The 141937-nt window shown below is 57.2% G+C and overlaps 1 protein-coding gene across 1 annotated transcript; it reads right to left on the reverse strand.

Moving 5' to 3' along the window:
- Positions 1-8668: 8668 nt before the first annotated feature.
- Positions 8669-113650, reverse strand: CHL1 (cell adhesion molecule L1 like). The gene is made up of 26 exons (XM_090284882.1): positions 113206-113650; positions 63400-63555; positions 58655-58760; positions 56892-57079; positions 49685-49807; positions 48395-48565; positions 45674-45803; positions 41834-42018; positions 35971-36102; positions 33519-33659; positions 33089-33200; positions 31390-31556; positions 28796-28961; positions 26993-27117; positions 25974-26075; positions 25654-25851; positions 24237-24307; positions 19434-19656; positions 18270-18385; positions 17678-17882; positions 17406-17528; positions 16869-17048; positions 14646-14810; positions 13919-14050; positions 11527-11599; positions 8669-10261 (listed from the first exon to the last, which is right to left on the reverse strand). Exons 2-26 carry the CDS (start codon positions 63488-63490, stop codon positions 10045-10047), a joined length of 3642 nt encoding a protein of 1213 aa, XP_090141008.1. The 5' UTR covers positions 63491-63555; positions 113206-113650; the 3' UTR covers positions 8669-10044.
- Positions 113651-141937: the final 28287 nt, after the last annotated feature.

A 141937-nucleotide genomic window follows, 5' to 3' on the forward strand; every position in this document is an offset into this window, starting at 1 on the left:
CAACTCCCCACACACAGACGGCCCCAAATACTGTCCCCAGAGAAATCCAGGCAGGGGGACATTTTTAGTGAAATACTCTTTAAATGACCGGAAGTCCTGAGAGTGGATTCCTTCTAAGATGGAGGGAGTGGGGTTGACAGTAAGACCCGAGGGCCAGGTGCCCCGTGTGACTTTGCGTGGGAAAGGGTGGCCTCTCTCCCCCAGCAAGGAGACGGCCAAGGTGTGCGGAACCAAACCCGCGCCGGCGTCCCTGAGGAAAGCGGCTGCCCTGCCTGGCACGCCGTCTGGGGACAGGGAGACACAGACCGGAACCCAAGTCCAGCCCGGCCACCCCAGCCGCTCGCTCCCAGCCCACACACGCCCTCGGGTCCCCTCGGGAGGCACTGCTTCAGGTCCCTTCCAGGCACAGCACAGGCATGACCGTCCCTGGCTTGTCCGCGAAGAATGTCATTCTGTGGAGTTTCCCTCAGAGGGAAGAGGCTGCGCGTGAGTGGTTTCTTCTCCCGGGTGACAGGGATTTGCCAGAAGTGACGGAAGGCAGCCCACCGGGCGCCGTAGCTGGTCAGCAGAAGCCGCACAGGGGGTTACGGCACGTGGGCCGCCCTGCAGCACCCAACGGCCAGGGGAGGGCAGTGCTGAGCATCAGTGCTCCTTCCGTGCAGTTACTGGTCCTGTCCCCTGCCACGCGAGCAAGTGGCCGGTATTGACGGGACACGATCTTAAGGTTTACACAGAAAAGGGGTTTGCAGTCCCCTCCCAACACTCAGTAGTTAAAATCAATTAATACAGCAAAACCGGGTTCGTGAACATTTGGGAGGAAACATGGCTAAACATGTTGTGACGTCCATTTCACGATTACCTACCCATTTAAAATCTTTGAGTTAAAAACAGACAGTTTAAATGCCCTCCAAAGCACTAAAATACCAGAGTCGCAGTAAAGTAGTTCAAATGAATGTGTTGGTTACATTCTGCTTGATCTCAGAGCCCCGATCGCACGTGACAAACCTCAGCTGGTTACGCCCCTCTCCGGCCCCCCGCCGGCCGCCCCGTGCAGAGGAGGAGCCGAGGGGCAGGTGAGGACATGCGGTGGTCCCTCATCACGGCTCCCGGCTGGACGTGAGGCGCGCAGGGGGTGAGGGCCCAGCTCTGGACCGTTCCAAGGCGGACCTGCGGATTCAGCACTCATCCGAGGAAAGGATTTGAATAGCTTTCCCGAACGCAGGTGGCTTTGCCGCGATCATTGCATTTCGCACGTGAGCCCCGGCTGATCTGACTCTGTGTTTGCACCGTTTTGCATATTTCTGCTTTACCCTAAGTGCCGCGCGTGAACATGGGGATGAATGTGTGTATTTATGTAGATCTGCACGTCACGCCCCACGGGGATGTGTCTGCATCGTGACGGAGGGTGCTGGCCCTCTGCCTTCCTGCTCATACAGAGGAGGACCGCGTTAGACCCAGCTAAGGGGACGCTTACCGAGAGGTGCGAGGAATCCCGCAGCCAGCCGTCATCGGGGGCAGACGGGTGTGTGCGCCGCTCCTTCTCTGTGATTCCGAGGAAGAGGAAATCTCCGGGGAAACCTTGGGGCATTCCGACAGTTACCTCCACGGGCCCTCACTTCTTCTTGCAGGAAGGTGTACCCGTTAGCCAGGCATTGTGGGAGGGCTGGAGTAACGAGTACCTCTGTGCTGGCCGGTGCGGAAGCCACAAGCCAGGCCTGGCGACCGAAATTGAAATCCAGAATAATTAAAATTTAAAAAAATGAAAATCCGGCTCCTCCGTCCAAGTCCGTGTGAACGCCCTCTCCCACTCCTGTCAGTGATTAAGGCTATTCCGCTCCGCAGAAATAAACCTTGCCTTACAGTGACACCTAGTTCACCGCACAATTCACATCAGCTCAGCGTCTGAAAGGGCTCTGTCGGGGGCCAAGGACGCTCCGAGAGGCCCAGGAGAGGAAGTAAGTAACTGAACGAAGAACGGAAGGCGGGCTGTGCCCGCAGCGGCAGCCCGGGCGTCGGTGCGCGGCTGCGTCCGGCCCTTCCTTCTCCGTGCGGGGCCACCCCGGGGCAGCGGGACCGCGGCTGCCATCCGAACGCGCTTTCTCAGCGGCGTCCTGCTGAGCAGCTCACACCCTCCCCGCCCCGAGTCCTCACGCCGTTGAGAAGCCGGAGGAAGTCCCCCGTGTCCGTGATCGCGGGATCAGCCAAGTCAGGCCTAACAGTGTCCACCTGGTTCCGTGGCCGGCACTCCTCACGCCACGCGGGTGGAGGTCATTCTGAAGAAAACGCGTTCATGGCCCGCGTCCTGTGTGGAAAACGGACGTCCCTGGGTGGGGTTTTTGTTTGTACAGCACAGAGGAAAACGCTATTGCTTTTCACCCTGAAAGTCAAGCTGCCCCTTCTGTGAAAGGAGTATTTGGGGAACGTTCCCTGCGAGTAATTAGCCGATTCCAACCCTACGCGTTGGCGAAGGTCGGCGGTTCCCGGAGGCCCTGCCCAGACCACCCTCGGCGGCGCGAGGCAGCACCTGGGGACCTTCGTGGGTGCACCTGCCGCAGACCCCGAGGCGCGGGGTGGGGCCTGCTCACGCGCCCTCCCTGCCCTCCAGGGGCTGCCGCCTGCCCACCTGGGAGGCTGCCGCTCCGCCCACGGCCCACCAGGGGCGGGCATTTATCTTTCATGCGCTGAGGTCAACATTCAACCTGGTTTTGACATGAACCCTTGACTTGCCAGAGAGGTCAGCTCAGGCTTCCCCGTGACCATTCCTGACAAACCAGCATGACACCTCCTCAGTGAACAAGCAGGTTAGAAGGGCGTTAACCGAAGTCCTGCCGTGAAGTTAGCACCTCGCCTGTGGGGAGGCTTTTACCTACTGGAACTGTGTTCCTCTCACAGCAGGCCCACGATATCGCTGCTACGCAATATTTAGGAACACACAGACCCCTCAGGAAATGTTGTAGCGTCGCACCGGGGCTACTCGTGTGTTCAGGAAAAAACCAAGACGTGTCCATTTGTTTAGAAAGAGATAAAAATATAAATGATTCAGAAACCACTTCCATCTGTTCCTACCAGGAAGAAAATGGTTAAACTAAGAAACGAGTCATTTTCACGCCGTAAGTATTCTAAGGCCATCGACACGCTGCCGAGATTTGAAAAATACTCATCCTTTCCGTATTAGAAAAGGCCTCTATACTTCACAAAAACTGAATTAATAAACGTCAGTAATGTTTACAACGAGACCACAGTTTCAGAGCGAAAGAGTCTGAAATAACGAGTAGGTACGTGACACACGTTACATATTTAGAAACACTGACTCCCTGACCAGAGGCTGCTTCCTGGCCTCCCAGCGGTCGTTGCTTTGAAACACTCCCCCCTGGTGGTGGCGTCTGCTAATTACACCTCTTATGAAGCCGGTACAATCACGGGATCAGAGGCTTCTGTGTTTCATTTCATCCAAGAGGCATGTTTTGGTGTTTTTCAAAGTCATTTTAAAACAGAGTTAATTATTGTGTTCCACATAGGAATTTCCTGTGTTATAAGGTAAACATTTCTCCCCAGGAATTACAAGCATACATGACAAACTGTTTAATCATCATGATCATTCTAACAGATCCTGAATTATATGTAACATATGTAATTATACTACATATGAAATACATATTGTGTCACAGTTAACTGCCTTCTATGCAACTTACTGAGGTGGACTCCCCTCCCGACATTTTGTATTGATTCTCATGAATGGAACTACTGAGTTACTCACTGAGTTGCTTTACAAAACCTGAAAACCATTTCCTTCCCCAAAGGCAGAGAGAGGGCTCGCAATTAGCTCTGACGATGTTTTCTTCGGCGGTGAAGCGTGGTGTGCATTTTTTATTTTGGGGGGGTGGCTGTATGCTCTTTTTTTTAATTGAGATATAACTGATGTATAATATTATATTAGTTTCAGGAGTACAAACTGATTCTATAGTTTATAACTTGTGAAATCACCACCACGTTAAATGAAGGATATTGCAAATATATGAATTCTGTAAAAGGTGCAAACCTGAGGTCAGTGGGTGCAGACGTGTGGCTTTTTATACCATTTGTGACGTTGTTTCCGGTCGGAGCGCGGCCTCGGGCCTCACCCAGCTGATCCCCGCTGCGGGTCCGGACAGGCCTGGGCCGTGCGGCGTGTTCCCCTGGACCGTGTGCGGGGAGACAGCCTCCTAAGACTGTAGATTAACACGGTAATGAGCGCTGCGCAGAAATAAAAGGACTGATAGAACGCTGTGTCTTCTCTGCGCAAGTGGCCATTAAGTCCGTTTGCACAGGATTTGGGGGGACGGGCGTCCCAGACGGGAGGTACTGTGGCTCCCTGGGCTCTAGAACTGGGGGTGGTCGGCGTGGCAAAGGCGTAGTTTCGGGGCACATAGGAGGTGGGGTCTGGAAGCTGGGAGGGGCTGGTCCCCGCACGGTCCTCGGCGTGGGAATTCGGGGTGGTGGCTGCGTTTATGGCTCAGCCACGACTACAGTTAGACGTGTTCTTTATGAAGTCCCCGGGCATGTTTTGTCGGACGGCCGGGCCGGCCCTGGAGCTGGGAGACCCGCCCCGGGAGGGAGCTGCCTTGGGCTTGGTTCAGGGGCAGGGCAGAGGAGGGAAAACAGATGTAGAAGACCCTTCGAGCTGAGACTGATAGCAGGTGAGGCAGCATGAAGAGGGAAGTGCACCCTGCGCACCCCACGCCAGGCCGTGTATTAGGATGGAGGACCCGGGCCGGGAAGCCCCGAGCGGCACCTGGAGGCCCCTCCCCGCCGCCCGACCAGCGTCCGACAGGCCCTGAGCGCACGCGCGGCGGGGGGGACGCGCTGCGCTAGCCGACCGCTGTTCTCCGTGGAAAGGAGGCGCGTCTGCTCTTCCCGAACCTCTAGGCTCGCTGGGGAAGGACGACGTGATCTGATGGCCACACGGAAGGCCGCACCGCAGCGGCGCCCCGGCTGGGGGCTCAGGCGGCAGCAGCGTCCGCCCGTGGGCCCCGCGTCTCGGGCTGGAGCCCCCGTCGGGCACATGCAAGAAGGAGGCCGGTCAGTGCTTCTCGCTCTCTCCCCCTCCCCCACCCCGTGTCTCTGAAAACAACGGGAAAACGTCCTCGAGTGAGGATGAAAAAAGAAAACACCTGCAGCAGTGAAAAAACAGGAGGCGCATGTACCCCGATACACCAAGCGCAAGACACCCAGCCTGCACGTCTCGGGAGGGTTCCCTGAAGAAAGGCCATTGCCCTTGGAAGCAGGTCGGTGGTCCTGTCAGGCAGAAGGAAGACACTTGAGGACCTCGGGACGGGAAAGAATGTGACAAGACGCAGCCTCAGCCCGGACCCCTCTCAGCAGGGCCCGCAGCCGGAAGCGTCAGACCACAGATTTCTCAGGGGCGCAAATGTCCCCAACAGGGGCTCGTCGGGGGCACAGTGATGGCGAGGCCACAGGAGGGGGGACCTGCAGGAGGCGTGTCACTGGATCAGTCGGCCACTGTACCTGCAAATGATGGCTGACCCAGGGACCGTTCTGTGCACGGGACGGGGAAGGTGTGATCTGTGCGCCAGGCCCCGTCCCACGGGACGAATGTTCACTCGCAGGTGTTCGCTCCTCCTCACTTCCCAGGGGAGCGTGAAAGGCCTGGGGGGGCCTCCTGCAGGGAGGAGCCAGTGAGAGGCACGCGTGGGCCCCGCGCCCGTTCCCACCCGCTGGTGGCTGTGGTCCGGGCAGAGCTGTTGCCAGCGCAAGGCAGACGAAGCCCAGAGAACGGGAAGGGGCCTCGCAGGCACTGGGTACCATCGTGGGACAGGAGGGGGGCAGGAAGGGGGGCAGGAAGGGGGACAGGAGCAGCGAATGATAAGTCACGGCTCTTGGCGCGTGGTCAGGCCTGGCCATGAGGACACTGAAGAACGACTGAGGAGTTCTGACATGTCCGGGGAGCGATGGGAAGTCACACGGGGGGCGGCAACGTGGGGAAAGCACGGGGAGATCTGCACCTCGACTGTCAGCCCCCCTGTGCGGGGGGACCCATTGGGGCACAGCCCGCGGACCAGGCCAGCTGGCACGGACATGGTCGCAGGCAGCACAGCGGACGGACCCGTCTGTCTGCGCCGGACGATCCCCTTGGGTGGATCAGTCACACGCGGGGGAGGACAGGGGCTCAGCGGGGCTCAGCGGGGCCCAGGCAGAGTCTGCAAGGAGCTCGGGCGCAGGAGGACCGGACACTATGTTTCCCCCGAAGCAGGCGATGTAGCACATTTCCCGATTCGTGTGGGTCACACCATCCAGCTGCTGATACACGAGTATAACACTGACTGTGTCCCCTATGGGTGTTTGCACCCCTAAAAACCAAGAGGTTTCCAAACACGACCAGTGAGCCAGTTTTAAACTCGAACGCTTCCTTCAGCATTTGAAAGAGCACGTGGAGGTGCGGGGTGACGAACACCCTGCGTGGCCCCGGGCGCTCACCTCCTCCAGCCCCCGCTGCCCCCGCTCACCAGGTAACGTGCCCGCCCTGCGCCCTCCGTCTGCGACGCAGGCTTGTCGGAGAGGCTCGGCGCGGAACCTGTGCCAAGTGCTCCGCACACAGAAAACACTTCTGAAACCCCAATTTCCAGCAGATCGGCTGCTGAGCCAGCCGGGGTAGCCCACTCGCCCACTAGTGTTTTTACAGAGTGCAGCCACTGGGCATTCTCTGGAAAGGTGGCGTTTCTGTGTTGTCTTAAAAACAACCAGACGGATCCACATGCTCCTGAATTTTACCTTCCCCTTAAGGACAGAATTTATCGGCATGCCACGTTCTGTAGGTACTGATTAGAAGGGTCTCTTGGAGATACAGTCATTGAAATCAAAATCCTTTTATTCATACCTCATTTACACTTTCCTAATTTACGCTTCCCTTAGAGACACCCCAGGACCAGAGGCAGCTGGACTAGGGCTGGGAAGTAAACGCAGACTCTTCTCCCCTGAAGAGAAAGGCACGCACGCTTTCCGAGAGGGCATGAAGTCAAACTTTTATTTGGAAGCTTGAGTTTCACGTATAATGAAAATATTTTTCAGCCGTACAGAGCCACAGACATAACATATCACCACCTACAACACAGACACGTGTAATCGAGCTCCACTATGAGCATTTATCTACGGCAAACAAAGGACTCCTGGAAACTAGCCTTACTCGTCTCTCCTGACCGTGACCGAGGATTGAAGATACAAAGTCGGCTCGGCTCCGCCGGCTCCTTCCGCTCGGCTGTGCTGCCACAGAGCACAGACCCCGTCCCTCCGGAAGCAACTCGGAACCGTTGCGAGAATCTACCTTAATGGCACGTGAACAGAGTTAGGGTTTCAACGGGCAATTATGTTTCCAATCTTAGAAAAACAAACCCACATTTCTCATTATCGGCCTCTCTTGAGCTCATCTCTTTCCGTGAATATAAAATAGGAAAAAATATTATTTGAGACCTGCAGCGCAACTGCACTGTGCTTTACGCTTTATTTATAAACATGGGTACATCTAAAATATCAGGTGCCTTTACATGAACAGAATAAATCCACCAATTCACACTTATAAATACGCATGCAACGTCAGTGAAGAACACTTCTGTATAGCAAAGACCCTGCTGCATTGTCTTCTCATTAGTCATTTTGGATGACATGTGCCAATCATACTGCTCACGGAACAGCAGATTTCTTGTATTTCCTATAGATGTGTTTTTCTATAAAAATATATTGATGTGCTCAGAGAACAGATTGTGTTGGTGTGCATGGGGTGACTTTTTGATACATCATTAGAGTATAGGTTTATGAAGTTACAAGGCATCTTAGCTTTTATTATTTTCAAATTTTTCTTCATAAAAAAGAACACCCTGTGACGACGATAAGGTCACTGCGATCATCACCAGCACTTTCCAGTGGAGACCGTTTGAAGCCAAGGGGTCAAGCAACTTGCAGAAGGAAGGCCCGAAGCCGGCGCTGGGCCAGAAGAGGACTCGGGTCTCCCCAGCCCTCACCGCTCCCTACCTGCCACCCTCGGGAGGTGTGTGCACAACCCGCCACGCTAAAGCGACGCAGGCCGCAGCCCTCGCTCCCTCCGCACTGACGGTCCCAGCGGAAGCCGAGACGCAGAGGAAAGGTGGGCGAGAGGGAGCGAGGGCGGACGGAACGCGGTCTGATTTTCCACGTCCGTTCATCTGGGGCACCCGGAACGTGGGAGCAGGGCAGCCTCCTCCCCCAGGCCGCTGAAGGGGCGCGAAGGTTTGGGGAAAGGAAAGGATTCATCGCTTGTGTCAACTTGGACGGAAGGGTTGTTAACTGTTTAATAAACCTGCTTCCAATGCCTTTGTGGAGATTGTTTCCAACCCACACGGTCCCCTCAAGATGCTCTTTTGATGACAAAGAATAGGAGCCAGAATCAGTGCAGAACTGAACTCCACCGTCCCAGCCTTGGGCTCCTCAGTCGCTGAGAACCAGAAATTCCTCTCACCTGACCATGCTGCCTCGAGACATGTCATTCCTCAGGAGTCTGATGGGGTCAAAGTTCAAGGGGTGCACAAGGTTTAAAACGACAATGAGATAGGCCCCACGGGTTGCTGCATGACTCATTATCAACACCCCTAGTTTCGGTCCACACGGCATGTAGTGCCTACAGACACCGAAGCTGAGGACGTAACAAGGTACGTCCACAGCGACAGTTCAGAAAGGGAAGTGGAATCCGTGACTCAGTTTCCCTCGAACCTCACTCGGAGCTCCGTGGTGTCAGGGTACAACGTGCTTCCACAATTGCGAGCTGAACACTGGACTTTGCTGACACGCATGCACGAGCCTTTACACTACCTCTAAACGCGCTCACGTACAGTCTTGGACGGACGGGTCGCCCGCGTGCCTGGAAACCAGTCCCCTGAATTCACTCCGACGTTCCCAGGAGGAGACGCAGAAAAGCAGGCCCCCCGGAGATGTGAAGACGTGGTCCGGGCACACACATGTCCAGGCGTTTCTACTGTAAACAGTTTTTACTCGGGGGCGGGGTGGGGGGCTGGGGAAGGCGCACACCCAACAACAAAACTTACTTTGCAACATATGAAGGCGTTCCCCTCCCTACGTACACGTAGTGTCTGTGTTGCGACAGTCGGAGGAAGCCACGTGAGAACAGAAACCACGCGTGTTGCCCCACGTCTGCCCTCTGGGGCCGCGCGTTTCTGGCCGTGGCTCCGGAAAGCCGAAGCACGTGCGTCCTGCTCCGGCTCCGGGACAGACGGGCCTGCGCACGCTCCTCCTCCCGGCACAAAGCGACCTCTGCTTTACACCGCGTGACTATGAACGTGATATGTACAATGCCGTCACGGAGTACACGCGTGCGCACGTGTGCGCAAACACAGGGACGGCAGTAGCCGTCGGGGCACACCAGAGACGAGCGGGGCTCCTGGCGGCCCCGCGGCCACAGGAAGGGCTCTGGCGCCGCTGCTCCGGCCGCTGGATTTAGTCCAAGGACAAGACAGACGTTCGCAGACACAGCAGCGGGTAGAACAGGGGATTCGTGTGGAAACTGAGCGAGCCAGGCGTCTGCTGAACCGGACCGCCTCCGGGCGCAGGGTTAGCGCTGCATAGACGCTGGCGGCTGGCGGCCTAAGATCTCTAGTAGAACTTAAATAATAGGTTTTGACTGGATATAGTCCACGAAGGAGTTTAGTAAGACATTCGTATTCCCCTTTCCACTTAAATAACCCGTCTGCTCGCCATCTGCCCTCTGTGGCCAAAGTCCCTCCGCGGGTCTCAGGAACGCCACGCGCCCCCACGGCTGTGCGGACGCGGGGACCGCGCTGCGGCCCCTTCGGAGTCGGGGAGGCGGACCTGAGCAGGGGTGCGTCCCACTCCGCATGTTCAGCACCTGGAAAGAAAGCAAACGGACAGCGGGCCGCGGTCTCGAGCCGCGGGAGTCTGGACGGTGCTCTCGCGACGCGTCTCTGTCCCGCGGGCAGCTCCGCGCCCTGGAGCGGGGGACGCGGGGGCCGGCGGGGCGTGCGTGCGCGCGCGCGCAGGGGCGCGTCACGCCCGCAGCGGGAACGTGGCCGTGGAGCTGCCGTTGCTGCCCACGGAGCCCTTCTCCTTGGAGCCCGCGTAGGCGCCGATGAATGACCCGTCCTCGCTGAACAGGCCCTGGTCGCCGTCCCCGTACGGGACCAAGCTGTCCGCGCTCTCCGTGGCCTGTGTGTCCCGCTGGAGGGGCCGGAGACTCCCCCGGAGAGGCTTCTCGTCGCTGTCACTAGAAAACGAGAGGCCGTTCAGCAGCGTCGCACTGAGCTGCGCCCGGGAGGCAGCGCGGCAGGGGCGCCGGGACACGTGAGAACCTTCCGCACGCGCGCCGGGACGCTGGCGGGGCTGAGCCAAGACTAAAGGCGCCCCCAGCAACTCGCGTTTCCAGCGTCCTAACCCGTGTGCGTCGTTCTGAGGGGACCGAGAAACTTTTCCAGGGTGCGCAGCAGCTCTGCCCCCGCTTTAAAACTGGGAGCTTTGCGGGGCGCGGGGAGCCTCACTTGCTGACATAGGACAGATAGCATCTCCTTGGCTTTCCCGACCTTCGGGGCTCCGGGGGGCCTAACCCTCCCCAAAATCACTCCTTTGTTCCAGTTACTCAATCAAATTGTTCCTTGAAACCAAAGAAGTTTCTTTCATATAGTTCATCAACTCAGGTTTTTCAAATGAATTAAAAAATGGCTGGCGTTTTTAGAACGTAAGTACTACAGGCAGCCTGTATTTAAGGTTTGGGTTTTATTCTTCATAATGAGCAACTCTGAGTTAGTGAAATGTCTGGAACACGGTGCAGTCCTCTAAGTTCCTGATCAGGATTTTTTTTTAGGTACCAGCCGCTATCACACTGTGACGTTGTATGCAGGATTAAACAATTTTATCAAATTGGGAAAAGGGAGAATTTGGGAAAATATAACTAGCATGTGACCAGCGCTTGCGGACACGTGGCGGCCATTCCGGCTGCTGGGCCCGGGCCCTGTCCTCCGCGGGGACGCCTGGCTCTCTCCGCCCTCCTCACCTCGCACAGGGCTCACCAACACCGAGAAGAGCGCGCAGAGGGGGCGTGTGTCCCGTGAAAGCTGCTCAGTGCCCACGTGTGGTTCCCGTGGGGTGGCGGCCTGTGGCCACAGTCACCGGAGCCACGTGTGCTGGACAAGTAACCAGTGGGAGTGTGACCCGGGCTGACCTGACAGGTCCCCGTCATGGCCCCAGACCTCAGATCCTACGACCACAGTGGCAGAACCCCGGCAGCGGCTCTGGCCCGGGCCAGGCAGTACGTGGTGAGGAAACCCCTCCCAGAGCCACCCCTCCTGGGTGGCCGGGACAGCTGTCTCCTGGCAGGACCTTCCCCTGAGCATGCCGTTTGGGGGAGAGGATGAGAGACGGGTGACCTGCTCTAAGGGCACAGGGGGGGCACGCAACGGTATCGCCTGGGCTGAACCGAAGCCTGTGACCTCTGAACCAGGGGCTCGGGTCCCCTTCTGGGGGCTGCGTGTTTACCTGTAGTCCCCGAAAGTCTCATCTTTCCCGGACTGAACTTCTGGGTCCGGGTGCAGGTCCTCCTTCTCTTTCACTGGAGAAAAGAGAGAGAACGGATCAGGCAGAGGGTGCGGGGCACCCCAGCGAGCACTGGGCCTGCAGGGAGAACGGAGGGGCCCGTGCGCCCAACGCCGCCACGCTGACAGTGTGGTTCCGTCTGCCCCCCGCCAGTTAACAATCGAAGGGAAAAGGGTTTTCCGGGTTCCCCGTCTTTGGGCTCCGAGTCCCCGCCCGTGCAGACTCCCCCATATTGAGCATTTACGCAACGTTCTGCGGGCCAGAGGCAGGCGGAGAGGCAGGCTTAGCTGTGGCCCCTTCTGGAGAGCACGGCTCAGTACCCACTCCTCCCTCCTGACCCTTCTGGAGATGCCATCACATCTGTGTCATTAAGCTACAGAGGTTGAAGTCAACCACCGTCAACAGTGACGTTTTCCAGTGGTTTTCCGGGACCGTGGGGCACGAGGAGGGTCTTGCCTTTCTTGCTGGAAAGCGTAAATGGAACGGCTTTCTCCTTGTCCCCTCCCTGCAGAGACCAGGGGCCTCCCAGCTGCCCCAGGGAGGTAGCCTAATCCTAATCAGGGGGGGTGGCCTAATCCGTTTCCTTCAAGACACCATCTGAAGAAGCCCCCGGGCAGTTTGGAGGACCACACACTTCACCACAACAGCCTCCAAGGGTGTCCACACAGCTTCCAGTTAATTACCCAGGACCCCCGCTGATCCTTACAATCAACTCATAACACCCCAGTCTTTGAGGGAAAGGATGAGGTGTATAATCCCATACATTTTCCATGTAATTTTACAAAAATTTAGGATCTACGTTCGTTTGTTTGTTCAATATACATCATAGGTTGCCAATAAGTATTTGCCGGGTGAATCACAAGCCATGACTTCCACAAATCGGAACATGGTCGGACCGAAGGCAGTGGGGCCAAACCTCTCCCCTACGTAACAGCAGCAAAACACAGCACGTACCTCTGAATAAGAGAAAATAAATTCAGAAACGGAATGAAATTAAAGTAAGAGCAGTCATGACGTGAACTAGGATGGCCGTATGTTTACCTCATGCCCCGCTAATTCAGGGGCAGGGCACCCCGCACGTGTCAGTGATAAGAAACGTACCCCAGCAATGCTTGACCCCAGGTCCACTGACTGGGGGGCTGGTGCTATCAGAACTCATTTGGGCAGAAAATCCCTGGGTCACTAATGTGACCAGAAGCGTCCTTTCTTCTTAAGACATGAAAAGCGATGTGTGTGACTTAGCACTGAGTCTTCTCCACATCTCTGACATTTTACAAACACAGAAGAGAAGCTGGGAAGTGTTAAGTCTCATTCGAGCCATTTCAAGCCCTAGAAACCTGAAATGTGGGAACTGCGGGAGGAAACCTTCCCTTCGGTTAGTTGATGCAGGGCGTTTCTCCTCTCGGACACTGTCTCACGGGCTAACGTAAATGTGACTTCAACGTGTCACTGGGAGGATAGGAGACATCTCTGAAGAGTGCCTCCCAGAGAATAACAATTAATGAATTGGAAATCATATTAAAAACAGTTTTATCTGTTCACTTGTTGCTTTTGGGTTTATATCCTTTGTGTAAGTGAAATCATGAGCTTCTTGTCTTTTTCTGACTGACTTGTTTCACGTAGCGGGGCACGCTCTAGATTTACTCATGTTGGCTGAGTGGTATTCCATTGTATATGTGAGGGGGGACCCCAAAAAAGGAAATTATCTTCGGAGGAAGGGCCCCTGTAGTCCGGGCTTCCCCTGCTGGGCGCGTGCTCCAGGAGCCCCTCTGGGTCTGTGCGCCAGCTGGCGTTGTTGTGAGAGGCTGCGTTCGGCTTCAGTGAGTTTGTTTTGAAGGCTTTCAGCGTACCTGCCCATTTCATGATGGGGATTTACGAGCGCACCTGCCCACCCCGCACTGAGTGTTCAGCAGTTTTTGAGCAAAAACGGCCTGACTCCCATGCTCCACCCTCTCTATTCCCCGGATCTTGTCCCAAGTGACTTTTTTGTTTCCTCAGATGAAAACAGTCCTCAAAGGGAAATGCTTTGCTGATGCCAAAGAGGGGAAACAGAAAACAGCAGAAGCACTAAAAGGCATCAAAACCGACGAGTTCAAACACTGTTTTCAGCCGTGGGAAAAAAGCCTCAATGGGTGGACCGCATCCAATGGGGAGCACTTTGAAGGTGACTGAAGTTAATCATGTCAGAACACGGACTCAATCTTTTGTAAATGAAGTCCGTGTCTGGGTCCCCTCGTATACATCACATCTTCTTTGTGCCCACCCGTCGAAGGACCCACGGGCCGCGTCCACGGGGAGCGTCACCCCAGGACCTGTGAAGGAGAACGGACGCTACCTGAGTACTTCCCGCCGCGGTTCCTCTTCACGAAGCAGACGGTGAGCAGCACGAGGGTGAGGCCGGCGACGGCGCACATCAGCCCGATGAACCAGCCCTGCGTGGCGATGTCCTCGTATAGGCCCGCGCGCTCTGCCGCACAGAGGAGTCACACACTGAGCGCTGGGAAGCCACTGGCCTTGGGGAAACTAAGCACCGTTTCCAACACACAAAATGGCCTCGGTTTTGTTCCTCCTTCTAGGGACCCGAGAGGAAGGTGGCCGGGGGACAGGCAGAAGGACCCCGACACGCGCGCCTGCCTGACCGAGAAAGGACCTCCCAGCCGTGTGTCAACCTGAGGCCAGAAACCAGAGAGGACGGGGCAAGCAGTCGAGGTGAACACACACAGCGCAAGCGCAAGCAGAAGCCGCCCTGGTGACTGTGGGTTGCCATGGCGACGCCGTGGGTGCTCTTGGCTTGGTTTTTCTTTTTAGTTTTGTTACTGACAGGCGTTAATAAGCAGGAGGCATTTTTAGGCAACTCTAGCAGTAAAAGCAATTCGGGAAACGGGACCTGCATGGAGCGCTTTTCATTTGGAGTTTTGAAACGCTACGCCAAAACGAACTCAGACTGCTTTTCTCCAGCCACCGCACGGGGTGCCTCTCCTCTGGTGTGGGGGGGACAATTACGCTCTCCCCAGGACACAGGCGCGCCGGCTAAGGCTGCCCCGCACCACCCCAGTCCTCACCTCGCCCTCTCGCCTCAATCACATCTTCAAAAATGCTATTGTTATCAACCCAGCTCTTAGTCAGGAGGCGGACCGCCGGCTCGGCTCCGGGCTCGGGGGGGGCCTCGGGCGGGCGGGCCTTCTGAGTGGCATTGACTCCTTCTGGGGTCTGGCCGATCCCTTTACCTAAGGAATGCACACAGTTAAGGCATGAAGACTGTCATCGCTGAAAAGCAGGACACAAAAGTTGTTTGGGACAGATACGGGGGCCACTTGTAGCCTTTTGCCTCAGACAGCTCCCGAATTATCGGGAGGTCACGAAATCAACATTTGAGGTTTCCTTCCTTAATATTCAGTAACTCGTCCCATTCGGACGGTGAACATGCTGAAGAAACGGACCTCTAGAGTCGCCCTGGTCATGCGGGCGGCTCAGACCCAATCACAGGCTCCAGAGCGGTCCGTAAACTTGCACAAGCCTAGCAGCAGGCTGCGTGTGGCCGCCGAGGCCGGTGACTGGCAGCAGGTGACATCTGAACTGTGTTCCTCTTTCTCGCTCGTCACCATAAACATTGATGGGGCAGCATCGGAACACGTCAGGTGTTAACATAGGCACGCACCGTGTGCAGGTTTGCGGGCACAGCGAAGGGAAGGGCATGGAGCTCTGCCGGTGCTTGCAAAACTGGCCCTTCCCCAAGCCACGGATATGCCAGGATATTAATGGTAAAAACGCACAGTGGCAGCCAGGTAAAAACAGGAGTCAAGTGTAACCGAAGGAGACTTTGAACGTATGCTCTTGCAACAAAATGTCAAATACTTTCTTAGATGCTTTGCTAAGGCTCAACAGAATAAATAAAAGCCGGAAAATACGAATTTACACTGAAAGAAAGCCCACTCCATGTGCTGAGGGGATAAGGGCGTATGAAACGGTTTTCAGGGGATGCTCTATTAAATTCTAGACCAGAAACCGGGTGTCCCGGGTGGGATCGCGGCCGGGCTCCGTTACTGAGCGGCGCCGCGGGAGGAACAGGCCGGGGACGCCCGCTGAGCAAAGCCACCAGGACCGGCACCGCTGGGAGAGGGCGGTTAACTCGCACTGTGAGCAACGGAAATATTAATAGGACAGGACCTGGCACAAGCGTCTGAAAAATAGAGCAGAGCGAGTGTTTGCATTCAAACCAGGGAAGGACAGACAAGAGAAGACTCCTGCTCAGCCCCGGCTTCTCCCCCTTAGGTTCTGGGCCATGAGATCAGGGGCGGCCGGAAAATGACCGGGAGAAGGGCCGGTGCGGCCCGTCCTCAGAACGAGGGCGCCCTCCCGCCGCCCGCGGCCCCGCCGCCCGCAGGCGCCCTCCCCGCGTGCTGGCCGGGACCCCCGCAGGGCCCGCTTTCCCCTCTGACGCCCCCCCCCCCCCCCCCCCCCGTCCCTGCGGACGCCGCTGCCACCAGAGGCCCAGAGCACGCGCGGGAGGCCGGGGCCGGAGCTGGGGAGCCGGTAAGTGTGGAGCCTGTGCCCGCGAGACCAGGGCTGTGAGCCGTTTGCAGGTCGGCTGTTTGGCGCAACTGCTGGGCAGGAAATCAGAACTAATGCGTGGGTCAGGGTGCGTGGGCCAGCGTGCGTGGGCCAGGGTGCGTGAATCAGGTTGCGTGGGCCAGCATGCGTGGGTCAGCGTGCATGAGTCAGGGTGCGTGGGTCAGGGTGCGTGGGCCAGCGTGCGTGGGCCAGCGTGCGTGCGTCAGACAGCGTGAGTCAGGGTGTGTGGGTCAGGGTGCGTGGGTCAGGGTGCGTGGGCCAGCGTGCGTGGGTCAGGATGCGTGGGCCAGCGTGCATGGGCCAGGATGCGTGGGTCAGCGTGCATGGGCCAGGGTGCATGAGTCAGGGTGCGTGGGTCAGGGTGCGTGGGTCAGGGTGCGTGAGCCAGGGTGCGTGGGTCAGGGTGCGTGGGTCAGGGTGCGTGGGCCAGCGTGCGTGCGTCCAGGCACAAACACATCAGGTCAGTGTGGCAAAGTGCCCACCAGGGCAGGAGACGGTTTTACGTTTTGGGCGGAAAGTGCCCGAAAGCGAAGCCCCCTCCACGGCCCCAAGAGCAGCCTCACGGCCGTCCGCGCACACCCCAAGTTACGCAGGAGCGCGGCCCTGACCACACCGCCGAGGCCCCCGGGCGTGGCTGCTGCGCACAGCTCTGCAGACGGAGCTCACGCGGTCGTGGCGGGGCCGGCGCGGGCCCGGCCCCCCGATGGACTCACCGCCTGCCCCCGGCGTGGCGCCCTCCTCCGTGGCGGCCGCCCCGCAGCCCCGCGCCGTGCACGCGCGCACGTAGAACTTGTACTTGGTGTTGGCGCGGAGCCCCGACAGGCGCCAGCGGGGAGCGGCCGGCGCGCTGACGTTCACGTCGCTGAGGTCCCCGATCTCGTCGGTGGCGTTGACTGAGGGGACAGAGGGGGGCCTCCCGGGTCAGTGCGCGCGCCCCCAGCAGCCCTGCCCCGCTCTGCTGCCGCTCGGATTCGTGCCGCGGAGTCAGGGCCGCGCGTGGGGCCTGCGCCCGGGGAAACGGACTCGCCGCCGCCTCGGGGTCCCTTACAAACACACCCCGAACGCGCGTGCCCCTGGGGGCGCTGAGGGCGGCGGGCCATCCGGGAACGGCCCGCACTGCGAACGCGGGGGCCAAGGGGGCCCGCGCGGGGAGGGAGGGAGGGAGGGCGCGGCCGGCCTGCGGAGGCTCGGCGGGCACACGGCCCCCGCGCGGCGGACGGAGCGCGGACACGCGCGGGGCGCCCACTCACTCGTCTGGAACTGCAGCAGGTAGCCCGTGAGGTTCCCGTTGAGCCTCGCGGGCAGCCCCCAGGCCAGCGTGGCCGCGTCTTGATCCACCTGGACGACCTTCAGGAACGCCGGCTGCTCGGGCACTGGGACGCGCGAGACCGAGAACAGACACTCACGACCTGCGGCACTGCCCAGCCCCCCTGAGGCCGCCCTCGGCGCCGCGTCCCCTGGAGGCCGGGGCGCGAGCGCACGGGGTCCCGTCGACCCCGCTCCCCACGGCCGCCCCGCTCACCGCCCTCCGGCGTCCGGAAGGTGAACGGCTCGCTCTCGGGGCCCGCGCCCTTGGCGTTGTAGGCCGCGACCGTGAGGCGGAACTCGCTGAAGGCCTCCAGCGCGGGCAGCATCCCCGAGCCCCGCGGCCCCGAGAAGCGGAGGGTGCGCACCGCCGTGGGGGGCGCCCCGCCGTCCAGCAGGCCCCTCGTTTTCCACCAGCTGACCTGCAAGGGAGACGGGAGTGCTGGCCACCCCGCCCTGGCGGCAGGTGCGCCCTCGGCTGCTTCCAGAAGAAGTTCTGTTCTTAAGTTTTACTTTGCATTTTGTATTTTTTTAAAGCATCACTCGAGGAATGTGTATTGATTTTAGAGAGAGAGGGAGAAACATCGATGTGGGGGACAGCGACCGGCTGCCGCCCCTACGCCCCAGCCAGGGACGGAACACACAACCCCGGTCTGCGCCCCGACCGGGGATCGAACCTGCGACCCGCTGGTCTGCGGGGCGACGCTCCCACCCACCGGGCCCCCTGGCCAGGGCCCAGAAGCAGTTCTTTGCTTGGGGGGGGGGGGCGGGAGGGGCCTGTCAACGGGGAAGGGAAGCGGGGAAGAGACCTGGTATCCTCTCAGGCGTCCGTGGACTCTGTCCTTGGGCACGGACGACCAGGTCACTCTGACCAGCGAACTGTTCACGACGTCCACGCCGTGGACCACCGGGGCCGCGTCAGGGTCTGCAGGACACGAGCGCGGGGTCAGCGGTCAGCAGCCCCAGCCGCCTTCACAAGCCAGACTGTCTCACGGTTGAGTCTGAGCGGCACTGCCGCGGAGGCAGGTCCACGGGGACCCAGGAGAGCTCCCCCGAGCGGCGTCCCAGCCCCCGAGGGTCTCAGAGAAGGGAGCCCCCCCAACCCTGAGAGACGGGCTCCACGTGTTCAGTCAACCTGACGTCACAGCAGGCCCACGACCGCCCCCCCTCGGGGCCTGCTGCCTCGGAAGCACGTGACCTTGGCCCACGCTGTAACTGAGGTCACTTGGGCGCGTTGGGAACCTGACGTCAGTGACAGCAGCGGCCGTGAGCTGGGCACAGGCCGTGTCAGGCGCCACTGAAGGGCCGGGACTGGCTCCCGCAACCCTCGGGCAACCGAGGTCGGGTAGAAAGACTCAGACGGCAGGCGACTGAGGACGAGCCATTCCACGTCCTGTCCTTGCCACCTTCTACTCTTGGGTGAAAGCGTCACTTGGGGTCCAGGCAGGTCCCCTGCTGGGCGGGCACATGGGATGCAAGGCCGTGTCCTTTCTCCAATAAGCTGCTGGCAGGACTACAGGTATAACTATTTCATAATATGATCATATCACGAGCACTGCAAAACTCTGTGTGGATGTGTGCGCGCACATGTGTGTGAGCGTGTGTGCACACGTGTGATCCTACATGCAGACCTAGCTCTGCCCCCCGCCTGCAGACGGAGGCCAGCGCGTGGCGGCCGTGCCCTCAGGAGCGCTTTGGTGGGGGAGGGGTGACACAGCTGGAAACCTATGACATCACGCGGCCCCCCCAGCGGCAGCGATGCGTGCAGGCCTGTGATGGTCAGCGCAAGACTAGCTCTATCAGGCAATTAAAGAAAATGAAAGCCTTCGATGTGACTCCTCGCCACCACCCACACGGATCCGGCGTCCCGCCGTCACCCGAGGAGGAGGCCCGGCCACCGTCCTCGGCCCCCCCCGCCACGCCCCCACGAGCACAGAAACACCATCTGGGCAGGGGCTGCCGGCGGCACTTACAGTCCTCCCCGGAATAGAGGGTCACTGACTGGGGCTCGGGGCCAGCGCCCAGGCTGTTGACGGCTTGCACTTGGACATCGTAGGGGGCGTAGACGGCGGGCGTCATCACCCGCAGGCTGTGTTCCCGCACCGTCTCCTCTTCCCACTCCGTGGGGGCGCCCTGCGGCCTCCAGGCCACGCGGTACTCCAGGCCCGGCCCGTTCTGCTCCATGGACTTCAGGGGCTGCAACAGGAGGCAGGACTCGTCAGAGACGCGGGCGCGCTGTGGCGTGAGAAAGGCTGAGCAGACGGGCCACCTCGTGGGAAAGCTTGCCTCCCCTCGTCAGCTGGGAACAGTGGTGACGTTTCTGTCATTCTGTTAGTTAGAATGTCCCTCGGCCTTGCCTCGCTGGAAGAACCCTATGGTTTTAGTGCCTGGACGCTGCCCTTGGGGTGAAGTCTTAACTTTTCAGAAGAAAGAATCTACTAAGAAATTCTACAGAGGGTTCAGCCTGCACCTCCCCTTCCCCCTGTACCCTGCCTTCCACTCCCACGCACTGGCCCAGGGGAGACACGGCCATGAGCCCCGTGACCGCGAGTGGGCTTTCCCCTCGTTTTTCACCAGGACTCTCTCCTCCCCCAACCCCAGCCTCCTATACCTTATTTCCAAGAGAAAAACAAAGATTAGTCTTTATTTTTAGAGAATATGCATGTTTATACATTAGTACCCAGAATAGGCAGCTCCTATCAGCAATAAAATAATATCCCAGCTCTCTTGCCATTCTGTTTCCATTTCTTTAAGAACCCCTGCCCCCACACACACGCACACACGCACGCACACACACACACTTTATTCTGCTGTATACGAATATTTAGTGGTGGAATTTCTAGCATAGGAAATGGGTTATTTCCGCTCTCGTTTGTAATTGAGCGATACTTTTAACTCACAAAACATTGATGTGGTGTAAGCCACCCTATTAATTTCACAAACATGGAAATTGCATTTACATGAATCAGTTATGGAAACGACATTAAAAATGTGACTTGAGTCCTGGCTTGTAGGGCTCGCTTCTCTCAGCAGTAACTCTGTCTGTACATGTGAGCCGTTCGATGATGTTACATATATGCTCCTGCGTAATTTTCAGTGCTTCTTGACTCAACCTAATTTACTAAAATGCTCATTAGAAGCATTGGTTGGAATCAAGTTGAAAACACAATCTTATACCAGCAAAGTAATTTCAAGTCTACATTTATTCCAAAGGGAAAACTTCTATTAGCTAGCAGTCAAAAAAAAAAAAAACAGCAAAGCAAAGCAAAAGCCTGAGACCTCGCACACAGCCCTGGGTTAGACCTGCATTCACTGGACAATCGTCACTGCCCTGCGGCTGTAAATTCTCTGGGACCTCAGCGCAGCCCCTGCGGGCCAGGCCGTGACCCCAAGTCTGTGCTTCCTCTGCAATCGTACTCCCTCAGCGCCGCCCCCGCCCCCCCGACAGCCCACACGTCCAGTTACGACATTCAGTTTACACATGCGCTGCTCCAAGGGACACTGTCCCGCTGGCTGAGCCCGTGCCACTGTCGGGAACACTGAAGCAAGACCGCACCCACCCGGCGGCCTCCTTGGTGCATGGACCCCCAAGCAGATGGCAGGAACCCTCTGTATCTGGCTTCCAGGCGATGGTCGCCAGCTCAGCAAACTCTCCAGTAGGCTCCAAGCAAAGACAGGAGGCCGGAGGGGCCCGAGCTGAGCCAGGGGAGGGGGCCGCCAGCCTGTCCCCTCAGGGAGCTGTCCCCGAGGAGCGGGCCCTAAGGAAGAGGCTCTCCATGTGGGGCCCAGGGGTCTCTAGACGGGTCCGCGGAGGTCCTCCTTCCAAGGATCTTAGAAACCCATGGAATTATAGCATTTTCAGGAAAAAGAGCCTCTACTGCTCCCCTACTTTAAAAAGAGAGGCAGGCACAAAGCCAGGTTACAGGGACTGACCCGGAAACCGGACGGATGGTCATCGGCCTTGACCCCATTCTAAGCCTGCAGAGTTTCTTTTTTCTGACGGAGACAGTGCGGCCTGGGCCCTTCAGGGCTGAAACCCTGACGGGGTGAAGCGGCCAGGTAACTGAAGAAGCTGCTATTCACAGAGCGTTAGTGGGCTTGGCCTTTGGGGGGTTTGTTTTGTATTCTATGTTTTTGGTGTCCATGAGATTAGAAACTTGCTGTTTGCTTGAAGCTCAAGTTTAACATACATATACCTCCACTTCAGAACTAAGGAAATGCCAGGCAACAGTCACTCTGATATAATTAATATTTACCTGGCTGGGTTGCAGTGGGCTCTTAATTTCTGCTTTAAGGGACATTATCATTTTTAACGCAAAATACGCCGTGAGATGTGGCCCCCTAGTGTGGGAAGGAGAGTTTTAGAGCCACTGCTAGCTGCAATGACGAGTGCCGGTAGGGAGGGACATAGTGCGTTACTTTTACAAATGTCTTCACTAAGTAGTGTGACTGGTTTATGAAGATAATTCATAGGCAACAGCACATGAGCTGTAAGTAAGGAAACTAAAATCCGTCTTGTGGTTTCTAAGTAAGGGTCACACATTCGGTCGGTAAGTGAGCCGTCACCCGCATGAGGCTCAGTATCTTACTTTCCTCCGCAGGGTGCTTCATTCAGTTACGTCCCAGTTTACTCCTGATGCACTTGCCTGTTGTCTGTCTCTCCCGCTGGAATACACAGCCTTGGAAAGCAGAGAGTGTATTTTCTCCTTAACTGCCCCGTGCAACCCCAGGACCTCACCATACATTACTTTTCAATAATTCATGTTTAATGCCAAAAAAAAATATCAGGGGTGTGTACTTTGTTCCTGGTGCTCATCTGAGTTGTTCATCGTTTTGTCAAAGATCGACTATATTTTAAATGAATTTCTTCTCTCTGATCATTGTCTTAGAGAAAGGGGTCTTCTCTGAGTCCATCTCTGGAGGGGTCGGGTGACTCGGCCCGTGTCTGTGTGCCCCCCTGGGAAACACCGGGCCCGGCTCCTGCCTGCAGGGGGAGCCCCACGACAGGAGCCCTGAAACTCGCTGGTGCGCCCGAGAGGATCAGACCTCCGGACGTTCCGGGACAACAGCAAACACGATGGGACAGATTACGGACGCACCTGCCAGCATCGCTACACATCCCTCACTGCTGCCTCCCTCCCGTCGACTAATGACCGAATGACATGTCGCTGACTCTTCGAAGACAAATTACAAACGCTTTCGGGGTGTGATCTCATTAAGACAAGCGCAGAGCGTGAGTGATCAGCCCTGTGTGTCTTTGGGGAATAAAGAGAGAGGCTTCTGGGCAGGAGCAGCAGGAAGGCGGACAGAGGGGCCAGCCGCCCGGGGCTGACTCGGAGCCCGGCTCCCGGCGAGGCCACGGGGTCCTGGGAGCCCAGCTTCTCGGCGCAGAGGGCAGGGCTGACACCAGGAGTGCCCACAGCCCCCAGGGGGGAGGGGGGACGAAGGACCGAGTGACGGCGGGACAGATGGGCCCGCTGAGGGGCCGACCAGCTGATCACCCAGCCCCCCAGCCGCCGGCCAGCGTGGTGTCTGCCTTACGGAACCTCAAAGAGGGGAAGCCAGAGGTACTCGAAAGGACCAAACTGCATCACTTCAGGCTACAAACTGATTGTCAAGACAGTGCAGTAGCAACTATGACCATGTAAATATTCTGGAATAGATTAGTTTCTGTGTATTACCAGTTCTTTTTTCTAATTTTAAATTTGAAAAACTCAATTGCTCTAAAATGATAATAAAATGTTGGCATTGATATAAAAATAGTAACTAAATGTTTTGCAGGTATGGGCCATCAGATTATGTAATAAGTACTAAGACCAATATACCGGGAGAAAGCATTAGATCAAACCCTAGACATCTTCAAATTCTCTCAAAAATCCTACCTGGAGCGAAGTATACAAATAAATTAGTATGTCCCAGCATACATTCTAAAATGTCCTGTATTTATGTAAAATTAAATAAACTCAATGGTGGAGTACGTAGCAATCAGAATGGGTGAATGGCAACCTACTTCCCAGGAGGTTAAAATGCTTGTTCGTGAAGTATGTCCGAGTAACAGAGGGGAAATTTTCTGAAAAGTCACGGAAGGCCGTTAGAAATGAGACGCACGCAAAAACTCACGTGACCTGAGCTGATACAAATGTGATGCCGCGTTTAAAGAGGACAGTCTAACTAATAACTTCTAGCGGCGCTAAAGGCGGGGACGTGTTTCAAGTCGAAGATGCCCAGGTAAAGCCCAGCTCGTGTGCTGACGGGTGGGACTGCCCAGCCCTGGGACCTCCGTGTCCAGATCGGGAACAAGGTGCTGACGCCTGACCAGGCTTCCTCAGAATTCGGTAAAAATAAACCAGATGCCACTGGTGCTTCGTGGTGGCAGCTGCTACGTGGGCGCCACTCCTCTGCTCTGCTCAGTAGCTCACGGGCCGCCCGCCGGGCTGGAGGGAAGGGTGAAGGTCTCCCGTGTTGTCTGGCCGGGAGGACAGCTGGGATTCTGGTTACAGAAATGCCAGGAATCTGGAACTTTGGCAGCGGGTTATATTTAAATCAACATGAATAATCTTTTTAAAATTATTTACCACTGTCAAACTCAGTTTCATCATTTTGAAACACCAATGGTCTTTAAAACATACAAATAAAATAATTTATAAACTATAATAATTAATATAATATAAATATCTCCTTTTGCTTCAAAAGCACCGTTTCATCATTATACATAGCAAGCAGAACTAAAAGAAGGAGGAAAAAGAACACAAAGAAAGACATTAGAGAGTACACACCTCCCACTTTATAATCATCTCCTTGGGTTGAGAGGCTTGAACCCGGATGTTCTGTGGATTCTTGTCTGGAGCTGAAAAATTACAAGCATTAAAATTATTTTTCCCATTGTATGGTCCCTAGGCAAATCATCCTATCAACACCCCCTCAAAAATATGCTTAAATAACTTCGATATATTTATTCATTTCTATCAAGCTCAGTTCCCAGAAAGATTCAAGACGGCATTGCTGAGATATAACTGACCTCTAACACTCTAAGTTTCAGGTGTACACGGTAGTGATTTGATATAAGTGTATCTGCAGATATGGCCACACAGTTTACATTTATATGTATATGCTGCAAAGTGATCACAACAGTAAGATTAGCCAACACATCCACTACCTCACATATGGCAACTTTAAAATGCATATTTTATTGAAAGGAGGTCGTGTTCCTGAAGTCACAGTCACTCCAAGGAGAGTAAATGCCTTACTCTCGTGTATCTTAATTTTAAACCTGCCGTTTAAATTTTAAATGTGAATTTAAAAATCCTAACCCTACTTTTAAAAAGTGTGTTGTCATTTGAAGCTGCTTTCCTTTTTGTATTACAATTATTAGACATTCATGCTGCGACCGTTTGCCTCTGAGCTGAAGAAATGAAACACCGGGCATCAACGTCGACAGCCAAGCAGGACGCGGCGGACACCGAGCCCCACAACAGACCGGGACGCGTGTGTCCTAGAAGAACGACTCAGTACGCAGCCCGGTGCCACGTCCAGCTGAGGCCCCTCACGCGAGTACCTGACTCGGTGGTTTCATTGCGCCTCCTGGCCCGCCCTCAGCCAGAAGGGAGTGGGGCCCCAGAGCGTTTATCTCAGCGGGAAAGGCCGGCACGGGGCACGGCCCACTGGTGCGCTCAGCCCACTCAGAACATCCCTGCGCGCTGCCCGTCTGGGGCTTAAGTAAGAGGAATGTGTCTTGCTGTCTTGGGAAAGTAGACAGATACTGAGACACAAAAGGTGAACTAGATGCGTGACATGGATGGTGTCCGACGCACTGACCAATGTCACAAGGTGCCTCTCCTGCGTCCAAGCTGTATTTCGGGAAGTGGAACCCCTGACTTGGTCTCTCTACGCTGAACTTCAGAACTTACTTTGTACCTGATTTTAACGCGATCTTCAACGACCAGGAGTCCCTCGGGAACGCTCGCTCGCACCCCTGCCTGCTGACTTCTGCCCTGTGCCCCACGGGATGTCATCCCTGACGGGACCGGTGGGACCTGGACTGTTTTGTGTGTTGCAATCTGCAGAACTTCCGGAGCCCTGTGGCGGGACCCGTCTCAAGCCCTGGACACCCCAGCCGTTCGTGGTAAGGACAGACAGAGGCGGGGCGGGACCGGCGCGCACGCTCAGAGCCCGGAGTGAGAGCCCGCGGCCCACCTGCCGGCGGCGTCTCGTGGTGGTCCGAGGGCCGGCTCGGCTGGCTCCTGCCCACTTCATTCACGGCCGTGACCCGGAACTGGTATCTCACGTACGGCGCCAGACGGAGCAGGACCGAGGTCTCCTCGCCGCCGACGGACGCCAGGGCCTGCCACCGGCCAGGCGCCTCCTTGTCCCCTTGGAACTCCACGACATACTCTGCGGAGGGAGCAGCGGGGCCGTGAGCGTGTGTGCGTGGCGGGGGTTTGTCCGCGGTGGGACATGTTCTGGAGGCCGTTTCCAGAAGGGCGGCCGCCCGCCGGGGCCCCGGCCGTCCCTACCGGTCACATTGCTGTTGTGGCTGTCCCCCGCGTCCCACGCCAGCCGCACACTCCTGTTCTGTCTGTCTGACAAGCGAAGGTTTGCTGGTGGGTCCGGGACGTCTGGTTAAGAACGAAAATGAGGACACGCGCTCAGGCCCACGGCCAGCCCTCCCCTGCGGGCCTGCCCCTCCCGTCCGGGCCGCCCTGCTGGGAGTGCCACCCGGCGCTGAGCACAGCACCCGGGCCCGCGGGCCGCGGCACCTGCGCCCTGAGGGCGGGCTCACAGGGGCGACGCGGGGCCCTGTCTGAGCCTCGGGTCCGGCAGAGGGGGCGGCTGTGCACCGGGGACGAGCCGGCCCCGGGGGCGGGGTGCCGAGGAAAGCCCCGGGCTGCACTGGGCCAGGGCAGGCGTGGGCCGGCGCCACCCATGCGGGTCAGCTCGCCAGGTCACAGAGTGGGTGGGCGCTGCCCTGGGAGGGGGGGTGAGCCTCAGGAGGTCGGTGCCCGGCCAACGGTCTGGGAGCCTCACCCACGGGTGAGCTCAGGACGGCCTGCCGCACCTGCACCCTCGGGGTGCGCACGGCTTCCTGATTAGGAGGCTCACTTGGAAGCTGAACGAGAGGCGGGGCCTTGCAGAAGCCGTGAAGTGTCCCCACCCTTCCTGGAGTCCTGGGGGCTCAGCCTCCGCCTCCAGCTTGGAGCATGACGGCTGGGCAGCCACCGGGGCCCCCGCACCCCACGCTAGCATCTCTGCTCCGAGGCCCCTTTCTCTGCACCCCCAGAAGGGCGGCTCCACAGCCTGAGGGCTCGCCTGCCTCCCGCGGGGGCTGGCAGCTGGTTCCCACGGAGGGAAAGGGACTGAGCATTAATCACCCTCTTTACAGGGAGACGAGGAGACAGTACTGGAAAGTGGGGTCACTACTTAATAGTAAAATTCAAACCAGCGATACACGTGCAGGGGCTCAAGGGACCGGGGGCTCATCGTCACCAGGAATGGAGACGGAATGACCAGAGTCCTCGTCAGCGAGTCCACGTACCGAGGACGGTCACGTGAGTGTCATCGGACACGCTGTCCAGAGCCGTGTGAGCGGAGCAGGAGTACACGCCCTGGTCCTCCGGCGTGACGTTGGCGATGGTCAGGTGAGGTCCATCGATGGCCACCCTGCGGGGGACCGTGAGCACGTGAGCGGAGGAGGCAGGCCCACGGCAGGATCGGGGCCCTTGCAGAACCTCGCCTTCCCCGTGGTGAGCTGGCTTCACATGACGCCAACGTTCTGTCGGGGCGGCTGCACACAGTGTCACCGCAGCACACACATGGCCACATGGCCGTGGAAGGCAGCAGCTTGGCGTTGTGATCACGACCAAACCCAAGCCCGTGTGATGCCGGGCTTGGTGACGGGCCCGCGTGCCTGGGTGGGTCTGAGGGGCCGGCGGGCCTCCCAGCAGCCCCGGCAGAGCGGAGGGGCCTCCCCGCAAAGGGCGGCTGTCTGGGCTGCTTCTCACTGCGGATCCCTGCTGCCCATGACCGGCACCCCCACCCCGGGCCGACTGCACACGACATCTGCCGACAGTTCCGCCAGAGGCGGCATCTGAACAGCAGGGGGCAGGCCAGCCCTTCTTTCTGTGACTCAGCCGCAGGATGCTGTGGTCATGCCTGTCTGTGCCACTTCATAACTGACTGCACTGTATGAAACACACATGAACTGTTAGCATGCCTGTGTCCGGCTAGCGTCACTATTCAGGGGCCTTTCACATCAGAAGTATACTTACAGCCGTCTGCCATTTAGGTGAAATAAATAACGCCCTCCTTGTGGGGAGAGAAACTCCCGTAATGGAGGGCTTTGATGTAAAACTCCGCCAACTGCGGAGAAGCCGGGACCGTAGGAATCCGCTTCAACCCACAGTCAGCCTGACAACGTCCGTCCCACTGTCTGATTGCAGACAGAGGGGATTCCTCCCCCGTCACTGACCGGTTGGCCGACTGCTCCCTGGTCTTCCCCTTCAGGAGCCTGAGCGCCATGTAAACGTGGTGACGCAGCCACGTGAACCCTTCCCCAGGTCCCGTGAGCCATGCGCCCGCACGTCCCGTATCAGAATGTGACACACGTGGGCCACGATGGGCAGTTTACCCTCCTGGATGGCGGACTGCGACTGAGCCGGCCCTTCCAACAGGGCGCAGCCTCCGGCCCCCGCCCGGTGAGGGGCGGACGGACGGACGGAGCGCAGGCCCGGGCCTTCCCAGCGCAGCTGGGCCCTCGGCTGAGACCAGCCTCCCGCTCTCCCTGATGCGCTTCACGTCATCTGGGGCCCCGCAGCACCCGCACCCCGCCTTCATCCACGCTCTCGTCTACGTGTTTCCTGCGTCCTGGGCGCGCAGGCTGGAAGGCGCAACGTCTACCTGCCAGCGCGTTGAGCAGGACTGGTCCTGAGCAGGTTCCGGCCCTGCCCGTGGGAGGCTCCAGTGGGCCGTGGGGGGCAGGGAAAGGTCACGGTCCCCTCGGGTGGCAGGGGTGGACGTGGTGGTGGGGGCTGGGGTGGCCGTGAAGGCAGCATGGTTTGCACGCGTGGGCATCCCACCCGAGGCCGGGTGCCTGAGGACCCAAATTTCAGGGAGCAGCCGCCTCTGAGGTGTCTCCTCCGTAGCCCCCACGCCTCGTGAGCCGTGAACAAGCCTCGGAACCCTGGACTGACCCTGATCACGTGCGAACAGGACGGTCCCCGTCACACGGGAATCGGTCACAGAAACAAGAGAGACACGTGCAGAAAGCGAGGCCGGCGCCTGTCTGGCCCGAGGACGGGAGTGGGTCCGTGCTGACACCTGACCCCCGTCCCCCACGCACCTGCCGTCCTCGCTGCCGTTGGCCTGCAGGGCGGCCCCGCCTTTGCTCCAGGACAGCCGCAGGCTCTGCTGCAGCTGCGCGTCACACCAGCTCTCGCAGCGCAGCACGAGGGGGTGTGCCCGGGGCACACGCGGGTTCTTGGGGGACACTCGGACCTCCGTGGCGTCTGTGAGTTCCAAACACACACACGCGGGTTAGAGCTGCGGCGCCCACCCCGGGGCCACACGAGCCTGCGGTTTAACCACCGCCGCTGTGGGCACCGCAGGGCCGCCTCGCGCACGCCTGTCACGCCGCCACGCCCTGACCACCCACCGTCACCGTCTTCCTCTGCCCGGGCGGCGGACCGAACCCGAGGCAGAGGCCACGGCTCCCTACGCGCAGGGCAGCGGCGCCCTCTCCGCTCCGGGCGTGGGCACGAGCGCATGGGGCCTGCCTGGCAGCGGGAGGGACATTTACCCAATGAGGGGGTGAAGCAGGTGGAGGGATCAGGAAGTACAGACGGCAGCTACGAAACGGTTGGGGAAAGGTCAGGCGCAGTCGGTAACACTGTCCCAGCGGCCCATGCAGCTGGGGTCCCGGGAATACCGGGGTCACCGTGTAAGGGGCGTGACTGTCTCACGCTGAGCGGCCCCTGAAACGAGTGCACTCCTGAGCGTGGACTGTGATTAAAATGTTTCTCAAAAGAAACCGTATGAGGAGGAGGGAAGCGAGCGTCGTGGGGCAGACCAATGAGACTGGCCGTGAAGCCGGGTGACAGGGACCGATTATGTTATACGTCCTGACTGACCTTTGCGCCCAGTGAAAGGTTCACTTACACAGCTTTTAACCGTCTTTGTTTCTTTTCTAAAGTCAGTCAGTCGGACCCACAATCTGAAGCTCCAGCGCAGGCGCTCTGGCCTTCTTGAAACACGTTTGCGTCCTTATGATTATTTCAAAACACATCCTCCTCCTCCTAAAGGCCCTGCTGACGGGACAGGACGTTGCCCCCAGGAGCCCCCTCACGTCTCCCGAGCTGACCCCCAGCTTTGTTCTCATGGTCACTCTCTGCCTGTTACCTAAGGAACCGATTCAGCATGAGAAGTGATAACAAATTCGGTTACTTGGTGGCCCAGGCACAAAAGGTAGGGACAGTATCAGACTAAATCCATTTTAAGTGAATTACTGAACATTCTTCTTTCTCCTAATTCTAAGTTCAAAGTCAGACACCCATTTAATAATAACGGTGCCGTTTAATAGCACGTGAGTCCGTTCAGCAGGTCTCTGCTGGAACACTCACAGTGACACTTGATAATTATGGCGAGTCTATGAATACTGACATGCCCACCTTACCGAGGAAATAATTTAAGAGTGAAATGAAATTAAGGAGTAGCACCAATGCCTCTTGCAGGTAAGAGGCTGGGCTGGGATTTGAACCCCAGTCCATTAGAGACCAAAGCTCATGCTTTAAACCACTGAGCCACTGAGCCACGTGATCTCTCATCTAACGCTGCTGTTCACGTCCCTCCTTTATACGCAGACAGAGCTTCCGTGGCGCTTCGCTGCGGTGGCTCCAGCATGTCCCTGGCCCACAAAGGGCACCAGTTCCTGGACTCGCCTGTCTCTCTGCCGAGCAGCGGCGTGAGGTCCCCGTGGGCTGGCACCCGGAGGGGTGGGGGCACTGGGCCCCTGAAGGTCACGTGAAGCCCAGGCTTCCCCCTCCCTGACTTTGAACCTGGCTGGGTTGCTTCCCCGGGAGGTAGGCCGGCTTTATGAAGCATAAAAGAATCATCTTCATGACTTCAAAGGGGCATTTTGAAAAACTGTACATGGCACTTGGAAATGCAGAGACTTCAGAGGGCAGCGCCAGAAACAGGCTGCGGGGTGGCGTGCGGGTGACTTAGGACAAAGGAAGACTCGGACACCGGAACAAATCCGAGACCCAGAGAAGAATGAACACGTGAAAGGCAAGGGAGGAGGGAGGGCTGTGCTGCGGGGGTGGGGGGAGAGCCAGGGAAATGTCGGGGTGCCAGTGAAAACCGCTGCTGAACACACGCACACCCTGCCTCCACGCGGCGGCAGGGCGGAGGTCACGTCCCCACCCGTCACCAAAGCGCACCTACCCGCGTGTGGGGCGGCACCTTCCCCTCCTGTGTGTTTCCCTGAAAATCAGAGAATCAGGGAAACCCCAGGGGCCGCGAATGGTTTCCCAGGGCTTCGTTCTGAACAAAGAAATACACGGCTCCTGCTGCCTCGGAAAGAGGACAGGGTCTTCCCGGTCCATCCTACCCAGTCTTTGTGGAGCTGAACTCTGGTGAGCTCATCCGTGACATTTGCAGCTCTCAGAGTCGATGGCTTGTATCAGCACGCTGAGCTGGTTACTGACATAAAAGGTAGTTACAGAAATACCCAAACAGGGCGTTTTCAGACATCGCTGGCCAGGTCAAGAACCCCCAGCTCCCTCCTAACTGGGGGGGAGCCACGCTCCTACCTATCACGGCAGGTCCTGGCATTGCTACGGGGGTCTTTTGGACAGAACGCTATTTACAAGTCTGCAAACATGCTGACAAACGGAACCCGTTGGGAACGCGTGCCCAGTGAAGGCAAAACAAAATTACTTCGAATATCCAGAGTGGCCGTGACTGCGGTTTTCCCTTTGGCGTTTTCCACCCAGCAGGTGTAGGAGCCTGCGTCCTCCTCAGTGGCTCTGCTGACCCGCAAGGTGCCGTTGTCATAGACGTGGTACCGCTGACCGGACACCGGCTTGAGCTCCTCCGCCTTCAGCCTGTGGACAGGAAGGCGTCAGTTAATGGGGGCCGTGAGACCCGGGTGCTCGCTGGGGTCACGAAGCTTGTCCCTTCTCCGGGCTCGGCCGACCCCATGCGATGCTCCCGCGGGTCACAGGGAACCACCCACCGGTCCCAGCGGCGGGCAGCCGGAGGGCCTCCTCTGCGGCGGTGCCTCTGCCCTGCGTCTCAGCCCAGCGCCCCGTGGCGCGTCTGCGCTCAGAGCTCGGCACAGCTGTGTCCTGGCTCGGAGCCGGTGACCTCCCAGCTAACAACCGCCCGGGACCCAGCGTGGGCAAGCCCGAACTTGAAAGCAGTCATGGCCCTGCCGCACCCCCTGCTGTGCTGGGAAAACAAGGGCCCCTGGGAGACCTCGCAGGCCAGCCGGGGAGTCCCTCCTGTCCCGCCACGTGGGTTCCGCCCACCTTGTGACCCCGAGTCTCCCGCCATGGGCACCCGCTTCCATGTGTTCACTGCCGCAGCTTGGACAATTCACAATGGGAAGCCGTGGAGCTAAAATGTCACAGGACGGACGCCTTCCTGCGTCCCCAAGGGATTCCCAATGATATTTTCAAAGACAGACCAAAAGTTGGAAAGACAGCCTGACATGACCGAGCCCCCAAGCCCCGCCAGCATCCACGGCCCCTGCACCTCTCTCTCCGTGGGGAGAGCACACCCCTCTTTATTTAACCCGCCGTCGGCTTCCCGCCACGTGCAGCTGGGCCGCTCCCAGACAGATACCTGCCTTGACCGCGTTTGTGGTCCCCCCGGGGGGACAGGCGTCACCCACTGATTCACAGCAATTACGTCCTTGGTGCCAGGAGCACAGACGCCGGCCCGTCCAGCCCGGGGCCTGGGCCGTCTGTGAGGGGCAGGCTCGGCCCCGTCCTGGCTGCCCACGTGGGGCAGACGGCGCTTCCGGGGGGCGTTTAAAAATCAAAACCAACGCAGTGAAAACCCACGACGAGCAACCGCCCCACAGTTTAGAGAAAGACCCTGCCCTTGGGTGACCCCTCAGAGCGGTGGGAACGACTTGGGAGCACGCGGACCACCACGTGTGTCTCCTGAAGCCACGGACACGTCAGGCCCCCGTGACGACATGGCTGGGCCTGTTACAATGTCAACACAGCACAGGCAGGTGCAAAGCACGGGGCGGAGGGGCACGACGCGTGTGTTTGGAATGACGAGCAGCCTGAGACAACCGTTTAAACGGGATCTAAACCAACAACAGGCGGGCGGCGTGGCCTCAGGTGCCCGGAGCACGCGCAGCTCTATTTCCAAGTCCACGTTCATGATCCTTCACCGCTTGGCTGTCCTGCGTGGGCAGAAGCGGCCCTGCAAACCTCCCCGCGTGAGCACGCCCAGCCCAGCCCAGCCGTGCGCTCCGCGCTTCCGTGCGAGGCCCAGAGCTACGCGGTTCCTCCGAGGCGCGGGGCACCGGCAGCGACACGGACACAGGCGCCTGTCAGCCGGCGCATGAAGGGACCGGGGCCCCCGTGCCGCCTCCCGTGGGAGAAGGGCGCCCGCTCACCAGGACACGATCGCCTTGGGCGACGCGAAGAACTCGCAGTGCAGGAAGGCGCTGGCCCCACGCACGGCGGCGTAGTCCTCGCCGTCCCCGGTGCGCATCAGGGGCCGGATATCTGAGAATCACAGAAACGCCGTCAACGTCCCTGTAAGGAGTCACACGTGCGAATCATCACGTCCCCCACCCAGCCCCGTGACTGTGGGAGGACAGAGAAGCGCTGCGCGTCACAGGCGGTGCTCCGACTAGCAGGGCACCCCGGCTGAGCCCCCCGGAAGGACAGCATCAGCAGAAAGTCTGACCCTGAATGTGAGGCGAACGGGGCGCTAACTTCCCGCCTGCTTTGTGCATCAAGAACTCAATGTGCCGGTGAGTGTGACCTTGACCCTTGTCCCCAGGGCCACGGCCGGGGAGCAGCGTGCGGGCAGACGCTTACCCACGACGTCCACATTGGCGTTGGCCAGGATGGTCCCGTGCGCGTTGGAGGCCTCGCACTGGTACACGGCGGAGTGGTTGGGCTGCAGGTTCGTGAAGCTCACCTCCCCGGGGAAGACAACGTCCCCCGCAAACGGGTTTTCTGCAGGAGATGAAAGGGTGTCAGTTTGATTAAAAAAAAAAAAAAAGGACTTAAATATTTAAACACCATTTATTAAACATGTCACCCAGAATTTAACTCCTAAGACCCGTTCGGGGTGAATCGTACGTCAGCACTTCCTGACAGCAGCCGTGACTTTCCCACGTCCCGGCCCTCCTGCAGTTCCGGCGTTTCTGAAAGCGGGTCCCCTCGGCTCGCTGCCCCTCCACGCACACACCCAGAGGCCAGACGCCCGGCACCCAGCGCCCGGCACGGCAGGCAGCCGACTGGGAGTGGGAGCCACGTCCCCGCGGGTGCAGGTCCCGCCGCCCCGGCTGCTCCTCCGCTCCACGCGCTCACTCTCCCCTCTACTCTGCACGGTCCCCTCGGAGCCCCGTTTGCCGGCGGCCCCTCCAGGTACGTAGCGTGTGGAGTTGATGTTCCCGTCTCGAGAGGCTTAGAAAACAGCAGCCGGGGGTCCTTCCTTGGGGCAATAACCCCACCTCACTGCTGACCTGAGTGCGATTCAGGAAGTAGGTTTGGGACGTGGTGACAGTGGGCGCGTCTGCTGCATTTATTAGGGACCCACGGCGTCCGGGGGTGCGGCGCAGGCACCGTCGCAGACCCCGCGGGCTCCGTGCGGGCGGGGGGACTGGGGTCGGCAAGGGCGGAGGCACGGCTGGTGGCCCGGCCTCAGGTCTGACCCCCGTCCCCGGGCCTGGCCGTGAGGCCGCACGCCCGCCGCGCTAAGGACGACACATCAGCTGGGGACGCCGGTGAGGGGCAGGGGTAAGGTTTTAGTGTCAGTGACGGCACAAGGTTTCCAGTCAGCCTACGGTCGCTTTTCTTACCATGTCTCCGTTATACAAAACAGGGGCGATGCTAAGTTCTGGGTTACAGAAGACACTGACTTCCATTTAAAACAGGAGTTTTCTTGCACCTCTCTGCCCCTGGGAGTGAGGGGTGAATGCATTCCACACGGGGCTATAGCTCCGCAGGGTCCTGACCTGCCGGGGGGTGTGCACATGTCGTGACACAGATGGCAGCTGGCGCAGAGGTGGCAGCCGCAAGTGCTTCTAGGTGACCGAGGACCCTCTGTGGGGGGCATGCTTTATTCCGGGAGGTCCCTGCAGGAGGCAGAACGACAGTCCCCGTTCTCACTGCGACCACTGGTGAGCGTGTGACCAGACATGGCAACAGGGACTTTACAGCCGTGACGTGGGGAGATCATCCGGATGGTCCCGTCTCTCAGGCTGGCCCAGTGTCGTTCCACAGCTGGAAACCAGAGCCTCTCCCACTGGCGGCCAGCCAAGGAGACGGAGCCACGGGAGGAAGTCACAGCACAGAGGGCGTGTGTCGTGGGCTCTGAGCCAAGGAAAGCGGCCACCTCCAGGAGCGGAGGGGACAGGAAAGGTGCTCTCTGCTGGAACCCCACAGAAACTCCTGGAGTCTCCCCAGGAAGGAGCAGAGTCCTGCTGGCCCCTTGGTTTAGCCAGTGAGGCCCGTGCCACAGAACTGACAAATGACAAACACACCGGTTCTAAGCCACAGAAACTGAGGTGACGTGTCCCAGCCACAGAGAACGGAGGTGACCCTGCAGGAGGACGCACCACGTGGCCTGAGGCTGAGCAAGGTGAGTAGCTCCTCCGGGTCCATCAGGGCCAACGCCGCCAGACGCTGTGAACCCCACGGCCGACCCCGTCCTGCGCGCCCCGCCCAAGGCCGTCCCGCGGCCTCCAGAGAGCGCGCACTGCCTCTTGGCGCTCCTCCCACCCTCCGCCCCAGGGGCTGCACCCACACGGAATTCCAGAAGGAACCGCGAGGCCAGGGCCTCGAGCTGGAGATGCGACGCAGGTGCAGGCGCTCGGAGCTGCCACCAGGCCCATCGGGGGGAGTGGGTGGCCGAGGACCGCTCCCCCAGAGTCCTGGGGTTCCCGGGAGCCAGGCCCGTCCCCCGCCAGGCAAAGCGCACACTGTCTCTGTGAGCCCAGCAGGCAGCCAGCCACATCGTGGGAGACACTCCGGCTCGGCCTGAACCCTTCCTGGGGGCCGGCTCTGCGCCCTGGGGTGGCGTCCGAGAGGGAGCGATGTGCCTCCCCGAGCCTCGGTGGCCACGTCTGCACGCGGGGGCCTGAAACGGAGCCCCTGCTGCGCTCGTTAGGGGGTCGGGGTCTGGGATACGGAACATGCGCTTTTGCTGCGCTGGGGAAGTGGGTGGATAGAGGGCGTGCAATCCCAGAAGCTCAGAGAGCTCTCAGGGCCCCGTCCGTCCCCAGACCTGCTCCGCTTGGGCACAGCAGGCGCCCGCACTGACCTTCGATGGGCAGGCCGTTCACGCGCCACCGGATGGTGGGCTCGGGCTCCCCCGCCGCCTCGCACAGCAGGATGACGCTGGTCCCCGCGCTGTACACGCCGCTCTGGGGCTTCTTCGTCCAGTGAGGGGGCTCTGGAACACATCAGGGGCTCCTCAGAGATAGCGCCCACGTCCCCAGGTCCCCAGACGTCAGGCCTGCACTTCTGCGACGCACCAGCAGGGGGCGGACGGAGCAGGGCCTCCCAGCAGCCTTTGGTGAGTGTGTGTGAGGCCGTGCATGTGTGTGCATGCATGTGTGTTAGCGTGTATGAGTGCACGTGTGCATGCACCTGAGCGCACGTGTGAATGTGTGTGTGTGGGCGTGTGTGGACGTGTTAGCATCTGAGTATGTGTGCATGTATCTGAGTGCGTGCATCTGAGTGCATGTGGGAACATGTGTGTGTGTGCATGTTAGTGTGTGAGTACATGTGTGCATGCATTTGTACACACGTGCAAATGTGGGTGCATGTGTGTGCATGTTAGCATCTGTGAGAGTGTGCATGCATCTGAGCGCACGTGTGTGTATGGGTGTGAGTGCGCGTGTGCACACGGGCATGTTCACGTGTGTTCTCGTCTGCACGCTCGGCATGGATGAGACACTCAGAGTCCTCAAATGCATTACCTGCCGTCGCTATTTGGCCAACAAGCACCTGCTCCCTAACAGAAAGCGGAAGAGAAACGGTTCATTTATTTCACGGCTGCAGCTTATTTTCAGGTGGCAGCAGGGGCTGTGAAACGCTGGTATTAACAACACTTTTTAAATAAAATCAAAATGTTCAGCACCTATTTCTAAATCTACATCTATTTACCTAGGAAAGAATTTGAGAAGCGTCACTTCCTAGAGAGTTTTCCGTAACCGGGGACGGGAAGCCTGCCAGCCCTCAGGGCACAGGGGGAGCAGGCGTGTCTCACCGACCTGCGTCTTCTAAGCCCGGTGCTCCCGTGTGCTGACGCTAAGGGCTGGCTCAGGGCAGGACGAGACATTTGTCTTCAGTGCAGGCATGACTGTCGTGTTTTGTCACCTGCAGCCCATTACTGTGTCAGGAGCAGAGGGACGGTTTGGATTAGAGTGTGATGGTTTGAATAATCTGATTTCTTAGGAAATTGCAGTTCCTGCAGGTAGCAATTCCTGCCGACTGTCGCTGGCTTATTTCCCCCAAGACCTTTGAATTTCCATTTTAGTTAAAAAGGCACAGTCTCTAAAGTACATGGATATGTAAAATGAAAAATGTCTTTTAACCATCGTTTCAAAGTGAAGGAGGGAAAAAGGATTACGTGAAAAGAAAATGCTTATAAATTCAGCAGGAAAACCAAAAATATACAAAAAAATCCTGGCAAGTTCAAGTGCTTTTGTATTTACTCCATAGAGTATGGCTGTAACAATTAAATCCCAAGTTAAATACCTGTGTGCATAATCGACAACATTAAATGTTTAGTTTAAAATGCAAGCGTCACAGTATAAGCTGCATATCTGCCTCTGAGGGGAAGGGCTTTGTTTTTTTATGGTACTTTTCCTGTTTTTTGTCTTTTCATAAAACGACATTCACATTAACTATTTGAGTGGGAGTTAAAGTTCACAGACACGACCGTTCTCACCATTTCAAGGGGACACTTTCTGGGCGTGGGAAAGCGGAGGAGGCCCCGGGGCTGCGGTGGGCCCCTGGGAGCAGGAACCTGAGCAGATGGGGCTGCGTATCTCAAAGCTGCTGGGAGAGGAGACCTTAAAGGTTCTCATCCCAGGGAAGAAATGCGCGCCGATGGGCGGCCGGGGTGGTGCGTGGCGATACCGTGGGTCCCAACCTCAGCGTCACACATACCAGCTTCTAACTCGTCTGCCTGCAACTAGCACGTCAGGGAGCAGATCATGCCCCCACGATTCCAGGGACAGAGGTCTGGGGGCAGGAGGAAGTGGCCGTGGTCACAGAGGTCCTGTGACGTCCAGTCATTCTCTGTATCTAGTGTCACGTGGCGTTCGCTACAGGACAGGCAGGGAGACTGGGGACATCGGCCACGGGGCCGAGAAGGCTGTTGGCTGCAGTTAGGGTTGCGGCCCGTAGGCACACAGAGTGGCAGGTGGTCCCCCAAATGAGGACAGGCAGCTCTGCCCCTGAAGGGGGAGACCTGGTTGAAAAAGTAAAAAGGGCTCAGCAGAGGGAACGGGGGTTGAAGAGGGACATTCTGAGGAAAACGCCATCCTGAGCGTCATGCCTCTGCCCCGTGTCCCGAGCTGCCCTGCAGCCGGTGAAAACCAGAACTGCTATGATCACTGTAAATTAAAAATAAGACGATGCCTTTATCTCATGCAGCTGAAAGCTGAGATGCAAACGTGGGAGCATTCAGCGCATAAGAAGCAAGTTAGTTAGAGATGTTTGTCAGTCGGAAGGAGAGAAAAGGAAACAGGGAACCTGCTCCTGTAACACAACACACACCCTTCAGTGACAGAGGCCTGCTGAATAGACATATTCTCAGTAAACAAAAATGGGTATATGCTTATCAGTCTCGGATGTAATTGCCACTTTTTAGAAATGGATTGGTTATTTGACAATGAAGCTTCCTGAAGTCTATCGATGACGAATCGCATCTGAATTCAGGCACCTCCTTCTAAAAGGCACGGCGGCCGTGGGTGTGAGAGCGCAGACGTCCTTCTCCCACTGGGGGCTCCGAGGCTTCACTGCTGCCGGGAGTGGATCCCTAAATAATCAGCTCAGACGTGACGGGGCCTCCTTTTACTGCTGGATTTATGTTTTAGATGTCATTTTAATATACTTACATATGCTTATATTGGCTTATAGGTTTAACGTCTCTATTATATATTATTTATATATACTACATATATAATAAACATAAGTAATACACAATATGATTAATATAGAAATTATTTATAATTAATTATATAATAATGTATTATATTTACTATATACTAATTTATAGATTTACTATATTATATGTTAGTTATATATTACATATATTATTGTGGATGAAAAGGGGCCACCCACTAACCCTGACAAGCTCAGGGCAGGCCTGCATGTGGCCTCACAAACTCAGAGCCCAACGTAACCACACGGGATGGTCTGAACACACACGTTTGTGACTAAGAGCGGGTCATGGCGGCAGTCACGTCCTAGGCCTGTGGGTATCGTCCTTGACAAAGGTCACCCTCTACGTCAGCCGAGCCTGTCTGCTGTCTTTGTGCCTCGGAGATCACACGCCTTTGGGTGTCAATAACCTCCCTTTCCAGATCCCCCGACCCAGGCACAGCCTCCCACCAGGCCACAGGCCACAGAGGCCCTCATTGTCACCTGTCCCCGCACACCATCTCCACCTGCCGTGAGTGTCCACTGCTCCCCCCGGTGCCACCAATGCAAAGGACGTACGTGTCTCTTCATTTTACTCCGTATCCAGCCTCGGAGATCACCCCGCTTTGCGTTCTCCCGCCCCCTAACCCACCACCAGGGAATTCGCGTGACCCCTCAGGTCTCTCCCTCTGACCCTCACGTGTAAGGTCAGCTGCAGGACTGCCGTTCTCCGGAGCATTTTCCCAACCCACTGAGATTTTGCTTCTTGGCTCAAATAAACCCATAAAAATTCTCTACATATTTGGACATGTCTTCTGTCGACATAATAAAGACAACACATGGCATAAACAATCCAATGATATGCACTTACATGTAAACATGTTTACCACACACTGATCTGTATGTGGACGGTATCGCTGTTAGCAAGCACGCTTCCGTGACGGAGCCCTGGACAGAACGGCTGTGCCCCGCCAGCACCCGGCGGGCAGCTACACGTTACGGGACCTGGAACAGCGGCCTGGACCGCGGAGTGGGGCTCGTTGGGGACCGGAGGCGGGTCCCGCAGAGGGCGGGCATTGGCCGGGGCCCAGCGGGCTTACGGGACGGACGGGGTTTTCCGCGCTCACAGCAGTCCCCCCTCCCCTAATCCCGGCTCTGAAACGTGGGTTTCTGAGCAGGAGACAAAAGGAGGGACAGAAGAAGGGTCGGGAAGGCGGCAGGAACGGGACGAAAGCGAGCTGGCCCGCTCCCAGGGCTGATGGAGGCTGTGCTGACGCTGCTCCCATGGGAAGGGCAGAGGCTTCTTCAGACCAGCGGCTCCTCTCTGCCCCTCAGACGGGCGGCCCAGGGCAACGGGAGGGTTTCTCATCGAGGGGAAGGGATTAAGCGTCCCCAATAAAAACAGCATTTGCATCTCAATCGTGCCAATAGCTGCTCTGTGGATGGCAGGACAATTTGTCCAGGGAACCTGAGTTCCTTGGGAGCCCCACAGTCAACATTTCCAGTTGAATAATTGATTTTACATCCTTGACTTTTTGTGCAACCCTTGCAGTTCTTTAGAAAGCCTGTCTTACAGTCAGGAAACCGTGGCCAGATTGTTAAAATATTCTGCTCCGGCAGCAATGCCCCGGCCATCTGGACGGGCTTCTACGAGTCAGCAGCTCGGAGCCGCATCAGCGGGCCCTCAGCCCGCCTGGCCTCCGGGCTGCATCTGCGCTGGATCCTGGGGTCCCCAGCGCTGCCTGAGGACGCTGTCTGAGCTTCTCTGCGATGACCTCATGTCCCAGGAATGCAGCCCTCTCTGTGCCTGCGAGTGACAGCCAGCTTCGTCCTGTGTGGCTTCGCTGCCGCTGAGCAAGGACCGTCACTTTCCCACCTCAGGTGTGTGGTTCCCCCCGGCCCCGCCGGGCCCCCGTGGGACAGGTCCCAGCAGCTCGGTACCTTTCCCAGCGTCAGGGAAGCCACAGCCGTCAGAGCGATGTGGTCTGTGATGGACTTTGTGTCTGAGTCCTCGTGTCCTTCCACTGACGGAGGCCCCGGGCCTGCACGGAGGCCAGCGGAAGCTCTAAGCAGTGAGCTTGATTGGAACACAAATGGAAGCCCCAGAGCACACCTCCCTGAATGGAACCTGCAAGGGACAATTCCCTTCGACACAAAGACCTCACAGCAGGATGTACGTGCCAGTCTGTCGCCCTCCGTGGGTGAGGCCAGTGCAGGCAGCTGGACCCCGAACAGGAGGGCCGGGGACACCGTCGGTGCCAAACGCCCGGCGACGAGGGGGCCTGACCTCTGCCCAGCAGGACGCCCCCAGTGCCTCCGTTTTAGGTGACGACATCCCTGCCTACTTACTTCTGTGACACCACACACCGCGGATCTGAAGGCTTGGCTTTACGGAGAGAGAACCTAAGTGTCATCTGTCTTTGCACCTTTGGATGGAGAAGCAGTCCTGACCCCCCAGGACTCACACACCGCGTGTCGCCTGAACCCAACTTGGGGACAGAACAAACATATCCAGGAAGGAGCTCAGACGATGATTTGTCTGCCTCGCTCATTTCCCCGATGAAGGAACGGGGGCGCGGAGGGCAGAGGGAAGCCCTCGCGGACGCGGTGCGTCGGTGACAGACGGGAGCCTCAGCCCGCGTGCTGCGCGGGGCACTGTCTCCCGCCGCAAAGCCCGCCTCTCTGAAGACCTGACCTTGTGCAAGGTCATACGTTGTACAACAACAATTACTCCTCACGACATGCTGACCTAGGGGACCGGCTTCCACCGCCGTTTGAACAAATCCTGGAAGTGGTCTGCGCGGGATCCCGAGTGTGAGACCCTTGTCACTTGTCCCCCCCTGCGTGGTTTTGTGGGGTAGAGAGCAGACCGACGGACTAGAGCGTCACACCCATGCCCCCTCCACATCAAAGTGGAAACAGCTTACATGTGTTAACACACATGCTGTACGGGTACAGGCGTGCTGTGTGTACAGGTCCACAGGACCGTTAAACAGGAGAAGAGCCGCCGCGTGGGGCGGCAAACATACCTTCTACAGTGACGTGGAAGTTGTGTGTGGCCGAGCCCAGGAGGTTGCTGGCCATGCAGACGTAATGGCCTCTGTCCTGGTAGGAGACCTTCTCTACCTTCAATGTCTTGCCGTAATTTTCTCTGGTTTCTCTTCCTTTTGGCAAATCTCCACCCACTTTTTTCCAATCAACCTGTGGAGTTGGTCTGGAAAACAGTAAGTCAACGATAAACATTTAAAAAATAAGATGGGAAGAACCCAGCGGGACAGACCTCGTATCCCACCGCTTTGCTGCGGGCGCCTGGCGTCAGGCCGAGTCCCGTCCGCGGTCCAAACCACCAACAAAAAAGCAAAAACGGAGCAGGAGAACCAAGCTGACACTGTCACTCACCGTCCTCCTCCTCCGTAGGGGGGCGGGGGCAGGGGCGGGGCGCAGGGGTGGAGCCCCGACAAGCAGGCAGCAGGCGGGTGGCCCCACGCGCTGGTGACAGAAGTCATGGGGAGCGCAGTGCGGCGGACCCTAACTGCTGGCGGGGCGACCTGCCCTCCCCGCTGGGCCGCTGTTCGGGGGCGGAAACTCCTCCCTGCCCCTTGGCATCCCTCACTGTGCTCCCTTCATTATCATCGTGATAAGGGACTGAGCGTGTTCTAAAGACAAGGATTACTGCCATCGTTCCCCGGAGGCTTCAAGGAGCGAACTGATTTGCCTAAGGTCACTGGGGTCACACACGGCGCATTAGAGCTTCATCTGACCCTGAATGTGCCCTCTCTCTCACGGACGCTATTATACAATATTATATTATTTGTGCGCTTATCATCCCTTATCCTTCCCTAATAGTATAGTCTTGGAATATGTGCGAGCAGCCAGATTAACTCACTATTGATTAATAAGTGAACAATTACCTGATCGTGTCTGAGTCAGCTGTCTCAAACTGTACTGACAGGCAACGGTTAAAATAATTCATCGCGATGCCAAGGGTTCCGAAGGCAGAGATGAAGACCCCTCGCCGCTCACACGTTTGCCCCCCACCCCGCAGGCTCGGGCAGCTCCTGCCTGCAGAGCGGGACCCTCGCTCACGCGTGACAAGCTGGGAGCACACGGCAGCCAGGCGGGAGCACACGTGTGCGTCGCCCCGGGCTTCCTGAGCCCGCACTTAACAGGTGCCTGACCGCGGCCTCCAAACGGCCTGGCTCTCACGCCATCTGTCACGGCGGCGGTCTGCCAAGTCAGGCCACCCTGGCCTCGGGGCCTCGCAGATCGGCGTGTCCGTGAGCCCGCGCTTCTGCCGGGCTGGCACTCACGCTCTGCAAAGGTTTCCTTTCTCTTCTTCCTTTTCTTTTTCATTCTTGGCAGTCTTAAAAAATTAGTCTAATCCTCTAAAGAGGTTATAAATATCAGTGATTATAAAACATAATTTCTCCGGGGCCTGTGTCTATACGACTTCAAGAACGTCCAGCTATATCCCTGCCAATTTTTTTTCTTTTTTCTTCTCTATTTAACTGAAGGAAGGTTTACTAACAGTATTTGAACACTGAAGATTTGAAGAGAAATGTATTGTTTCATCCATTTTAATACCCAAATATACACGAAGGTAAAATCTCGGGTGTTTGTTCAGGGCCTTGTCCAGCCAAGTTTTACGCTTGGGCTCCTCTGTCCGCGATGCAGCACCTTGCCGTGGACTCGCAGCGCGCCTAGACTCAGTGTCACGGGCAGAGGGGAGGGAGGGGGCCGCAGCGTCCCTGCAGCCCTGGCGGCCCCACCGCGTCAGGGGGAGTGACCAGTGTGAGTGTGAACGTGCCCACGGAGGTGAACAGTGTGCGTGGGGCTGAGCGGACGCCGAGTGTGAACAGTGGGCGTGAGTGGGAGCAGGTGCCCTGCTGGGCCGCGTCCACTCACTGTCTGCGCGCCGCAGACCGGACGCCTTTCTCTATGACTCGCGGGGCCTGCCCAAGCCTCACTGTGCCCGTCAGGGCCCCGTGAAAGCTTCTCTGTTTCAGGGGACAGTGCCATGTCTCCGTCACTGCTAACCGCGTGCGGGGACACCCACCGCCGAGACCCGCACCCGGAGGCAGTGTGCCCTCGGTGCCGCCTGGACCGGAGTGAGCTGCGATGGGCTCAGAGGACGCTGCCCGGGCGCTGGAGGCAGGCGGCAGGGCACGGCCCCTGTGCTGAGCTCGGAGCAGCGGCTCCAGCCCCGCCCCGGCCACGGGGGCACGGAGAAAACGCGCCGGCGTGGGGGGGGGCACCCCACCGGGCCCAGCGTGGGGGGCAAGGACGGCATCCGGGCGCCAGCCAGCTCGTCACTGCAGAAGCTGTGGCTTAAAGACTTGTGAGGAAAACACAGGGAAGGCACCCCATAACCCAGACAGCGCACCCCTTCCTCCTAAGCTGGACCAGGCGGGGTTCCCCAACCCCAGCCCAGCGCCGGGAAGAAGGAGCCGCGGCCTGGGGGCCATGCGATCACGTCGCTCGTTTTGGCAGGTCACTCAGGACGCTGCCCCTTCGACACAGCGCAGGACGGCGTGTCTGCGGGGTGAAGACAACCCGTGCGGCTGCCCACCCGGCCGGGCGGTAAATCGGGGCCTTGGGGGGAAACAAGGAGGGAGAATCACTGAGACGTCCGCCTGCCCCAGGCCTCCGTGAGAACGGCGGTGATCCTGAGAGGACGTCACTTCTCCCACGGCAACCACGTGTGGCTGGGACAGCAGGGGGCGGCCCCCACCGTGACACACCTCCAGCCCGACACTTCACCTTCTCACGCGCCGGAGGCCGAGCTTCCCAGGACCGAGGCCGCGCCGGGGCGCCGCTCGCAGGGGTGCGCCAAGCCCTTGGCAGGACTTAGGACAGACAAGCCGGCTGGAGACTCCGGCCGGACGGAAGGAGAAATTCACAAAGCGCAGGGGTTTTAAACCCATGGAAATCTGCCCCTCAAATCTAACTGGAAGCTGCTCACTCGGAATACACACCAAGTTAGCCGTGACCATGACTTTGAAGCTCCCATATCACAGGCCACTCACTGGAGACCCAGCCCTCAGGAGCTCTTAGCCCGCAAAGGGCGAAGGAACTCAGGTGCTGGGACCCGCTTCCTGGGGGCCCCCCGCAGAGGGCCAGGCACGCGGCCGCGGCTCAGGGGAGGCCTCCTTGCCTGACCAAGCGTTAAAGAAGGCACCCCTGGCTTACAAGGGCTTTCGATGGCTATTGAATACGCAACAATTTCAAGCCAGACAGGGTGACAGAAGGTGATCTGGTGTGGGAGGTAGACACACAATGCAATGCACAGATCGTGTGTCATAGACGTGTCATAGACATGTACACTTGACACCTATGTGATCTCATTAACCAAGGTCACCCCAATCCATTTAATTTAGAAGAGAAACCGACGTGACCCCTGGAAGGTCCCTCGGGCTTTTGTGGAGGGTTTGGAAACGTGCGTTTCTTTGTCAGGTGGGAAGAAGTCCAGGTAACTGTGTTTATGTTAAGCCCCTTTAAATTACATGGAGGGACCCCTCGTGAGCCCAGGGCAGCGGTGGGGCCTGAACAGGGAGCGAGCGAGCCCCGCAGGCAGGAGCGAGGCCGGGCGCCAGGGAGCGGGACCCGGCGGAGGGCCAGGGGCCGCGTCCTCCAGCTCTGAGGAGGGCACCCTGCACCTGAGCACTGTCACCTCGGTTCCCCCGGCCACAGGCTGGCAGGCTGACTGGGTCACCCATCGATCTCAGTCCCAGCCTGAACTCAGGAGAGTGAAATGGGCGTCCCTTCCTGCAGCGGCGCAGGGCCCCGTGTGCAGAAGGGAGAGAAACGACCGAAAGCGGGAGTCTCGTCCTTGCACGGCGGGGGGGCAGGAGGGCGGGGTGGGCACTCACAGGCCTTCGGCGAAGCACTCCAGCAGCAGCGTGTCCCCTTTGAGAACGGTGACGACGGTGACGACGTCCCCGGAGCCCCCCTCGCCCGCGGGCAGCAGCAGTCGGGGCTTCCTCTGCTTGATCGAATTCGCTGGACAGAAAAGAAAGATGTTTTTCTCCAACTGAGAGGAAGTGCTGCACCCCTGGCCCTTTCTTAAAGCACACGGAGCCCACGGCCCCTGTGCGTGTGCGCACGTCTGTGTAGACACAGCCTCGTTTCCCATGTCTGAGTCCACTTCCCTCACACGGGCGCCCGCCTGCCTGAGGCAGGACCCATCACAGTCCCGGGGCCACACCCTCGGGTCCGGGAGCTCAGACATGGCTCCAGAGAACCAGTGTCTTGGAGAAGGCCGTGCGGGGACTAAGGGCTGTCACTGCGCGGCCTGCACGTCAGCCATGCCTGGTCCTGCTGATGCCGCACGTGTGTGTGTGTGTGTGTGTGTGTGTGTGCGCGCGCGCCTCTCAGCTGCCGTGTCTAAGTGCTCCCTGAGAGTCCTGCTCCAAGACCGCTTCCTGGACCCTGCACGTGGGGATCCTCGAAGCCCGTGGCGGGCACCAGGCGTCTGTGACCTTGCCGGATGCCCGCGTGACCGACGCCCACCATCCCCGGGCTCAGAGGGACGCGCGGCGGGACAGACCTCGGGCCGCCCACCGGGGCGTGTAGCAATGCCCCGGGCGGTTCAGGAGCACCTCCCTACGAAGGCTTCTCAAACACAGCGGCAGGGAAGGAGACCCCGCCTTCAGCGCCACCGCTGAAACTACTGCCCAATGCCCGCTTCACTCGCCACTCCCACCGGGTGTCAAAGGGACCTGGCGCGACGGGACAAGAAAGAGCTGCCACTGGGCCCTCGGAGTGCATGGCCGGCGCCTGCCTGGCCTCCGCACGCATGACCGTCAGACGGCTGCTACATACAACCTCTCAGGTCATGAGCACAGAGCTAACGTAATGTCATAAGCATACTAATGCTCATACTAAGGTAAATATATAAATAATATGGATGTAGTTACATATAATCAAGTGCATCGCCAAGATACTTATTTTGTGTGTGTGCTGTAAAGGCATCGTGTACATGTTTGAGTTATGGACTTCAGAGACATCCATGTTGGGGGTGTTGACTGAGCAAACTGGGGGTGCCCCTGGGTGGGCTCCCCTGGCCCCGCTGCCGCTGCCACTGCTGCGCATGAGATGCTGAAGCCAAACCACTGGCCCCGGTGGCATCAAGACCACCGACCACATCCATGGAAATGGCCCCTCGCCTTATGGACGCGGTTACTGTGTGTAACTCAGGCTGACGCAGGCAGCTTCCACAGAACACTAGCTCCGGTGAAATGGAAAAGAGCTCACTAGCTTTGGAAAATGGAGAAGATGTGTCCTGGGCGAATGAGTCTGGAAAACGTTGCAGTGTATCCTTTCCCGATAGGTACTGACCACAGTCCCGCACTAGGTTCTCTGAGAAGTCCTGCGGGAAAGAGGACCTTCCAGCTTTCTGAGACACGTTTTCTCCCTAAACGTTTTCTTTTCCTTTCTGCACAGCTGTCAACCAAAATGTCTATTGTCCGTGAGAAACTTCGGGGGAAGCTCAGAATAATCACTCCAATAACACTATGTAGTTTTACGCGAGTGTATTTATGCGTCTGTATATGTGAGTTATATTATATTAAAATATGGTTATGTTTATATAGTTACGCAGTTATAAACGTCACCCCTTTCGCATGTATCCAAGGCACTGCACCGGACACCTCTATGCTCAGGCATTTTCCTTAGCACGAATATTAGTATTTTAATCAACTCACAAAGGGGTTAAAAGGAAAACTCGATTCTGAGGCGGCAGGGAGCCACCCTGCCCTGGGAGCCACTTACCCTGGGGACCAGTTTCTGTGGGCGGACCCGAGTCATTACGCTTGACTGAAATGAAAAATGGAAGAAAGGAACTCACAAACACAGTGGTGGATGGTGATGCCAACAAAGAATGAGAAGGCACAGGGTTGTCTCGGGAAAGGAACACAATGAGGTACAACCAGGCTTCACTAGAACATCGTCCTCCGGGAAACAGTTGAAAGAATGTTTACACCAAGCGTAACCTTGAATTAATCACGGACGAATCCAGGCGGGAAGGATGTGACTTACGGCTCCAAGGAAGAGAGCAGGGGCTGCCGACGGTGCTGCAGTGAAGCCCTGGCCCGTGTGCCACACATGACGATGGAAAAGGCCACCCCCCAGCTAGACTCGGGCGCGGCCCGCCAGCACCAAGCGCCTGCCCCTGACAACCCCCCACCCCCGCCCCGGGCACCCGGAGTGCAGGAGGCAGGAGGAGCAAGCCAGACAACTGTCAGTCTGAGAAGGACAGAGCGCCTGAGGGGCTAGAGACTGTGACACCGCCCCTTCTTCTTTCCGCCGTCCGCCTGCCCTAGTGTCGGCCGCTGGCTCAGGGGGCCTGGCACGAGGCTGTGTGTCCCGCCCCGGAGAGGACCAGACCCGAAGGCGGGAAGGGAACCACGCTGCGCTGTGCGTGAGGTCTGGCTTCCCAACTGTGGGAGACGGGCCTGCAGCGCGGCAGGGCAGGTGCCTCGCGTCGGGGGACGTCTCTGGAGGGGAACTGCACGTGGCGGAAAACACCGTCCCGGCGCCCACCGGCGTCGGCCAGGGCGCAGTGACAGGGACAGGAGCCTCGCGGCACTTACAGCTGTTCACCGTCAGTTTCATCGGCATTTTCTGGACGATGGTCCTCAGTTTGGGGAACGCGGCGAAGCAACAGTAGTCGTTCCGACTGTCCTTTTCTTCCACGTTGGCAAAGTACAGGTCCCCCTTCTGGCTCATGTACACGCGTTCGTCCTGCTCGATGTGCTCCAGTTCTGCAAAGAAACCTCTGGGGTTGAAAGGGGCGGCAGTCTTGGCCCTGGCCGGGCAGCTCAGTTCGTTAGAGCGCCGTCCCCACGTGCCAAGGCTGTGGGTTCGATCCCCGGTCAGGGCACGGACGGCAGTCAGCCAATGACGCATGAATAAGTGGGACAACAGATCGGCGTTTCTCTTTCTCTCTCTCCCTTCCTCTTTCTAAAATCAATAAGTAAAAACTTAAAAAGGGGGAGCAACGGTCCTTCATTTTTTCTGCTCTCCCTGGTACAGCTTCCTTTCCTTTCCATTATTTCACTGCTCCCTACTTTTCACGCATGTTCTTCCTAGCCCTGCCCAGTCCGGTCTGGGTGTGGGAGCCGTGAGGGAGCAAGGAACGGCGCAGGCTTTCCCTGAGACCGAAGGCAGGCTCGCCCCTGCGGCGCCTCTGCGGCTGCTTGGGGGTCTGCGGGGCCCCTCAGAAAACGGGCCCAAGTCGGCTCGGGGCCCAACGCTCACGAGCACTCTCCTTCCTCAGGGTCACACTCCTTCCCAGGAGCTGTCCCCCACGCTGCCTCGGAGAAGGGAACCCCCTTCCTGGAGGCACCCCGAATGTGCCAGGCACTTTTCTCCGAGGGCCACCGGAGAAGCCGTTTAGAAACCCTGCTCAATACGTGCCAGAGGCGGACGTCGCCAGGGGCTGGAGTTCAACTTGCGAGCTAGTCCCACGCTCGGAAAGCCCCTCACACAGGCTGGCGCTAACCTCTCTGCGGGTCGCTGCGCCGCGGGTGAAACCTCGCTGAAGCAGAAACGTGAAGCCAGCCGCGGACACGGGCCCCGTCCTAGGGGCGGGCGAGGGGCCCGGAACGCACCGCACTTCCTCCTCGGACATTAGGGGAACACCAGCCTCTGCTCCTCACAGATGTGACAGAATTAGGGGCATGGCGGTGGCTCTCCCGTGCGCCCGTGCGCACCCTGGAGTGTGCACTTGAGACTTGGGCAGACCGCATGTAGATGAGAGTAAAAACGTAGCCGATTCCACGCTGAGAGCCGCTGTTCTTTCTGACCTCTGGCTCCAGGATGTCACCCGACATGCGTGGACATGCGTGGACATGCGTGGGGCTGACGCAGGCACGACTCACCAATATTCATCCAGTAGATGTGCAGCGGGGGGAGGCCCGCCGGGGGGTTGCAGGGCAGCACAAGGGGGTCTCCCTCCTCCACCTCCAGGGGCTCGATTTTTTCTTTGGGGAACTTGGGGACACCTGAAAAAGCCATCGGGAGACATTGCGTTAAAACTAACTCAATGTCACCCTTTTAAACAATCAGAGCACCTTCAGTGCGTTCAGCCCCCCATCGTGGTTCCCCTGGCTCCCCTGTGGAAGGGGCCGCCGCCCACGGTCTCAGAGCCCGTGAGCACCTGGAACCGTAGACATGTATGTCCGCCGCGGCACGGACGTGGCGCCGGGCGCTCCGCACAGAGGCATGAGCGCCGGGTCACAGGACTCACTCACTAAGTTTTCACCCACGCGGCTCCTTCTTCCCCAAACCCTGCGAGTTCTTTCTCGGCAGATTCATGTTCTCTCACTTTCCGGTGAAGCCTCTGACTGTGGTTGGCAAGCGTCCCGCTCAAAGTGTCACCAAACTCAGTACAAACTCAAAGCCCAGGTGGGGAACGGCGCAAACACAGCCGCAAGCCGAACGGGGCCACGCGGAGGTGCAGAGAGCCGCCGCCCCGGCGGGGCCCCCAGGAAACGGAACGTGGAATAGCAGGGGCGTGACGGCGGGGCCTTGACAGCAGGGGCGTGACAGTGGGGGCATGGCGGCAGGAAGGAGAGGCCACGGTGTCCCAGCGTTCGGCGCCTTCCCCGTGCAGGAGGCCCCGGGAGAGCTAGGCGGCCGCAGCAGGGACGGAGGCCCAGCGCTGCTGAACTTGACGTCCAGCGTCTGATGCGTTTACAGAAGTTATTTCTAGAACAGCCTTAAGAATATCCAGGCTGCGTTTTGCCTGGACACTCGGTGGGCCCCTCTCGCCTCTGTGAGGGGGGCTGGCGTCACAGAGGCCCCCCAGCTCCCCTGGGAAGGGAGTTACCGCGACAGGACTCACTGGATGGAACCGATTGGAGCTGCCCGTCGCTGGAGTTCATCCTTAAGTCGGGCTCACCAAGGACCGTCACTAGGCCCAGGAGTCTGGATGTGCTCACTGGCTGTCGACTTCCTTCCGAGAAGCTCCGCGCACTTCCTGCCCGGCCCCTCGGGCGGCGGGACTCTGCTGACACTTCTCCTACCAACGCACCAGCTGGCGGCGATGATTGCTCTTTGTCTAAGATCAAGAGCCCTTTAAAGCCGAGCGTCGAGAGCGCAGTGTGGTCGGGACGCCGCCTGGCCCCTTGGGCGGGCAAGCTGCTGTCTCTGGACGGTCCCTGCTGGCTGCCCCCCAGTCACCTCACTCCAGCACACTCCTCCTGGCAGGTCTGGGAACGCTCCTGGGATGGCAGCCACCCCGGAGCGCTGCTTCTGCTCCGGGCAGCGTGCGGCTCCCCCGGAGAGGCGGGAGGCCGGCTCAGCGCACGCTCAGGTCTCCCAGGAAAATACCAGCGCCGCCCACCTGCTGAAGCGCCCAGGCTGGACGCCACTGTCCTGCCAGGCACCGCGCAGGCAGCCCGCCACGGGCACGGAAGCGCAGCGGCTACAGACCATCCCCAAAGCCCCAAAGCCCAATCCCTCGCCCGGAGTCACTGCCTTACCCGGGGGCCAGTGTCTGCCGGCACGAAGTCAGCAGGGCCGTGGGGCAGATTCCAACCCTGGTCGCGCTCAGACGCAGGGCGCGGCCCAGGAGGGCGGCACGGACTCAGAAGTGCAGAGGGCACGCGGCTCTGGCTGGAACGCGCGGACGTCACAGGCCCCACAGGGACACACCCTCCCCGGTGGCACCTGCGGTGAAGCGGCCGATCAGCAAGGCCACGGAGCCCTCCTGACGAGCCGCCGCCTCAGAGCGCCGGGAAGTCTGATGGCCACACAGACGCTGCCGCCGGGGAAGACGCTCATCCTTGCCTCAGTCAAAGCTGGGCTACAAAACGCCAATCCTGCACGTGCAGACGCGCAATTCGACTGACTTCCCAGGTGTCCATAATAAAAAAATAAAGTAAAATAAAATTTATAAGTCTACCAAACCCTTTATCACATTCCATAAATCTCTGGAACAGTGTTTAGCCAAAGATGAAATTAGTATCGGGACACAGGGGAGAATATTTATATATGTAATAATTTAAGGCCTGAGAACAGCTATTACAAAGGACATTAACTTCTCAGGTTTGGGAGTCTTATTCTTTGACTTTGAAACCATTTAGTGGGTCGGGTGCTCTGCTAGAAAGCAAACACTTTAACACGCACAGGAAAATGCGAACTCTAATCGGCATAACTCAACCGCGGGCATGAAGTCTGCTCTGGTTCAGCCGAGGACGTGACTCCATTTGAAAAGAGCTCTCGCCAGTGACGTCGGCTAACTGTTGGTCTGGTGAGAAACACGAGCGACCCTTTATCCAGTGACCTCTAACCACCGTGGTTCTCGCTGCTTCCGCCGGCCGGCTGACCTCAGACCAGCGGACCGTCCCCTCCCGAAACCACACCCGTCACGGTGCCAGGAGCCCGGCCTGGCCACGGCCGCTCCCACGCGAACGTCCGGAAGCCCGACGGTGAGCATGTCCAGGGGAGCCTGTCAGCGGCAGGGGCGGGTGCGTCCCTCCGGCACCTGCCCTGGCGCTCCCCCAGCAGGCAGAGCAGGTGTCCTTCGAGTCACAGCTCCGAGGGGGACGCTCCCTGAAACCCTGCTGGGACCCCCACGGAGGCCGGGGGCTGCCCTCCAGTCCTCTGACCCGAGCTCTGAGCACAGCAGACCCCACGCCCGCACCACCAGGGGCTGGAGGGGCTGACGGCTCTGACTCTCCCCCCGGCTCTCTCCACCTCACACCACGAGAGAGCGTCCTTGTCCCTGAAGTGCAGGCGGCTCCCGAGAACGTGTTTTAGGGCCTCCAGGGCCTCCTACAGGAGCAACGGGCTCGACCCAGCCCGACAGCAGGGCTGCCTGGCCCCGGGGCTTCAGCCCACTGGGCTTTCCGCCGGCTTTCCAGGTCCCTGTGAGGTCCTCTCGGGGATCCTCGGAAGGGGGGCTGGGTACTCGGGCACCACCAACCGCAGCTGCGGGGCCTCTGCATGCCTACGCGCCCCCGGGCACAGAGCAGCCGTGAGGTGGCGTCAGGACAGGGAGCCGAACGCTCACATGCTGAGTGACCAGGCCCACGACAGCGTGCGGGGACTCCGCCACGGGCCGCGGACCTCGCAGGGGTCCGTCCTGGCTCACAAGGGAGAAGGTCACGTCTCTCCAAGCCCCGCCCCTTCTCTGAGTCCGACAGCAGGAGCCTCGCTCGCAGAGGACGCAGCGGCACTGGCTTGTGTGCACACCGGCGCGTGCTCCGGTGCCAGCCGCCCGGGCCGCAGCCTGCTGCCCTCGCTCTCCGCGTGACCCGCCCGCTGCCGTGGCACCTCACTCAGGGCCGGTGCCGAGTTTCGGGGAGGCCTTTCCCAGGAATCCGTCACAGCGACCGCAGGCACCGCGACACGGCTCCCGGCGGCTCCTGCTCGGCTCGCCCCCCTGCAGGTGCCGGCGGCCGCTGCACGGTGCCGAGGCAGGCGGCCGGGCCTGAACTCTGGACACACGCTGCAGCCCACTGCTGACACATGCATGTCACGGGATGCGCGCGCCACCATGACGTGCGCATGGGGAGGACCCAGCTGGGGAAGGTCCCAGAGACTGTGGGTCCAACGTTATCAATGCTAGGGGGGAAATGGACAGAGCTGGGGGCGGATCGCGCTGCCTGGGCAGGGTGGAAGGGACGGCCACCGTGGATGGGGGGCACCATGGATGGGGGAGCACCGCGGACAGGCACGAGGCATCCTTAGCCGGTGACAAAACTGCTCGAATACAGGTCTGTGACAACGAAGGGACCTAAAATGTGTGAACGCAATCACTGACTCTGCAGGTCAACCAGGTAACGTGTGTGGTCCCCAAAGGGTGCCTCAAAGTATCATTTAGAACGTCACATGCACAAAACACCCGTGTGAGCGGAGGTGGACAGGGAAGGCCACGCCACGCTGACCCGCTGGCCTGTCCCGAAGGGTGGGTGGCCCTGAGCAGGAAGAGCAGAATCACACACAGGATCATTTTAACTCTGCGATGACTGTCACCATGAGGCCAGGGAACAGCCCGCCCTTTCCCGACCACGGGCCACCCCCACAGGGTGGGCCATTCTGAGGGAAGCCCTTGTTCAGCTCCCCGCTGCATCGCAAATCACTAGGAAAGGGGCCGGAATGGAGGAGGCCTTAATAAAGAATTGCTGAATAATTTACTAACTCTCTCTGCTGCATCTGGGAAACCCATTTGCCTAAGCGATTTCTCTCCTGTTTGGAAACGGATCACCGCGTGCATTTGGCTGTTTTCCTCTTTTCCTCTTTTCCTCGTGCGCTCAACGGCACTGTGGTCAGAAGCCGGAAACCGAACACATGTGCGATAAGGTTTCCGGCTGCAGGGACGGTAATGGGGTTTTCAGCTACCAGGCTCACCTTCCAACTTAGGTGGCTAAAGCCTTCGCGGTTATGAATGACAATGTTAGAGATGAGAGAAGTGATTATAAAGCAAATCACAAAAGCTCTATGACTATAAAAGAACCGCGTCTCTGTAGGTGAAGCGAAGCTCAGTGGATAGAGGTTGCAGGAGGCGATCCCGGGCCTCTGAGCTGAGAATCCCTAAGACCTGGGGCTCCGGTTCTACTCAGAATGTGAACGATCACAGGGCGTGGGCAGGGATGGCGCCGTGTCGGAGAGACGGAATGCGACGCAGAAGAAACTGACTTGTTTCTCTCTTTTCACAGCAGCAGGAAAATGAAGCAAGTAGCCATTTCTCAGCTCAAAGCCAGGGTCCCCCTTCACCCCAGCACCAGCAAGGTCTGGCCGGAACCTCCTTACAAATTGTTCAGGTCCTCGCTGGGTCTGCTTCAATAGTCAGAATATTTTTAAAAATCCTGTAATGGCAGAATCCCAGACTCAGATGTGCCATTTCCTTCTCTGCACTAGGTCTGGCTGCTGCTTTGCCTTTGCGTCTCTATGGCAACCGCCCGAATTCAGGCCGGGGATCAGCCCAGCGCCATGTCTTCTTTGACAGATTTTTAATAACCTCTCTCTCTCTCTCCTCTTATTTCAGGGATCTAATTTCAGACATAATAGCTGATAGACAGATGGATCCATAGATAAAAAGACAGAGATGGATGATGGATTGATCAATCTGGTTTTATGATTCTCAATCATAAATTTCAAAGCAATAATTTCTGATCCAGAATTCATTAACATTTGTATTGAATGTCACTTCAAACGCAGACTCCTGAAGTCATTTCCAAGCGCCAGCGTCACCACCCTGTCCTTTCCTGTGCCACCAGATCTCACTTATTAACTCGGTGCATCTGACTCCGACAGATCGGCAGGCTGCATACACACTTGCTCATTTTCCGTCCACAAAAGGACCGTGTGTGAAGTGAAGGCAAAGGGGAAAAGGAGGAAAGGAAATATAACCACCGTTCTTTCCCCGCCACCTTACACAAAAGCTGTGTCTTCACCGCGACCTTTCTCTCTGCTGCACATCTACCCCTCCTCATTCCACTCGGTAATTACAACCCTGATCTTTATTTTTCACCAACCTCTTGGTTTTCATTACAATTTTGCCACACGGAATTATACCCCTACACAACATTTTCTTGTTACCTATTTTTGAGCTTCCATAAATAAAATCATACTGTATGTATGTTCGACGTACCCTTAAGGTTCATCAGTTTTCACGGCTGAGTCGCGTTTTTTATCTGAATACACTACCATTCACTTATAAGCTCCACGGCGATGGGACTCATGGTTTCCCAGGACGTTTCTGATGCAAACGGCGCTGCCACAAATGCTCCTGCGCAGGGCACACACACATGGACCAGGCACACATGTGTGTGGACAGGGAGGCGGAGTTCCTGGGCATGGGTGGGCGTGTCTTCCCCAAGGGGGAGGAGCCTCCTTGTCCACAGACCACGCAGACAGCACGCTGCGTGTGGCATGGGTCCTGGGAGCTGTGTGTCCCCATCCGACCCTCAGACTCTGGAATGTCACCCGGCATCACGGGACCAAGCGCTTTTACCAGCTGGGTTACCACCAACCCGTTTCTGAATTCCAAGGCTGTGCTTTTCTAGACAGTTAGTGTGACGGAGCCGCACAGTTTATGTGCGTCTTCACTGGGCTCTGTTCTCTCCTCTGCAAAGTTTAAATCCAGTCCCCACCCCCCGACTCAGGATAAGGTGCACGGCCTTCCACGGTGCGTTTTCGGGGAGCAGATGCCCTTCTTCCTCCGTGTCCTGTGAGGCCCACGACTCCCTTCCTGTCACACCACTTCAGTGCCCACAACTCTGTAAGAAGAAACTGCCACCTAGCAGCTGACAACGCTTTACACATAAGAACGTATTCTCCAAGCCTTTGGTCAGAACCCCACGACGTGGGGTCCCCTGAGGTCAGGGAGGGGAAACGGCGGATTGTGAAGGGTGCTCCCCAGAGGTCCCGGCACGGAGCCCAACGTGGTGGTGACGATACAGACTCAGGGTCACTGACGATCTCAGGTAAGTGACGCCCTTAACAGGCAAGTGGCCCGCGGTCTCCGTGGTGACTGTGAGTGGCAGACGTTACTGATGAGTCGCTGCTTCTCCTCTCCAGGAGGGCACTTAGCTTGCAGTCAGGTGGGCCCTGCGCTCTGCTCTGCGCCCCCCAGCAAGTGAGGAGCTGCCCGCATCCCTCTTTGTCGGAGGTGAGCTTCCATGTCCTCTGCCCCGGCTGCCGGCCCACGGGTCCCCCGTGGCAGCCACACGTGATGATGGGTCACCGGGAGGCTGCGTGGGGACAGCCCCGTGCCCGGACAGGCTGCCAGACCCGCGGGAGCTGCATGATGAGGGGACAGACTTGCGTGGACACGGGCTGGGGAATGGCGTGTGCCTGCAGCCCAGCGGGGGGGACCTGACTAACAACACATGTGATGTAGCTGTCACTGAGGCAGGACGGACACTGTGTCCCCAAAGTGGATACAGGACGCTGGGCAGAGAGCAGCCACCTCCCACCGCGGCCAGTGCCCCGGCCTGCGGGACAGAGCCTGTCCCTGGCCAGTGAGTCAGAGGCACAGGGGCTGCGCACCCCACCCCCACCCCGCGCGGCCCCGTCACAGCCCGGGGCGCTCCCACCGGCCCTGACAGCGTCGCAAAGCCGCCGCCCGATACTCACTGGGAACTACGAACTCTATTTCTTCCGACAGCGCGACGCCCAGCCTGTTGGAGGCGAAGCAGCGGTACCTCCCCTGGAAGTGAGCCACGTGCCCCTCGTTCGGGATCCTGAAGGTCCCCGAGTGGTTGGAGGCCACGACCCGGGGGTCGGAGAGGTCGAAGGGCTTGCCGTCTTTCGTCCACGTGAATCTGCAACAGAAACGCAGCTTAATGATGTGGGGAAACCGCGGCGTGCCCTGAGGTAGTTATACACAAATGCTCAGACATTTACACGCACAACCAAGACATTTATGGTAAAAACCAAATATCGATGGGAACAGAATAGGCAACCCCTTACGGGAGGCTGTGGACTGAAAGTCTGTGTCTCCCAAAAGCCCAGGAGGCGGGGCCTGGGGTGGTGGATGAGTCATGGGGGCGGGGTCCCCACGAAGGGGACAGGGTCCCTGTGAAAGGCAGCGTTCCTGCTCTCCCCTCCCCTGCCCTGTGAGGTTATGGGGCGAGGGGGCCCCTCTGAGGACGCTGTCGATGGAGCAGCAGCGGGCGGTCTCCGCAGACCTCAGGCCTGCAGGCGCCTGGACCTGGGACTCCACTCCCTCGGGGACTGCGACAGGTTAGTACCTGCTGGTACACCCGCCCAGTCTGTCCTGTGTTCTAGCGGCCGGGACGGACTAAAACAGACAGAAAGCCGCTGCAGCCGGGGGGTGAACGTTAAGTTAGGCTTCGTCCTGGCCTTTGAGGTTAAAATGGTTTCCGATGACTGACACTGTGGAGACAGCCATGAGTGTCCCACGGCTGAGGCCACACGAACATGCAGTTTCGCTAAAGGAGTCTCCTAGTTATCCCCGTGCCGATGAAGACAGTGTCTCCGTCACACGCTGCTATTTGAGCCCCGTCCCTCTCTCCACTCCTCCCCCGCTCAGGAGCCACACGGTGATAGGCCGCCCCCTTAGTCACAGCCTGATTTGGTGGTCACGGTATAAGGGGAGTAAGAGGTCGTGTAAAAAAATACAGTAAAGATTAGATTAAAAAACAAACGAATAATGAGCTTTTACTGAACACGTGTCTTTGTAACGGAGGTAAGACAGTCAAGCAGATCAATAAATCTGTTCGCTTTGCTGCCCGTTTGGAACCACTGAGAACTTGGACATGGGGGGTTCTCTTCACAACCCCTCCCTCCTCACTCCCAACACACACGCCGTCCGCTCCTTCCTCCCCCGACACGGACCGCCCTGGGAAGTAACTTCCCCAGTGATCACATGACCTACGTGACAAGTGGTTACTTCATAGGAAACACTAGGCAGTCATGTGCCCACAGACAGTATCCTGCCATCCGGGTGACTAAGTGTTTCCATGGCAGCTTAAAAAACATCAACAACAACCTATTCACTGAGTAATACAGGTGTCCTATTTAAAGACACGTAGCAATTAACGTGTATAGAGCACCGTTCATACATGTGCTAATAAATGCTGCCTTTCACAAAGCAGAACATTATGTTCTGATTTCTGGTGACCTTGCTTACTCATAAGGCAAGGAGCCTCTGCTGAGTATTTAACGTAAGATGATGTGTTTTACAGGAAAAACAGTTTCCACTGGCAGACGCCCGTCTGAACACCAACCACACTGTGCGTTTATAACGGACGTGGCTGCCACGCCTCCCTGCACTCAGACGCAGGATCTAGCCCGACGGGAGCACTGCGGTCGGAGGAGAAAGGAGGAAGAATTGGACGCGTCTGAGCGGCCGGGCAGGTCACAGGGACACTCACGTGGGCTCTGGGTTTCCTTTGGCTTCACATTCGATCTGAAAATACTCATCGAAGGGAAAGGCGACCAGTGCATGGGACTGTTTTGTGATGGTTGGAACCTGTTGAACTAAATAGGAAAAAGAAAAAGCATTGAAAAACAGTCTTCAGAAACTCAGGGAGGCTGACGTAGCCGTCGCAGAGAGGCTTTGAACGGGATTCCCACATGGCTAAGTGAAAGGACTCTGAAGAACGGAAAATTACAGGACAGACCTGACCTCCTCTTCGCACGATGTATTTAGTTCGCAGGAAGACGACCCAGGGCCATTGTTCCCTGTCGCCGTAGACGCCCGCTGATCTAAACCCAGGACAACGGACGGCTTTTCAGAGCAGGAGGAAAGCTGCCGTGTCGTGACAACGCCTGTTCTGAAATCGCCGGGATCGTAAGGTCTGCCGTTTGGGCAGGTCTGGCTTCCTTTACCTTTACAGTTTTCTCCGACATTATATTTAACGTACTGCCTTTGCGTTGACATGTGATAACTCAGTTCATACTTTTCCTATTGTTGGACATTGGATTTAGTTTTATTCTTCTTTTTCCATGTACCGTATACCTCGGTGGACAGCCTCGTAAACTTTCCCGCATCGAGTGGGCAGCTCGTGGTGAGTTTCCAGGCAGAGACGCCCCGTGGCGCCCAGGGCAGGGTCTGCCACATCCGGGCCCCCCGCCGGCACCAGCATGTGAAATAATAACATGTCCGACCAGTTATTGCAAAGGAAAGTATAACCTCCCATCCTCTTTATCTTTAGTTCCATCGCTTTCGTTAATGAGCGGTTTTCCCCGAGCTTGCTTATCATTTGTCATGTCCCAGGGACCCATTTTCCTGTCTTTTCCCACCTCACCGTGGGGCTCCAGGGCCGCTGTCCCCCACCCTCCGTAGGACGTAACAGCCGCCACTAGTGCGTGTAGTGTCCTGACACTGAAGGCCGAGGCCGGGCTGAGTTCTGCAGGAGGACGCGGCTCCGGACACGGGAGAAGAGCTGTCATGGGCTCTCACTCATTCCCACGCCCACGGACACCCCCCGCCGGCTGGGGCAGGGACAGGGGCCTAGACTCACAGGGCTGGTAGCGGAGCGGCGGGAACCTGCCTCCCGCAAATATTTTCTGAGAAGCGAGATTTGCAGAGGGTCAGTGAGGCTGATGTGGGGGCGCCGTCGGGTGGAGTGGGGTCACAAGGAGGACCCCGAACCCTGCACATCTCACCCGACCCCCACCCACCCATTTCCCTCATTTGTAAACTCGGGCACTTGGGCTGGATGAGATGTCCTAGTCTTTTGGTCTTAGGGTCACCTGGCACTCCTGAAATTCTAAGAGAGTCCGACGCGCCTTTGTTCACAGGGGTCCTGTCCGACAATCCCTACCACAGTGGAAATGAAAACCATCCTTTTGCGTGTTAAACAAATAACAGCTTTATCAGAAGCACTAAACATAACGAGGACAGGGGCACCCTTTACTCGGTGCAAATCCGCATCACGATAGACGTGGATTCTCGTGCACGTCGGTACATCTGCTCAAGAGCTGTTGTGCTTAAAGATATGGAGAAAGCCCGCCTCGCACAGATGTGCACCGCAGAGGGGCTGGGAGGGCCCCCGGTCCTGCCTGATGGGGGGCGAGGGCACCACACTCAGCGGGGGTGGCTTCTCGACCATCCGTCGCCGAGTGGGGTCTGGGACCCCGGCAGGACACGTCTCATACGCTGCTGCGTGAAAGGGCCCGCCCAGGGGTTCTTTGTCATCAGTCACGCTTCTGTCATACCACCCAGAAATCACCTGGAAAAAGCGCGGGCTCCCTGAGTCAGGCAGATGGCCCTGTCCTGCTGTATTTCATTCCAGGATCTCCGGAACGCACACTGGTGAACATCCCCGCTAATCTCACCAGGAAGGTCCTCACTCTGGGCAAGCGGAGAGGCTCTGAGTGCAGAATGCAGGTTTGCTGCCGTCCCGATTTCTGCTCACACGCTCAAATCTTATCGGTGACAGCAGAGACTGCCAGCTGTCTGTGACCTTTGCGTGGCAGGCTCACGAGGGTCATGCTGAGTGACACCTGCCTTGGGCCCTGTCAGCGCTATCCCACCCTGTCTGCGGCCCTTGGGGGTAAAGCCAGCACTCACGCAGTGGCCAGCAGAGGAACAGAGGGATGGGCCGCCTCGTCACGGGGCACAATCACTGTGCGTGCCTCCTGGGGCAGCCCACGGCGCGCTGAGGAGAATGTATCCGAGGACGGACGTTTGATAAAAGCGATAATGTTTCACGGCTTCAACAAGGAGAATCGTAAGCAAACCTATTTGTTTTATTGAGACTCTATGGCCGTGAAGAACACCCGTGTGCCGGCCCAGTGGAGTGCCAACACTAGATTTGTGCCGGGGCAACGTCACCCTACCCCGATGGCCTTTGTCACGCAGGGCGAGGGTTCACAGAGCCAAAAGCCGCGATGGCACCAAGTGTTACTCTGCAGGGCTTGGTCTCGGGGACGGCCGCCTGCCCTCTGACCCCCGGAGAGGGTCATGGGCCACGCGTGACTGACGGTCAGCCTCAAACAGTAACTCATGCGACTCCCAACGTCAAAATTCCCTTTTCTCTACTTTTGCCTAAGGAACCTGGTAATTGAGTTTGACGACCTTAGGGGCATCAGCCCACGTTCAGGTTTTATCCAGTGGGCACTAATAAATATGCTAGGAGCCTGCAGCCAACATCTGTGTCTTCACCAACATTTCCCTCGTTTCTGGTTACCACCGTTTCTAAGTGGAGCCGGTCCTGAGCTCATTGCAAATCCAGACATTTAAATTTTATTGCGTTTATAAAAGGTGAGGGACAGTGAACAATAGCAATAGTCCCTGAGATGCCAGCTAACGACTTGTGAACAACTTGTTTATTAGAGCATTATTCTCCTAAATTCGCCAAGGTCGAGAAGTCTCGGCAACAGCGGATCATTCAGGGAGTGGCGCTGGTCACCTGTGGGCGTTGTAAGAATAGAAATTCTTCATTATAAATCCTTTCTCCATAATTAGGCCAATTACAGAGACGCCAGACATGTTGACACTCAAACCGTGTACCTGCCTCCATTCCGTTGGCGAGTGAGTGCTCTAGAGCACTGACATAAATGGATAATAGTCACTCGTTCCGAAAACATGGCATTAATATTTCATAACCATTGCTGTCTAAGGACGGCCAGCCTGGAAATGCACCGGGAGCTGAGGCAACCAGAACGGAAGTGAGCGCCGGGGATGAGGAGGGAAGGTCACGCCCGCCGCCGCCTGTGAGCCTAATGCGCCATGATGGGGAGGACGCGGGTGTTCCCAGGGAGCGCGGCCCGGCCTGTGGGCCAGGAACCGCACTGGGGAAAGGGGCCATCGTTCATCCCTTTCCCTCCAACACCGCCAGGGGCCTTGTGCTTAACCAGGTGTTGCCGGCGTAAACCAAAAGGCCCTACCAAAGGTCAACCATTCCACGCTCTTCCCAGGATTCCTACAGCTCGGCCAGCCTAGCCGGGATGTGAGCTGGCAGAGTTCAGCCTGTCTCACTGAGAACCTTGAACCTGGACATCGGTGGGTTCCTGAAGAAGCGGGAACATGAAAATGGAGACCTGGCCACCTGTCAAGGAGAGCGGAGAGGGGACTCTTCCTGGGGGCGGCGACAGGGGCAGGCTGCCCACAGCCTGTGATGGGGGCCTCCGCGGCACGCCGCTCCAGGAGGCCCCACGAAGGGGTCTAAGCGCGCTGCGTTACGCAGGGGCCCAGCGTAACGGGACTGCGTTTTCAGGACACGTTCAGCTCAGCGTGAGCACTTGCAGCCGGTGTTCGACTTTCTGAGGTCAAGACGAGCCCTCTAGAATGTAGGTGACCTCGAAGGCCGTGCCCAGTGCTGAGACTCACACAGGGCCAATGCCTCCAGCTTTCCACGTCTCAGAAGGACACGCAGAACACCGGTACCTGTAACACTGGAACCGTGAGGATGAAGTAGCTAAATAGCCTCTCAAGGGTCCTTGAAGTCCCGTGTGCTCATAACACAGGGGAGATTTCCCAAGCTCATACGCTGCACCCTAATACGTGATGACATACCTTGTGTTTGCACAACATGAGGTTTTGAACTTTTAATTTGATTAACTTATTTAAACTGATTAACGATTTTCACAAATCTGCACTCATTTTCCCCCACATGTGCTGAGACGTGTGTGCTTCCATAAAACCACTGCCTGACCCCTTGGTGTGAACTCGCCCCACGGACGCTTAGATTTGCAGCTGACGCCACCACGTGTGTTGATGTGCACCCTCGGGAAACAGCTATTCAATATCGTCCCAACTCATCTTCCATTCGTAAAGATATAACCATCGTGGGAAAGAACACGAAGTTTATTCAGTTTCTTCTCTGCCGTGATCGGTTGGGTCCCAGGGATTTCTAAGCTGTAATTGTCCCTAAAATCAACAAACCCGAGGATGTAAAAGGAACACCACGGGTCACATTTCAGAGACTCTCACACGGCCAAGCGCCCCCTAGCCCACGGCTCACGTCCGTGGGGCCCACGTCCTCGTGGGAGGCAGCAGCCAGGGCTGCAAAGAAGAGACCAAGCGGCCAAATCGCAGCCACCGGCTCTGAAAAGGCAGAGGAAACTCTGACGACAGAGCGCTGGGGAGGATGCAGACAACTGTCCTACTTAAAAGTCAAAACCCACGTGTGAAGTTCCGAAGAGCCGGCACGGAACGCTGTCGCCTCACCTGAAAGGGGTATTTCCAAGGCGGTGGCGGACGCTAGCAGGAAGCAGATCAGAGAGAAGACCGGTCCTCTGACACGTGGTGGCCTATCCATCGCTCTTCAGGACGGGCACACCCGGAGGGACGGAAATCTTAACGCCTCTTCTGGCCGGGCGTGACCTGCCAATTCGGAGGAAAAAACAGAATAACATAGACTCAGAGCTCACATGCCTTACAATGTCCACAGGACAGACGTTAAATCTGTTTCTGTGCCGTAAGAACCCCGCAAAGATACACTGAGTTTTCTCTCCTTGCGTTCAACAAGGACAGCTGGTAACGCTCCGCAGGAAAGCAGGGACCCTTCCAGGGCCCGGCATTCCCAGCCAGAGGAATTTCCGTGGCAGGCGCCTCGCCCACCCCAAGGGCCGGCGGGACGAGAGAGCCTCCTCTGCTCCCTTTCAGGGACACGGTGGCTCTTTCTCCACCGCTTCTTCCTACCAGGCATCTACCTGACTGGACTCATTTGTTAAGCATGACGTATTCAATCTTCCCTTTTCTGGCAAAGTAACTTCCCGTACCCAGTTATCACACTAATGGAGGGTGAACAGGGAGAGACGGCGAGCAGCAAACGGAGGACCAGAGCGTAAGGAGCAGCTGTTTTCACTGAAACGCGCAGGTCTGGCTTTCGTTCCGGGAGAACAGCGTGGGCAGCTTCCGCGGCGCCTGGGGTCTGTGGGCCCCGAGTGCAGAGACGCAGGAGGAAGATTTAAACGCCAGCCTTCCTTGTCTTTCCCTCACGGCGCCACTTCTTCTGAAACACGGTGATAACAGGCGTCTAAACATTATTTATAATGCGGTCTTTAAAATAAATCTGCTCCAAAATGCGATAATTAGGTTTTCAGCTACATAATTTTCTCGGCCCGTAAAAAATCAATTACTCTAGCTGTGCGCTTAGAACTGGTGAAAAAATTAAGAAGTACAGAGTCAGACAAGCCATTAAATGTATATTCCATCCCAGGTGTCCGGGCACTTTGCGCTTCACCTCCAGGGGCGCGTGAAGAGACGGCGGGCGGTGCTGACCATGTATGGAGACAGCAGGTCAGACGTAAAGGGGGCCCGGGGCTGCGGTTTGCCATCTTGCTTTACAGTTTGAAGGTCTGGAAAGTTACACTGACTGTGCTGGAAACTGCTGCCCACCCCACCCGCGCCAGAAAGCGGAGCTTTGTTCTTGAACTGGAAGAGCAGCATTAACTCTATTTGGTCTGGTCTCAACGTGATCGTTCTATAAAATGGAAAGTGAAAATAAATGACCCTCTGTGGTTCAGAACATTTCTTACAACGGCGAAGAGGTCACATTCGTAATAGAAAAGCCTTTCAAATGTGGCATCCTGTGATCTGACAGCCACTTTCCTGGTATAATGACTTATTCCAACTGACAAAATAAAAGGCGTTAAAAATTGCTTCGTGCCCTGGCCTGGCAGCTCGGTTGGTAGATTGTCACCCTGATACCCCAGGGCTGTGGGTCCCGTCCCCAACCTGGGCACAGACAAGAAACCAACGATGCATCAGTAAATAAGTGGAACAGCACATAGACATCTCTCTCTCTCTCTCTCTCTCTCTCTCTCTCTCAAATAAACTTTAAAAACTGCTTTAATTATGAAAAGCAGAACATTGACTAACTGCCAAAACTGAGTTGTGTTTGTAAAATGTGGGGGGCAGGGGTGCTCAACCATTTCGCTATTTCTGAGATAAAAGGTCTGAAGAAAATATGAGGAATGCCTTCCCCTTTGAATTTTCTGTTTCCTCTCTCTTCGGAAACACGCTGAGAACAGTAATTTGAATTTTCTGTTTATAGTTATACATCACTCGGTACCTGCCATCTATTATTTAGTATTCCGTCCCATTAATATTCAGTGCTCATTTCTTTACGGGCACCTCCTGTACTTATTTAATGAGTTGTCTTCTATTTGTGAGAAGGGCCTTCCAAACCACGACGCTATTAGGAGACCCTGCTTCCAGATTAATACATCACCTTTCCCTGAAATGCAGAACAACCACAGAACAGCCGCGTCGGGGAGGGCAGGCTCAGTCCGGATCCACGTCCGGATTCAGGCCAGGGGCCTCCACGGCCTCTACCTGCCACGGTAAGGTAGTGCGTGGGCGCTAATCACTCTGTAGTGAGTCTGACTTCTGTCATTTCAATGGTTTTCACCACAGGGTCTTGATCAAGACCCCTCTCCCCCCATGAAAAGGACGGAACATGGAGCCCCCGGCTTAAAATAAGATGCAAATTATGAGACAAAACACACTCCGACGACTCTCTCAGCTTCCGGAATACGAGGCATGGCTCGTTCCGCAGCTGGCCTTCTCTCCTGCAGTTGTCCACACCACGTCCCCGGCAGCCGCTGCCCACAGAGCACGTCAGGACGGCGCGCCGGGCGGGTCTAATGGGGGCCGTGGGCTGCAGACCCCGGCCCGAGCCCCCGCGCTGCCGCCCCGGCCACACTGTGTCCTGGCCTCGGCATCAACTCCTCGGCCGCACATAAAGCCGCGTCGCTCCACGTGGGAAGCTTGAGCCAGATCAGCAATGGTCACTACAGTCGAAGGAACGGATGCGCGGTGGCCGTTCTAAAAATAACTGAGTGCGTTTCTGTAACAGTCGGGGGCTGTGCTCTAACCTCGCGTCATTTAAAGGTCATTTTCTGTGCACACAGCAAGGGCTGGAGTCCCCAAGCTGCAAAAGTGACCGCTTCTCCAAGGCCCTGGACTGTCCTGATGGGGGCGGCGCGCCCCATTTCCACGGGCCTGGCCCTCCACAAAACCCCGTTCTGCAATCAGGCCACAGGAAAGCGCCCCGCACGCCTCCACGCCCAGAAGTGAGCTCGCGGCCCCGCGACGCCTTGGAACCGGGGAAGGATGAGCACAAAGAAAACGGAAAGGCTTTTGTTCAGCCTGCTGCTTGGCTGAGACCATAAATCAATTTACAAATGTCATAAACACAGGGATCCTGAGTAAGCGGTAATGGCTTCTAGCTCCAAAAACAAAGGGGACGTTGCACACGATGGCCACATCCCTGTGAACCGCGTGGTGTCATGGGTGACCAAAGGCGGGCTCAGGGCGTCTGCCGCTCTCCCCGCGGAAGGGCCCAGAACGCAGGCCTTCCTACGAGCTAATGGATTTTATTGGGAAAATGTCAGCTTTAACTGATACTTATGTTGGTTAAACTAATGTCATTAATAACACCACTGATTTAATTAAATAGCAAAGACCGTGGCTGGGCACCACCAGGAGTTCACTGCCCATGCATAACTGATGTGTGTGGTTCTCCCCGTTATTTACTCGTACATCCGGATTCTTACTAAGTAGACGCTCTGTGACATTTAATTCAAAGTCTTTCATAGCGGAGGAAGAGAAAGAATCCAGCAAACATCAGGATCCCTCAGGGCAGGGACGGAGGGAATGGTCTTACCTCCTGGCACGTACGTCCTGCTCAGACCACTGCTCACCAGCACCTCACATACTGGTCAGGGGCAGCGGGGGAAGTTCTGTTAACTGAGGAATAACACAGAGGAGCTGGGATACACACAACACAGGGGCCCGGCTCAGGGAATGCTCGCCGAAGTGCAAACCTGCGGAACCGTGTCTCAGGCCTGTCACGGAGCGTCTGTCGCCACGTGGACACCCTGGCTTCGCTCCCAGAGGTCCCCCAGCTCCGGGGGAGAGGACCTGACGGCAGGGGACGTCTCTCCCCAGCTGGCGAGTGCGTGGTGTGGGGGCAGGCTGGGGGTCACAGCGCCCGGGGAGTGTGAGTGACCTTTCCTGGGCAGGGACCACAGCGTGGACCCCGAATGAACGGTCGCCCTGCCCCACCCTGCCCCGGCCCCACTGTGCGCCACGCCGGGCCCCGGGCCCCTGCTCTAGGGGAGGCGGTGTGGCCCGCACATGGGGGATCTGCTGTGAGCACCCCCGAAGTTTCCGTGCCCTTCAGCAGAGCCAGGCTAAGAACTTTATTTTGCTTTGCTGAGGTTTCCACACACTTACTGGACTCAGGAAATGTGTGTGTGAGCGCGTGTGTGATTTGTATCAAATTCCACACGTGGACATGGGAGAAGCTGCTAAGGAGCCACCGTCAGCAAACACAGCCGCACCCTGGGAGTGGCCCACCACGGCAGCTCGCAGACGTCCACGCCCTCTCGGCAGGTCCCACGCGTCCTGCTTGCTTCTGCACGCGAAGAGCCCAGCGGGTCCCCACTCCCGCACGATGCGGACGGCCCAGTATCATTACAATGAGGTGTGTTTCATATGGAACAAAACCGAAGCACAGGATGCCCGCGGCACGCAGCCAGAGGCTGAGTTAAAACCGATGCGCGTCTTCCTAGAACAACCGTGTTCAGCTCCCACACAGACAACAGTTGGGATACAAGAGTCTTCACGATTTAACGACACGTACCTACTAGCAGCTATAAGGAAACTAGAACAAAGCCCATCAAACTAAGTCAGAAACGTACGGAACAATGACAGACAGTCTCCCACTGACTTCATCAGCTCTTGACTGTTACCTCCTAGAATAATTCGCTGAAGCACAGTGAGAATATTTTCCTCAGAGAAAGAGATTATCTGCAAGGACAGGGTCTCACGTTGAATCCTGTCGCTCAGAATCTCAGCCCAGAAGGCGCCCTCTCTTCTGATTGGAGTCAGAACTTCCACGGATGAGAGTCTCCTCCAAAATAATTGAACAGCACACCTTCTGAGATGTGAGAGCCGCGGAGCGTGGAAGAGGGAAACTGTAGGAGGGTCTGGACGGCGGGACCCAGAGGTCTGCCTCCGGAAGGCAGCGCGCGGATGAAAGGAGGCACAAGGCCTTTCCTTTCCCAGCCCACGTCCCAGGACCTAGCCCGCCGACGGTCACACAGAAGCCGCGGGACGAGGCAGGCACCTGGATCAAAGCCGCCCTTTGAGACCCCACTTCCTCCTGCACAAGCCCCCGCCCCGCGTTAAACACCTTCCCTCTGTCCTCTCTTCATTCATCACTCATACATTTCCACTTGGTTCAGTCCCAAGAAAGAAATTTCTAAACAGGAAACGCAGCTTCCCGGCAAGTGCAAAGCTCTCCTCTGTTTCCCAGCAGCAGACCGACCGCGCACGCACGGTGTGGAAGGAGCACCCACGGGGCCTGGGAGCCTTGGATGAAAACCAACCACGAGCAAGAAATTTGGAGTTACATAGACAGTATTTTATTATAAATATTCATTATATTTAAAAAAAAAAATAAAGAACCGATTTTAAAAGAGGCCTAAGTGTTGGACGGTTTTCATCTGTTTTCCACTTTTCTATATTAATCATGTTTTTTAATGAGTGCACCGCACTGATAAGTCCAAAATCAATTTTACTGAAGTTCTCAACCCCCCGGATGCTTCCTGATGATGCCAAAATGCCACCTTAGCCACGAAGGGCGAATGCACGATGGGGACAATGGGGACGGTGGTGAGGACACCCCTTCAGTTTCTCGCTTTCCGACCCGCTCTCGTCCCCGTCCTCGTAGCCCTGCCGCGCCTGCCTCGCTCCCCTGGCCGCTGTCTCCCTCGCCCACCTCCCCATCCTGAGCCGGGCCTCTGTTCTCGTCCCTCCGCCCGGCCCCTGCCCCGCCCCACGGTCCCCGCGCCCTGGCACGAGGTTCCCGCACTTCTGTCCCTGCAGTGCCGTCTGTGCTCCCACACGTCCTGCCGCCTGACTTCACAAGTGCTTCCGTGATAAGACGATCTGCCCGTATGTGCCAGCCGACCCAGAAAACCGTACGCACGCCAGCTCAACCCCCCGGCTCGGACCCAAGTCTGCATGTTCCCACGAGCACGGCCCCGGCCTGGTGGGCCTGTCTGCTGCCTCGGCGCATCTCTCTAAGTTCCCAGCCACCTGTCCCAGGCGTGGGCTCAGGCCGACACTGGGGCAGGCGCATGGTCGCCCCTCGGCAGGGCCCTGCCAGAGAAACCACAGCGCTCCCGAGGGCGGACCCACACGCCTCGCTCCACGAAGAATAAGGAGATGGCGCGTTGGGTGCTGTGGCTGTGACCCTCCCCCTCCTCCCCAGGAAGATCTATGGCTCCAGTTCCTAAACTTAACCCAGCGAGAGAGACTCCCAGTTGGCAGGTGCCTGCACTGACCTGCTCACAACGCCACCGGTCCCACAAGCCTGTGCTGGTGGGGGACAGCCCAGCCGGTCCCCAGGGCTACTAGAAGGACCCCCTGCCACCTGGCAGGCAGCACACGGTACGGGGAGCGCAGAACCGTGGCCCCACTGTGTGTGATTGACAGTATGACGCCTCCCACCCAGATGCACACCCAGGCAGAGCGCGGGGTTTTCCCTTGCAGGGTGGGGCTCAGAGTGCCCGTCACCCTTTTTCTGAGGGACCAGAGGGGCCAGAACAGGCCACGCGTTCTCGTCGTGAGCAGTTCGGAAGCTGAACTCTGTTCTGCCTCCCTCCTGAGGGCGTCGCATCCTGGGATGCAGTGAACCCAAGTCATTAATTATGCTGATTATAGTGGCTTCCCTCGTGGTGTGATGTTACTGATGGAATAGCTTATACAAGAATACAATATTCAGGAAAAACAAGAATTATCTTAAAAAGGAGGACCTTGTGAACTCTAGTAATACTAGCAAACCTTGAAAACAAAGAAAGGCTGTTCTCTTGGATCCTGGCTACGTTAAGAGGAATCTCGGCACGATTCGCGGGCGCTGTGTTTAGGCCGCGGGACACGATGTAATCCCAGTCAGCTTGCCTCCCAAGCACACGCGGTAAGTGATGTCACATGAGCAATACGGGCTCCAATTAACTTCTTTCGCCAGTTGAGTCACAAGACTCCACGCCACCTCCCGATTCTAGCGTCAACCGAAGGCCACCGCCACCGCTCCCAGCACAGAGCGCACACCCCCACGGCTCAGAACCTCGTAGGGTCTCTGACTGGGGCCCGAGGAGAACAGCGCGGGGATCAGCTGCGGCTGGGGAGCAGAGGAGGCGGGGTGGGGGCCGCACCAAACATCGGGCTGCGTCCTGCCTGACCTGGGATTGCTGAGGACACATCCCACAGGCATTGTTTTGTTCTGTTTCCTTCTTTTTTTGAGAAAATGGGGAAAGGTCCTGCTAGTTTAGCATTCAAGCCATTTCTTTTCCAGCTAAGAATGAGTTCTGTAATTGTTTCTAGCTCAGCATCTCTAAACCTCCGTAGCTGCGTAGAGATTTTTTAATATTGAAAAGAAAGCAGTATTTATGTTATAAATTAACCTAAAGCGCTGTGCTGTATCCATGTATTTAGATCCAAATAAACAATCAATAAACATTCACTGGCTCTTACGATAAAGCCCGTAAGTCAGGGAGATAAAATTCATTAGGAGGCCACGGCCCTTCATTTAGGCAAGAATATCAGATCCCCCCCGCCCCCCCAAGTTTACCTCCTGGGGCGTGGAGACTCCAGCCCAGCCATCGCGCGGCTGTGTTATTATCTTCCACCCTGGAGCCAGGGGCGAAGTCTCAGAATAATTACGTAGAAGAGAATCGCTTTAAAAGGATTTACTGAATGACTTTAAAGGCTGACTCTCACTTCCCATGAGTAAAACAGAATACAGAAGCACGTGTGAGCGGGAGCCAAACGGGGCATTTAAATGTAAGCCCACGTCGCCCCACGGCCTGGAAGATTAGCCCCGTTCCCGCGGCGGCGGTGCCGTCCCATTCACAACACGCCTGTAGCTTCCCGACGTCGCGTCGCGTCTTTAAGGAAAACGATGTGTGTGCCACTTAGATATGTTTACAGGATTTAAAATACAGAGTCAGCGCTTCTGGAGGGCGAAATCGTGGAGAACACCTTTATCAGTCCCAGGGCTCGCCCAGAGCAGAAAATGCAATAAGAAATGAGATTTAAAAATGACAGGGAGTTATCGTATCAGGAGGAGAGCAGGACGGGTCCCTGCCAGCTTTTCCTCTGCTTGTTTGACGCCGATATAAAACGAGCGCCGCGCTCGCGGTAAGTATAAATCCTGGCTCCAGCGTGCAAAGGGGGCGTCACGGGGCCGCAGCAGGGGCACCCCCGCTGCGAGATCAGCCTCTGGCCCAGAGTCCGCAAGCCGCTGAGAGGCGTCCTGAAGAAGCACAGTTGGTATTTCAAAAAGAAGAAGAGCTTGTCCTTTAAAAAAATCTCTTATTTGAAGAGGAATGGAATGTTATTCATTGAAAACACCAATGTTCAGGAAAGCCTCTTACTTGGGAGCTTACGTGAACCAAAGACCTCATTTCTGAGCTGGCGTCGGCGGTCCTGCGCACACGGTTATGGGAAGGCCAAGTGCACGGTCAGAGGGAAAGGGCTTCTCTCCGGGGCTGGATGCGTAATCCCCGGGGAGGAAGAAAGAATGAACAATAAAGGCAACATCACCATGACAGACACTGGACAGTTTACGGATCGATTCGTTGGGCCAGTGACCACAACAGCAAAGAGACCAGGCAGACAGACGCACGGGGCCCAGGGAGGAGCAGGACGCCATGTGTCTGAACTGTGGCGGCTGCCGTGTGTGCGCCCCGGAGTGACTGGGCCATAGCTGCCCCGGGACACAAGTCCTTGTCAGTTGCCTGCAAACTCACCCAGTGTCTTTTGTGGACCGACCTCCCTCTGCCGTCGCCTGAGGGAGCCACAGGGTCCCTGTCACACACAGGCACTCATTGTTGCGTGTGGCTCCGGCTGCAGCCCCTGTCGGCACAGCGCCCCTGCGCGGTCTCTCCCACAGGGCGTGAGGGCTAGTCTGGGGCCCGGGCCACGGGGGTGGAGGCCGAGAGCGGTGAGGACGTGGCTGCGTCCTGAACACGTGTGTCAGGCATGACTGCTCAGAGCTGGCACTCGGAGACGCACACACGGAGCCACGGACGGGAGGGGCACTGCCCCCTCCTCTCACATCTCACCCAGGGCCTGTGAGGGGCCAGTGTCCTCCTCCCTAACCTGAAACGCAGGCCCAGCTGTCCCTCGTGAACCACAGGGGCGCATCTGCAAATGTGCCTTTGCGGGAGCCCCCGAAGCCACACCCAGCCCTTCTCTGGCAGCCCACACTCAGGGCCCCGCTGAGGCAGCCGAGGTGACGCTCTGTCTTCCCTTTCCCGTTTTCACACAGAAAACATGTCCTTTCTCTGGCCTGTCCGTTTCCCTTGTTTTGATGCTTCTTGCTGGTGATGTCACTGTTTAAAATGACTCGTGGTCTACAGTGCTGTCTGGACGCGTGCTGCTGGGGCCCGTCTGGGTCCGCGAGCCCGAGAACGCCGGGGCGAGCCGGCAGGGGACGCGCACGGGCCTGCGGCGAGCGTCCTCCGGAGCGAGCTCTGGCGCTGCCGCCCCCGCGTGCCCTGAGCACAGACCACAGTGCGTGTCGGCTAAGTTGTCTTCCAACAGCAACGCACCCAGAACACGGCTGTGCACTGACCGGTGGGCTGCAATGGGGTCACCGGGGCCCAGGGACCCACAGGCCCCGTGTTTTCCCGGGCGCCGCGCCCGGTATCCACTCACTCAGTGTCTTTGGCAACTTGGTAGAACAGAACTACCATAAATAATGAGCGTGAACTACGAAAGGTTTGCTCTTGGTTAGATTTCACAACGGCTCTCGCATCGGCGCCTTAGTTTCAGAATAAAACCGCTTGCCTTAATCCATCCGCAATAGAAGCTTAAGCAAATAAACTCAAGGACTGCGTCACATGTTTGCGTAAATGCACCCACCAAAGCAAACATGAAGCTGAGCTTTCACATCTTCAAGGTACAAAGAAAGAACCTCGCAGCAAGTGCATGTCCAGTCCCAGAGTATTACGCGGATGTGTTTCACGGCGCCCTTTTATGGGGCTGGTCAAAAAGTTCATTCAGTTTTTTTCTGTACGACGGCTCTAGTAGCGCTTAGTTGTTTATAACTTCATTCAAAACAGTTTTGTTAGCTTGTATGGTGGCAGCTGTCATATAGTGCGTTTAAAAAAAAATCAAAACTGGTGAAATTTTGCAGTCATTTTAACATTGAAGATGGAAGAAGACATGCAACATTTTTAGCGTACGATGCTTTATTATCTCAGGAAAGGTAAAACCGCCACTGAAATACAAGAAAAGGTGTGTGCCGTGCGTGGAGAAGGGGCTGTGACTGACGGAACATGGCACATGTGGGTGGCAGTTTCTTGGTTCTATTGACATTTTGGCCAAATAGTTCTGTACTGTGGGCCGCCTTCTGCATTAAGACGTTTAGCAGCCCCCCAGCCTCTGCCCACGGGAAGCCGATAGTAGGAGATAGCCCACATCCTCAAAGTGTCCAAGTCAATAGTGTTATTGGGGAAAGTGAAAAATGTGTCTTGTATGGAAAAAAAGCATAACTGACTTTTTGGCCAACCCAATAGATGAAATAAGTGTTTTCAAAGAGGACCATTAAATTAAAGGAAAATAAATGATGCTTTTTTTTTCTTTCCCTGCTTGAATTCTGGGCGTCCGCGTCACGCATTTGCCCCTGATCACATCACGCTGTCACTGATCTGCTTCCCAAAGAAAGAGACATTGAGTCGAGATGTGCAAAAGAACGGAGTGACGGAGACAGGGAAGGGGGGCCGAACCGAACCACAGACTCAATTTAAAAGTAGACACGTCTTGGTCGAGTAAGACCAGACGGATGAAAGGTCAGGTGGCTTCTAGAAGCTTCCATGTCTCCACACAAAGACGTCCCGTCGCTCTACAAGTGTCCAACGTCCTTCCCTGCAGACACGGCTGGCGCGCGGGGACAGTGCAGCTGCGACACCCACACCGACGAACGGCCAGGGGCCGGGGGCCGGGAGACCGAGCAGTTCCCTGTGACACGCGCATAGCTCTGCGGGCAGGACGCTACCCAAAGGGCTGGTTACATCGCGCTCCAGGGCGGCTGCCGCCCCCGCAGAGAAGCCGGGCGCGGGCTCCCGCCTCCCGCCCAGGGCGCATGGGCTCCGCGTAAAGGTCAGGGGCGCGCCGCCAGGTGCCCCGCGAGCCCCGCCCGAGTCCACGGAGAGCAGCTGAGCGGACAGGCCGCGGCCGCGTCTGGCAGGTGACAGTTACATCTCAGGAGAGGAAGGACCTTGACCGGGAGAGACGCCGGGCCTGCGCCCGCGGCGAACCCAGCGCCCAGGGACTTAGTGGTGACCGGGCGGATGTCCCCGCCTCCGGGAACTCGGGTTCTCCCGGCGGGAAGGACACGCCCCCAAGCACGTGGGGGGCTGCACTCGAGCACGCAGGAGTGGGGTGGTCACAGAGGGAAGGACTCGCCCACGAGCACGTGGGGGGCTGCGTGCGTGCACACAGGGGGAGGTGCGCGTGGGCTCGCGGGGGCTACGGGCGCCTTTCTTACCGGGGCGCGAGGGCCGCGGGAACAGGCAGCTGTCCTGTCTCCCGTCCCCCCGGGACCTCTAACGCCGCGGAGTGAGAGAGCACACCTGTGGTCTCTGAGTAACTCCTAGTCTTGCCACTTTTTATGGGCATTTAAGGTGTGCGTATCTCCCACGTGCTTTGGATGGTCCGGGTGTCATGACAACGTCCCCGAGTGTAGACCTTGACATTGGTGGGCCCTACACCCTCGTTAAACGCTCAGCCAGGCGTGTGCCTCGGCTGGGAACAGTCCCTGATGACTTCCACGCAAACACTCCAGCGCCCTTCTCATGAAGAGACGGGAGTCCATACGTCACCAGTGGTCACCTCTTCACACTCCCAGCAGAAGCCTGGGGCCACAGTAGCAAGTCAGCCTGAAGGACGCGGCTGCCCTGTCCCCGCCTGACGCCCCTCAGAGAGCCCCTCCCCGTCCACTTCCGCCCCCTCACAGCTCCCGGCCTGCTGCCACCGGGGCGCGTGTCACTGAGTTCTTCTGCTGCCTTGTCTGTTCCTTTGATTCCGCTTCTAACCACAGCTGGTGAGCCCTTAGCGGCAGAGACTTAAAATATTTCCCTAATGGGTCCCCCTGCTTCGCGCAGCACTCACAGCCCTCCGCAGCCGGCTGTCGGATGGCACCGGAGTGGGTGGACCAGCAAGGAGCAGAGCGTGAACCCCGGAAAACACGTCTGTCAGCACGGTCATCCACCCCGTACACGTCCCGTCATTGTTGCCGCACTGACTTTTAAGAGCATGGAGAGTCTGAGGAAAGATGGCGACCTCGCTTTTACACCAGGGGTTCTCAAGAGGGTGGGCGCAGAGAGAGCCCAGGATGCAGCAGCTGGGGTTCTCCGTGTTTGTTCCCACTGCTGGGAGATGCCCTGGCAACGGCCGGGCGGCTGCGGGGTGGGAGGATTTCCATTCCAGTGCCCAGGGGTGAAGAGTATTTATTCACTCACCATCCAGCAACAAACAGAAGTCCTGGCTCGTCTCCTCACCTTCACTGACTCCCCACAGAAAAGTGACTTAGTGGTTTCCCGTCCGAGTCCTGGTTGGCACGGCGGGGCCACCACACTTCCAGGCCGGGGGCCCTTGGCGAGGGTTTGCCTGGACAAGCGCACCCTGCTCACCTGCAGCAGAAGCGCCAGGAGCAGCTGTGCACAGGCCTGTCCAGGAATAAAAAGGTGTCAGCGCCTTCCTGCGCCCTCGGTTATGTCGTGGGTCCTCAGAAAATGACTTTGCCGTGAGTTATTTCCTTTACTTTGAAGGAGACCGATTTTCCACGTTCTTGACCTATAGAGACTATGTAGATACCATCCAGTCTCCTGAAAACCCACAAAATCCCACATTCCTTTAGGTACAAAATAGCCATCACTGCCACTGGCCATAAAATAAATGTCATTGGTCTACCAGGGACATTTGCAAACACGTGTTGTATGTTAAATTTTGTCCTGATGCTGACTTAGCAGACATTCCATGAGACCGATATCAGGAGAGACCTCTTCATTCTCTTTTCTCATTGGTTCTCTCTGTCCCACGGGAGCCGGGTTTTATCCCAACGCCACCACAAACAGCCGTCAGGAAAACACCGGACAACGTGGAGGAAGACCTATACTTCATGTCAAGGTTTATGCCCAATAAGGAAAGAAAGAAATGATTGCCGAGTAGAGGCATTAACACATTTTCAAGGGACCTGGGAAGTGCGCTGCTCTCCCCGGGCCCAGCGTTTCATTTTTACGGCCTCCATTAATCACGTCTAAGCAGCCTGCGCGTCCCCGGCCCGACTCCGGCTGATTTCACAGCGGCCGCCTCCTGTCTTTGTCCCGAGTATCTTCTTCTTGTGTCTCCACTGTTTTAAACGCGGCTCTTTGCCCCGCTCCTTCAATCACCCCGACCCCACCAGCCTTTGAGAGTAGCAGCCATCCATTTCCAGGGCCAGACAACAGGGCTGATGTTTATACTTTCAAAGGGAATTCACTGAATAATAAGGACCATTTATAAAATGCCAGGAAAAATGGATGGCTCCCGAATTCAAAGCAGCCGGTCCAGATTGAAGAACAATAGCTTGGGTCCTCAGAATCTGTACACAGAAAAAAGGAAAAGATGGCTAAATTTTTGTTCTTTATTGTGTTTGATGTTAAAACTCGCAGACTGGAAGAAACATTGAACTGATTAATAGCAAAAGAGACCCGCTATCAAGAATAGCTTCCCGTCAATGAACAGAAACAGTTTCAGGACTTAGAGGCATGTAGAAGGAAGAAGATCACACCCTGCACGGGGAGGCAAGGACCCAGGCCCCTTGTCACTGAGAAATGTTGGAGCTGGAAACTCCACTATTTCACTGTGGTGGGAACTCACACGGGGCTGTCGACATCCCTGTCCTTACCCTTAAAATAACTGATACGTTGCTAAGGACGTGAAGGCTGGACCCCATTCATCGGCCTTCTCCGCTCCCTGCCACCGCTCTGAGCGCTGTTCACCTGGGGCCCTGCTTTACACCTGTCCCCAGAGAGCACCGAGGCCTGGGCACGAGAAGTGGGGAGAACTCACAGGAATCTGAGGTTGCAGGAAGCCACCTGAAAACTGAAGGCTCATGCCTGGAACCCCACCCTCCCGGAGTTTCCTTCCACGATGACACAAAACGGCGCCAATTCCAGCTTCGCTTCTATTCCTGACCGAGCTCAGACACTGAGGCTCCTCCTGTCTGAGCACTGCAGGCTGCCCCCCAGGACTTCCTGAAATGCCACCTCCAGGGCACGGCTGCGTGTGCCGCTCTCTGAGACATGTGGCCTGTCCCTCAGGTGCAGATCCCAAACCTCCCGGTGCGCTTCCTGAATGTAGCAGTAAGTGGGCTTCCTAGTGCAACGTCTCCTTTTATACGTACAGGTTATATAAAAGAGCAGCAAACCAAAGAGGAAGACAGGTTAATTTTGTGCCCATCACAAAGCCTAGTGACAGGTGTCTCCATATGTTGCGACGAGACCCCTCGGCCACGGGCCACTGCTCTGAGAGGAAGCTGTGCAGGGCCTGCTGTGATGTGACACTCTGGGGCCCCTGGGGCCTCTGCAAGTATCTCATGACAGGGACAAAATTATGCCGTGGCATCACGGCATTTTCCAAACACGACAGCTCCCAGACTGGATGCCACTTAGCACAGTGGGGACCGTGGGAGGAGCTGCGGTGTCTGGAAAATGACCCCAGGGGGACGTCCTCTGGGTCATCAGGAAAGCCACACCCGAGAGACTGGTTAGAAAATGTAAGACTGCAGGAGGCAGGGGACAAACGCACAGACGGTCAGCAAAACGACGGTTTCGGGTAGTTCTGCAATTATAATGGTCCCTGCATGAATGTCCGCGGAGAAGAAAAGTCAGGCATCCCGCGTCATGACTCTGAAGAGCTCCTGGTCTGTCCCTGGAATCAGAATGAGAGCTGCAGTCACGGGCTGCGGAGGCTCCGCAGCAACCACGCCTCCTCCCCAGGTACACATACATGCAAATCGCTCACACGCACACACTCATGCACATGCTCACACACGCACACTCACATGAAAGCACCCGCGCGCACCTGTGCACGCATGTGAGCGCACAACACTCATATGTGCGCGATCTGTGTGCACATGCATGTACACACGGTCACACACATGGACCACGTCTCTGCCACCCTGAACACCCAGGCCAGCGTTGTCACTGGCCTTTATCTCTCTCTGACACGCACACGTGTGAAAGCTGTACCTCAATGGAGAAGTGCTCACTTGAGAAAGGAAAGACGTTGGAAGAGCAAAGCAGCCCACAGGTAAATGGAGTAGAAATACCAGGCAATTCATCTCAGAGTCTACAAGTCCGTTCGCCCCCCTGCCCGGCCCGTGAGGTCTGGGGCACACGCCCGTGTGAACACACACACAAACACACGTGTGCGCGGCTGCTTCACCCCACCCAGCCCCAGGCTGAGAGCTGCAGCTGGGACTCCCGTGGCTCTCGGTCTCGTGGGCAAATGGCCGTTGTGGAGAGAGACTGAGGGCTTTGTTTTCCACTGTGACACACGCTTTCTGGAGCCCAACTCTCCTTTCATCGACGTCCGCTCTCATTCGTCTGAAAGTCAGGCAGGAGCACGGATTCCATGAGCTTCCCAGAGGCGGCGCCGGTTCTGAGCATCTCGAAGGTGGGAGGTGAGGATTCACGCTGCCACCTCCACGCAGGGCACGCGGTGGGTCCTCACAGGCAGCGGGCGAGGGGGTCCGGCAGGCGGGGTTAGCAAAGATGCCCGCACCCAGCGACGATGCCCCTGCCGCTGCGTGGGAGGGCTCTTCCCCACCAACTCTCCCTTCCTGTGTCGCCTGGTACGCGACAAACGGCACAGCCTCACGAGAGCCGAGCTCCTGTTTCTGTGGGAACACGACGGGGAGCCCCACGGGTTCATTTCCGGACCAAGCCCCAGGGCCGGCGAAGCCCGCAGCCAAGGCCGGGTGGGGAAAGGTATCACTCACCACAGGGGCTGCTTGTAAAAGCGCTTTAAGGAATAACTCACTTACCCTGCTCGTGGGGCGAGGAGTTTAGTCTCATTGGACGATGATCCATAAAAGGACTTCAACTCATTTAACGACTAATTGGTTATCGTTACAGTCACATCTGAGTGACAGAGCCGGGTCCCAGCGCCCAGGGGAGGGAGAACCTGGCACAGACACCGCCGGCGCGTCTGCTCCTCTCCCCACGACGGTGACAGTGGCAGCGCCGGCGTCCACGCCTCCGCCTCGGGGGGGCCATCACAGCAGGAACACGCGGGCGGAGGTGGCGCCTTTCCAACCAGCACCGGCGCTGTGCTGGCCCCACGTGGCGTGGCACAGGCTGCGCCGGGACCGGGTGGCACCCCGCTGCACACGACAGCGCGCCGCTGGGAGCCACACCACGCACGTGGTCTATGCCTCCGCTCCGGGGCCCACGTGGGTGAGCGCGTGCCAGCCCCCCGACCCATGAAAGCAAGGCCTACGGAAGCTAGTCCACGCGAAACCGGGCGCAACCGGGTTCCTGTCCGAGAAAACGACTCCGGAGGGCAGTGAGGGGCCTCGGTCGCAGCTCATAGAGAAGCGGGCATCGGTATACGGGTGACCTGGGTGGGGACAGACGCAGTGAAAGCTCGGGACCTCGCATGACGTCACGTCTGGCCCCGCGCATGACTGACGGCCCCGGTCACAAGAGACCGCTTTCCTTTCCCAGAGCTTCTTTCTTCACAGAAAACAAAGGGGCAAACAAGAAACACGTCCACGGCCTGAGGACGCAGGCGCCACAAAGGGGAGAGGCTCCGTTAGGCGGCCCGTGCGTCCTTCCTCCTTCTGTGACCCCTGCCGGAGCCGGGTGTTCGCGCGCCAACAGCAGCCTGGGGAGCAGGCGGCCGGGGCGCTAACGCGGACAGGGGCGGTCCGGGGGGCGGCCCTTCTGTTTCCCGGGCGCTCAGGGCGGCTCCTGGACGCGGCCTGGGCGCAGCCCGTCTAGCAGAGGAATCCGGGGAAGGGCCTCGGGGAGGGATTCCCGTCCCCTTGCACAGTGTTTGGGCAGAACGCTCTGCGGTGCGCACGTTGCAGGCCCTTCTGAATTCCCCAGGGGAGGACCCGCTTCAGCACCTAAAGGAGACCCCGGAGAAGCCAGCGCACAGGACCGCCATGTGGCCGGGGTTCACCCTGGGGCTGAACGCGCGGAGGGGCCTCCAGCATCCAAGGGGCCGACGCTCCCGGGGCTCCGCGCTGCTTGGACTGGGACTTCGTCGAACGCTTGGATTAGCGTCCGTTCCTTAATGAGGGGTTTTTACATTAAAATTCTGATTCTTGTCCTTGCTTTAAAAACATGGGAAGTCTGAGGCAATGAGTCCTGCTCTGGAACATGGCGGGACCGGCCCGAGCTGCGGGGCTTCCTGGGCTCGGAAGAGGCCCTGGTCCTCAGCTCCCCCCCCCCCCCCCGCCCCCCGCTGCCCTGCCCCCTGAGCGGCACCCTGACCTGTAACCGCTGTGGGAACCTGCGCTGCAGGCAGACTCAGCCCCCGTAAAACTCCTGCTAAACATCTGACCTAAAGAAGCTCTTCGGGATGTATACTGTGCAATTTCTTCGTTTATTAATATATTAAAGACTGAGTTACAGCCCAGCGACGCTTATACTGCACAATTATTAACGTTTAATCAATATGTGTTTCCCCTTAGAATACTGATTTACCTTTTTAGAGCTGATCTTGAATTCTGTGGCTTGTATTTTTAAATACGTGTTCCATTCTCTGTTTCAGATTTGACAGCTATTCAAAACCAAAGGGCCACAGAGTGTCTCTTGCGGGAGAGTTGCTTCGGTGTCTTGACCTCAAATTCACGTATTTTTACAAGTTAGAAATCGTCATAAATGCTTGGCCTGGGAGGGCACACAGGAAGTGAGTGTGAAATCCAAGGACGGAATATGATTCCTTAACCTCAGCTCAGTGCTGACCTTCAGGAGCAACTGGCCTCACCTGACCCGTGAAGCTTCCCGGGGGGAAATGATACCATTTTCTGAACATGAAAGTTCCTAATGACCAGAGGTGAGGACAGGGCTGGTCCCCGCCCGCGACTGGGAGCCGCTGTCGCAGCTTCGCTCACCCTTCGCGTGACTCCCGTTTGCGTCTGGAAAACAAATTAAGTCCAGCTGACGCGGCCAGGAGGCCCGGGCAGACAGCAGGCTTCCCAGACCGTCCGAGCCGCGGCGCCACGGGGAGAAGCCTGAGAAAGATAATTTCATCGCAAAACCATTCAGCCGCCCTAACCTTGTTTGCCTCTCCCCGCCCCCGTCCGTTTCATCAGCCAGGGGGCTGGCGGGGCCGCTGTCTGGAGGCAGGGGTCGCTGGGAAGCTTCTCCTGAGCCCGAAGGGAGGAAACCGAGAAGCAATTTCCATTCATTTAGAGGAGAAAGTTGGCGGCCTTCTCAGACCCCAAAGCGACCTACGCGGTGATGCCACACGCGTCACTACGTCCAGTGTCACGTGAAACTCACACCCTCGGAAGCTCCTAGGCCGCTGGGACCTGAGCGCGCGGCCGGCTCGGGATGCGCAGAGCCGGTGGGATGGAGCCCCGGCCTGAGGCTCAAACCCGAGTGCGGTTCCCGGGAGGGAGCTCCGCGGGGCCGCCACAGCCTCTAAAATGTTGCAAAACTAATGTTGAACACTATGTTCACTTTTTGTCTTTTTCATAAAAGTGAAAATCCTCTTTGGGTCTCTTCCTTTCGGAGAAAGCAAGACCAATGCAGGCGTTCTCTAGGGAAAGGCGGGGTAGAAGGCGCGGGGGCGGGGTCTCTGCCGTTGTCCCCTGTCTGAGCAAGCAGCTGGGGACGTGGAGTCGGGCCCTGGCAGCATCCTGCCAGCTCGGAGCGCACCCAGCCCTCCCAGCCCCTCCCACGGCCCTGCGGCGCAGGGGCGACAGCCCGCCGGGCCAGGAGCACGCGTAATGGAGAGGCCAGGCGCCGGCGCTGCGTGCCCGCCCCTTCCGCAGACGCCTGTCTCCTTCTCAGGGATCTCCCAGGTTTGCACTTGACGTTCAGGTCTGGGCGAGCCGAGCACTGTGTTCGTTTGCCCAAGAACAGTCACTGAGGTCTCAGGTGACGCCCCGGAGCCCAGGCCTGCGCAGGCGCTCGCCAGCTCGTCCCACGGGGCGGGACTCTGCCGGGCCATGAGCGGCCACCTCCTGCTCTTTCGTGGTCATTCAGTCCTTCCACTATGTGACAAACGTGCCCTGCTAGGCCCGGGGGCGGGGAGCTGGAGAAGCCGAGGCCCCGCCCACGCACCCCCCGGTTATCATACCCACGCGCGCGCAGGACGACGCGGTGCCCAGCTGCGTCCCTGTGACCCAGAAGCGCCTGAATGCAGAGGGTTACTGGAGTGACCCCACATGGTAAATCCATGTGGCACAAACAATAATCCCCTAAAATGTCTGCAAAGGTTTCCAAAATTACACGAAATTCTAGGAAATCGCCCCCGTTGACTCTGAATCACAGCAACCGGAAGGCTGGCCTTTGGAGAACGAGATTTTTAACTGCACACAACTAACAGCTCAAAACATCCTTTTCCCAGAAAACAGCTGCTTTTTGAGCCTGCAGTTCCAGTAGGAAGCCAGTGAGAAGGTTAGCAATGAAAGGGGCTGCTATGAAGAGCGTTCTAGAGGGAATGGACTCCAAGTCCGACTTCACAGGGCACCGTGGGCCCCGGAAACGGGAGGGGCAGGCGCGCCCTGTGGGAGCGGGGAGCAGGGTGGGGCCGGACCCGGCTTCCTTGCCCAGCTCCAAGGCCCGGCACATCCAGCCCTGCAGCTCCCCAAACCCCACCAGCGAGGGCCGCCCCATTGTTAAGACACCAGAAGAGGCCGAGCCTGCCTCTGCAGGCTCTGACTGCGGGCTCCCCCGGGTGCGGCACTCAGAAGGTGCCTCGCCCTTGTTAACATAAGGAGAACAGTTGGCAGAACACTGATGTCACCCGAGGAAGGCACAGAGAGGAGCTGGGCCATGGGACGGTGCCGATGGCTGGGCCCGCCTCTGGGGGTCCTGAGTCAGGAGAGGGTGCACATCAGGCATGAGACCTGGGCCGCTGGTAACTTTGGGACCGTCACACCTGGGCCACCTGTCTAATGTGTTTGATATGCATTCTCTTAGGGAAAAATAAATATGGACGTGCTCAGAGTACTTATCATGCAAAGTAAGAGGATGGGGTTTTAAAATAACAAAATAGGAAGGACATATATATATATATATAGAGAGAGAGAGAGAGAGAGAGAGAGTCTGTCCGGAAAAGGCCCAGCCATTGCTAACGTAACGAGAACAGTTGGCAGCCAAGGAGAACGGACTGGAATGCACCTGCGTTCTTCCTCACATCAGTGGCACTAAAAAAAATTAAATGTTTAACGTCATAGAATCAGAAGTAGACTTTGCAAGGCTAACAATAGTAATGGAAGAGGAGGATAAACTGTGTGAAGATGATCCAGTCAAAAAATATTTAATGTATTTAAACAATAACAAGCCGTAAATGGTTTTCTCTTCTCTGGATTAAGAAACGTTATAAAATTTTATTTTGACCCAAAAAATCTTAGAGGTGCTCTTACGTATTTTATAAGAAAAAAACGAAAACATTCTTGGCCGATCCTTCTAGATGGGGTGGTGGTTAAAATCTCAGCCCAAAGCCACAGTCTTATCATTTGATTTTACAGTCTTTGGATTTCAATTTCCAACTCAGCTTGATATTTTTGTTGGGAAACTAAATCCACTTTAAGCGGGACTGTAAAAATGTGACAATTACAAAGGGAATGATTTGAGAAACTAACCATAATGGGAAATTAAATGTCCCACTGCAACACTTCAAAGGCCTTTTAGCAGAAGAAATATATGCTATAAAATTTAATCTAAGATAACGGAAACTTCTAAAATGTAATTTTAAAAATATAAGAAAAAGTACTCAAAGGTAGAACTGTGCTTGTTTTCAAAGACTGCGTCCCCAAAACAACACTTGCCCTGCCGCGCCGGCATCCGTTCCCACGGCTGGACGAAATGTCCAGGGTTAGATTTGTGGGGGAAGCGAGGGAAGCGACAGAGAAAGGGGGCTTGAAACCACTTAGCCCCACACCCCCATTTTATAAAAGGATTATGTCGAAACTCAAAGTAATGAGATGATTTGCCTCATATAAGTGCTGGCCCCCAAGGCAGTGATAGTGAGGATGATGGTGGTGATGGTGGTGGTGGTGATGGTGGTAATAATTATGATGATGGTGATAGTGATGATGGTGATGATGGTGTTGATGGTGATGATGGTGATGGTGATGATGGTGTTGATGGTGATGATGGTGATGGTGGTGATGGTGGTGATGGTGGTGATGGTGGTGATGATGATGATGGTGGTGGTGGTGATGGTGATGGTGGTGTTGATGGTGATGATAATAATGGTGGTGATGATAGTAGTTATGATGGCAACAGTGACGATGGTAGCTAACATTTATTGGGACAATTGTATGAGATAAGAATTATATTCAACAGTTCAAGGTTCAAAGAGATTGACTAATTTGCCCAAAATTCTCAACTGAAAAGCTGACGACTTAGGCCTACAGCTCAGACATTCCTGGTGCTAAAATCCAGCCTCCCACCCAGCACACTGCCTACCGCCCTGTGTTCTGCCCCGGGGCTGGGCCGGTTTTCCACCACCGCTCGGCTCTTCTTACCCTCCCTCGTGTCCACGTCCTTCCCGGGTCTGACCGGGCGTCGGCTCCTGCGAGAAGCACTCGCTGACCCCGTAGCTCAGATCCCCACCCCCCGCCCCTCCCTAGCTCTTATTATAGCAGTGATTTTACACTGTTTTGATGATCATCTGATTAGTATGTGTCTACCCTAACAGAGAACAAGCTTGATGAGGGTAAAAAGTGTGTTTGTTCTAACAGGCACACCTGCGTGGCAGGCGACAGTTAAAAATAACTGGAATGAATGAATGAATGAATGAATTGAGTGCTCTTTAAATGTTTAATTCCCACCAAGGAACGGAGCACCCTACGTTAGACAAGGGGACAGTTCCTTATAAGATTCATTTTCCTCTCACTGTCCTTGTTACATGGCACAGGTTAAAGTGCCGTGAGTCACACACAGTCCGAGCGGCAGGACAGTGGAGTGGACGGGGACCCTGCACACAGGTCAGGGACTGGCTGCACCCACAAGGTGAACGGAAGCACCGAACATCGCACAAGCACCGATTAACTGGGTGAGGAGTTAACAATCAGCACCTGAACGGGGACGAAAGCCTCGGACCCAAACTAAATTCAACGGACACCAGCTTCTCGCGACCAAACCAGGTGCCTGCCCTGTGCAGCTGTGAAAATGACCTCAGCATCGCCTTGGAAGCAGGTACAGGGGAGCAACTGCTTCCTGTCTGTCTGCAAATAAGGGACCTCAGCCAAGGGCGCACCCCCGGCCGCGCAGAACCCAAACCCACCATCGGAGAGCCAACGCGGCTCCCGTCCTTTCCCGGCGACGCACGCCGTCTCTGGAAGGAAGGCTCCCAGTGGCTTTGAGAGGTTTCGTCTTCTTCCCCCTCTCCCGGCTCCTCTGAGCAGAGAACACGGTGGTGTGTCGGAGGCCCCGCCTTTGCTCTCTGCGCTGCAAGGCTTCTTTCCACGGGCAACAGAGCTTCGATCGGAGCCTTTGATTTACTTCTTAATTCCCTGCTCATCGCGGGCTCCGAGATGCGTGTGCGGGGCCCCTCCCGGGTGGGGCTGCTGGTGGCAGTGATGAGTTTCACTGTCAGCTCCCTCCCCAAGGCCCCAGATCTGCACACGTGCGCGGGTCAATGGTCTGCTGTCGGGAGCCGCCGCTGATTTGTGCCCGTGTGACACACGCAGACGCCTCTGGGCAACAGCGGCGTTTTGCGGAGGAGACGCAATCTTCTCTTCTCGTTGGCTTTTATTCTGACTCATTTCTTCGGCTGTGCCGCGTGTTTTTATGAACATTTCATTTGTACTATAAATCACACTGTTAACTTGAAAAGTCCTTCTAAATAGAAGATGCAAATATATGTTTATTAAAAAGATCCCAGGGTGTTGCTGCGGTTCAGCACCTCTCTGTCTGTAATATGTGACTGGTCATTAGATGTCAGTCCTTTCTCTGCGAAGCTATGGCAGCTGGTTTCCTTCCTGTGGAGGAAGGGCCCTGCCTTCTGAAACGGCAAAGGGAGGAAAACGGCATTAAAGCGTAGGTGGGCTATGCGGACTGAGCCCACGCCCAGCAAGTCCTTAAAAACCAAGAGACCGCCGGCGACCCCCGCAATCTGCACGGCGCTCACAGACCGGGGCAGAAGAGCAGAAATCTGCGCGCGGCGCCCACCCCGGGACCGTTGGCCGTGAAACGCCGCTGTTGCCACGGGCGCGTCCAACCCGCCTGCAGCGCTGGGACATCCCACGGGGCAGCGCAGCTTCCCAGGCGCCCTCGCGGGCCTCCCACGCCGCAGACATCGCGTTGATTCGTGCCCAGGATTTGAGTGAAAGCGACTTCAGCGAACTCCCGTTGAAACAGATGCATGTTTGGCGCCTCCCGACCGAGCTTATGCATGCGAGCTGGAGGCGGGCCAGCGGCCTGGCAGGAGAAGAGGAAGGAGCGAGTGCTGGCTGGGGCAGGCGTGTAGGGCGGGCGTCTGCGTGTCCCCGGAGCGGGCAAACAACAAGGGCCTCACAGCTCATAAATATTTAAAGGTGTAAACGTCAAATATGGACAGGAATGATGAAGTCCGGGCCAAGGGCGGAGAGCTGGTGCTGATGTATTTATATCACGGCAAAGGGACATGAAAGGGACACTGTTTGGCACCATCATTCTGAAATATGAGACACGGGTTATTTATGCAAAAGATTCTCGTATCCAGTGGGCTGCAGTCCTATCGCCTCTGAAGGCCCCATTGCAAGAGACGGTGACGAGTTAACAATGACTCGAAATGGGGAGCTTCTTCCTGAGATGAGTTTCCACGGCGCCCGCGTAGGATTTCCTGAGGAGAGATTTCCATTCTGAGTAACACCCATGGGGCCGTCTCACGCTTTCACTTCTTATGGTCCTGAGGCCCGTCAGCCACAGACCAAGGACAAGGGCAAGACCGGGGCCCACGCGAAGAGAGCAGAGTTCAGCCAACAGTAAGAGTCATCAGAAGCCAGCCCTGCTGCGGTGGCGCAGTGGACTGAGCACAGGCCTGTGAACCAAACGGTCACCAGTTCGATTCCCAGTCAGGGCACAGGCCTGGGTTGCGGGCCAGGTCCCCATAGGGGGTGCATGAGAGGCAACCACACAGTGATGCTTCTCTCTTCTTTCTCCCTCCGTCCCCCTCTGTCTGAAAATAAATAAATAAAATCTAAAACAACAAAAAGTTAAAGAGAAATAAATGATCATAAAAAAAAAGTCATCAGAAACCAAGTTTAAGTGAGACTGGAGATTCCCAGCAAGACTGCCTCGGTTGGAGGGCCCAGAAAAGCAATCCGGGAGGTTAGCACAGGAGGTCTCCAAGGATCCCTGGCCTGTGTGGCTCAGTTGGATGGAGCATCATCTCATAAACAGAAAGGTCACGGGTTCAATTCCCAGTCAGGGCACATGTCTGGTGGTCGGTCTGGTCTGTGGCTTGGGGCATGCAAGGGGCAACCGATCAGTGTTTCTCCCTCTTTCTCTCTCCCTCCCCTTCCTTCTCTAAGCACGTCCTCGGGTAAGGATTAGAAAAATAAAGGAAAGAAAGTGTCCAAGGAACACCCATCAAAAGACTCTCTCCTCCCTCCCTCCTCTTCCCGTCCTCCCCACCCCCGGTTCGCTGTTAGTACATGCCACGAGGCTCCACGCTCAGCGGTAACAAGGCACATACATGTTTGAGGTGGACGTAGTCATAAGACAAATGTGCAAACCACTCGTTGCGACTGCGTGCGGGCCTGTAACCGTTAGAACAAGACGGACGCAGAACCGCCCGGGCAGGCTGTGTTTGCGCGGGGTGTACGTTCGTCAGGCTTCTCCCGCGGAGCACAGAGCCCGGGGGACGGACGGGAAGGTAGGTGGGTCGGCAGACAGGTAGACTGAGGATAAATATGTCTGTAGACAGAGAGAGATTAATTGCAGGACTTGGCTCCCGTGACCATGGAGCCAGGATGCCTGGCTGCCAGCTGGAGCCCCCGCAGAGCAGGCGGGGCAACTATTCAGTCTCGGGCCCGAGCCCACAGCCCAGAGCGCTGAGGACCGGGGGCCGGAGGGGGTGTCCCGGGTCCAGCAGAGAACAAACCCCCGCTTCCTCTGCCTTCTGTTCTAGAGGCCTCGGTGGTGGGAGGTATCCATCTAGTCACACTGGGGGGCGGCCCTCCTCCGCAGCCCTGCGTTCAAATGCGTGTCTCTGCCAGACGCCCTCACGGCCACGCACGGTTCCAGCGACGCGGGCATGCCCAGCCCTCTGGGGCCGACACGGGACATGCACCGCCCTGGGCAGTATGGGAGAACGCAGCCCTGGGGCCGTCAAGACAGGTGCCGCTCCCTGTCCTCCCAGGGAACAGCAGCCGAGCCCTGACGTGGCTGAGCATGTGCGTGGTCACTGAAGGGCGCGTGATGCCCCTGGAAAATAATCACTACCTCTGAGAAAGGGTCGCAGGCCAGCGAGGGGAGGCAGCACAACCTCCTCTCACGTGAGAGCACATGACTGAGGCCCCGTGAAAACGCTGCTCTCTACCCGCTCCCAGGACTTGCAGCCTTGCCTTTGACAGGAAGGAACCTACTAGACCCATCAGAAGGAGGGCCGGTGTGGGGCAGTGAGCATCACCGGCCGGGCTCAGTGTGTCACCCAGGGACCTGCCCTACTCAACAGAGCACACGTTTTATTGTGGCCTGATGCCACAAAAAGACAGGCTCTGTCACTCAACTCCTGAAGCCTCCGTTAGGACGCATGGATGACATCACCTTTGGACAAATCCTACGCAGGCCTGGCAACAGGTGAAAGGCATCGATACACCTGCATTAACTGCGCACAACGGAAGCTCATGAACGGCCTGGCACGTGGCGTAGATCGTGCTGTAAACCAGTTCAGATCGATGCGGGTGTTAAAAAGTATCACAGCAAAGCCAGCATTCGCGTATTACACGGCCGGGCGCCGCGCAATGACGGAAGACCGCATACACACCAGCGGCGACGGTGGAGCTGAAGGGTTCCTGTCGCCTCGTGACGGGGGAGCCATCGTCACGTCACGTGCGGCACTCACTGCAGGGACGTCTCGGCAGAGCCGCAGTCTGGGCCAGGCCACGTGACTCTGAGCGCAGCTCAGTCCCTGGGGACAGATGACTGGAGTCCAGTCTGAGCCTCAGAGGTTGTTTCCCCGCACAGCGGGGAGCGGGCTCCCAATGAACGGTCTCAAACGTAAAGCCCTGCTTATGGGGGGTGTGTCCTGTGACCCCACCGAGGCTTCCCAGAAGCCGAGTCTCTCCAACACCACAGTGGAGGCTGACCACAGGCAAACTGTGTTGTGGGGTTAATCGATGACCTGATCCATCACCAAGGGGAACACAAGAAAGGCCACAGGGTTCAGCACAATGCAGGAAAGGATGCGTAGTCGTGAGCCAGCCCTCGCTCTGTAGGCCGCGCTCCACGTTCACGGTGTCAGAGGACACAATTACAACACATCATCCTGACACACCACCGTTCAGGTTCCTCACGGTCGCTGACAGCTTTTTAACAATTTAGTGCTGTGGACATTGTATTTCACCCTTCAGTTTCTGAGAGTCTTACCCAGGCTTCTTCTCAACTGGAAATGCATCTGGGATGAAATCACAGCAATGAGCCCCTCGCCACACTTCGCCACCGACGGCGGTGACCACCCGGGTGTCAGGAGGCGTCCTCTCCGAGACCCTGAGCCCACGGACCTGCAGATCCACGGAGGCAGCGAGCCTGTGCCGGGGGCCCCTGGAGCAAGCTCCCCGGGAGGATCCAACCTGAGTGGCGGCAAAGCCACCCCAGGGGCCATGACAGAGAAGTGGACGCTGCTCCTCACCCACTCCTTGAACGTCCCATTCGTTCCGAAGCCCCTCCTGGCTCCCAGGCATGGGCTCCTGACTGTGACAGACAAGTCAAGGCGTCATGTCGCTTCCCACGTGGTCCTCGCCGTGTTACGGTGCCTGCGGCCTCTGCTCCCGCCAGCACACACCAAGGTCCTGCACGCACCAAACGGCGTCTTAGCCTTCCAGGAGCACTGGCCCATCGCTGACAAAATATGCTCTCGGCAGAATATCCTTTCGATCACATCGTTGAAAAACAAACCATGTTTTCTTCAAATCACTGTCTTTAAAAGCCTGTACAATACTAACTGGTGGCATTTACTTAACAATCCTATGTCGTAAATACGAAGCCAATGAGCATTAGAAAAATAATCTAATTTAACCGGCACCTGCAGGCAATTACGACTATTATTCCAGCTTCATGAGCTAGGAAATACGTGTCTGAAAGGCCTGAATGGTCTCCCGTTCCCGCATGGCTGCGGCCTTTGAAAGCGGCCTTTCTCTCAGTCTTCCAGAGTCTTTGGAATTCGTTTCTATGCAGACTGGTTCTGCACAAAGAATGGGAAAGAACTCCGAAGGCGGACTCGGGCCAGACTTCATGCTGATCCGCATCCCAGGGACAGTGACAGGGGCCAAAAGCCCTCCCCCCAGACCACGAAGGGCTGAGAGCCCGGTGTGACCAACGAAAATACAGGGTTTCTCTCTGAAGCCTCAGGCCGAGAAGCCAACCTTCTCTGACCCCAACGGTCAGATTTGTTTTCCTATTAAAAATGACGTTCACAGAAACGTCACCACGAGGCAACGTTCAAGTGGGCCAAGAGGTCAGCTACCAAAGAACGCAACTCTCAGCCAGTGGTGTGAGCTTTCGAAAATAAGCCCCCTGTTCACGGGCCTGAAGAACACACACGGCTCCCAGGGACAGGTGTCCCGGCCGCGTGTGTCACTCCCGGGGGCAGAGCCTGCCGGCCAGGCATCGCCACTAAAGGCCTTCGGAAGCGCATGGAGCAGAGGAGCCGGGAAGTACTCTCACTGCACGGCAGCCCCTCCGTCTGTGAGGGTGCGTTCACGGGGCCTACAGGGAGGTGTGAAAGGTGTCATTCAGAGATGATTTCCACTTACAGAACCACTTTTAAGGGACTTTCTACCTCCTCCCTGCTGAAGAGGATGCACTTAGTTTTTCTTTCTCCCCATCCCTCCGCCATCCGCCCAGACACCCACGCGGCAGCCTCGATCCGCTGTGACCAGGCCGCCTGGGTTCTGTGGATGGACGCGTGAGGCAGCCACGGAATCACACGTCTCACTGCCAGACATGCTGGGCGCCTCCCCCACCAGTCCGGGACCCGGCCACGATGTGTGGGCACCTGCACCCAGCAGACCTCCCAGACTGTCTGTCACAATAGCCACTTGCTTGCGTGGGACGCGGGGGCCGATCTGGGCAAACAGAGCAGTGAGGGCATCAGGGGGCGGCGCCGGGATCAGACCCGCGGCCCCAGCGAGCAGACACCGGCCGTCCAAGCAGCCTCCCTCACCCGGTGTCTCCTCATCAAGCCGCCCCCCAGCTTTTCAAAACCACTCGTGAAATAAAGGAAGTGTTTCCCCGAAGATGCACGATCCTTGTCCTGTCCACCCCAGTCGGCCTGAGGATGGGCCCCGACCTCCACAAGCTTGCTCAGCCCACTGCGATTTCTCTGCAGAGCATCGCGACGGTCACAGGGAGGCGGGGCTGTTCTGTGCGTCCGGTGTCCTGACTTGGTGCGCGTCACCCAAACAACCGGACTCCGTCCAGGAATTCTACCCCATCCGGCAGCAAAGACAAACTAACGTGATTTGTAAGGTTGTAATGCCTTTGGCCCTGACAAAGAGGAGTGGCTACACCAGTCACGCGCCCATGCCTCCCTGCGCAGCGTTGGACGACCGCTCCGTCCGTCCAAATGCTCTTGCCAAAGAACATGGGATGCAGAAACCTCTTCTGTTAACATCACGGGAAAGAAACAACGTTTTTACCCGCCACTCAGGCGAGAGTGGCTTTGCAGGGGGCGGCAGCTGGCGATGGCGGGTAACTGCGTGCACTGCTCTGCGTTATTGTAAGAACAGTAAGTGCGCGCTGTGGACAGCCAGTGACATGCAAACGGGGTGCCTGCCATACGGACCCGTGCGCACACGTGTGTGCACAGGCAGACACAATGAGGGGTGTCGTCTGCAAAGGTGGACACGAACATGTCAGAGCCTGTCCTGCTCCAGGTGTGATACATGTACCAGCACTCCGCTCGTGCTACAGCTACACACGTGCATGCACATATGGACACATGGGAAGGCACAGACCCCCCCCCCCCACCGCTTATCTTTCCTCCGTTCCAAACACGCGGCCTTGCTGCGTAATCTCACCGACCATTCGTGCCCGTGGGCTCAGGCCAGTAACCACCCAGCCAGGAATTAAGCCACAGCCCCATTTACACGTATGAAGGCGGCCGCAAACGGCGATGCGCAACGGTGCGCGTTCCGTGTAATTTATAACAACAGAATTTACGTGAGCACCCTGAACGGGCCCCAAGAGAGAAATAATTAAGTACTTAGAATATAGCTTCGTAGTGGAAAAGCGCACAGTTTTAAAAATAGTTTTCAAAGAATATGGAATGCTGAAACTTACGTTAATATTAGGCGAAACAAAATTCTTTATATGTAGAGTGTGCGCTCAGCTCCAGGGAAGCGAGCGCTCCGGCCCCGCAGACCAGTGTCTCTGTGGAAATCCCGCTGGAGGGACGTCAGCCTGGCACGGTCACCGGCGGTGCTTTGGGGGGAGGGGCGGAGCCACTGCAGGGACCTAACTGAACGGGCACATTTTCTAGGGGTCAGGAACTGTGTCTGGCATCCAAGTGAACATGGTAGGAAATACCCTCCCCGGGGCAAGTACATGGGCTGAGTCACCGAACTAGGAAGGACGGACTAGGATTCCAGTCTGAGGGAGGGGGTGGGGGGGCAGGAGAGGCCCCTCAGACGCCCGAGGAAGGGAGTGGGGGCTGAAAGGGAGGCCGGGCGCAGAGCAGACAGCGGGGCGGGGGGGCAGCCGGCTGCCACAGCAGCGGGGAGACGCGGGGGCCCCGCAGCGACGATTCAACTCCTCCGTCCGTGAGGGGAGACCACGGTGGGTGTTCAGTGGGAAGCGGGGGGACCAGACTCACGAGCTGGGCCGACAACCCCACCTCGCAGCCCGCACCCCCGGGCGCCCCTGAGGCTTCGCCACTGGGCGCCTTGACTCACCAGGAAGGAGGAAAAGGGGGCAGAGCGGACCGAACCGAGCCGGCCGGGGACACTCGCGTTCAGCTCTCACCGCAGGGGGAGAATTTCACCTGCTGCTCGGTTCCTGGCCTGGAAAAGGTCTCTGCGTGGAGACGGGAGGGACGCAGCCGAGAAAACTCTAGACTGTGATGCAACGTTGAATAATGGGAGCCCACACCCCAACTCTGATCCTCTTGAGCTGCAGCCTGAGCTTGTCAGAGACGCCCTGAACTTGAGGGTCCTCCCGGGGCCACCCACTGCCTCGCCTCCCTGGGAGCGTGGCAAGGAGAGTTCGCCAACCGTGAGGCCGCCCAGGACGGCATCCCAGGGCTGCGTCACTCAGCCCCGCCGCCCACAGTGTCCGCGTGAGAGAGAAACAGTGACTCCCTCCCCCCCTCCCCCCCTTTCCCCCCTCCCCCTCTCTCCCCCCTCTCTACCCCTCTCCCCCCTCCCCCTCCCCCTCTCTCCCCCTCCCCCTGTCCCCCTCTCTTCCCCTCCCCCCTCCCCCTCTCTCCCTCTCCCCCTCTCTCCCCCTCCCCATCTCTCCCCCTCACTCCCTCCCCTCTCCCCCTCCCCCCCACCCACCTCCCTTTCTCCCGCTCCCTTTCTCTCTCTCCCTCGCTCTGGAACATGACTCGCCCATAACAAAGAAGGAAGCTCTGCCATTCGCCACCACAGGGATGGACCCAGAGGACTCTGCCACTGACCTAAGCCAGACATGGGAGGACGGGTCCCGTAGGGTCTCACGTGCGGAATCTGACAAAGTCACACTTGCGGAAGGCGGTCAGCGGGGGCGGGGCGGGGGGCGGGCAGAGCTTGGTCAGAGGGCCCAGGCTTTCAGCCGTGAGTGAGTTCTGGGATCTGACGTGCAGCGTGGGTGAGCGTCGTCCACAGTTCTGGACTGTGTGCTGAAATGGGCCAGGAGGGTAGATTCCCCCGCCAGCGGCACACCCAGCACCGGTGCCTTTGAGGGGATGGGGGTGGGAATGAGCTGGACTGTGGCCATCCCTCCACACTCTGCAGCTCTGTCGAGCCCCCACGTATAAACTTCACGTATACAACTTGTATTTGTCAACTACAGCTCAACAAAACTGGAAGAAAGGAAACAATGTTTTGAATTTTTAAAGCACAGATCATGTCTAATATAATAATTATTATTTTGTGTGCACTCATTAACAAATGGAAACTTTGTTCTGTAAAAACACATCTAAGTGCAAACCCCTAACTTGTAAAACTGCAAAAATAAACAGCTAAGCAGAGGAGCACGACTGAGTTCCTCTGGTCACGCCAGCAGCCTCAGCCCGCTGAAGAGGCGGCACGGTCTGTGCAAACACCCAAGCAGCAACGTCCCCGACACCCCGAGTGTTAATGTGGGACCTCTAATTATCTATGATGATGAAATGCGAACTCTTACGAAGTGCAACGTGTAACAGACCAGACCAATTCGATGACAACTGTCAAAACACCTGTGAGGAGGACCAAACACCAACAACGTAGGAGGAGCCCCGGGGACCGTGTGCGAGCAGGACACGCAGAAGCCGACGCGGGAGAGCCGGGCAGGGGTGTGTGACGGCCGCCGACAGGCAGGCCCGAACCGGGACTCGGGGAGCCTCCTCCTGGGCTCAGCGTGCGCGGAGGCCCGGCCTCGCACGAGAGGGGCCCACGTGGGGATCCCACGCCCCGCGTTCCGGTCGGCCAGCGGTGGCTGCAGGGAGCTGTGACTTCCACGCCAGCGAATCAGCCCGAAATATAAGAGGATTCGGAGACTTTTGATGTGAAGGAGGAAAAAGTCCTTCGTGATGCTTTGAGAAACGTTCATTAAAATGAAACGTATATCGGACTAAGCGAGCCGGAAGTATGTTGAGGATCACACCAACGTACACAGTTAGGGCGGCAGAGAATAAATACAATCTCAGGAGACACGCCCAGTTAGAGCTGTCAACAAATATTAACTTGTGCAGATGTTAGAAATCAACGTTTAGGAAAAATGTAGTTAACACCACCCTATTTTTGAAAATTAGAAACTTAGTTCCCTGTGGGATAGGCCAGTTTCCGTCCTCCCGAAAGTGTGCCTCTAAAACTACCCACACATTTCATTCAAGCAGAAGGGGAGGGAAAGACGGCAGTGATGGTGGTGGTGGATGTGTGGGTGCGCCATAAAAAAGGGGGGAGCCCTGCCTGGTGTTCCTCAGTGGGGTGAGCGCCAGCCTGCAAACCCAAGGGTCGCTGGTTCAATTCCCAGGCAGGGCACACGCCTGGGTTGCAAGCCAGGCCCCTAGTTGGGGGCGCACGAGAGGCAACCACACATGGATGGTTCTCTCCCTCTCTTCCTCCCTCCCTTCCCCTCTCTCTGAAAATAAATAAAGTCTTTTTTTAAAGAAGGGAGGGAAAGGGGGAAAGAAAGAAAACAACCCATCTTAATTATGGGAAATTACCACGATAAGTTTTTTTATCACAAAATTGGGGAAAGTAACTTAGTCTCCAATCTGCACTGATTCTCGGTCCTGGGGAATGTGAAAGAGAGAATCTAGGCGGCAGGATTCCCACTAGACAGAAACTCCCAGTCGGCACGAATGGTATTCTACCTTCGCTCCAGCGACCCAGGACGGAGCGGGCGGGGCTCCCCGCCAAGGCGCCCCGAAGGTGGTGACGGCTGTGCTGTGAAGGGGCTCCGTACCCCTCAGGTCTCTGCAGGCAGCGAAGGGCTCCTCCTACAGAAACCGACCCACCGCCGTCCACGCAACACACCGAACGCGTTCAGTGGCTTCAAAACGGCCTCTGCCTGGGGCCTTGGAACGGCCCACGGCCAAGGCCAGCGGGGAAGAGGGCGGTCTGCCCTGCCACGGAGAACTGACGCGCGGAAGCTGTTTACCCGGGTTGTGGCGCAAACCGCCGATACCGTAACCGTAGGACGCCGTACGTTTTATTTGCAGCACTCGGAGATTTCTTTCGTTTGGCCCTTCAAACAACTCCCCGTGTAATTCGATGAGGTTCACTATAAATGAGGAGAAACAACATTCCGTTGCTTTGTCAATGTCCCCCACAGCAAGGGTCAAAGGTCGAGCTCGGCCCAGTCTGTGACGCCCGTTCTAGTCCTTTCTCAGCATGGTCATGACCCAGTCGCCATGTGCAGGTGGGCCGCTTAAAGACACAGAACAGACTCTGTCCTTCACGGGAAAGGACACCGTCCCCTCCCGCGGTCGCCGGTGGTCTCAGGACCCCGTGGGGGGCTGCACAGCGCCGTCCCCAGGGCGCCTGTCAGTGTGAAGCCTCTGCCCCGTCGCGGCTGCTGAGTGTGAGGGACACGGAGCTGGAGACCAGCACCCCTCCCTCCGTCTCTCCGCCTGGCCTGACCTCCCCCCAGGGCACACGGACATGGTTTAGTCCCTCCGCATGTGCAGAATGCTCCGCGTTTATTCCACTAGAGGTCCTGTGACCCTCCAGAAGCAGCCCCTTTGGAAGCTCAGGGCACGTGTTTGGGGGTTTCCTCCACAGGGACCAGTCAGTCACCGGGCTCACATAGCCGGTCCATCCTGACGTCACGCAGCTCGTGATGGGGCTTCCTCACAGGGCTGAGGCCAGCAGGGGGCAGGGGCGGAGGTGGGGGGGCCACGCAGAGCAAACTCGGCGGGGTTCACGTCCTTCCCTGGAGAGACCACAGTGGGACGGAGAGGGGACCATTCTCTCCGAGCGAGTCTGGGACGGGGAAGGGGGAGGGGCACAGGCAGCCACCGAGCTGTAAGTTCCAGGCAAAAGCACAGAGATTAGGGTCTACACTGCGTGCAACCGATATTAACTTCTGTTTCCTCGCAACCACGGAGAAGGCCACAGAGCCGAGTCCGAGCCCGGCCACGCAAATCCCACTGAAATCTCGATAGCGCTTTATAAGTGACCGAGGGGACAAGCCGCAGCTGGGAGCCGGACTCGCCGGCCACGGAAGCCCGCAGACCGCTCCTCTCTGCTCCCCTCTTCACGCCCGCACACGTTTCAGGAAACGTGGGGCCCGAGAGCTCCACACGGTCCCACAGAAGGACTCGGCTCTCAACGCCAACCCTCCTTGGGACGCGCAGAGGCTCCGGGTTCGGGAAACGTCGCTCTTGGGTTATTTCTTGTGTCACTGAGTCACGTCTGCCCCTGCGGCCAGCGCCTGGGCGCACTCCTGCACTCGGGGACGGGTCTGGGCCACCTGAGGGTGGGATGGGCGCTAGGGAGGCCGGCTGCTCAGGCCGTTCTGTGAATGGCCCGTTCCGCCATGTTTTACCCATCGGTGCTCAAAATTAATGAAGCTTCTGAAGGACACAGCAGTTAGGACGGAGGAGCAGGAAAGAGTTGTAACGCATCGCATCAGGCAGAAGCCACGCGGGCACCAATGGCAGGTAATGAAATGGGGAATGAAACTCTAAAACGGGAAGGAGAATCGCCTTGGGAACAGCGCGCAGGTGAACGCGGAACCCAGAACCCAGCGTTCCCCGAGCCGCGTGCAGAATCACGCAGTGAATCCCACGGCAACGCACGCACCGGCGGGGTGCCCGGGCTGCGGCGGGGCAGCGAGCGCTAACGAGGTCCCGTGAGAAACCGAGCATTTAAATCACTGTTGCCTCCGTAAAAGAACATTTTTGTCCCCTAAATGGGCCTCACTTTCCAGAGCTGATGTGCACACAGTCAGACCCACGTCGCGTCTCTCGTCAGGAGCCGGGAGGCAGCCTGTCATCTAAGAGGCGCCCCAGCTGACTTTGGAGTCAGAGGGGACTCGGAGATCTCCGTGAGAACAGACGCCGCCCCCGCCTCCTGGGCTGAATCGCTGCCCGTCCCGACCGCAGGCCCCTGGGTCCTCACGGGGCTAAGGAGCCATCCCAAAATAGTGCCACCGCCCCGCCTGCCAGGCAGACACGGGCCCGCGTGCGTGCCACTCATGCAGATGATAACCCGCCTTAATCCACTGCAAAAATCAATAGGAACAAAGCAGCCACTTAGGTACGATCCTTTTGAAAATATCGCCTGTCACACCCGCACATACATGTATGCAACGGAGTTTCTGCAGGGCGTCTGACAGCCACGTGTAGGTGTCCTGCTGAACACTTACCATCCAAATTGACAATTCAAGCAGGAACACAGTCACATGTTTCTGGGGATCTGAATAAGCCTCTAAGGGACTCCCTTTAACCCTTAGATTGACTGTCCTTCCGTGAAGAGCTCCCACTGGAACGGAGGCTGGGGGTCCCCAACATGACCTGAGTGCTCGCGGCACCCTGACTGAGGCTGAGATTCCCACGAAGAAGCAAGCATTTTACTGTCCAAACTACAGCCTGCAAGAACCGCATTGAGCTGGGTCTCAGCTCCTTCCGAGCCCTCACTCCTAAATCCCGACAACAGCCTTGCTGTGGACCGCGTTTACTCAGGCATTGTTTGCCTCTATCCCAGGGCCGTGCACCAGATAAATGGAGGCAGCGATGGATCGATCCGTCACTCCATCGACAGACGGATGGAAATCAGGGTGTTAACGGCGATGAGCAAAGGAGGGAGTCCGTTACTCGTCCTCCTCGAGCAGGTGCGGGGGTGGTGCGGGCGGCAGGTGTGGGCCGCGGGGAGGGGCGCCCAGCCTGACTCCCGGCCTCCCGGCCCATCTCTGGCCACAGCCTGCTCCTTGGCTCTGCTTCTGGGCCTACGCAGCCGAGGGTCCACCTCGTCGGAGTCACGGCCGCAAGGCCAAAGCATGTGCCCCTCAGGGGCAGGACCTGGGGACAGCGGGCGCAGAAGGAGAGAGGGACATCCAGCAGCAAGTGCCTCCGTGCACAAAGGACCGTGAGCCCGGGCAGCCAGGAGGCCCTCGCCACGGGCACTTCTGAGACCGTCAGCAGGGACGGCGCCCACCCAGCTGTCCAGCGCCCTTCTGCTCCGTGCCTGCGCACCTCCTCCCCTCACGTCACCCACTGTCCTTCCGAATGACCGCGCCCTCTAGTCCTGGCTTTCCTGTGACAGCGCCGGAGAGTTCCAGAAAGCACAGGGGCCGCTCGGTGCGTTTTCCCTGTTAGCTCAGAAGCACGTGCTGCCCGCCCGGCCACCCCGGGAGCGTCTCTGAGTGCCGCACGCACTCCGGGTGTGGAGCTCAGCCCGGCTGCCGGCCACCGTCCAGGTAACCAACACGGCCTTTCCTGTCTCCCCGGTTTCTTCTTGCAGCTTTTCCAGAAAAGCCATTAGGCAGAAAAAAGTGAAAATGGATTTCCAGGTCTGCTCCCTGCTGACGGGTAGCGGGCCCCCCCCCGGTGGTGGTGTTTAAAGTGAGAGCCGGGTGCACCTGGGGCAGGGTGCGTGCCATTCAGACCCCACCCGGCCCAGCAGGAGCTCCAGCTGCTCCTCTCGTGGCGACACACACTGCCAGTCACCCACGCGAGCCCCTGGGGAGACCCTTTACCTGCCACAATAAGCAGGAGCTAACCTGCGTGCATTTCGGCTTTCGCCCCCAATTCTCCCTGCTTTCAACAACCAACTGTTCTGACAGAGGCCGCAGACACCCCTCCTGCTGTTTCCCGAACTCGCCCATCGGCCGTCGGCTCCGGAAGTCTCTCGACGGAACTGCCTCCCGCGCATTGGAGGGAGGAGGAGCATGTAGGGAAACGAGCGGAAAGATACAGATTCCAAGCACCACAGGGAAAAACATGTTCTCGAAGAAGCCGTAGAGATCGTTCTGCTCTGACAGGAGGCGGTCAGGTGGTGGCCGCCCCCCCGTGACCCACTCCCAGCTCCTCGTCCCTGAACTGCAGGTGGCCTAGGGAAGCACGTTCAGGTCCTGCGCAATGCGGTTGTGTGTGCATGTGCGTGTGAGTGCGTGGCTGCCAGTGTGCATGCGTGTGTGCATGTGTGTGTGCGTGAAAATGAACTGTCAGTGCCTGAGCCAGTTTTCCTGTTTGCGTGAGGGTCTGTCCTTACGAAGAAAGAAAAGTTAGGCTAAGAATTAATCCAGGCCCCACCCTAACGGATGGCCCTCCGGTTTACATTCATTTTCAGGCGTCAGCGATGCTGACCCTGGTTTAGCTGTCAGGGTCAAATGAAGGGCACACGGACAGCCTGCCCAGCAGGCGTGGCAGCACTTCCTGCGCGCGGGCGCTCCTGACGCACAGAGTCCGTGGCGCTCGGCATCCCTCGTTCAGTGAGTGAAAGGTTACGCATTTAGTCAGAACCTAACACAGTCCTTCTGAGTCTTTTACTCCTTTTCTGCACTTTTCTCTCCCGCTAAACCCTGCCATCTGACGTTGCTAGCATGGCTTCTGATATTACGATGGATGTGATCATGTTAACAATTGCGGCCAACACCTATTAGCAAAGGCTACAAGCCAGTCCCTGTTATAACACATTTAAATAATTCCCTTCGTCATCGCAACCATCTTCTGAGATACGTCCTACCCTTGGTCCAGAGCACAAACTTGGCCACACTCTGAACAGTAGCTTACTCCCTTAAAAAACGATACAATGTCCACACAAAAGTTAAGTACAGTTGCTCTACCAGTCAATACTGAGGGGACGTTTACCTTCGAACATTAACTTCCTAACGAAGATTTGCGTTCTCATAACACTCCCCTAAGGGTCACTGTTCTACAGCCTCCAGTAACGGCGCGGCCCATAAAACTGTCACCAAAAGGTCACTTAATTTTATGGGCAGTTCAACCAGAACATAGTTTGAAGGGTGGCTGGTTGTCCGAGTAATGACTCCCAGAGATGCCCGCACGCTGTGGCCGGACCCTGCGAGGATGTGGTCTGCGCAGTGGAACTTGACCGATGTGACGGCGGATCCGACCAGGAGCTGAGCCTGGGCCGTGGGAGGGGCCGGACGCACGCGCGGGGGCGTTCCGGGAAGGAGGCGGAACGGGCCACGTGGGGGCAGCGCAGCGAGGGAGGCCGTTCGGCCCCGCTGGTCCGTCGGGTTTTCTCCAGCAGCACCGGGCACGCGTGGGGGACAGCGCCCAACCCGCCGCGGTCAGTACACAGGCCCGGGCATTTGTTTTGCTCCGGAGCCGGGCTGAGGACCAGGATGTGTCTTCTTCGCCTTTCAAGTCTGCCTCTCTCCCGATAGCTTCTCACCGCGCACCAGCCGGAGGTCGCGCTCCTCCCTTCTGACCCGCGTGGGCGCCCTCCCCACGCTGCCTCCAGGTGGCGGCACACTCGTTGGAGGGCGCGCCCCAACCTTCCGTTAGACTGGAGGCCCCTCACTGGTCAGGAGCGCTGGGCCCGGAAACACTCATAGGGTCACGTTGGGAACAACTGATGCGCCTGTAAGACTCAGCGGCGGCCATAAGCACCCGTCGAATTCAGCACGAATTCGCCCACCCGCGTGGCGAGTTCACGCAGCAGGCGCTTCCTGACCGTTGGCGGAGCCATGAACTGGGGCGCACTGGGCTACGGAGCGCAGGGGATGGAGAGCGCGGGGCAGGCGCGCGCTGAGTCTTCCTTCGGGCGCGTCCACCCTCCTGGGCCGCGCTGCGCACCCTGGAGCCGGTCCCAGCGCTGAGAGGACTCGCCTCGGGCACAGCTGAGCCTCCCCACCCCCTCGAGGGCCCCCTCGCCCGTCTGGCTCAGAAGGCTGCAGGCTCAGGCGCGCCCGGACCCGGCACCCGCACACCTCACCACCACTAACCTCGCCGTTTCATAACCGCAGCGGGACTGAAGCCCCGCGCGCAGCAGACAGAAGGATCCGTGGCTGGAATTTAAGGACCTGGGGTGTTGCCATCGCACGAACGTCTGGAGTGACCTCCCCTCATTTCCCACGGACTCCGGTGTTCCACTCAGAGCAGTGGGAGAGAACCTTCACTTGAAGGCAACGCGCCTTTCCATGAGCCAGTTACCAAGTCAAGTATGTCATGGTCAGTGGCGCAAAGACAGAACGAGGACTGCGCGGCGAGTTCTGGGGACTCGCGAGGGACCAGTAACTTGGAAAAGGACAGCGGGACTTGTGTGTCTGTCTGAGAAGCGGAGAGCAGGGAGCTGAGCGGAGGGAGGGGCGTCTGAGGGTGCAGGGCCACTGTCACCGGCCTCCGCAGCGCTGGGGACCAGGGGCATCTTCAGGAAGTGACACCATGCTCCGCGACAAGCGAGAGAGGGGACTCACATGGTGACACGCAGGCCTCCCTGGAGAGGTGTGAGGACAGCAGGCAGAAGCCCGGTGACAGCCAGGGCACAGCGGGCCCGTGAGGAGAAGACAGAACAAGGAACGTTCCAGAAGGGCTCGTGAGACAAGAAGAGCAGGGTGGCGCGGGGGAAGCCGCAGCACAGGTGACAGAGGCGGCCACTCGCTGAAGCAAGACTGGCTCTGCTGTGGTCCCCGGTCCCTGCTACATTGAAAACGCACTTCGTGGCGACTCCAGGGATCCTGTCTGAACAGCCCCAAAGGTTGGTTTTTAATGCAAATTCATTGTAGAAATCTCGGTCCGCTACCCCTACCATCTCTTACACTTGTTTCTGAAATCTAAGAGAGCAGAGTTCAAAGTTTATGAACTTTCAAGTCATCTCATCTGAACATAAAACTTGTTCAGAAAATGTGAAGAGGCCCCGCCCCCCGCAGGAAAGGGGGAGGGTCCCCACAGAGCTCCGCCTCCTTGCCCAGCACCTAACCTGCACGGAAGCCACCTGGCCCACCATCAGAACCCTCCCATCTGTCTCTGGTGTCACCAGCTGGGGCTGATGGCAGCACCCTGCCCACCCTAAATTCCTGGCCCACAGAATCATGAGCTTTCATAAGAGGATGTTACTCTAAGTTATTGCTCAAGTTATGGGTCAGTTTGTCAGGTAGCAACAGGGGACCAGAACAATGTCCCTTCCCGTCTCCTTGAACTGCTCCCAGGTCACACTTCAGAATCACTTCTCATCACGTCCCCTCTCAGCTGCCCAGAAGCCTCCAGGTGCTTTTCTTCCCAAGATGAGCAGCTTGTGTGTTTCTGTGAGAATCCCACACGCAAAACACGGGCCTGCGGGGGCCACAGACAGCTCGGAGCCATCTGGCAAATTCCCCACACACGAGTCGGCGAAAGAAAGGACGAAAAGCGCAGGAGCTGCATTTCAGGAACCGATGGGACGGCGACCGTGTTCTCAGACAGGTCCCCCTAGGACAGGCTCATCCAAAGCCCCGTGGGGCACCCACTGTGGGCCACGCAGACTCGTCCCCAGAGGATCCCCTGCCGTGCGGGTCACTCAGCTGCCTTCCTGGCTCCTCTGGGCTTTCTAAACGCCCCCCTCCTTGATGAAGAGGTGTTCCCTGTAACTTCGTCTGCCTGGGACGGCATCTGAATACCATCCGTCCTCTGTCCTAACGTACGGTTGACACCATCGTCGGGAAAAGGAAAGCGGCAGCCGCGCTTATCAGAGTGGGTCCTGCATGAAGGGTGCCAGTGAGGGAGTGGGGCCATCTTTCCACGATAAAATGCTTGCGTTTCGGTGAGAGACAGAGATTTAAGGTGCGATGGGGCCTCTCCCGCTCCCGGCGTAGACGCTGGCTGAGGCCTGAAGTCCTGCAGGTGCGGGCGAGGGACCCTGCGTGAACGCAGTCACTGTCTGCGGTTTCTTCACGCTCCCGCCTGCGGCAGCAGGAAACCGGCACCGGGGCACGCGGCAGGGCTCGGGCACCGGCTGCGGACGGTGCCCACCATGAGCGCCACTGGACATTTTAGCGCACAGGTCACCATGGAGCGGGGCTGGTGGACTCAGTCCCGTACAGTGATCAGACGCACCGACAGCTCTGCAGTCAGAGGCCTTGATATTTGTGGCCCGGGAAGAGCTGCATATTTGCCATTTTCTGCTTCCGTTCCATCGGAGCTGTGAACAGGGCACGTCCCCACCCCCACCCCCACACAGCCGCCAGGATGAGCCCGCTTCCTGCATGGCACCAGTTTTAAATGACCGAGAGAAAAATGGGGAGCAGGCTTCAAAGACAGGAAGTGCATGTGCATCCCGTTCAAGGAAACACTGACCTAGGCACCCCGCTCCCTCTGTGGGTCCGCCTGGAACACACACAGCTCACGGACCCTCCGAGGCAGCGCCCTGCCGGCCCACGCCTGGCCTGGATGAGCTCGGGAGGTGTGGGCCTGTGCCCTCAGCCCGGCCTCAGTGGCTGTGCAGGTGGCAGGAGCGGGAAGCGTGGTGCGTGCCGCACGGAGGCCCTGACCCCTGGGCGGCGCCACGTTGTTTTACGGTAAATGCAGTAATGGGGTTTTAATGGCCGCTGTCCAGAAGTACACTGGGGAAAAATGGTTTGTTAGTGATCATAATAGCAGGCGCTTTTATCTTCAAGGCTCTTTCCAAATATTAGCTCATTAATCCTCCACCTGCCCTGGGAGGCCGCAGCCCACGTCTCCACCCTCCGTTTACGGCTGCGCATCAGGAAAACGGGGCCGAAGCCAAGTCCTCAAAGGGAGGCCCTGTGCGTGGATGTCAGTTTCCCATTCTAACAGTTCGTATCACTTTTTGGACGTAATTGGGTGGCGTTCACTCTGAAGACGGCCGCCCCTTTTCAAGGGGATAGTGGTTAGGGTCAAGTCCAATTGATGGGAACATGACGCACAGAAGCTCTCATGAGTTGCACCTGAATTGCTCCACGCTGGTCCTTTATTTCAAGCAAACCCATTGTGTTCAAGCTTATTCAGCCCAAACCAATTACACACTGAAACCTGTGTGCATAGAAAACACGGTCTGTTGAGACCCTTTGAAATCTAACTCCACTGAGAATCGCTGGAGGTTACAGAGCGAAACAGGACCGAGGTCACATTTACACACCTTTCTGCTGGGTTTGATTTCTACGCATTCACTTAGATCTCTGTCACGAACATGGACTATGTCTTAAATTGGTGGCCAACAGCAAACAACCCTAGGCAGCCTGTGACTCGTTCCGATGTGGGCTGGGCCCCGGATGTTCCCATTGTTGCTGCGTTCGTTTGCCCGCCTTGGCCCACGGTGTTTCAGTCCTGCCCTTGGACGGCCCCTACAGGTCTTGCTCTCATGCACCGACTCTCCAGGGTCATCAGATGCCTCTCACAGAAGTTCAGGACATCTGAATTCTTAGCACAAAACTAAACGTGCTGACTGATGGGCAGGCAGGGGTCGGACAGAGGCTTAGAACAGATCCGTCCCATCAGGTCCAATGTGGCGGGAGCAGGCCCACGTCACCCCTGCCTGCGTCACGAAGAGAGCCCTCTGGGGCCGCTCAGCCCTGGCGAATGGTATTTCTACTGTGCACATGAAAACAGTTCACGTTTGCTTCTCAACACCCCAAACCGAAACATCAAACGCCTTTCTAAAATCCCAAGAAGACGGACTCTGCCTAGAACGCAGTTGAATTTTTTCCCTTCAGAGCCTTATCTTAATGGAGGCGGATGATAAAGACGCGTCCTCGTTATGACAGTTGTCATTTCCAGCGGCTGGGCACCGGCCATCGCCACCTATACTGGCCTTCACATGTGCTGCGCGTGATCTGAAGGGACGCAAGTGCAGGCCTGTGCCCGAGTGTCAGCAAAGGTCGCGGTCACCTTCCCCTTGGCCCTCTGCACGTGGGATGTGTCCCTTGCTTTGGCTGACAGGCTGCCACCTGACATCTTTCGTGAAGATACTGAGCGCAGTAACACACTGAACTCACACGCGGCTCTAAGAGCGTCCAGCGGTCAACAGTGCCACGTCCTTCTGACCCAGTTACGGTCCTGTCCCTTACGCTGGGGGCACATTCTTCTGCCCAGACACACAACACCCCCATCACGAGGCTCTGTGCTCCCCATCCCCCTCCGCTGACCCCGCTGCACAGAGAAGGGGGCTCACAGCTGTGAGGGACTCCTGGCTGTGGGACGGTCCCGGGAGGGCCCCTCCTCCCCCCCGGCATGACACCCGCCCTTCCTAGCATCGCGGCCTCCATCGCGGCACAAGCTCTGGTTAGGAAGGGAGCCCTAAAAATACAGGCCTGTGACCACAGAGGCTGAAACACACCCTCCGCAGCCTCCTTCTTCTGCAGCCCCTCATCTTGGGAAGCAGAGGCGGCCACCAGGTGAGAAGGAGTGATGGGCAGAAATGAGAGGCTGGCCCAGGGTGCACATGCAGGGGTGCCCCCTCCAGGCTGCAGGGGTGCCCCTCCGGGCTGCAGGGATTCTCCCTTCCGGCGGCTGCTGCCCTCTGCAGCTCAGTGCCCTCCCACCCCCCGTTCCACAGATCGGAGGCCTCAGGGTGCTGGGAGTCTTCATCGGGAACGATGAACCCCACCATCTCCGATGCCTCCTCCGCCTTCCTCCACCCTGTCTGTGCTCTGTGCCGAGAGACGGACCCCTGCAGATACCTGCACCAGGGAGGAGCGGGAGGTCTCAGGACAGAGGGACACCTGACTTCGGCTTCGTTTCTGCCAGAAGCCATGGGTCCTGCCTGGCAGCCCTTCCAGAGTGACTGCTCTCCCCTCTCCCCAGCAACGTCCCTCCCCTATCGTCCCACAGGACAAGGACAGGGACCGCTCCAGGGTGCTCCAGCAGCCCCGCTGGATTCCCTCGACCCTGTTTAAAGATGAACTCCTTCCAGTTGCCCCTTTGCCAGAGGACAGGTTTCACCCAGAGAAGACACCGGACTCTGGGTCCTCTGAGACCACCCAGCGGACCTGCTCCCCAGTTCCAGCCGACGCTCCTCGCGGCCACCGTGGCATCCAGGTCCGATACTGCAAGAGCATCGTGTTTTGCAAGGTAAGACAGAAATACTAATTTTTATGCGTAATTTCCCGTTTTTAAATATTGGCTGAAATATTTCTTAAACACCCCTCGGGCCAAACAAAACACATATGTAACTTGGGTCCAGTCCAAGGGACATCGGTTTGGATCCTAAACAGACGATGGTGCCTCTTCTCCAGAAAAAAAGTCTGGTTTTCACTGTGATGCATAATTAGAACGAGAAAGGCAGCGCTTCTCACAGGTGTGGCTGTTTATCGCACTATCCGGTCCAAATACAGAGACTCTCCCTCCCCCTCTGAAATCCCAAGGCCCAGCAGAGAAGCCCCCAGAACTTGGAGGCCACCGGCATCGTATCTGCTCTGTCCTAACACATGAATGTCATCAAATCACTTCCTTTCGGGGTGGCCTCTCTCCACTCACCTGCACCCTGGGACAAGGGCTTCTCTCCGGCCCCTTTCCCGAGACACGTGGCTGGAGAACGAAGTGGAACAGGGCAAGCGGCGCGCACAGGAAAGCTCTCCCACGAGCCGAGTGCCGGGCAAACCGAAGGCACGAGGCAGACGCGCCGCAGGGCTCTGCCAAAGCCCGTTTGCTTTCCAGGTGACGGGGAGTCAAGGCGTCAGGCCAACAGGATGTTCCAGGACGTGCCCAGCCCGAGGTGCTGGCTCCCAGTCCTGGAGGAACTTCCGTGTCTCAGGGCGCATTCGCCCCAACAAGCCTGCGCTCCACCCCGGGGCCGCCCTGACTTGCTCTGGTTGGTACATTGGAGAAGCTCTCCAGGTGATTCTCATTTCGGCCAAGCCAAACCGCCACTCTGAGGGTCTTTAACACGTGCGTCACGACGTGTGTGTGTGTGTGTGTGTGTGTGTGTGTGTGTGTGTGACAGGCGTGGGTCCCAGCCATCTTCTGACTGAGCCAGCATCCTGGTTCACACGGGTTCACACTCACACACACACACACACACACACACACACTCACACACCTGTCTCTCCATCCATTCATACACGGCACGGAGTAGAGAGTGACTATTACAATAAGAACAGACTTAACTGAGTGCTTAATATGCTCAGTAAGCTGTCTATGTGGATTGTCCCATTCCACACTCACAGGATACCCACGCGCGGGGTTCAGATATCGTCCCTCATTCCTGAAGGGCTCGGTCTCAGCGAGGTAAAATGACCAGCCACGGTCACACCCAGAGGGGCCGCAGGGGCAGCCTCAGACCCCCGCGGCCCCGTTGCGGCAGCCAGAGCACCTGACCAGCACACCTGTTTCCCAGACACTGAAAGGCTTTGTGAGACGCATAAAACGTGCCCTCGAGGACGCTACAAGCTGGGGAGGGCACGGCGGTGCACGTGACGGTTCACAGGCTGATGAGAAAAGTGTGTGCCACTGGCCCTGGAGTCAGGGAGGGGACCCCGAAGACGGGCCACCAAGGGCTTGGCTGAGCTCTCACTCGGAACCCCCAGGGCAGCGAGAGGCCCCCAGCCCCCAGCCCGAGAAGAACCCCCTCACAGAACAGGGTGCTTCTCTGCATGTGCCAGCGTCAAGGCATTATCATTCTTGTCGTCTTCTGGGCTGGATGCTTCTCCCTAAATTTACCCGACTGCCAGTTCAACCAGCAAACCATGGGGTCTGAAGAATGCACCCCAGGAAAAATTCTACTTCTGGTTCTTACTGAAAAATTGTGAATAAACACACACACACCCCTAATAATTTGACTTCCAAAGAGATAAACAAGCTGTGATCTTTGGTAGGAACCGATTAATGTGAAAATAAAATAAACATTTTTACAGGAAATAAATTTAAAAAACTGAAAACAGAACATGCTTTCTCTTTGTACTTTTTGCTATCTCAGCACGACGGTAAGGTAAGCAGGATCATTTTTTATCCACAATACATAAAATCTCAATTAGTTATGGTCTATTTGTGCAGTGACTAAAAACATTCGTTAACAAAACAGAATTTTCTAGTTTACTGGATAAATATACCAGAAGAAATTGCAGAATAACGTTAGGTTGCCAAGCAACCACGGCCCTGTTCCTGGCTTGATCAATCCGGCTCCTTCGTCAAGCTTCTCACCCCAGTGCTAGAGAATTCCAACCAATTTGTTTCTTGGGAAAATTATAGTGACTTTCGGGAACACAATAACACTTTTATTCTCGGGAGGTAGACTTGGATGTTCTTTTCATCCAAGGGATCTGTTAATTCATTATTCTCTATGCGGCGCTAATGAGAAAGCTGTAATTAACTAACTACTCTGTTGCGACGCAGGTACAATAAGCTGCGATCATTAGTGATGTTTAAGGTGTGAACCAGCCTCCCAGACTAGAAAATACAGAATCTTTCCTCCAATAAAGATGGAGAGACAGGAGAAAGCAGCATATCTAATTAACTTGAGAATTGTGTCTCTCCTCCCCCACCCCCGGCCTCCCCGAATGGTGCGGGGACACATGATGGCCGAAGTGAGAGAGATTCTACTTTCATCGTGGAGAAGATGGCTCCGTGCCAACTCTCCTTGTTGGCAGCCACAAAACGCTGGCGAATCACGGGATCTTTTCTTTGAAAGAATGCTCGGCACAGTGTTTTTCCAGGAATGAATAGAAAGAATATCATGCTTTCGCTCATTAGCTGCGTTCACTTAGCATATTGTATGTAAATCACCATAATAATCTCATTCTCTTCAGATTGAATTAGTTAGAAGGAGGCTGTAATCAAAACGGTCATCCTTGAAAATGTCTTGTTCTCCGTCTGAGTTTGAAAAAATAACAAGGCACGCTGACGGGGTCAGATAACGGGCCTTGCTGGAAGCAGTCCTCTTGTGGAGACAGCTTGGGCCCCCGGACTTCACCTTGGCGGATCAGGCAGCCCCGCCCCCGGGTCTGCAAGGCTGTCTGCTGTCCCCTCTGCCCCCACCTCACTCAGCTTCCCACGCCCGTCGCTGCTCAGATATCTACGGAAAATACGAAACAGTGGAAGCCTCCGTTTTTGCCTCTAAGATACATTACCCTCTGCAGCACTGCTGGGCGTCACACGTCAAAGGCCAAAAGAACCCCCCAACCAGTGAAACCCTGAGTGCCAGTGCTCCCGGGAAACACTTTGAAAATCTCCCTGTGAGTCTCAGGCCAGCTGACACTCGCGTCCCTCCTGGTGCCTCCCCCCGATGACAGGTCCCTGGGGAGCAGGGTTGTTGTCATGGGGAAGTCAGACTCAAAGGCACACTCTCCCCTCCTGAGCTGACACTCACGGGGCTTCGGGACATGCACTCCCTAAATCTGAGCCGTGAGCCTCTTCCTATGGACTGATTTTCCTTTATGAGATAACACCAGTCAGGATCTTAAATCAGCCTGGATCAGTACTCCTTCTTAATTCTTCATGGAAAATAAAGCCTCATAATTTCACTAAAGTAACTGTGGGTCCAAAAACCTCCTACCTCCAAAGATTAAGGGAAGGACACTGTAAACGCGAACTCCTGTCCAGCAAATATTGTCCGAGGTGAGGAGCGTGGGATGGAGATACCTGTCTGGCTCCACTTGCTTCGGATCTGACACGTGCCCGTATTTTAATAAGTGATGATCTTAAGAAGTCATTTAAAAACCGGCTCATTGAATGGCTGAACAAACTTCAAGGTCACACTTATATCACGTGTGACGCCACAAGCCGCCGTTGCCTGCACTGTCGTGGGGTTTGCCCGGCACAGCCACCAGGTAGCAATGAAGGGCTGCAGGCTTTTCTGAAAGGAGGGAACCCCCGGGCACAGGGGGGACAGGGACAACCCATATGTTCATCACGAGAGGCTTGCACTTGTGCTGTGACGTGGGTATAAACAGGCCCCAAAGCCACTCCTGAGGGACTGCCTGCCACGGCCAGGGCCACACCTGCGAGTCCTCGGGAGCTTGTGCTCCACCCTCGCTGGAGGCAAGGCCCCCGCAACACCAATGGCCGTGACGTGGGAAGCTGGTGACACCCCAGGGCCCAGAGCCACGGTGGGATATGAAGGCCCCAGGTCCGGCACCGCCGAGAACCGAATCCAGACAAACCCACGTGCAGCCTCGGAGGCCACAGAGGAAACGCGAAGCCTCACACACAAAGCCGAGAGCCAACACGTTTTTCTCGTCACTAAGTTTCCCCAAATAGCTTTCATTTTTTAAAAATATTTTATTGACTTTTTTTGAAAGAGAGAAACATCGATTTGTCGTTCCGCTTCTTCAGACACTCATTTGTCGGTTCTTGTTTGCGCCCTGGACGGGGATGGACCCCGGAGCCCCGGCCTGTCTGGGTGGCGCTCTAACCAGCTGAGCGCCCAGCCAGGGCCAAGAGCTTTCTCGGCATCCCTCTCCATCCACGTCCGGACAAGCCACTGGCCCAGCCCTCACGGGGCGTGCGCCTTCCAGTCCGCAGCAACCCGGCGCGTGGGAGGAGCTGCCCGCGCAGGGATACTCATATTCGCTGACGCCCAGGAGGGTTAGGAAACCGCGTGGTTTGGGGCCCACACACGTGCAGAGAAATGAGAGAGCGCCGCATCTATTTAAACTGAGGATCACTAAGAACAGCGGCGGCGTCAGCGACCATAACTGAGTTTGGGGCGTTTGCTCTGTGTCGGACGCCAGGCTCAGCTGTCTCCCTGGCCTATCTCGTCCCAGTCCTGCGACGGCCCCTGGGAAGGTGCTGACACCACCCCTGTTCCTGGAAGGGGAACTGAGGCACAGGGTCGCGAAACCGCTCCTGCAAACCACGCCTCACAGGCCGTGGCGCTGGAACTGGAACCCACGTGGGCGCGCGGACCCGCTCGGCCTGGCCCCGACCCAGGTGGCTCCCGGGTTGGCCACTCCGCGCGCAGGCGCAGCGCCACCCCGCCCCCGGCCTCCTGGAGCGCGCGAGCGCGCAGGCAGGCGCGAGTCCGGCGGCCCGGCCGCTCCCCGGCGGGCGGGGCTGCACGCGCAACCCTGCCTGGGTCCCCGCCGCCCCGCGCTGCCCCGGCACCTCTGCCCCGCGCCTCGGCCGCCCAGCGCCCTGCGCACCGTCCCCGCACACCGCGCGCGGCCCGGCGCGGCCACCTGGGTCCCGGGCGCGCCTCCCCACGGCGTCCGCGGGAGTCCCAGCCCCGGACCGAGCGGGGCTGCGGGGCGAGCGCCCGCCCGCCTCCCGCTCCAATCCCCGCTCTCCGAATTAATCACTGCGCCCGCGCCCGACCCCGCGCTCGGGAGAAAGGGGGGGGGGAGAAAAGAGGGGGAATGAGGGAGAGAAAGGACGGGGGAGGGGCACCAAGAGGAGGGGGCGCGCGTGACCGGCATCGCCAGCTCCCCAAGTCGCTCCCGGGCGCCATGGCAACCACCAGCTCCAGCCCTCCGCCCCGCGGGGCTCCTGAGCGCCCCCACACCCGTTCCTCCCCTGACCCCGTGGTCCACAGGTTCCCCCCTCAAGCTGGCAGTGTGTACGGACCCCCACGGGGACCTGGACTCCTGTCCCAAGAGTGGAAGCAAAACTAGGCGTGGGGGCCTGCGCCCCGCGACCCCAGAGACGATCGGGGCAGGGAGGGGAGAGGCGAGGCCAGGACTGACTGCACCCCAGCTGGACCTCTGGCCCCGGAGAGGGCTGGACTCTCGGGTTGGGGGGCTCCGGAACCCTCCGGGAGGGCAGGGAAGCGTGGGGCGGGGGAGGCTGGACGCCAGCCCAAGGGCCATCCGACCGGTGGCCGGGCGGGGAAAGTGGGAGCTGGGGGGACTCGGGGACCCATCGCCTCCCCGGACGGATCCAGCTGTCTGAACGCGGCCTCGTTCCCCCGGGGCGCGGCTGGGAAGGGCTGGCCCTCCGGGGAAGGGCTGAAGGGACTAGGGTTCCTATGGGCGGGGGTCCCTTACCCTCTGCCGCCACGGTGGGGTGACCCCCCGCAGCCGCGCTCAGGAGCAACCCCGAGCCCTCCTTGCGTCCCACCCAGAGTTGGCTGGCGAGCTGGGCGAGCCAGACACCTGCCAACCGCCTCACCTCGGACACACATGCGTCGCCTGTGGCCGCGGGTCCGCTGGGCACTTCCCTCGGGGTCCGGCTGGGAGCGGGAGAGGACGCGCTGGTCCCGGTCCGGGCGCACGGTGCCCGAGTCCCCGGCAGCGCGGGCTGTGGCCGCAGGCGCGGAACCTGCTCGGGCTCGCTCGGCTCCGCGCCCTCCCGCGCCGGCTGCTCGCGCCTCCGCTCCTCCCGCGTCCGCGTCGCCGCCTCCCTTGGCTCCCTCCCGCGGGACGGGGGCAGTCACGGCCTCGGACTGTCACCAAGACCCAACTTCGACCGTCCCTGTCACGTCTGCGGCCAGAGGAGATGGGATCCCTGCCGCTTCTGAGCGCAAAGGCAGATTTCCGAGGAACCCCTCCCGCTGGGTGGCTGGGCTCGGCGCTCATTCCAGACACGCCGGCCAAGGCTGGCTCCCGTCGCCGCTTGCTGGAGGGCGTGGTGCGCCCGCCCGGTGACAGGGCCCTCCGCGTCCCCTGCCCGCACAGAGGCGCGGTGGGGCTCCGCACGGAATGTATAAAGGAGGCTGCCAGGTTATCTCTTACATAAATTCAGGCACCGACCACTGTTAGCAATAAGAAGATTTGTGCGTGCACTTACGGTCTGTGATCTCACCGTCCTGTCCCCTCACACTGTTCTTATTTGTCCTGTCAGTTCGCTATGGCGGGGTAACGCGGGCCCCGGGCCCCCCAAGGCCGCCCACACGCGCACATTTCATCTCAGGGTTCCACAGTCAGTCTGGAGGAGTGACAGGGTTTTGCGGTACAAGTGATTTTCCTATCTTCTTTCATTCTCCTCTCACCATGATCAGATTTTCCAAAATTTTCACACAATTCTGCTTAAAAAAACATGGTGCTGCACTGAAGGCCCTTTTGGTGCTGAGAGAACCACTGACGTCATCTTCCCTCCACCGAGGCCGAGCGAGGGCCTTGCATTCTGGCCGTGTTCCCACCGGGGCACCGAACAGCAGGACACTGGGAGCTGGGAGCCACTCTCAGGGCAGGGTGCCATCCTCAGGGCGGGGTGCCAGCCTCAGAGCGGGGTGCCATCCTCAGGGCAGGGTGCCATGCTCAGAATGGGGTGCCATGCTCAGAGCAGGGTGCCATCCTCAGGGCGGGGTGCCATGCTCAGAATGGGGTGCCATGCTCAGAGCAGGGTGCCATCCTCAGGGCGGGGTGCCAGCCTCAGGGCGGGGTGCCAGCCTCAGGGCGGGCACCCCCACCCAGCAGCACCTTGGCCGGCAGCTCAGGATTCTGCTTTAGAAGCAGCTAAATGTGACATTTTGAAAATGAATGAATGGGCTTGTCATCTGCATAAGCACGACCCTTGGGGTGCAGGTGCCGCCAGTTCCCGTGCAAGCAGGGTGCTCCCTGGCTGCGCTGCCGGTGGCAGATGCCGGCAAGGGCAGGGGCCCCGTGTTTCCACTGCCCGGCTGGAGTGACGGCTCTGCCCGAGGCAGCGATACTCACAGGGGCTCGAGTTCTAACGTAGAAACAGAGCTGGGATCCTGAGTAACATCCCAACAGGGAAGACAGGGTGCCTGCAGGGAAACGCTCCCCAGGCCAAGGGCACCCAGAGCCAGCTGGCCCGGCCTCGGGCGCTCACCGCCCTGCGGCTCTCGTTCCGCAGCAGAGGCTCGGCTCTCAGTCCTGTGGCTCTCCTTTTCCCTGTGGCAGTTTTGCTTCCCATCAGAATCACGACAAACGCGTGTTTATTGAGCACCTACTAGTTGTGAGTCCTCGTTCTAGGGACTAGGTCCTGCAGAAACCCCAGTCGGCAAGGCCAGTTGGCCAGTGGATTACAGACCACAAGGCCTAACCCACAGCAAGATGAAGTCTCAGTTCTGATCCATCCTCTGAGCCTCTGACAGGGCGGGCAGGTGAGGTGCCCGCAGCCCACAGTACGCCCCCCGCTGCTGGGGGCCTGGAAGCTGTGGGAGAGGGTGGGGGAGACGGGGAGATAGAAGGAAGCAGGGAGGGAGGGAGGAGAACCACAGAGGACGGGGGAGGGGGAGAGCGTTTGTTCAGCAGGAAAACAGCATTTGGGAGAAAGACGGAGAGTCCTCGAGCCGAGGAAAGGATGTCACTTGAGGGGCCTGCCAAAGGGAGGCAGATGACTTCCGTTCCCACATCCAGACACACCTCCTCGCTGCCATCTCCAAGGCTAGGTGCATATTTCTGAGTTTCCAGGGCCGTCCGCCAGAGGGGACATGGGGCAGCGCCCAGCAGCCGGTGCCAGGACCCTCCCTGGGCGCCACACCCCCCCCAGGACCCAGTCTCCAGGCGCCAGCACTACACGTGGGGGCCCGACAGAGACCGGACCCTTCCGCGCCCCCTGCAATGGCACTGCATTCACTCTGAAGCGTGTGGATTTCTCTCTCCCAACCGAGGAGGCCCACGCACAGGAGAAGTACGGTGTCCAACCACAAACGAAGCGGGTGGGGGACTCTTCCTCAAACGGGAGGTAGGCCGGTCGTCTGGAAAAAGAGAAAAGGTCCTCGGAGCCAGGCCATTTTCGGCCGCCCCTGCTGACTTACGGCCTGCCGGGCCGAGCTGCGTCTGGCGTCCCTCGCGCCCAGAGCCGGGCCACGGCTGCCCTGCCTCCATGCGGCCCGGGAGTGGGCGATGTGGCACCGTCCCTAGGAAAGCTGTGCGGCCAGAGAGCTGGAGCTGGGAAGTGCCGTTTCCGTCTCGCGGGTCGGTTCCCACAGCCCGGCGGGCCTTCTTGGCCGCCTGGGAAGCCCAACGCAGGCGCCTTCCGCTGAGAGCCAAGGCGGCCTCTTCACTGGGGCTGAGCTGACAGTCAGTACTCCTGTCCTCGTCCTTTAATGCAAGAACAAAAGGCTGTGCCTCAGAATCAAAGGACCGAGCTTCTGGGACAAATAAGGAGGTAGAAGCTTGTGTCTTACGCCACGGGTCATTAACGTGTGCGGCGCAGCCTGGGGAACGCCAGGAAACCCGGCACTGTCACTGGTCTTCAGAGAGGCCAGGGGACCACACCAGGGCCCTTGTTAACATTAATTAGACGCAGGAGCTGAAACAAGGCTGGAGTTCCCAAACCCTATGCTTTCGGGGTTCTGTGAGTCACTTCCTGGGCCCGGGCCCACGTCCCTAAAGGTTAGACCTTCCAGTCTCCCTGGTGACCAAGCTGGGCCCCAGGGCGAAAGGACCCCGAGGAGACAGGCTGTCAGCCACTTCCAGGCCACCTGCTTACAGGTGGCCCAGCTTCCCGCCCACATCCCAGCTAGGACGCCACTGCGTGGAGGGTGACAGAAGAGCCCCCTCACCGGAGTGCCGGGCCGGGAGGGGGTGGGTAGGGGTAGGGCTCTGCGTCAGAGCGCCCTCATCGCCAGCAACTGAACGTCCCTCTTCTCTGAGCCAGGGTCTTTGGAATCTCTTTATGCTGCCTGCCGAGCCACCCGCCAGGGGACACAATTGTAATCCCTTTAGAAGAGCCCAGAACAGCAGGCGTGGCGGCCAGAGGGGATGCGCGTTGTTTCTCTTTGGCCTTTTCTAACCCGTAAAAATGGCCATTTCACGTTGTTCAACCTAACGAATTAGTCTTAACCGTAGGATGAAAGTCTGACGTCAGGCTTTTTAGATATTTGCGATAAATTATTTCCGTGGTAAAGTTGTGAGCTTCTAGTAATTGTTTCTTCCAGAACCAACCTTCCTGCAGATCAAAACTCTAAGGTACAAAGTGTGATGAAAAAAATACCTAAAGGCACTGGAAAGCGACCCCCAACAGGCCCTGGGAGGTGGCCCAGCACTGGGAGTGTTTTCTTTCCGTCGCTTTTCCCCGGAGGGCGGTTAAAGGAGGAAAGAACACGCGCTGCCTCGCTGGCTGGAAGAAGCAGAGCGCAGAGCCTTTACAACCAGAACGGCTGGAAAGCGAGGGGAACCCCCACTGAGGAGACGGGCCCCGAGGGCCCCGAGCCCTGCGTCCGCGCCCCCGGCCCTGGCCGTCCTCCGGAACACCCGCAGCAGGAGCGTCCGCACACGGCTGTGCTGAGGCTGAGAGCCACGGTCCCCCGCTGCTAAGGAGCACCAGATCGGCGCCGTCTGGGGGACGTAACGTGCCCGGAAGCCCTGCAGTGCCCCGAGCAGGACCCCAAACCCCTCGGCCCACGACGAAACCACGCGCTCGGAACTCACAGAGAAGACCACGCAGCCACCTCAGCCGCCGCGGAAGCGAACGCTCAATTGTAATTACGCTCAAAGCAGTCAGCGGGGACGTCCTCAAAACGTCTACAAAACGAGGAACCTAAGCAGAGACTCAGACTCCCTGTGAAAGGAACCACAGAGCCAAGAGGATACCCTAGATTCAAAAGTCTTATCTGGACTAAAACGTATCAATCGTCTTATCCGCAGTCTGGCAGGGACAGAACTGTTCCCGCCTGAAGGAGAGTGAACACCCTGGGGACAGGAAAAGGAGCACAGCCCCCAAATACCTAACGTGGGGGTGACGGGAGGCCCAGAAGAAGAGGAACAGAGATGGAGCACAAAAACGCATTTGGAGAAATAAGGACAGAACATTCACCCGATCTGGGGAGAGTCAGAAACGCAGAGGTTCAAGGGTCTCAGCAAGCCTCCCGCCAGGTGAACACCTAGACGGCCCCACGGAGGCGCACTGACCCGCTGCGGAACGGCGGGGAGACAGGGACCCTTGGGAGAAGCCAGGGAGAAAGCAGCGCAGGACACCCAGGCCAGTGGTCGAAGCTCTGGGAGAAACGAACCCGAGAAACGAACCCACCTAGAACTGCAGAGCCAGTGAAAACGGTCCCCAAGTACGAAGGCGAAACAAAGAAATGCAGGTGAAAGGAAAAGGAAGGGGGTCGCTGCTCAGAGCTGCCCCAGAAGAAGCGCTGGAAGCAGTTCCTCGGGCGGAAGGAAGGCGGGACCGGGCGGAAGGCAGACCTTCAGCAAGGGGTGAGAAGTGCTGCCCACGGCAAGTGGAAGACAGTCTGTAAATGGTAAACATTGGAGGCTGCTTGTCCTTCCGTTGACTTAAAGTAGGTGCAGCTGTTGAAACCAAAAAGCCCGGCTCTTGCTCTCAACAGAACGGACCACCCCTGGCTCCTGAGAAAGCGCCCAGACACATCACTTTGTACGTGAAGGTTTGTTTAAATACATTTTATTTCCTGCACGTAAAGTACAGCACCTTCATTCTATTGATTTAATCCAGCGCATTTTTATTATTAGCACAACCAAGAAGCCTGCAGAGGTTTTGCAGAGAGATCATCCCAATTAGATAAAAATGAGACTCCTCTTTCCAGACCTAAATTTTACATCATTATCTCTCTAGGAAGAAATCATTAAATTAGGACTTAGTCACGGGGCTCTTTCCTGATCAGAATGCAGAGCACTTAATCATTTGCATTTGAAAACAAAGCAGAATAAATATAGCGAGTCCGCTTAAAAAGAAAAGAAAAGAACTTAACATTTATCTAGATTTGACTGAATTGCTTATGAAGAAGTAGAAAATAGCCCTCTGCTATTCTGTGTTTTTTTCTACTATGCCCAAAGGGCTGAGTCATGGATAGATCCCTTCCACACAAGGTAACTAACAATAATTCTTGAACATCAAACATGTTTGCTTTGCTTTATCCCAGTGAAAAGGACATTTGGGGGCGGCTCATTTTTGAGCCTCAGAATTGCACTGATGGTTATTCAAGGACCTGACACCGTGCTTGGGAACCCAGAAAAGGTCTCTCTGTGGCCTTGCAGCCGGCACCGCATACCACCTATTCCTTATGCAGCAGCTGGAGGTCACAAGCAGAAGAAAGATGATGTATTTAAAGTTTCACAGCGACTTAATGCGCAGAAGTTGTAAAAGCACAACACATAATGCATTCCGTGCGGTGAACGGTCCGGCTGACCGGGAGGACGAGATGGGGTAAACACACTGCTTTTATATCCCCACACCTTTTTTTTTCGTGAAGTCAGTATTTGGAGGATACTGTGTTTTTTCACCCACACAAAAACACCACAAATGTAATGGACATGCAGGAAACACAATTTGCCATGAATGCTACTCAGGTAAAGGCAAGTAAAGTTTCCGTAAACGGATGCTCTCTAGCAGCCTGGTCACGTCTTTAATTGGCACACCCATTACAGACATGTAGCAAGAGACAGCGCAAATCTAAAATGGTCACCGGGATTGCTCATGAAGGATAATAAATCGCTTTAGAAAAACTTAACATGCTACTGAAATCCTTTCCATTTTGACAGTAAGTTTATATGTTTACCAGGGATAAATTACAAAGCCTTCCTGCCTCATTCTTGCCGAAATGATTTAACTGTCCAATCCCGGTGCCAGATTTTGAAGGCGGCGCTGGCAATGACCTTCTCTGAAAGCCTGTGAATACACCCAGGCACTGGTTCCCCACTTGACGGATTACACGCACCCATTGTAAGAGCCGGGAGAGAAAGGCAGCACCATGCCAACCCCCAAACCCTCTCCCAGAATCTGTTCCAGCCAGAACTCCGCACCGGGGGCAGAGCGGACCAACAGGAAGTGGGCTCTGCCAAGGGAACTGTACACAGAAAGGTCAGGACAGCTTTCCTGTAAGTCGCTGCCGGAGCCCCCGACTTTTGTCCCACTTTATACTTTTGCCGCAATAAACTCTGGTTCTATAGGTTACAGAGTTTTCTCACCACCCTGTGATCACAGATCCGGGGTGAACCGGCCCCTCGCTAGAATCATCTCAAAGGGGCGAAGTGAAATGTGTCTCTAACAGCGACTGTGGCTTTGTTCCCGTCCTTGGCCAGTGAGTCCACTCCTGGGCACCGGGCGGTCCGTGGACCTCCCACCGCGGACAGCACCCCGTTCTGCTCCAGCCACAGCGGCAGGTGGGGTCCCGGCCGGCCGGCTTGCTCCTGACTCCCAGGAGGGTGAACTTCCGTAAAGGGACACACAGTGTCGTCAAGGGCACAAGGACAGTGTGCATTCAAGGCAGAAACATGCACAGTGACGTCAGAGAAACCGCAAGCCAGCCAACCCCACGCGCGCACACACAGCTGCCCGAAACGGGCAGAGAAAAGGGGGAGGCACAGACGTGAATTCCACAGCGAGAGCTAAAAATGGGTCCTTCGCCGAGGAAGGAGGTTTGTTTGCCTTTACTCCACGTTTCTTGAGAAATAAACATCTGCATCAGGAAAATAAGCTGGACTTAAAAGTAAGATCATGAAGAGGTTAGAAGGAACAGGAGCCACACACACACACAGGTGCGGCCGGGGCTCTTCGTGGACCTCAGCTCGCGTGTGTTTCTCGGGCCCCGCAGGCGAGGATGCAGGAACCTGTATGATGCCGCCGTTCGCGTGAATTATCTTAGGATACGGATCCACCGGGGCCATGGCCTGCTGCACGCATGGTAGCAGGGTACGTCCCGTAGATCCAGGGTAACCCGCGTTCCCATATGTGGAAAAGTGGAGCTGGGGTGCGTTTCCAAGTCTGTGCTTAGGGCCCAGGCCCCCGGGACACGTTACGGAAGCCGCAGCGGCCCCCGGACCTCCGGCGGCGGAGAGGAGAGCCGCGCAGGCCTCCCGGACCTAACCAGGCGCAGTGAGGCCGGGGAGACGTCCGGGGGGCACCAGAGGAGCCCGTCATCTGCTGTGGGGCTCTGGTGCAGGACTGCCCGCGCACCCTCGGCGGGTGGGCAGACAAGAATGCGCGTGGGCGGAGGTGCCCGGGGGCTGTCGGGGCAGCTTCCTTGTGGCGAAGACACGCTCCCCGTGCGCTTGGTCAAAGGCCCACGGGAGGCAACGCGCCCTGAACCGCGGGAAGAGGTGCAGAGGGGCCAGGGCCGCGGGTTCGGCCGAGGCGCACAGCTGACCCCCGAGAGCAGCGGGAGGGCGCGCGCAGTGGGCTGGTCTCCGTGGGCTGGAGAACGACGCTGAGCCGCGGCTCAGAACCGGCGCCGCCTCTCGGGGGGCCTGGTGGGACGCGCCCCGCCGCCCTGCGCCCCGAGCCGCGTGAGGCTGGCCCCGGGCCCCCGCAGCGGGGACGAGCAGGACGCACTGGCCCGGGCTCCGGGCAGACGGACGGACAGACAGAGGCACTGCCGCCAGCCTCACAGGGGCACCGGCTCGTGGACCGCCGGCAGTGGGATGACGCGCGCAACGGGTCCTCCGATTCCTCCAGGGCGCCCGCTTTTCTGTGCTGGCGGAGACCGGCCACTACTGTCGCAGGCTGTTACGGGTTGTTATCACAGACCGTTTCAAGGTATCATAGAGAGGGGTTGGCAGGCGAAATTTTTGGCATTACACGAATATGTATGTTGAGTTCAATATTACTGAGAAAAATTAGAGAATAGAAGTATTATTTAAAAGTATCTCCTTTGTCCGGTAAAATTTCCCCTAAATCACAGATCTGGGGGGTGGTGCATGAATGCTAACTGAAAGATGAGCCTTATTTACATGAACGCTACTGACTGGAAAATCGTCTTTTTTGTCCTCCCATGGACATAAATCCAATATGCATTCAATTTAAAATATATCAGCATTCATTAGAAATTATTGAGAACATTGTTCACTGAGGAAGCTTCTGGACATAACTTAGTTAAGCTTAATTTATTTTGAAATTTTCAAGTAACCAACAGAAAACGAGGTTTATTTTCAGTCGCTTCATGGTCCGAGCCCCTGAGACGCGGAACACGACCACAGGGGTACGCCCCTTCCTCGGGCTGAGCCCGGAGACAGCAGGGCTGGCTGTCCTTTCTCCTGCGTAGTCCCACGTATTTTTTAAAAGCCGGTGTGTCCTTTTCCACGTCAGTGTGATTGTCCAGAACATGAAGTCACGGTGACAGGACCGACGGGTCCTCATGGCACCCTGACCCTGACCGGGTGGGACGCGGGAGTGACTCCCGGTTTCCTTGTCTCCTCAGCGGCATCTCCGTTCTCACTCCTGCGGCTCTGCAGAGAGACTCACGCGCTGGACTGAAAAACGCACCTGTGTAACGTAGGCAAAGAAACCCTGAACACACGTGTGTCCGAGAGAGAGAGACAGGGTCAGAGACAGAGAGAGGTCAGTCCTGAATGTCAGATTTGTCTTTCACGTTAAGCAAATTGCCAGGGAATGGCTCCTTTGATGGCTGCATGGTTTAGTGGAAAGATAATTTGATTCTTTTGATGGCAATGAGGAAAAACAAAGCTCACATTTTTAGTTTTTTTCCCTTCTTTCAAGGAAGCCTATCTGCTCCTGCATTTGGATGTTCAGGGGTGTACCCTGGCTTCTCGTCACGGCTGGGCCTATACAGGCAGTGTTCCCGGGCCACTGTCTCCTCCTCCTTCCCTAGGAATTTTTGCTTGGCTCCATTTTGGGTCCTGACGGGGCTGCAGGCCGCCCCTCCCATCTCGGCAGCAGTAACAAAACAATAGCTGATATTCCACTGAACTAGTCACTGAGAACTTCCTTAGAGCCAGGACAGCCCTAAGTCCTCAATTATCCATTTACTCATCAAAATAATTTTATGAAGCAGGTGTATTATTTTTATATTTATAGATGAGGGAAGAGGACATCTTTTTTGCTAAGTCTGTTAGAAAATTCTGGAAATCTCTGATTGATCCGGTTTGCCTAAAAAAGCCTATCACTGGCACGCTTTCCTGAGGCAGCCTCGTCCAACAGCGAGCGCCGGCCCGGTGAGAGCCCACGCCTGCGCCCAGGGAAAGTGAGAGACTCCAGTTCTTTACAGGCGGGTGTGGGGGTCAGGTCACGACCCACGTTGACATTTCAGTAGCTAAACTTGAATAAGATAAATAACCAGGGACTGTCGTAACTTAGACCTTGGAGGAAAGGCCTAAAAAGTTAGGGATATAATTCCTACTCCAGGTTTGAGGAGCTGTACAAGCACACAAAAATGCAGATTTAAAGAAAAAATAACAAGCAAAGATTAACAGAGGATGAGATTGTAGGAAATAGAAGAAATACCAACAGCAAGAATTAGAGCAGCAACTCGACTTTTACGAGAACCTGTACGTGCGGCACACAACCCACCCACGCGGGAGACACTTAGATCCCACACACTTTGCGGAGGGAGGAGCTGAGACTCGGGGAGACCCCATAACTGCCGAAGGCGGCGCAGCTGTGGAATGGCTGAGCCCGCCCTCCCCCCAGCACGCCGGCCTCCATGGCGCCGGCTTGTCCAGCGTAAGACAGGACCTGGGGAGAGTTCATTTAAAGTAACTCAGGAAAAATAAACCCTGAACTTCTGTGATGCTTTATCTCTTACATACTCAAATAATTTTTTCATAATGCCCTGCACATTGGTAATTCCGATTCTGCAAAATATACAACACATTAGAATTTTGAAGTTGCATCCCTAAAATTCATTAGTATCTCACCTCAAGTTCAAACCATAAACCCTGAAGAGCAGTAGTTATAAATCCAGTTAATGAACACATTAGTAAAACCCAGTGCTATTACTGCAGTCCAGGGTGAAATACAGCCCCAGAAAGCACTGTCCTGTGTCAAAATAAATATACAGGTGGCTGAGTCGGCAGGTCTGAAGTGCACCTTATCTCGTAGCTGCTGTTTGAGGACCCAGAGGTCTGTCCCGGATGGGGGCACGCCTCTACCACCGATGCAATGTCAGAAGCAGTCTCGGACCTTCCACGGAGGAGGCTCATAGCCCAGCACTCACGCGTCACTTGGCCCCGGGCAGCCCTTCCGCCCGGCAAGACTGGGCCAGGAACAGCTCAAGGTCACTCGCTGGGCGAGAAGGAACTTGGGGTGAACGTCAGGGATTCGCTCTGGTTCATGTTCCAGGACTGAGGAACGTGCCAGGTTAGCGTGTGATCCCAGCGTGCACTTTGTAACACTTGAGGATTTTTAAATTAAAAAATATCCCACCTGTGCAGTTTGCTTCCAGGGGGTGGAAGTGCCCTGCCTGCGTAGGAAGAAGTCAGTGACATCGACATTACCGATATTTCAGACGTCGCTGAAATCTGTCCGTACGCGTCAGCTGCATGGATGTCAGTGCATCCCCCATGACGGTACGCAGCGCTGAGATCTGGCTTCACGTCTGCAACCAGCACACAGTCCGGCAGACGCTGGGCCGGGCTTTTGTGCTCGGGTCCCAGAGCAGAGCCATGCGGCCTGGTCACAGCCCCGGCTGGGCACAGACAGTGCCGCCCGCTGGACAGGGAGACATTTCCTTCGCGTTACGACGTCCGGAGCAGCCAGAGCTCGTAAACTCAGCCCGGCCAAGGTGAAGAGGGCGACGTTCCCGAAGGAGGCAGAGAAGCTTGTTCCAAGTCATTCGAACACCAGTTTGTAAGCGCAAAGAGGATATCAAGCTTCGGTAAGTGCCCATTGTGTTAATTTATTGGAAACAAGTCCAGCCAAATACACCCAGTGTTTTTATGTCTCGTGAAGTGGGGCGTCACGGGGGGAAGACGCAGAAGAATGAAAAAATGCACGTGTTCTGTGGGACCACAAAGAGGCCCCCGTGGGAATGACCAGCACGCCCGCCAGCCAGAGCTAGCCAAGGCAGGGGCTGGCGTGCGCTTTCTAGAGGGCGGGACTTTAAGTTCATATCTGGACACGGAAAAGCCGTGAACATGCACATCTGGAAGTCCTGGGGGCTGTGACAGCTCCTGCTCGACAAAGAAGTAGGGAAACTAAAGGGACGTTCACCGGACGGAATCTCGGAGATTGTGCGCAGGAGGTGAGAGTCCCGAGGGAATGCCTGGTCCAGAGGACACCGTCCGGTGCAGGAGTCACACAGGGGGACAGCGGTGCAGAAAGGAACCGAGTGGCCACGCGCAAGAACTTCCTGCAGGTCCCCGGGGACCCCGAAGAGGAGCAGCTGCGAAGACACCCTGTGTGCGCTTGGTAGCCAGGGTGGCCCTGCAAAGCCCCGGCGACGGCACTGATCTGGCTTAAGGTGGCAGCCGGCCTTTCCTGCTTAGAACTGCAGGGTCTCCAGAACACCGTCACTGGCTCAGAGCTGTTCCTTCCTGCCCAGCGGTCTTGTCCAGGTGGCGTGAAAGGCCGTGCGACCCTACGCATCGCATGGGAGTGCAGGGGGACGTGAGGGAGGGACCACGGGGCACCCAGGAGCGATGCCGGCGGCACTTCCAGGGCTCGGGCCGTCCACAGGGATTAGTCAAAGGTCCCGACGCAGGCGACCCGCGTAAGTCCAGGCTGGGGACCGGCGCTGGAGTGCGTGGCCCATGGTCACCTGATTCACATGCAGTGGAGCTGGGTGGGAACCAGAGTCCCCGGGGAAGCACCTCAGAGCCCGGGGTTTGTGGTCCTTGCTAGTTCTCTGTCATCTGGTCAGTGGCAGATGAGATGGGGTCTGCAGAACAAGGTGACTGTCCAAGGCCACGTGAGAGGCCCCGGGGGTCTCTGGCTGCAGTGGGCGGGCATCCCAGGGTGGACTTGACGTTCTTGGGCTCCGTCAGAAGCTCACAGACCTGCCACTCGCTCCGCCTGGCCCCGGACACGAGGCAAGTTCCGCAGCTCCGTGATGTGCAGGTGCCAACCGCAGGCGGTGACAGCGACGGCCTGGGCACCAGCCGCGACGGGCGGGGCTCTCCCCTCAAGGTCAGTCACAGATGTTGGGGGTGGGCTCCAGAGGCAGGAGTTCATGGCGTCCCTTGAGAGAAGCGGCCCAGGATGCAGAGGATCGTTATTCCTCATTGTTCTTCACACAGTCGTGTCAGCCAAACAAAGTGCCGTCACTTGGACATCGTCACCAGCACTGACTGTGTCACAGGCGCTGCCCCGTGGCGAGAGGGGACACGGCCGCGTTGCTCCCCGCTGTGTGTCAGAGTTCAAATTCAACAAACATTTGTAAAAGTATCTTAGTAGAGGTAAATATTTATTGAAAATCCACATGAATTCTGGTGGGTTATTTCTAATGCATGACATTTAAACCCTAAGAACATAAAATATGAATTTAAAAAAGACACCCAGTGTAAGCACAAAGAAACCCGTGGGGAGGAGGGAGAAGTGGGGGGCAGGTTAGGGTGAAGAGCGCAGCTCTGAGAGGGGGAGTTGTCCTGGAGACCAGCGGCCGCCGGCGTGAATGTATTTATCGTTACCGCCTGTACTTACAAGCGGTGGAGGTGGTCAACTTTAGGTTATGTTTTTTATCGCAATAAAAAACTTTTAAAAACACGGGCATAAGAAACATTGGCAGAGTAAATCTGAAATAGAGATCCTGATACGTTAAAACAAAACATACAGATTGTTAAAAAACCAACGGGCCTGGCCGGGGGAGGGGCTCCCCGGCACCCTGAGCCATTCCCACGCTCTGCACTTCCTGCCGGCCGCCGGCTGCTGCGGTTCCGGGCCTGCCCCGGATGCCGCGTCTAGGAAACAAGATTCATGTTGCAACAGCATCGTCCAGTCCTCTTAGGGGAAAAGTCCCCATCGTTTCACGTATTGGTGGTGGTTGTAGAAACAACGCGCTGTCGCCTTTGATTATGGAAGCTTTACAAGACCCTGTTTCTGCGCCCACGGGTCTTTGTTTGGTCCCAAGCGAGTCAGGCTCCTGGGTAATTTCGGGCTGTTTAAGACCATGTTGCTTCCAGGCCTGGGGAGACACAGGCTGCTGTGTGCATGTGACTAGTTCTGAGGGCTTTCAGACAGGAAAGATTCAGAACAGAAGACACGCAAATGGCCGGATGTGGAAGGTTTGTGCCACCCCCAAATTCATGTGTAGAAAACTGAAGCCCCCAGGTAACGGTTTCAGGAGGCGGGCGGTGGGAGGTGACTGGGTCAGAGGGTGGAGTCCCCCAGAGTCTGCCTGGAAGGACCACACTCCCACGCTGTCTCCCCTGTTCCCTGCACCCCACCGCTGCGGCAGGAAGTCTGGGGCACGGGAGAGCCCCACCTGACCGACGCTGCTGGAAACCTGGTCTCGGACTTCCAGCCCCAAACGTGAGAAGCCGTTCCTGCTGCCCGGGAGCCGCGGCCTGCAGTGCGTGGTCTCAGCAGCTCCGAGGGACTGAGACAAACAAACGAAGAGCCAGCACAGCGCAGCTGACCCGGCAGGACCGCCGGCCCTGGAGACAGACCCGCGTGCATCTATGAGCCAGTCCTCGCTCTGGCTGAAACCCACGTTTCCCCAAACAGAACAGCTCTCGAAACCCAGTCCGTGGGTCCTCTGGCAAATGCAGTCCGACGTCCAACGCAGCCACCGGGTGGGAAATGGTCAGGGGCTCTCTTCTCACTGTGAGGAGGGGCTTTCTGGTTTTTGGTTTCTGCACACTCACCTGCGCCCGGCACCTGCCTGGCTTGTGCACACGGCACGCTCACCTGCACCCAGCACCTGCCTGCCTGCCTTGTGCACACGGCACGCTCACCTGCGCCCAGCACCTGCCTGCCTGCCTTGTGCACACGGCACGCTCACCTGCGCCCGGCACCTGCCTGCCTGCCTTGTGCACACGGCACGCTCACGTGCACCCGGCACCTGCCTGCCTGCCTTGTGCACACGGCACGCTCACCTGCGCCCGGCACCTGCCTGCCTGCCTTGTGCACACAGCACACTCACCTGCGCCCGGCACCTGCCTGCCTGCCTTGTGCACACGGCACGCTCACCTGCGCCCGGCACCTGCCTGCCTTGTGCACACGGGCTTCCTGAACACCAAACCCGGGAGCAGAAACCTCTGCACCCACGGCTGCCGCAGCGGCCAGGAAACAGTCGCTGTTTGCTGTCTACCCACTCCCCTCGCTGGGCGGCTAGAGCTGTTCTGAAGGAAAGCTTTGGTTGAATATTAAAACGAGGGGCTTTCTTGAAAAGTCACAAAGGCAAGCTAACACGAGCCCCTTTCTCAAAAGCAAAAGGCTAGCAGACCTTTGGTTTACAAGGAGCGTGCGGTCTTCAGCTCAGGAGCAGCCCCCCCCCGCCCCTCCCCCACTCCTAGGTGGCCTCTGCCTCCAGGTCCAGGTTACTTGCCAGGGATCCACTCCAGCCCCCGCAGGGGGCAGAGGACATCGCGTCTTCTCTGATCAGTCTCCTCCTGACTTCCCGTTAGACCACACTTTGCTACTTAATGACTTTCTTTCTCCCATCACGAGGGCCCGTCTCCCCTCTCCAGTGAGACCCCAAACTCTGAAGCCAGGAGCCCTCCACGGCTGTGGCCGTGTCTGAAGGAAGCTGCTCCCTGCCAGACGGAAGAATGAAGAGCGCTCCACCGCACACAGCGGAGCCATCGGGAGGGCAGTCATTGGCAACTGGGGTCAACTGCACACCCTTGCTTACAAGTACCACTCAAAGCCCAGCCCGGGGTCTGGAGCTTCACAGATTCCCTGTGCTGCAGCCCGGATTCGGGGAATAAAAGCCTTGTTTCTGAAGGGGGAGAGGGACTGACTGCCCGGTGCTGCCCGAGAGCTGTCTGCATGGCATCTGCAGTGGGCCAGGTCCTGGGGGGACCGGTCCGAAGACTCACGACTGACCTGGGTCTGCACCTTTCACTGCCTTCCAAGCACGTGCCTTAATATATATATTTCCCCCTGCACCTCAGGTCAGATAATAAAGAAAACCCATTATGTGGCAGCGTGGTGCGCTTCTAAGCAACCTCTGCAAGGGAATCTTCATAATCAAAGACGGCGCTGATGGAGGGCTACGATAAATGGCCGGGCCACAGCGCAGGACAAACGTAACTGGCGTGCTGAGTCCTGCCTCACAAGGAAAACCGCGCTGCTGGGAACTGTGTAGGTCTGTGCTTCCCGATAAACGAGGACGACCGTCTGCAAACATTCCAGAGCAGACACGGTGGCTTCTGTGCTCCCGGGAAACGTCTCTTCAGGAGAAGAGGCTCAGAGGAGACCCCGTGAGAAAGGAGCCAGGTCCCTGCACGCGCCTCCTATCATTTTCATACCCTGTCCCATGTGTTCTGTGGGAACAGCTTGGGAACAATGGTTTTTAGACATTCATGCTTTAATTTGCAATGATCAAACTTCAGAATAATTGGTTTTCAGAATTCCTTCTGAATGCTAATTTCCGTGGCTGGTAATGAAGAAAGGTCTTTAGCAGTGGAACCCCCGGGGTTCAGCGTCATTAACACATGGAACCCTTGCCTTCTAAGCTGTCCCACACATGGACGCTAAAATGTGGCAGGAGGGAAAAAGCCAGTTGAGGGTCGCTGTGCTTGCTCCTGCGCCCAGGACCTAGGACAGCTGCACCCTGACATCTCAGACGACACGGCCAGTGGCAGCGGCAGCATGTCCTGGTCAGTGAGCAGCTGGGGTCTTGTGTTACTTGGGGGCGTCCCATCTTACACGGTGTGATTAATTTGTGCTTCTACCTTGATTAATAAACCCACCCCCATCTGATTTTCCTTGCTGTTCCCTACCTTCTGGGACTATATGCTTCGTCGTCGGCAGCCGTCCGTCTCGAGAGACGATGGTGTAGCTTCTTAAGAGTCTATCTGCACCGCCGAGAATGGCTGTGCAGTCCGACTCGGGAGTGACACGGTACCTGTCTCCTCCCGTGTTGAATCGACATCTTGCGATGACGCTGGAGTGTCCTCTCCAGTGGAGCTGAAGCTACAGAGCCTGGGCAGGGTGATATGGAGGGTCTGCTGTTGCCCATGCAGCAGACCCCCCCTCTCTTCGCAGCTGAAGGGTCCAAGGGAAAGACGGAGTCAATACAGCTTGGCTTCAGGTGCGCCGCAGGAGTTGCCGGTGTTGGCTACAACGTCAAACCGCCTTAGGGACTCCGGCTCCGGATTTTCTGTTGGGGTTTACTCCCTTAGCCTTTCCCCTGAAGAGGTATGCCGCAAGGCAGCGGAGGTTTCTTGGAGTCAGAGTTTTCCTTCTCTGATGTGCCCTGACTGGAAGATCGAACCAGCGACACTTAGCTCGCAGGCCGACGCTCAATCCACTGAGCCAAACCAGCCAGGGCTAGCCCTGACTATATGCTTATTTCACTTATTTTTCATTGTTCCATAAATATATATAATTTTCTCCTTTAAAGATCTAATAAGAAGTGTGTGCTTATCATAATCTTTCAAGACATGATGCTTGGCTATTCCTTATTTCTTAATTATTTATCGTCCCTTGATTGAATTATTTAGACTGTCATTTCTGCTTGGAAGACTAAAATTTTTATTACTGACTTACTACAAAAGCATTTTTGTTAATAGTTTGTGTGTTTAAAATGTTATGCCTAGTGGAGTTAAAAATGCTAGACATTCTCATTCATTCTGTGGGGCTTATTAATCATTATTCATATTCACTTTCTTTGCTCGTTTATATTGTCAACTTGATGTATCAGTAAAAGAGAAACAGCTTTACTGGGACGTGGGTGGGGGCTTTTATTTCTGTGAGTTTTGCAGACGGCATTTTGAGTTTATATGTTGGTTAAGATACCACATTGCAGCTGGGATATAAAAAAGTAAAAGCTCGCGAACGCAGAGAGGAAGACAAAGAAAAGTAAATGCAGAGCATGCGGGAAGGTGGTGACCGGGGTCCCTGATGTCGTCCGGAACAGGGAAGCCCTGGGCTGTGGGGCACCTCCCGCACATACTGCGCTACCGCGCGGCCGCGAAACACCAGGGACCCGTCTGCCTCGGACAACGCTGAGTGAACATTAAAGCGCCGTTGCCGTAGCGGGTGGGGCGAGGCGGGGTGGCCGAGTTGGAAGGGTGTGGTGCCCCCGGTTCTGGAGCCCTTCCCTGAATGCCCGCTGTGTGACCTTGGGCCGGTCACTGATGGCCTCTGAGCCTCAGAGTCTAAACGAGAGATGATGAGGCCTTTTCTACAAGGTGGTTCTGAAGGCCAATGAGATAATTTGTGTCGAGGACCCAGTGAAGCGGAAGTGTCTGGCACACGGAGGTCATCGATACCGGGCGGCTTCTGTTGTCATCGTAGGAAAACGAATGACGCTAATATACTTGTTTGTTTTCGTGAAGCTTCTCAAGGAGAAATAACATTCAGACCAGGATGGCAGCTTATTAGTCCCCTCCTGCTGCTCAGCAGTGGGGCAGATACTGAGGGGCTAGAAGCACCACACGTGTGTCACCTCAGCGTCTGGGCGTCAGAAATCAGCCCCGCATGCCTGGGCCCAGCCCCAGGGTCTCCCACAGTGGCGGTGACAGTGCCGCCCGGGTGAGGGCTCAGGTCAGGCCGGCAAGCGAAGGAGAACTTCAGTTCCTTTTGGCCTGTGGGCCTCAGAACCATGGTGTCCTGTGGCCATGGGCAAAGGCCACCCCGCAGCCCTCTCCCCAGGTCAGCCAGTGAGGGATGGAGTCTCCCAACCAGATGCCACGATCTCATCCAGTGGCCACAGAGGGGCGTTGATCTCCTTTGCTGGATGCTTTTGGGTGGAGGTGGCAGGTCCCACCCACAGCGAGGCAGGAAGTCATAAAAGGCATCCACACCCACCAGGGGGAAGGGATCATGGAGACCATCTGAGAGTTTCTCCACCATAGGCAGAAGCTAGAAAGGGCATGTGGCTTTGAAGAAGCAGAACTATTCCAAGAAGGAATGGACAATTCCTTCTAATATTTTCTTTTCTTTTTCTTTTCTTTCCCGCCCACAGCCGTGTTATCTATGGGTGGCACCTGCACCCAGCGCTGTTACCTACGGCCAGCCCGGCCCCCAGCGAGATTACCTACAGCCAGTCCCGCCCCCAGCCCTGTTACCTATGGGTGACACCTGCACTCAGCGCTGTTACCTAAGATGAGCCCCGTGACCAGCAAGATTACCTACACCCAGGCCCGCGCCAAGCGCAGTTCCCTAAGAGTGGCACCTGCACCCAGCGCTGTTACCTACAGCCAGCCACGCCCCGAGCGCTGTTAACTATGGGTGGCTCCGGCCCCCAGCCCTGTTAACTATGACGAGCCCCGCCACCACCGCTGTTACCTACGGCCAGCCCCGCTCCCAGCCTTGTTACCTATGGGCGGCACCTGCACCCAAGGCTGTTACCTATGGCCGGCACCTGCCCCCAGCGTTGTGACCCACGACTAGACCCGCCCCCAGCCCTGTTACCTATGTCCGGCACCTGCCCCCATTCCCCCGCCCTGTTCCTATGGCCAGATCTGTCCCCCAGCGCTGTTACCTACAGCCAGTCCCGCCCCAGCCCTGTTACCTACGGGCAGCCCTAAGCTTTTCTGATAATTCCTCTGTGTGACCTCTGGCAGGTGACGTCATTACCATGGGCCTCGTTTTCCTCACCTGGGAAGGTCCGGGGGCGGGGAGGGTGCAATAACCACACTGCTCTTCAAATAAGAGCCACATTCAGGGTTGTATGAATTTAAGCACATTTCATGCGCTTCATAAGGTCTAGCTACTTCATAATACTATTGAGTCAAAATGGATTAAAATTAGAGATAAAAGATGGCTTTGGAAATTAAAGAGCTTTTCCTTTTAAACTAATGAATTCTCGCTGGTCAGGATGTACACAGCCCCCTGGACTAAGGCCCCGCCCCTCTGCTACACCCTGTCTTGGGTAAGTTACAGACACGGGTAAAGCTCGTGGGTCCCCATTGGTTGGTGCTTGATTATGGGGCCTTTGTTATTCTTAATGAAAATGTCCATGAGACTAAGATGCAGGAGAAGAGATGGTTTTGCTCATTTTATTAACAGCAGGGTAATGAAGCCTTTGTCTTCCAACTGAATTATATGCTGTCCCCTTTGGATCCAGAAGCGGTAATAGCTTTGGGTAAGTAACCAGCCTGCCAATATCTGTCAGACATTTCACACGGAACCGCTGTCCTTTGAATTGCAGAGGTAAGAGGCCCAGAAACCCTCCCTGGCTTTCCCAGGAGCCAGCAACACAGCTGAATGGGCTCAGGAGGAACAGGGGGATGTTGGAGTGCTGCCGCGGACACACCAGAAGGCGCCTCCCCCAAAGTTACCCTGACCGCCAATGCCCTTTCCCTCCTTTCCCCATCCTTTGCCTGTGGGGATTCGGAGAAGAAACATTTGACTTTGATGGTGAGAGAGTTTCAGAATTAACCTGAAGGCTGCCAGATGCCTCAGCTTCCTCATCAACCAGACATCTTGCTCCTGAATCTGTCCTGGTCACACCTAGTGCCACGAGGGTGAGGGACCCAGGGCCCAGACAGGGCGGAGCTCACAAACGTGTCCACCTGGGACTAATCAGATACGAGCGTTTCCTAGAGATGGTGTTCCGCCCTCCGCCTCTGCCCTGCCACTCCCCTTACTTCTGCGACGGCGACAATTTTCTGCACTACCTGCAGGATGTCAGTCATCCATTAAGAAGATACGAGACGGGAGACGGCTGGGCGGTTTCTTGCAAAACTACATTTGCTTAATGCTACAATCAGCAACCACGCCCCTTGGTATTTACCCAGTGAAGTTGAAAATAATATCCACCCAAAAGCCTGCACATTCGTCACTGCCCCAACACGGGAGCCACCGAGATGTCCCTCAGCAGGTGACAGATAATCAACCGTGGTCCCTCCAGACCGTGGGACACTCGTCCACACTATAAAGAATTGAGCGACCCAGTCAGGAACGACGCTTAGTGGCACGTCACAGAATGAGAGGATTCCGCCGGGAAGGCGGCGTGTGTTAATGCAGCCCTAGGACATCCTGGAGACGGCAGGACTGGGGAGCCTGCAGGAGGACGGGGGGGACAGGCAGAGCTCGGACGTTCAGCGCAGGGAGAACACTGTGTACAATGCTATGATCGTGGAAACGTGCTGCTATCAGTGTGTTCAGACCCACAGACTCTAGGCACTCAGAGTGGGCCTGAGGTGCACTGCGGACCTGGGTGATTACGAAGGGTCACTGCAGGTTCGTCCTTGGTTTTAAAAAGTGTACCTCTGGTGAGTGATGCTGGTCGTGAGGGAGGGAGGCTATGGCTGCGTGCGGGCGGGGGCGGGGGCTGACAGAGAACATCTCTGCACCCTCACCGTAACTTTGATGTAAGTCTAAAACTGCTCTAAAAAAAGGGAAAGAAATGTACAGAGACTCCTCTCCCCCCGCCTGCACCCTCGGTGCCCTGTAAGCGGGCCGGGCTACTTATCTGTCCGTGAGCAGCTGCCGCTCAGACACCAGACCAGGCAGCGGCCGATTTCATAGGCCACTGAACAGCAAACAGGCGGCGTGGCGGCCTGAAGCTCTATTTGCACACGCACATATCTCTGGGGGGGACAGGGTTGGCTCGGCCTGAAGACATGGGGGGAAAGTAGTAAGGACAATAGAAGATCTTTCTCCAGATGCCCCGACTTGAACGCAGAGAGGCCCTATAGCAACAGGGCGCTCCCCACACAGACTGTCTGAAACCGCACCGTGTGTCCTCCGGTGAGGGGCTCCGGGGCTGGTGATGATGCCTCAGTTTCCTCGCCTGTGAGATGGAAACAGTCCTGGAGCGGCGCCGCCAGGGGTTGTAATGACTAAATGAGCTCATGCCGGTGAAGCGCCTGACAGCGCGCGCGCCCGTGTGTCTGTGACGACGGACGGGAGGGAGCAGAAATCAGAACCTGCAATGGGGCAGCAGCAATACGAGTGTCTGTTGTACTTCTGAGCCCAACAGAAAATGATGGGTAGATAAGTAGGTACGTAAACACTGCGGGCAAAATCATGCCAATTAAAAGCCCCCGACTTCCTTTCTCCATCCTACCATTGAAGTGAACTTAAAAGAAAAAACTGTTCTGTTCACGTCGATGACCAATATTTCATTGCCGTCCCCATTTCAGGAGGCATAAACGCTTCCAGGAGATGGAAACATCCTTGGTGGTAAACGTCGCTCTCCGTTGGAACCGAGGCCCGGTCCCATTTTCGTGAGTTTCTCTGAGCGCGGTGACCGGCGCGCGGTGCGGCCAAAGCAACGGCGGTCAGCGCGCTGCCGCAGAGGCCGGTCAAGGTTGCTCCGGGGAAGATGCTGGAGCAAAGCGAAGCGTCTGATTGGCTGTCGCTACGCAGCGAAGCCTGGGTGGCTGCTGGTGATCGCTTTTCTCAGGTTCCAGCGCGCTCACTGCGGTCCGTCGGCGTCCCAGGCTCCCCGGGCCTGAGAGCCGCCTCCGGCTTAAATATTTCACCAGGTCTCGGCCACGGGCGCTCTGCTGCCCGCGGAGAAGCCCGCAGGCTCTGCAGGGGGCCTCTCCGACGGGGACCCCACGGACCGCCTGGGAGCCCGACGCGCGCAGAAACGACGGGCCAGGAGCCCTTTCAGAGCCAATCTGGAAATCGATGCGCTGTGGCGGGTTCGTCTGCATCTTTCCGCTTCGCCACGGCTCTTGTTGCAACGGCCGTCTGGGTTAGAAATGGAATTATTGACTTGATTTGTCTTAGCCTTAAAAGCTAAAGCAGAAAGCAAGGGCTCGGGGACCTGAGGGCTGCATCGCGCAGAAAAGGGTGTCCTTATTCTCTCTCCCGTGGGCGCGGGCAGGCTGATCGATGGATTCTTGTTGGAAAACCGGTATTTTTGTTGTTGAAGCGGATGTTCACTGCGCCCCTGTGGCAGCGCAAGTAATATTAGTGTTCTTAGCTGCGGGTCCGTAACCTCCTGGGAAACCTAAGAAATAGTTTATTTACAATAACCCTAGTTCTGTTTATTTATTTATTTAAACAAATATGTAATAAAACAAATGGCAATGAAGACATGGGTGGTCACTATGAAATTCTTGCTGCTCGGAAAGTAATCATCATCGTTTTACGGCTGAAGCAGCGGAAGCCCTGAGGCGGGCAGGGCCTCCCTTTGGGGGCGGTGTGTGCGTGTCGGGGGGCGGCACAGGGGCGAGAGCCCCACCCCCGCCTTTACGTGTGTGAAGCCAGTACGCGCTCTGCCGCGGAGAGGGGCCGTCTGGCATTCCCTGCGCCGGTCGCCGTGGGTCCTGCGTCGCGCGGGGTAAGATCAGGCACAGAGGGTCACGGGATCCGCTCGGCCCCCCGCTGGGGAGCGCGGGGCAAGGCTCGGGCCTGCGCCGGGGTCCCCCTGCGTCCGCGGGACGCGCGCGGCCGGACAGGCAGCGGCTGGACGCTGGGTTTGCTTTTGCAAGACGAGGGAGCATGAACTTGATGCCAATCCTGTTATGACCTAGTTTCCTCCTAAAATAACCCAACGCTTCAGGTCAATTAAAGAGAAGAAACCGCCCCCCTACTTAAGTATGTGTTGTCCCCCCTTTTTGTTCAGCCCGAGCACCCATGAGAAAACAGCACTCCATAAACATAAATAAATGAGATTGGATCATAAATCTTCTCTCCCCGCTAAATTCAGACAGTGATTCAATATGGAAGTAGATTCGCTTCACTGGAACGCATGAACAACAAGGATCATCATAAAATAAAAAGTGCAGCCCGAGCAGGATGTGTGGCCTGGACAGTGGGGGGTGGGGGGGCCCTGGGGGGAGGGCTGCAGCCTGGCTGGGGGGCTGGGGCCCCACTGCGGCGACGAGGGTGCTCGCAGAAAGGACACAGGCACGGGGGGTCTCGGTCCGCGTGGGCTGAGGGGGGCATCCTGCCGGGAGCGGGGAGACGGGATGTTAGGTAGACACGCACGGGCCCATCAGACACGGAAGCGCATTGTAACACGGAGCGGGGTTTCGCACTGACGGAGGGAGGGGGAGGAAAACAAGGAAGAGAACTAGACTGAGCTCTGCGGGGGAAAGCGGGGGCATTGCTGTGAGCGCGCGGCTCCCTTGTACGGGCGATGGCCGCGGGAGGCACGGGCGTCAGTGTGGGTGCCTGGCGCTGTCCACTAGAGCGGCGGGGTGCCAGCAGCCGCGGGCACACCGTGCACCTGCCCGTGGCCTCTAAGCGCCCATCTGCGGCTCCTTGGAGGAACGGCCGGTCCCAAGGTCGAAGGAGGGGAAGCACGCACAGCCTGGTGCTGGGCCATCTTGCGATGTCAGGGAGCTTGGGAGCCCCTACAACGGGAGGCGGCCTGGCCAGAGGGGGCCAAGGGCAGCTCAAAGGAAGCCCACCGGCCAAAAGAGAGACAGAATCACAAATAAACAAACAGCAACACACTGTGTGCCAGTGAATATGGAAGAACCCGCCAGTCCAGGACAGATATAAATGAATTAATCGAAAGGGTAACGAGAAGCAGACTACTCATCTACTTCCTGAGTACCTCCCGATAAAATAAGTATTAATTACAAAGAGAAGAAGAGGAATCTTACATGGGAGGGATGTGGCAGGCGGTGTTCCATCAGGTGGTCAAAACCAGCAAACAGGATGAGACCCAGGACCAGGATGCAGCAGGAAGAAGCGTGTCAGGCGGTGCTATTTCTTCGGAGTCTGGTTCCCAGGAGCCACTGCCAAGGGTCTGTAAGATAACAGCCCTGGGAGCGTCCAGAGGGTCAAGGTCAGGAATTACAGGGAAGGCAGAGGCTGCTCTGAGGAGGCAGCTGGCTCAGGCATCCCCGGGTGTGGCTTGAGCGTCTGAACTGGATCCTTATGGGGACAGCTGGTGAAATCCCAGTGGGCTCGGAGGGTGAGGTGGCAGTCATGTATCAGCTGTGGGGTCCTGCCCCCGCGGTGGTACCGTGGTGTGGAGGGGAGGGTCTCCCTTTACGGGATACTGGGTTACCTGCAAATACTTCAGGAACAAAAGTCCAAGTTACTGCAATTTTTCTGTAAGTCGGTGGTTGTTTCCAATTCTTTTAAAAAACCATAAAATCTTCTGCATCGGAGTCACCCGCGATGTGTGATGTGTTATTCTCTCAGCTGAAGGGTCGTTGTAACAATTCTGGTCGCTTTACAACCTCTGCATTTTAATGGATGCTCTAGGTGTTTCTCACCCCAGAGAATTCCTACAAAATTCAATTATTTTTCTAGCTCATTTGGTATCACGCAGTGAATGTTTACACACGGTGCCCTGGGACCAGAGGATAATATGAAAAATCAATTGTTTCACCACGTGGAAGACGCGTCCTGGGACAGCACATGCCAGTCTCACGTCTGTGTCCAGCACGCTTATTGAATCCATGGGAGTGAAATCCGATAAAATCAAAAGCAATTAGGCACAAAGAAATTCTAATTAGTTTAATGAAACCAGTCTCTTAAGCCGTTGGAAATTTGGAGACCCAAGAAAATGATCTGTTGGATTTTTCTTTAAAAAATAAAAATAAAAAGCCTGGGAACTAAACTGCGTGGTGTGAGAGGTGCCCAGCTACCTCCCTTCCCGGGTGGCACCATCCGCCTTCCGCCTGTGGCCCCCCCAGGCCGCTTCGTCCCCTGTGTAAGCATGTGTGTTTGTGCGTGTGTGCCGCCCCGACCTTCTCTTATTCTGACCTGGACTCAGGCAGGTGCCGGGTCTCTTACAGCACAGACTCCTGGGAGATGACTCCCCGCCCAGCAGTCACGTTCAGACGTGTCTGAGGCCTGGTGCCAGACAGTCTCAGCGTCCCTGGCCCCGCCCAGCGGTGCCCCACCTCTGCCTCCACATCACAAAGCCGACCACAGATGTCATCGCATTCCATTCTCAGGGACACACGGAGGGTGGCACATGCGATGAGAAGCTTTACCTTCATTTCATAAAATCACAGACCATCTGATCCCGGTTCACACAGCCAGAACGTGGGTTAGGTCAGCTCCTGAACGGCAGGCGTGCGCTCTTTCTCTTCCGTCCCACGGGCTCCAGGGAAGGGCAGCCTGGATTCACCTCTTTGCACATGAGACTTAGGCAGCCAGATGCCGAGCAGCGAGGCCTGGCGTTCGTCACGCTGAGGACGGGTGTGGGGCTTGGCTTGGCCGACAGCAGGGTGCCCACTGTTGCTCATTCCAGTACCCTTGGGAGTAGAGTCTCCTCTTTTAATCAAAACTAATATGAAATAACGTACTGCTCCTTGCTGCAAAAGAGGTCCATCTGGAAAAAGCCCACCCACTGTTAATGTAACAAGAGCAGTTTGCATGTCATCGATGTAACCTGGCGGCCAAGAGGAGTGGACTGGACTATACGTGCGTGAACAATGACGACCTCACTGTACTAGTCAGTGGGGGTGGTAGACATCGTTGAGTGAGCATGTGAACCGTGTGGCTGTTGCATTCAAACTGGCTGAGCAAGCAGAGCAATGAATATGCATCAGATTTCGCGTGAAGCTTGAACATCCCTCCACAGAAATGACTCGGATCATTCAGGAGGCTTTTGGGGATGAGGCGATGAGTGCTGAGCAGATAAATGTGCGGCACAGATGCTTCAAAGATGGTTGACAGTCTGGAGAAAGTGATCCATATTCTGAAAGGCCTGCAGAGTTCTGGGGTGAAACATTAAATCACCCAGGTGACCCAGCCCCCCTACAGCCCAGATATGGCTCCCTGCGACTTCTGGCTTTTCCCAAAACTAAAATCACCTTTGAGAGGGAAGAGATTTCAGACCAGTGATGAGATTCAGGAAAATACGACGGGGCAGCTGATGGTGATGGGAGAGCTGGGTGAGGTCCCCAGGTGCCTGCTTTGAAGGGGACAGAGGTGTCACTGTCCTGTGTACAATGTCTCTTGTATCTTGTATCTTCCTCAGTCAATGTCTCTGGTTTTCCCAGTACATGGCCGGACACCTTCGGGACAGACGTCGTATGCAAGTGCAGTGGATCTGAGCTGCTTCTCACAACCGTCCAGGCCTCCTGGGCACCTGACGTGGCACCCACGGAAAACACTGGGTCTCTTTTTTGCCTGAAATCAGAAGCCGAGAACCTGCGGGTGGGTCCTGACGACACTCAGGAACTTAGGCAACCGTGTGACACACCTGCAGACCACACGGAAGTGACAGCAGTGTCCTTTTTAACGATCGTGACTGAGCAGAGCTAACGGGGAGCTTCTGAGATGGTTTCTAAGGCTGCCACTGCCTTTGTCCTGGCCCCTGGTGGCCCTCCACTTCCTCGTCCACTCCAGAGCGCTCACAGAGGAGGCGTCAGTGGCATCGTCCATCTCTTCCCCAAGTTCAGTTCGTGCTGGGGCCCCTCACTGTGTCTCTTCATGGTTCATGGTCCCAGCTTGAGGACTTGGTGAGGGCAGAGGTCAGGCCATTGGCATTTATTAGAGTCTCATGGCCGACGCACCATGGGAGACCCAGCCAGGGACAGGGGCTGCCTTGCCCACGGGAGTCTCCCGGCAAAGAACCAGAAGAACATGCAAAACCACCCGTTTCCACGTGTGCGCACACAGGCTCGCGGTCACTTGCCTTTGTCCGGCCTCACATGAAAACTGTCTCTGTTATTGGGTCTAGTTTAAACTGGAACCATTCTGAAGAGCTCTGGGACCTCTTGCCCTCTCTGAGGACAGGTGTTCTCGGGCCGCTCCACCCGGCTGGCCTCGTCCCTGCACTTCCCCGACGCTCAGACATCTCAGCTGCTACTCGGTCCTGCCGCTGCGCTTTAGAACGCGTGGGACCCACCCGTGCGCACGCACAGGGCCTCTCTGGGAGCCAGCACTGACAGAACTGCCCACCCTCCGCCACCTGCCAGCCACTTGCTCCACGGTGGCCTCAGCCTCGTGGGTCAGGCTCAAGGACAGCCTCCCCCTCGAACATGAATGCTCAGGCTCTGGGGCCGACCGACGGGCCAGGGCCACACACGGCGAGCGCCTGACACTCGGGCGACGCTGAACACGCTGTCCCCGGGTGTCTTAGTCATTAAACCCTTAGCACAAGCTGAGGTATAGGCGTCACTTAACCCAGAAGACGGAAGCCAACGCCAAGTTCCTCTGCCGTCACCCTGTGACGTGGTCGCTGAGGACCGAGGACGAGGGCTGGGCGGTGGCCGCTGCTGCTGGCTAAGACGATGCACACCCACTGGGCGATGTGACTGGGAGGATTCTGTAGGATGGCGAGCAGGTGCCCTGAGGAGGGGCTGGGGGCTGAGCTGGCCGGCGGGCAGGGGCCGGGCACTCGCAGCTGGTGGGGGCCGAGAACGGGGCTGTCCCGGCCCGGAACACGGCCCTGCACCCCGGCCTCCTTCCTGGGTCCCAGACAGGGGAAAGGGACGGGGGCCCGGAGACAGAGCTGCAGAGGGAGCCCCGGCGGCCTCCTTCCTGCCTCCAAACCGGAGTAAGAAACGTGCACTTCTCTCCAAGGGAGGGAGAAGGCACCCAGCAGGGCCGCTGCGGTGGGGGGGGCACATGTGCAGGGGTGGGGGTGCTGGGCTGGGGCGTGGCTGCTGGAAGCAGGGCTGGGAGCTGACCTTCGGCACCGAGGACAGCAGCCGGCCCCACGGGTCCGGGGACAGTGTTCTAACCCCCATGTCGCCTTCATTAAAGTGGCCCAGGGAGCAGGAAAACCACTCTTCCCCCGTCTGACTCCCCCCACCAGGCCGAGTTAAGGACGAGCTTCCCAATGATGTGTCCCCATTAAGTCACTGCATGGGGTCTCTCCCCCTCCTGTCCAAAGACAAGATGACACGCGAGTGATCTGTGCGTTTCACGCAACGAGCACAGTCCCAGGTGCTCAGTGCTTGCTGGACGGACCACGTACGAGGACAGGCAGCTTCTGCAAAGAAAGAGGTGTCACCGTTCAAAACGGCAGGAACGTGGACTCAACGCTAGGGAGGGACACCGATCACGCGAGGCGTGGAAACAAGTCACTGTGTGACGCTCACGCTGCAGGCGCGGTCTCCAGGGACTGTGGGAACTTGACCCCAGACCCTGTCTGCGCATGAGATGGAGGCACACGCGGACGCGTGCGGTCGGCAGCCCAGCGGCATTCCGGCCACCACGCCCCTCGGGGCTCTCTCAGCAGCTCCCACAGAGGGAGTCCCCGCGCCGCGCGCAAGTGAGTCCGTCACCGCGTTGCTCTGGGAACAGCTCGCTGCTCTCCTGTGCACGCCTGTGGTTGGGGGCCCCTGCGCTTTGCTCC

The sequence above is a fragment of the Furipterus horrens genome, unplaced genomic scaffold (genome assembly GCF_987537825.1).
Source record: "Furipterus horrens unplaced genomic scaffold, mFurHor1.1.pri manual_scaffold_7, whole genome shotgun sequence".
Taxonomy (NCBI): Eukaryota; Metazoa; Chordata; class Mammalia; order Chiroptera; family Furipteridae; genus Furipterus; species Furipterus horrens.

Bases quoted from the DNA above. Each gene is read 5' to 3' on its own strand.
- CHL1 (XM_090284882.1), bottom strand. From the start codon at position 63,490: ATGGATAGGCCACCACGTGTCAGAGGACCGGTCTTCTCTCTGATCTGC. The intron at 31,557-33,088 runs GTGAGCGGGCGC...TCCTGTCCACAG, and splicing joins CCCAAGGCGATCGTGTCCTG to GCTGAAGGCGGAGGAGCTCA. The intron at 25,852-25,973 runs GTAGGGACGGCC...CTCCCTCCGCAG, and splicing joins CCACAACAGCAATGTGACCG to AGTATGTCGTGGAGTTCCAA.